The sequence below is a fragment of the Vicugna pacos genome, chromosome 9 (genome assembly GCF_048564905.1).
Source record: "Vicugna pacos chromosome 9, VicPac4, whole genome shotgun sequence".
NCBI classification, from domain to species: Eukaryota; Metazoa; Chordata; class Mammalia; order Artiodactyla; family Camelidae; genus Vicugna; species Vicugna pacos.
In genome coordinates, this window is record NC_132995.1 from 17,936,738 (window position 1) to 18,080,916 (window position 144,179).

Below are 144,179 nucleotides of genomic sequence, written 5' to 3' on the forward strand. Positions count from 1 at the left end.
GCGTCTGCACGTGGCGCCCAGGCAGCCTCTCTTCCTTGCCGGGTGCCTGGAAACCCCTTGGAGCTTGGAGTCAAGTATAGACTCGGACATGTCATAGCTGAGTGACCTCTCTGGGAATTTGTGTGGTCCCCTTGAGGCGTGGCTTCCTCCCGGTAACATGGGAAAAATAAAAATGCACCTGCCTCATAGAGTTCTGCTGAGGCCCCAAGACAAAGATGCTCTTGGATTCAGAGCCCTCCGTGCAAGTGTCAGCTCTGTCCTCCTCCATCCACCTGCCCCGCCCAGGGAGGTCCCGTCTCCTGTCTGCTGTGTCTCCTCAGGGTGGCGTGCAGGGGCACTGGTACCCAGAGTCCAGGGGCATGATGAGGATGAGGCTGGTGGTGTAACTGTACAAAGCTGCTGAGGAATCAGCAGGGCAGGAGGGAGGCCTGGCTCCCGGAACAGCAGAGGGACTTACCAGTCTTAATGTGTAGAGAAGGGTGCCCAGGGCTTTGGGGGCGCCTTGTGGGGAGATCCCTGCATGGACACCTTTGAGCTCATGCAACCATCCACGACAACGATCGAGAAGGTCAAGGGTTCAAGTGACCACAGCCACTGTCCGTCAGGCAGGCCTGGAGCTACCCAGGCAGTGAAGGAAGAAATGGGGCAGAGAAAAGGGACAGAGATTAATTCCCACCTGTAGAAATCCAGCTTAATCTTCAAGGGCCAGTGCACAGACTATCCTCTCCTGAGGCCCTCTTGTGTTCCCCTTGCTGATCTTTATTTTAAAATTTTTTTATTGAAGTATAGTCAACTTACATTGTGTTAATTTCTGGTGTACAGCATAGTGATTATTTATACACATATATATTCCTTTTTGTATTCTTTTTTGTTATAGGCTATTACAAGATATTGAATATAGTTCCCTGTGCTGTACAGTAGGACCTTGTTTTATCTGTTTTATGTATGATAGTTCGTATCTGCAAATCCTGAGCTCCCAGTTTATCCCTCCCCACTCCCTTTCCCCTGGTAACCATTAATTTGTTTTCTATGTCTGTGAGTCTGTCCCTGTTTTGTAAATAAGTTCATTTGTGTCCCTTTGTTTTTGTTTTTGTCTTTAGATTCCACACATGAATGAGTGATATCATATGGTATTTTTCTTTCTCTTTCTGGCTTACTTCACTTCGTATGACGATCTCCAGGTCCATCCATGTTGCTGCAAATGGCAGTATTTTATCTTTTTTTTTTTTTTGATGGCTAGTAGCGTTGTATTGTATATCTTTACCACAACTTTGATCTTTTCTTTATTTGGGCCCTCAGACTTCTTGCTCCTTTCTTTAGCTTTCATGTTGCCACCTGTCCTTCTTACAACCTGGAGGCTCCTTGAAGGCAAGGCAGTGTCCGGGTCAGTGGTGATTCTTGCTGTCAGGAGCTGGCAAGGATACAGAAGGGAGAGGAGATGGAAATGGAGTCGCCTCCTGGGGACAACTGGTCAGCCCTCTGTCATCAGCTCTCTTGTCCACACGCCCACCCACGACAAGGTATCAGACCTGAGAAGCGAGAGCCAGTGAAGCCCTGCATCCTGCAGAGCCCTGGGAAGGTCAGGAAATTCTTGGGTCTTGCACTGGAATCGTGGCTGGCCTGAGTCACAGCGGGTGTTGCAGGACCACCTCTTAGAGTCTAAACTCCGAGGCAGATCTGCTCTCCTCCGTGGTGGTTTCATCTTTTATTCATGTGCCTTACACACGTGGGTATGAATGTTGGTGGATTGCCACATCAAAGGACAAAAAAAAGAGAAAAAAACCAGCCCAGCAATCAGCGTGGTGTGCATGGCCAGACTGTGTGACTCAAAGCTGCAAGAGTTACAGTCTTGACATCGCCCTGCGTGAGCTCGTCTGGAGTATCTGAGACCACTTGTACCTTCCTCTCAGGCCTTTGGTGAAGGTGTTTTTCTCTTCTCTCTCTCTCTCTCTCTCTTTTTTTTTTTTCTATTTTAGGAGAAGCTTGTGGGAGCTTTTGGATCCTGCAGAATGATGGGGATTATAATGAAGCCCATGAACGAGTTGGCACTAGAGCTGGGAAGGGTGAGAAGGTCCCCTTCACAGGGTGTGCAGTGTGGGCCAGGGTTGTTGACTTCTGTGGCGTTTGACACTCCCTGAAAATTGGACACCTCTCGGCCCTCAGCACTGCGTGGCATGCCGTGGAAGAGGGCAGAAGAGGTCAAAGTGCAGTATTGCAGTAGGACTCCTGTGTTGGTCAGCTTGGGCTCCCATTACAAAGTACCACACACCGAGTGGCTTAAAGAACAGAAATGAATTTTCTTGCAGCTGTGGAGGCGAGAAGTCTTGAGATCAGGGTGCCCGTGGGGTCAGGTTCTGGTGAGGGCTCTCTTCCCAGCTTGCAGATGGCCGCCTTCTCCCTGTGTTTTCATGTGGGAGAGAGAGTGATTGTTTAACCAGAAATCTAGTCCTGCACTTCCCTGCCTGAACCCTTCCAGTGGCTCCCCGTTGCGTTATATAAACCCCTAACCTCTCATCACAAACTCCATGGCCCTCTGTGACGCAGACTGGCCTGACTTCTGATGCCACGTCACCTTCCATGATGCTTGGAGCCTCCAGCCACTGACCTTTTGGTTCCTTAAATTTGGACTTTAGAGTTTGCTTTAGGGTTTTCTGCTTGCTCGCGAAATGCAGTTTGTCATTTGGGTCTTGACTTCCTGATGGCTTGCTTTTGTTTCATCACAGTGCAAATGTTGCATTTCTTCAAAGCTCTTATGGCCAGAAGGCTTTATCTTCCCATCAGAGTGTCAGCTGCACGAGGGCAGACACCTCATCTCTCTTGTGTGTTGTTGCCACCGCCTGGCCCTTGGGAAGTGTATCGCCAATATTTGATGGATGTAGAACCTCTCTGAGTCTTTTTCCTGGGGGTAGTGTTGGGGGCTCAGAATATCTTCAGAGGCCCCCTCCTTGCTGCCAGCATTCAAGGTTGTCCATTCCTCCACCCATTCTTTCCCCCTTGGCTACCCCCTTTCCCCTCTGGCCCCATGGTATGCAGTTACATCAGACCAGTCTGCAGGCTCAAACACACCGATGGCTCTAGCCTCATGCTTTTGCAAAGGCCTTCCCAACTCCCTGAAATGTCCAAATCAGAATCTTCCAGAGGATTCAAAAAGTCTAGTTCCAAGAACCTGTCCCCTCCCCTTGCACATACACACGCATTTGTCTTCTGAGCAATCACGGTTTCATCATTTCACACTGCTCCTTGGACGATACGGGATGTCCTGGGCTCCGGGCAGTGGAACAGGGTATTGGGTGAAGACGCTGTGCTCCAACTGTGGCTCCCCCTTCTCCTCCCTCCAAACATCACCTGCAGGTGATGACACTCTGTTCACGTGACACCACTGGCTCAGAGTCTGCTCCCTTGTTCATATTAATTTACTCACTCATTCACTCACTAAAGCACCCATGATGTTCCACGGAACTGTGATAACTGCTCAGATGCACGGAGACGTCCCCACCCACAGAGGGGAGCTGGGTCACGCATCTCTCAGAGGTGGCACCCATGATGAGTCTGGTGCATAGGACTGGGTGGACGGCACATTGTGGTCCTGGGAATTGCTTTTGACTGAAGAATTTTTAAGAAGCACACAGACCGCTGGCACAGAAAGGGCGAGTATTTTCAGGTCAAATTTTGTTTTGAGAAGTTCAAGAAAATTGAACATTTGAGGATAATGTAAAAAATCCTGCAAAACAAGGGTGGGGCACTGCTGTCCTGGCTTTGCGCCCTCTCCCTGGAACCCTTTGGCTGGGAGACACAGGCCACCACACAGTGTGTGGGACAAGCTGAGGGCTCTGCCCACCCCAGGGCCACTGAGCGGGGAGTTAAGGGCAACATTCTGAGGGGACCCGAGTAAGCACTCACAGGACAGGAAGCCATGGCTGAGCACCAGCTGTGCATGCCCAGCACAGATGAGTGCCTACTGTATGCACTCCCCGCCCACTGGGGTCTGGATGCTTCCAGGTCCTCTCTGCAGTCCACTTCCAGTTGCTTTTGGAATCTCCCACAGAGGCTCTGTTTCTTGGGGATGATGTTCACTTTCCTCATTTCCTTGCAGCTTCTCTGTTCCTCATGGAGCCTCCCCTGACATTCCCCCGCCCCCCTGGTGCTCACTGCTTTTGCAGGCATTACTCTTCCAGGCTGGGGAGTGCCCAGATGAGGGGCTTGGGGGTGAGGGGGACCAGGGCTCCCCCGAGCTGTTCCTCTCAGGAAGTTCTGGGACTTCTGGAGGCAAACCAGGGAGATGGCCATCTACCCCGAGGGCTTACACAAAGGGAGTTTGTTATTCTCTTTTGCGCCCCAGCTAGAGTATCATTCCTTGGGGTCACAGAGAGCCCACATCCATGCTTACATCCAAACTGTTCATAAATATTGTGTTGGATTTGGAAAAAGATCATCAACGTGAAGACGATTTGAAAAATAGAAAGGCATCTCTTTCCCCCAGAATTTAACTTCTGGGAAAGTTCATTTGGATGATTCAAGGAGTAATCATAGGCAAGGACATTTCTGGGAGAGAAAAAAAAAGAGAGACGGAGAATTTGTATTAGAAATTCAGATGCATGTTAAAGCCACAAAACAGATCAAGGTAACAAAACACGAAACCCAGAAGCAAACCTGCCGTAAGCCCAGCTGTCTAGAATACAGGACTTGAGGCAAGGATTGAAGTGCTGATGCTTGATCTGGGAGGTGCAGACTGTGGGCAGAGAGGGCGAGGAAGGGAGTGAAGCAAGGAGGGACGGGAAGCCGTGCGCGGTCCTGCATGGTGACGGGACAGACGCAGCAGGTGGCCCGGCAGGTGGCTCTGCTTGGCTCTGCGGTCTTCTCCAGATGGGCCGTGCATGGAAACTCTGTCTCAGAGTAGTTGAGGGGGTGGGGGGAAGGTGGGGAATGAAAGAGGGAATTTGTGTGCTTGGCCCGCTCCCACCTCCTGTTTCCCTCTGGTCAAAGTTCATCCCCTGGGTGGCATGCCTCCGACGTTTCTGCGCCGCATCCTCTGATTTGCACTGTGGGCAGCTTCTCACCACACCAGCCCCGTACCCAGAGGTGAGCTGTTTCCTGCAAGTCTGCAAGTGGTCAGAGTTGCCAGTAACACGAGGTGTGTGGCTCGGCTGTTGTTTGCAGTGGCGACCAAGGCGGGGGTCGGGGGCTGGGGTCAGGCAAGTGAGGGTCTCACCTCAGGAGCAAAATTTAAGGGCGTGCCAACAAACGTGGCAATCAAGCTGAATTGTATTTGGACGCAGTACTTAAAAAGTCAAAATTAATGCAGGAACTCGTGATGAATGAGTGTCAGAATTCTAAATAAAGACAAGGTGGGAGACAGCTGGGATTCAGGTGAGGTGAGTAAGGTACCAGTCCTGCTTTTACCTGCAGAGGCCTGGAAGGACGTTTTTGGACATGTAAAGTTCGAGACATTGGAAGGCTGTCCAAGTGGTGACGACTGAGCAGTGGGAGCTCGGTGCTGGGGTTGGGGAGAGGGGTGGGCTGAGTTGTCCCCTTGGAGTGGACAGCCGAACACTGGTATTTGGAACTGTGGGGCTGGAGGGAGTGCCAAGGGTGTCAGCGTAATGAGAGGAGGTGAGGCTCAAGGATTGGGCTCCAGGCACCCCAAAACACCAAGCTCCCTGAGAAGGAGCCAGCTGAGGATCACACCAAAACACCAAGGGTGGTGCTGGCTTAGGTGGACGGTGGAATTATGGGTGGTTTCATTTTGCTTGTCCGTATGTGCACCTTTCTTAAGAATGAGCATCTGTTATTCATGCAATGAAAAAACTATCCACATTTCCAAGATCCTGCCCGGCTGATGGGTGGATTTGCAGAGAAGGAGCTGAGCAGAAGGAAGAACTAGCTTCTCAAGAAGTGCTCAGTCCTGGCCATGCCAGGGCTCTCCCGGGGCCCTCCTGGGGCCAGCCCTGCCGCTTCTCCGCTTGCATTTTGCCAGTGATGCGCACTGGGGCGTGTCTGCTGTATTTCTGGAGCCCCCAAGTATTTTGAAGCTCTGGGGTCTCTGTGCTGGGCTATTCACTAGTATTTGCTTTGAGGAGCAGAACGTAAATTGGATTAGAGTGGGGGTTTGCAGGGTTTAACTGTGTTTCTTAATGAGGGGCAGGACCCTCTTTCTAGAAGATATGGGCCCTATGTGTCCAGCCTGCTAGATTCCTAAATGGGTGATGTTGGTACAAACTTATCACAGATAAGGCTTCTCTTGGTAAACTTCAGTAAACTTAAGGAAAGCCAGAATATGGAGGTCTGCATCAGAAGTGGGGCTTGAAGTTGGTGATGAGTCAAGAGTTGAAGAAGAGACTGGTGGTCATGGTGGTCTTGAGCTACATACCCAAGTTACTTCACGCATCCATCAAGATTTGGGACCCAGAACTTGAAGGATGCCATGAGACTGTGTGACGAAAGGGACACAAGATTTTGGTGAGGATCTTCTGTGTCCTAGGCAAGGCAGATGGAGACAGTTACCACAGTTCTCCTGCCCTCGAATCGCTCACAGTCTAGTGGTGGAGACAGAACTGCAAACAGGTGATTGCATGACAGCATCTGGCCCAAAGTCTGGCACCTGCCTGCCTGGGTGGATGGCTGGATAGGACATTGAGAGAGAGATGAACAAGGCACAGAAGAAAGAACAAAAGAAGGAAAAATTCACTCTGCCGGGGATGGGTGGGGGAGGTGGATGGCTCCGTTGAACCTGGCACTGAGAATGCTCAAACTTGGCATCTAATCTTGGCACTGCCATGGGCACACTCTGCAGGTCCTGGAACCCACCCCCTGTTTCTGGGTCTTATTTTCCCCATGTCTACTAGACTGATGATCGATGGACCAGAGGCTGTGAACTCAGATGCCTGCAGGGGCCAGGTTGGTAGGATACCTGGGTGCAGTGGGCTGGGAGGGGCTGGGACACTGGGGTGGGCATCCTTGTTAATGGGACAATAGTGGTTCCATTCTGACCATCTGTGCCGTGAGGCAATCCGGGCCCAAGCTGGCCAGATCTTTCAAGTTTTCAAAGAAGTTGGGAATTTGAACATGGACGAGAAACCTCCACATTTTTAAGTGGCAAATGTTATAAGTACAAAGGAAAGGTGGCCCCGCGTGGCAGGGCACAAAGTCTGTGGGTCAGATTTGGCCCTCGGGCTTCTGGTGTTTGACGTGGGGACTGGGTGCTCTCTGAGGGTTCTCCCCACTTCATTGGTCTGGGAATTACTGTTAAACCCTGATGCTCTGTGGCACAGAAATCCTGCCAGTGAGATCAAAATGCATTGTGTGGCTCCCACGAACGCCTGAGTCAGGAGGGCCTGTGTGGCTGCCGGCCGCGCACGTGCTCCGGAAACCCCAAGTACAGTCTTGAGAATCTGCGCCCAGTCTCCATACCCTGACTTCCTCGTCAGGGGGCCCTCGCTGAAGGCCTTGCGTGTTCTCCCTTCCTTTAGTCAGTGAATAAGGATGAAAGCTTCTATGTGCCAGATTCAGTGTGAGTACATGACAGTCTGAATTGTCTCAGATTCTTCCCATTGATGGATTCACAAACCGGGAAGACAGAAAGCCGTGGTTCTAACCACCGCTTCTCTTTTGGCTGGGAACCCAAGGTTATCGTAAGGTCTTGGAGCCCTTCGAAGCTGGGCGGCTGCCTCCTGGAACCCGGCGGGTCAGCTGGCTCCCCGGCCGGCCCTGCGGCTTTGAAAGTGTGCGCTCTGCTTTGCGGGCGTTTGGAACCACCCTCCTCTGGGCAGGGCCAAGTCTTCGCAGAGGCTTGAGGACCGATGTGCACCTGGCCGGCCACCCCTCTCCAGGGGCCACTTCCCGGGCTGCAATAATTCATCAGAGGCGGCTTCACAAATGTACTTAAGAAAGAAGGGATGATCTATTTTGTACACGCTCCTTAAAGGGATTCCATTTTAGCTCCAATTGTAATTTTTACCTTTTTCAGGGGAATTTATTGACACCGTGCCTAGCTCAGCCCCGGTTTCGGCATCTTCCTTTTGTCTGCGAGCACACTCACCAGCCGCTTAATTTGTCATCGCCCTGGAGGTATCAGAACTAATGAGCTTTGTTTGAATAGACTTTTTCCAGTTCATCTAGCACACTTTGGGGTAATCACTCAGTTTCTGTTTGCTTCTGATCCGAGGCATTGTGGGAAATATACGAAAATAATGGTTAAAAAAGCAGTATAAATTGGTAACAGCCGCATTTTCTGCAAAGCCCTGAAGATGTTATTTTTTTTTTAATTTCACCACTTACTGAAGTATTGAGAGGACTCTAAGTACGGCCATTACCATATCGTATCAGAGGAGAATCTGATAAAATGCTATTTTTCAATTAGCCAGGAGTTTCTGCTTTGCCTTCTTTAAGCAGTTCATAGCTAACAAATCTTTAAACAATCTAACCTCTTCAGGTTTGGAAGTGGACAGATAATAACCGTGAACACATAACAGTGTGTCAGCACAGAGAATTTAAAAATCTATTACAGGGATTACATCCAGGAATGCTTCTTATTGGCCAGACAATTGCGTTTTCATTTCTCTAAAGCAGCTCCTCCTGTGTCACCACCAAGCGTGTGGCGGAAGGTCTAGGAAACGGAGCCTGGGGGCAGGGGCTGCCCACACAGAGTGAAGGCAGGGCTGGGAGGCACTGCCTTTAACCCCCACTTTCTGGGTGGCGCTGCCATCGGTGCCACGCAGGTGGACAGACTGCATCTAGGGCAGACCTTCTGTTTTTAAGGATCCCAATGAGCAGAGATTTGGTTTTAAGAACTGTCGGGATCCATGAAATGAGGCGATTTGGCAGAATCTCTGATTCCCCCAGACTTGGGCGGGGAGAGGGCTCTTTGCAAAAGACGGTGGGTAAGAGAAGCCGCCTGTATTCTGGGGGCTGGCTCCTGCAGACTTCTGAAATAAAATCCAAGAAGCAGAGAGATACGGTGCGTTTGCCTCACCAGGGATGCTGGGGTGGGCTTTCCCAGCGGGACGGGAAGTGGAGGAAGGTGGGGTGGGACCCGTGGACATGTGCAGCTCGTGCTGCCAGTGGCCCAGGCGGGGCTGTGAGGGTTGGGCATTGCTGTTCCTCGGTGGAAGGGGCGGGGAGCACGCTAAGGGGTCGGCTGCTCAGGTGAGCCGTGGTATAGGTAAACCTACATTACTTATCACTCACACAGCCAGCGTGCCTGCGGACTGGACAGGATTCACCCACTTCCTTCATCAAACGAGGAAACCAGGACACTGGGCTTCTAGACAACCTGCCCCTGATCACAAGGTGGCAAGCAAAGACTTGTTCCCAAGGTTCTCTCCATTCCATCACAGATTTGGAATCCTCCCCGTGTCACACCTGCTAGGGTTATTAGGCATCACTACCAGTGAAGGGAATTCTGCGGTAGCCACAACAAACTCTTACCAGCATCCAGGGAATCTGAGACCTTATGCCAGGCCCTGTGGGGTGTCCCAAGGTGAGGAAGAGGCCTCCGATCTCTGGGGACTGAGCTCTAAGGACAGAGCAGACGCTAAGTGATGGAAGACAAGCATGCCAGCCCAGAGGAGGGTCAGCCACCTTGGTCTCCCTGGAGCTTTGTTCCCCCGAGATAGCACCAGGCTTGGCAGCCTTTGTCCTTGGAGAACCAGTGACAGTGGCTGAGAACCCCTGCTGGAGACTCACCTGGAGAGACATGGATGGAAGGTTGGGCCCAGGACCGAGAGGTGAGGCGGAGTTTGGGCAATTCTTTGGGAGGCAGAAGAGTCATGCAAGGCTCCCAGGAGGCAGAGACATGGTAAGTTTTGAACTTGGAACTGATGCTCTGCAGGCTGAAAGACGGATGGATCAGATGGGCTGAGGCTGCAGATGGGAGAAGAAGATGTTCTTCTGGGCCCCATCTCTTCACCTGTAAAATGCAATTGTCTGCTCAGTGTCTCAGCTGCGTAACAAACCACCTCAAAACAGCGACTTTGAGAAAATACCATTCTTTGGGTTGCTGAGCAATCGTCCTGTCTGGGCCAGCTGTTTCGGTTTCTGCTGGGCTTCCTTGTACATCCACAGTGAGCTGGCACTTTATGGGGCAGCTGATGGTCTAAGTGGGCCTCACTTGTGTGTCTGGAGATGGGCTGGCGCTTGGCTGTGGCACTTCAGTTTTCCATGTGGATTTTCACCCTCCAGGGTAGGGGAGGGCTGTGGGTCAGACAGTAAGGCCCACTCTCTCCTTTCCCCAGTTCTTCCCTTGGCTGGGCCTCTAATCTAACCCTTTAATTTATGCTGACTTGCAGAAGTAATCTCTCTCCATGTGTGGGCTTGGAGTGAGCTCTCTAATATTAATTGATATTATTATTGACACCACAGTTATTCATGTGGTTCCTGTGTTTAAGGGAAGAAGAGGCAATATGGAAAAATTCCACCTTGGGAACAGTCTTAATTTTCTCCTTAAAAATGTACAAAATCATGTTAAGGGGAATCAAGTCTGTAACTTTGCTGGTCCCCAGGGCCAGCAGCTCAGTGGCATCCCCTGTGGCTTGTGTAGTACCTTAGGCTTTTCAGATGCTGTTGTCTGCTGTCTCTCTTTTGAGCCTCCAAACCAACTGTAACTTTGCTGGTCCCCAGGGCCAGCAGCTCAGTGGCATCCCCTGTGGCTTGTGTAGTACCTTAGGCTTTTCAAATGCTGTTGTCTGCTGTCTCTCTTTTGAGCCTCCAAACCAACTTTGTGAGAAAGATAGAAGAGGTATCATTCAGCCCTCATTTTGTAGCTGAGAAAACTGAGATTTAAGGAGAACACTGTCCAAGGTCAGCTGCAGAGAAGGGAGTTCTGACTCCAGGGTTCATTTTTTTTCCATTTTGCTTCACAATCCTGACTCATCATCGGTAGTGGCCTACTGTGATCCCGGGATCGTTCTCTTTTCTAATGAAACTTACTTGACTCTTACTGTATTTTCTTAGAAGACTAAGCTTTGAGTTGTGAGGTATCCAGTAGCTCTTTTGAAATGGAAATCATCCTGTCTGCATTGTCATTGCCAGAGTCTCTCTCGGGTACATTGGCAAAGACAGGGTCAATGAAAAATACCCCATGAACTTGGTCTCTGGGCATCTCTTTATAATTTAAATGGGGTCTCCCCTTTTCTGGAAATTTTCGGAGACCACCAAATGTACATGCTCTCAACAGGTATGCTCAGGAAAATTTTCCTATAATTTGAGATCTGTTTCACCCATGTTTTCCTGAAGGCTTTGAGAATATTCCACATGGGTTTACCCCTTCTAGCCCTGCAGATGACTCAGGAATGCCTCCAACGTGCACTTGCTCTCTAACAAGACCCATCCCATCCTTAGGGTGGAGTTGATGGGGAACTCAGTCACAGTCAGGTAAGGACTGCCCTCAGGCTGGAGAATGGCTGAACTTTCCCTTCTCCGAGGTCTAGGACAGCTCCCCTGTGAACACGGAGAAGGTATTCAAGTGTCAGTAGAGAGGCTCCCCTACCTCGGGGGAAAAGAGAGTGAGCTCTAGATGGGCGTTCTAGTCTTAGGTCACTAACTTACTGTGAGTCCCTCCATGTCTCTGATCCTTCATTTCCTCGTTGTAAGGCCACTCCCTGATTCTGAAACTACAAGTCATATTGCTGAGAGGGTGAACCGGGCGCTGGTCTCTTCCGTGGCAGGGTATGTTGGTTATTTAAGTTAATCTCTGGCATCCTGGCCCACCAGGAGCGGTAATTGGGAGGTATCAGTGTGAACGTTGGTGGTTGTAATTTCATGTAATCAATGGCAAGATAGACATTGTGTTAATTTCACGCAGCAAATTCTTGCAGCTTAAATCATGACGCAGAGTAAAAAAATGTTATAGATAAATATTGCCCGAACTCACTCAAACTTGTGAGATTATGAAGAACGGTTTCCTAAGTTGTTAGACCCTGAGCTCTCTGATTGACAGCTCTCCCAAAGCCCACCTTTCTGTTTTTTCTCTAATACTCTGAGTTTATAGACTGTAATCCCTTTGATGAAGACAATTCTGGAATAGTTTATAGGACTAGGAATCCTTTATAAGACCCTTTGTCAAATGTCATCTCATTTGTTTGGCACAGCCATCCTGGTGGTGGACTCGGCTTAGAGCAGCAAACTCGCGGAGAATCTTTCCCCACTCAAGCCACCTTGGGGTGAAAAGGCAAAAAGACCTCTGCCTGGGTCTCTCCTTGCCTTTAGGAAGCTAACTGTTTATTTTCAGGAGATTCAAATTACATAAGCATCAAAAATAACAGTTCTCCTTTTTTGGTTCTGGTATGAGCCTCTGGGAAACTGTTTCCCAGAGCTGAGGAAGTAAGGACAGTGGCGCCAGCTGGTGGGGCCTGACTTCCAGGTGCCTGGACCTCACAGCCACTTTATCCCACCAACATCTCTGCACTGGAAATAGATTAGAAGCTTCTTGAGAGCACGAACCATACATGAGTTTCTGATGTCTTCCCTGGGGCCTACTGAGTGCACCTTAAAATTACTACAGAGTGAGTTTCTTAGAAAAAAAAATTCTCACCAATTTCATTTCAAAGGTGCATCGCATTGCTATCCTAGAGTGAAAGTTTTTCCTGAACCCAGTCACTGTGCATTGTCGCCACAGCCACATAATCCTACAAAAGGAAAAGACTCATCCTTGGTGTTTACATGATGATTTGACATCTTGGAACAACAAATGTAATTCTTCCAGCACCTGTAAGGCAGGTGGTACAAACTGTCTTTCTGGATGCACCAGCAGACACGCTGAGCTCACGTAACCTGCCCGAGGCGCTACGGCTGCCATGTGCTTCTAAATCTACGTTCAGGCCACACCTCCTTCACCACAAAGTGGAGCAAAAATCGTTCAATGTAAGAGCAAGGTGCTATCACGGACTCATGTGGTTGCTGTCGTGGCCTTGACAGTTAGGAGAGCCCGGACTGGGAGAAGCTGTGCGAGGGTGTGCGAGCTGAGTATTTTCTTGGCCAATGATCAGCAGTGAGTTATCCGTTGCTTTGCGGAGGCCTTTGGTTGGAGACCCAGCACAGGACCTTCCCTGCCTCCTCCTCGCTCTATAAGGGCTACTGATGGGCACTGGCAAGAGGCAGCTTGAGGGCACCCCGCTGTGGCTGAGCACATCTTTCTTTCTCCAAGGGGTGCTGCTGAGCTGCTCACGGCCATGGGAAGGCCTCCCTAGAGAGGGAACACAGTCCCGCCAGCAGGAGCGCAGGGGGAGAAGCCCGGGCTTGCGTACAGCAGGGAAGGGCCAGCCTGCAGCAGCAGGGATCGGGGTGGCCGAGCCAGCATACTGGAGTCCACGTCTTGGGCTCATGCTTTTGGGTGTTTTTTTTTTTTTAACTTTTCTAACAGTCTAAGGACTCAGGGGAAAAAAAGGTGAATCAAAGCTGGTTCCAGAACCTGAAAGCCACTTGGGGATGGACCCTGAGTTGGGCTAAAGCCCACAAATTATCCAAGGTTATGAGCACTGGTGGTCCCTGTTGGATGGGGCTGTTGGGGAGTGGTTGGTTAGTGCAGCAGAGGGAGGAATCCAGGGGCTGCTGCTCCAGCGTCCTTCTGACTGTCACTGGGCGGTTGAGGGGGTGATCTGCCCTTTAAAATCTTGAGATGTATCCTATACAACTATTCAATGCCTATATCTATAAAATGTACAGACCTAAAATCACCAGTTGGGGGCTGTGATTTGACCATCAGAAGCGCTTTTATTCAGCTGGCAGAATGGTTCTTTTATTTACTTTAAAAATATGAATCAATGTGAAAAAAATGAAGGAATTCTCTGAAACAATCCAGATTACAAAAAAATTTCAGAATATCTGGCCACATGGAGCAGTTTGTCTTCATGGCAACATCTATTTGAGCAGAGATACAGCTGCCCCCTTCAGAGGGACCGTGTGTATAAAGTTAGCCACAGTCCCCACCACTCCCTAGTATCCGTGGCACTGGGGCCGGGGGTCAGTTGCTGTTTAAATTGTGCTCACATTGTTGTTTTTCCTCCAGGAGTTGAAGAACTCTCTGTTTCCATGTCTCTACCCAAAGGGGGAAATGGGAAGTGGTCTTTTCTCACATCTAGTCTTTTTCCCCACTGTGTGACCTCCCTGGACCCAGCAGCCACTTGCATCTCAGGACATTGGGATAAACAGACTTCCCTAGATGAAAGAGTGGAATAAAGAGAAGCTTCTGTGATGGGATGTCGCCAGATGTGTTCAAGACATCCCACGGGGCAGGTTTGAGGGGATTCGGCAGAGGCGTGCAAGAGGAGGACCTGGGTTAAATCAGGTTGAGGGCAGCTGGGGTTTCACCAGGACCCAGAGTCAGTTGCTCAGAATCTAAAAGTTCATTATGGGAGGCTCAATCTACAAATCTTAAAATGACAGTTTTTTGCTTGGCAATCTCTTGCGTTATTAATAAGTTGGTTACGAATGCAGGGTTAAATGAAGCAGGCACCCAGCTTGCGTGTGCACGTGCGGATGTGTGTGTGTGTGACACACCATGTGTGGTTTCTTGGAGTCGGGGAAAATCTGTCAGCCTTTCTAATACTGAGTTAGTTTTGACAACAGAATAAGATGTATTTTGAACACATGTACGTCCTGCCTTTTCCAAAGAGGGGCTAATGAGAGCAGGGCCCCAGAGGGGAGGGAGGGACAGAGGGAGGGTGTGGCTTGATTTCTTTGTGGGATGTTTGCTCATTGAGCTTCTGCTGGGGACAAAGGGTTGGGGCATCTGTGTGCTTCCTGGACACTGATGGCTTCTTTTGCTAGTCCTGAGGGCCCATGAGGGCAGGGGACCTCCCTAGCTGAAGTGGATTTTGGACACTGAGCTTGCTTGTTAGAGGTGATTACAAAGCCAGACCTTCCTCCCTTCCTAAGACAGGGTCCTGCAACTCCATGTGAAATGGGAAGCAATTTGGTCAGAGTAGCCTCTGGAATAGAATAAATCCCCGAAACCAATTGTATAAAAATGCAAATTTAAGGCGAGCAATTAAAAACAGATAGAAATTAGAGATTTGGATTTTGCCGAGCAAGCTTTCTGCAACCGCTGTCTAGATCTCTGTGCAATTTATCTGGAGTCCGTCAGTGGTGGCCAGACTGGATTTTGATAAAGAGCCGCAAAATCTGTCCCTCTCCAGCTCTTGCGACTTGCCACACACTCCATTCAAGCTGAAGCGTCCGCACAATCCCATGCATAATTTGGAGTTAATCATTTGTACTTCACAGCCTCTGAGAGGCCTTAGACTTGGGAGGTGGGGACAGATTTGGCTTTTTAATCGCCTTGTATATTGTGCAGCTCGAGATAAATGACACCAACTGTCTGAAATCTACATTCTTGCTTCTGATGCAAAACTGTAATTAATTTTGTGCAGTGTTTCAGAATTGATCGTGGTCACTTGAATTTCTAATTTTTCATTCACTTCAAAGACCCTGATTTTTTTTTTCCTCTCCCCTTTCCTTAAAGAAATGTGCTCCGTGTAGGGGAGCGCTCTGTGACGCTGCTCTACTAAATGACTCTCTGACGCCTCTTTTTCAATAAGGTGAATCAGAGGTCAAGTCCCATGCTCCTGTTTATCTCCCAGCTTGTATTCAGATGTATTTCCTGACTTATAGGAAATACCATCAAAACTTATTAAATTATAACTAAATAGTTCGGCGGCACTTACATACTGTATAAAGCTCCAAAAGCTTCATTCACACATCCTATTCAGTATAAGACAATTAAGCACAATTTAGGCAATAATTACCCTAATTAACTACACTCTAATGTTTGTATTCAAGATTATGGCAACGTTGTATCACTTCACTATTTAAATAATAACAAGGTTTCCTAATTTCTCTGTATTGATAGTTGTTGTATGTGATTCTTTGTTTGGTATATTTCACTGTAAAAATATTTGTCAGTGAAAGATTGAACAATATGAATGAATTTGATTATGCCATTGTCAAAAGCCCCATGCATCACAATTCCTTGTTTTTAATCACTACTGTAAACCTTGCAGCCGGAGGGCATAGTTTTAATTTGGGTGTCTTACTAATGAAAAGAAAAAAATAATTGTTTTGCCAGGATTTAATAATAAGCAATAAAATCAGCCAACCAGATTTTACCTCTGCATTCAATCTCTTTTTTATTATAAAACATTTTTGTCCTTTTTTTAGATTACAGGCGTAGATACTGAACATTTTACTAATAAATATTTCAGTTTGCTTATGGAGGCTAATGCTGTCATCTGAATATGGAATTATATTTCTTTCATGCTTCATTATCATTTCATGGTAGTAATGACAGTGAGGCGATGGAATATTTACAGGCTTTTCAGAAGACATTTATCCAATACATTCCCTGAAGGGCACCTAGGCTTAAAGATACATTATCCTTTTGTAAAGCTCTGCCCAGAATCCCAATTCCTGAATCAGCCAATCAGAACTCTTTTTTCCCCCCTCAACACTTAACACATGGATGAAGCCTCTCTCCCCTCCACCTACCTTGGTGGGCCATTCATCTTGGAAGTTAAGAGGAATAAAATCAGGGGACAATGTGACCATGACCTCAGTTGCACAGTCTGTGAAATGGGCACATAAGACATGCAGTCACTGTTGCCTTGGGCACGACTCGGTTCTGGTTTTGGCTAAAGTGATTTGTCTTTAAATTCTTTTCTAGATGGTTTCCAACACTCTGGAGTTGTTCATCTTATTATTTGATGCTGCTATTGAGATTATAGCTGGTAAGTCTTAGGTTTTGGGGGATCTAAAGGGGAGTGAACCTGTGGTTATGGGCAGGAAGGTGTCTAGATGGTGGTTCTGAGAGGTGGGAGGGACCACTGGGGAGGGCAGTGGTTGCCTGTGTTCCTGTTGTGGTCCTCGGGGCCATGAGCGGGGCCTCCGGGTGCTCCTCAGTAGGGCGTCTGGGGACTGTGGAGAAGTGGCAAGTGCGTGCCCCGTCTCGGGGCAACTGCTCCCTGGCTCCCGCCAGCTGGGCAGACCCAGGCCGAACATTGTCAGAGCTTCTGATTTTTCAAGGGAAACTAGAAATCAGGATTTTCCTATGATACCAGCAATTAATTCAAACATTTACAAACGACTGGGCGAACCGAGTAAGCCTGTGGGCTGCATGGAGGACCATGGGCTGCCAGTTGTTGGCGTCCAGCTGAGGGACGCCAGGAGGACATGGGTGTTGTGTTCTGGGCGTGCAGTGGAGACAGAGGAGGCTCGTGCCGGGCCCTGCTGCTCGGGGGTTGTCTGCTGCAGGGGTCTGGGCAGTTGCTTACTCTAGGCTGCTGGCCCGGCTCCCAGGACCCGTTATTCTCACTGTTTAAGTTGACCATTGTGCTTTGGAAAGGGGTTTAGTGGCTAACCTGATATGACGTTTATCTCTTCTAAAATTTCTCTCCGGACAAACCAACGTTTGTTGGGACTGCGTTGGTGGCTGTCTCATTTACATCTGTATTCTCTTCAACGTGACTATTTGCTACTGTACCCTAGAGGGTGGAACCTTTGGGTCCCAAAGAGCCTTCCTGAAGGATACTGAGCTGTTTTGCACAAAAGGGCATCTTTTGTGCTATTTCCCAGAATCGAGTGAAGGGAAGGTGGACTCAGATGCAGAACGGAAGGAAGCCTGATGCCTCAGGGGTCCTGCTGGCTCCTGGGTCCGGGCTTTACTGGTGGGAGCTCAGCGTGACTCTGCTGCAGGCATCTTCCCTGGAGCCTGCAGGCCTGGGCTGAGGCTCCAGGGCAGATGGCAGTGAGAGGGCCTTTGGCAGCGGCATTCTACTGTGAAGCCCCTGAGAGAGGCCTGCGTCCTTGTCGCTACGCCGCTCTCGTGGTGGGATGGATGTTGGAGATCTGTCCAGAGAGGAGCACGTGGTGTGTGTGGGACCCCCCTCGCAGCAGCCGGCTTGGAGCTGGGTCTGAGTTACCGCCGTGGCTCTGACAGGTGCCCGCCCCACCCGCCGTGATAGGATCACCAGCCAGGACATTGTCCCAGACCCAGTCTCACTGGCCGCCCAGCACTTGCAGTTCAGGAGGAAATGGTGAAAATCAAGCTTTCCCCTGGGAGGACGAGGACACCGGTTTTCTCAGGCTTGTCCTTCTGTAGACGTATCTATATTTAGGTTTCCATATGATTAAGAAGCAGCAAGATGTGAGACTTTCTGGTCTAGAGAGGATGAGTCAGTCTGGCCATAATTGATTTGAAAAAAGAAGAAAGCTGGCTCCCCCCACCCCCCACCCCGCCCCACCGCCACCTCCGCCCCCTAAGTGCATGATGGTGTGTTATTCTGGGATGGCTGCCAGGCCAGGTGGGAGAAGAGGACCTCCAAACTTCCACTGTCTTCTAGAAAAAGCCCCAGCCAGATCGTGATGAGGAGCTGAGACTCTGTGTTCTGGGAGCCGGAAGGGATTGGTCAAGAATTCTCTGGGCTCTGGTCCCTTGCAGTGCTGCCTTGGTATCCAGCCTGAGATGTTACCCTCCCACCACCCCAGTTGAGGCTCTCATATCCAGTGCCCCAGAATCCAGACATGAGGGCTTCTCCCCTGCTCAAGACCTGGGGGCCAGATCTTCCTCCAGTGATCTGGGCTCAAGAGGCTGGGTCTTTGAGGAGGGGCTGGATGGAGGGGTGGGAGGGCTCCTGTGCGTGGGTGCCCTGTTCTCGCTTGCTTCTCTCTGGTCCCACTCACGTTCTGTCCTGAGCCCTTTCATAGGGACACCCTGAACGAGATTGCCAGGTGAAACCCAGGATGTCTGGTTAAATCTGAATTTCAGATAACCAGGCATTTTTTTTTTTTAGTATACATATGTCTCAAATAGTGTACTAACGTACATACTAACAGACTATAGACATCTTAATACTAACAATTATTTTCTTAGTGTATTATTTTAGTATTTAGTATATAGTGAAACTTTTTTAGCATAAGGATGTCTCATGCATATTTATCCTAAAAACATATTTGTTGTTTATCTGAAATTCAAATTTCACCAGCTTCCTGAATTTTTATTTGCTCAACCTGGCGATGCTAACCCCGAGATGCTTGCTGCGTGTTTGAGACACCTGGAGCCTGCTCCTCAATGCGGCTTGGATGGGGAAAGACTCTTAACCCTCTTTGGGTAGCTTACAGCTGTCTGTTTAGAAGCAGGATAGAGGTTAGGCTGAAATTCGATTGCCCTTCCAGAAATGCTTAAATGAGTCCATGTGGAGAATCAAAGCTCCCATTGGGTTTTGGTGAGCTGGGTGGGTCTCTGCTCCATTCAGTCCTATTTCTGTGGGATAAAGGAAGGGGCCTTGCTGAATACCCTCTATAGCTTTTCCCCCCAGCATCCACAGAGATCCTGCAGACATTGAATGTGCTTACGTTGTACCCAGGGAGATCTCTGTCCAGATTTTTGCTGTCTGCTCTGGTTCCCACGGGGTTTGCCAGGCAGTGAAGGGTGGAGCAAGGCCGCCTCGCAGGGCAGCAGAGCAGCAGGTGAGAGACCTTCCTCTGTATTCCCTCCACCTGCCCTGCAGCTGGCATCACAGCCCCACTGACCCCTTTCAGCACAGGCCAAGGTGAAGGGAAAGGGCTGGAAGTTGACACCAGCTTTTTAGCCGTGACCATCTCTAGTTAGTGGGATTGAGGTGGGGGAGGGTGGAGGAACATCTACCTTTATTATTTTGTTCTCCTCTGCAAAAGGCATGCATTATTTTTAGATTTTTTTTTTAAGAATTTTTAGAATTATTTTTAGCACCAGTGATGATCAAGGGGAAATAAAATGTGGCTCTAGAAATGCTTTTGACAAATGGCTAATGAGGAAACCCAAGGCCACTCTCTTGACACTCCAAATACACCTCCAAACTTTTACCCGCTCCTGGTTGAGGGGTGCGGGTGCAATCATGGTATCAAAACCAAATCGTGATGATAAACACACACAGTAGACCCAATTCCTCTTTGCGAGGACCTGAGCTTACTTTATTGGGGTTGGAGGAACTAAAACCTAGAGTTTCGGTGCGGTTCACCCCTCCTAAATGAAATGCCCAGGGAGGCCATGAGTTCATGACCCGCTCCTGTGTGCTCCCCTCTCCCACAGGACTGCTTCTTGGCGAGGGCGTCTTGGTGCCCAACTGGGGACAGGCAGTGCCATGTCCAGTGGGACTCCAACCCAAGGTGTGGCTGCAGGTTACACCACTGTATCAACAAACAGCCCTTTCCCCTTGGGGTCAGAGGGGGAAATGCTCCCTGCCCAGCCAGGTGGTCCAGAATGCAAGTGAGGCCCAGGTCTGAGGCCCCCTGTCTCCTTCAGCATCTGCCCGGTACTGCCAGCTTCTCCCCGGCTGGGAAGGGGAGGCTGTTTTGAGAACACACATCATATTTTTGACGTAGGGCTCCAATCACCAAAAGCAGTGATGGCTACTGCAAATGTATCGATTTGTTTTTTCTCCATAGACCTGTGTGCTGTTTGTAGGTAGAGGGGGGGAAAGCCTGCGAACAGAGTGGAATCTACTTCTTAGAAGCCCGGGTTATCAAACTCATTAATCTACATGTCAAGAGGCTAGGAATGAATAATTGTGTGTAGAATTTATCTGCCAACATGATAGCTACTTTTCAGCTTTCTCCTCAGAGCTCCTCCATTGCACCCCCTGATAATACGCTTTGTCTGGTCTGCTCGAGCCTGCCGGCTGGTGGGGATGCTGCAGGGATGCCTGCCTCAGCCCCTCCGAGGATGCGGACAGGCTCTGACACACGCCACGGCGCTCCTGCTGCTCCCCTGGCCTTGTGGGTGCCCTGTAGTGGCCCTCACAGCCGAGTGATGGCTAATTAGACACAAAAGCCAGGCCCGCCTTGCAGGGGCCTCCTTGTCTGATCCAGTGGAAAGCTATTGCCGGAGCAGGGCTGGGTGGTGGGGTGTTCTCAGCACCGTCACTGGCCTTGGCCCCGTTAGAGCTGAGCGGTTTGGGTAGGGTGGGTGGGCCAGAGGGGCTTCCTAGATCCTGGGGCTAGCAGCAGAGGACAGCAAGGTACTCTTAGTGCTGAGTGGACAGGAGAGGACACGGCTGGCCTTAGGTTTTTTTTTTTATTTTATAATTTTAATTGAATACACTTACGGTTACCAAAGCAGAGGGGGAGGGGAGAGGGACAAATTAGGAGTATGGGATTAACAAACTACTGTACATAAAAGAGGTAAGCAACAAGGATTTACTATATAGCACAGGGAATTATACTCAATATCTTATAAGAACCCACGATGGAATATAATCTGCAAAAAAGCCCCCAAACGAAACATTGGCCGTAAATTTTAAGACAACGTGACTGACGCACCTGAAAGCTGCATGGGGTAATGAGGACGAAGTACCATCCCAGCCAGTGCCCCTGTCCAACAAATGGTAGGGGCTGGGGGTGGAGAGGTGATGGGATACTGCAGAGGTGCAACATGGAGTGTCTTCGCCTCACCCTCTGGGGGGGGGTGTCACTACTTTTCACACTGACCCCCTCACCAGGAGCCCCCCCAACCCCAGGCAGCCTCTGCCTTGTCAGCTGCATTTATGATGTGCTCATAATTAAATGTCCACGAAGCTCACAGCGTGCTGACCACAGAGGGGCCGTAAGCAGTAAGATAAATGAGACCGGGAGGTGCAATATTGCTTCACTTGTGGGCTTTGGCTGATGTTAAAGATTGTCAGTGATAATTATTAATATGTGACCTGGTTGAGTCTTTACCTGAACAATCACAATTTTAATAAAGTGGTAAACTCCGCAGTCGCTGTGTCCACACATCCTACACCTGACACCCTCCCTTTTCACATGTGAATTTTAGAATAGCCCTCCTTTCCTCTGATTCACAGGTGATATAGTTACCCGTTAATGGAAGCTCCGGCGAAATGCAGTTGATGCAAAGTCTGGCAATGACGGTAAGTCCAAGTGTGGCCTCTTCAGTGCCTCCCTCTCCTACAAGAGGGGGCAACAGGCTGGGTGAGCAGGGCTGGGTGAGGGATTGCCAGCAGGAAGTACAGCTGGTTCATTCTGCCCAGTCTGGCTGGGGGACCTTGCTCCCACCTGCCTTTCATGCTTGTGTGTTAGTGTAGCAAACACCATGGGTGCTTCATTCAGACCCCTTGAATTTTTTTTTTTAGCAGCTTCTGTGTGAAGGCCAGGTGCCTTCGGTGCCAAAAAGGCAGTGGATGGTGAATGGGGGAGCTGAAGGCACCAGGCCTGTAAGGAGAGCTGGAATTACCTGAGGGAATTGTCAAGCCAGTGTGGCCCACGGCCAGATTGCCAGTGTAGGAGGAAAAAGGCCCAGCTCTCTGCCTGGAGGAGGCAGGACAAACTTCAGGGCATAATTCATGCTTTAGGAAATGCTCATCTAAATAACTGAGACATTGTTTGAAAAACTAAATTAAATATTCAAAACTAAATAATCATCAACAGATGAATGGATAAAGAAGATATGATATATATTATACACACACACACACAAACACACACAAAATGGAATATTACTCAGCCATAAAAAGTGGAATGTTGCCATTTGTGACAACATGGATGGATCTGCATGTTTTCACTTCTACATGGGATCTAAAAAATAAAACAAATGGGGCAATTATAACAAAATGGAAACAGACTAACAGATACAGACTGGTGGAACCCTGAGGGGACAGAGGTGGGGGGAGGGGCAAGATGGGTGAAGGGGGGTTACGAGGTAAAAACTGTGAGATACAAAGTGGATAAGTTACAAGGATGTATTGTACTGCACAGGCAATCTAGCCAATATTTCACAGTGCCTTTACATGGAGTACAAAAAGCTGTAAAAACATTACAATGTTGGCATTTGAAACTAGTATAACGTTGTAAGTCAAGTATACATCAATTAAAAAGCAAAACAAAATCAAAACACCAAAAACCAAAACCCCCCCAAAAAAAACTTTTGAAGAGAAGTCATATTATGTAAAAATTAATAATGATCCAAATATAAAATCCCAGTTTATTTAGTATGTGTCTAAGGAATAACTAAAGTAGACATGGGGCCTGGGGAGGAGAATAAAAATACGTTAACTGTGATGTGTTAATACAGGAGTTAAAATATAGGGGTTAAATAATACTTTTGAAACACTTAAACACTTTACTAGTTGATTCTGAGCTGGATCACTGTTTATTGAATACAACTACAAACAAAGTAGATTTCTCCCATCAAGGACAGGGCAGAAGAAGAAACACAAAAAAGGAAAAAAAAAAAAAGCAAAAACAGGATTTTTAAGGTATGAGACAAAACAAACCAAAAAAATATGGGAACAGAATATTGGCACCAGAAGAATAGGAATTGATGGTCAAAATGTTAGTTATAACAGAGAAGCTATTTTTATTGATGAAGGGCGCATACTTTACACTGAAGCCCTATCACTTACAAATTTATTCTTCTATTCATTCAGTAAATACTGGGCCAGGGGCTGGTAATTCGATGTGAAACAAGGCAGATGTGATTCCTTTTTCATTGGGCTTACAGCCTAGTACACTGAACTCGTCATGGATCCTAACATGCCAAATAATGTTACAGTGAAATATGGTAAGCACACTGTTAGGAGTACAAGAAGAAATAAGAAGAAATGGAGAGATTCACAGCTGTATTAAAAAACTGTAAGTCCTCTTCTTTGGAATTTGGAGGATTTTGTACCCAATGGTTCTAAGGATTTAGATGATTTCAAATAATAAAATTGTTTTTTAAACTGAGATCTTGCCTAAGATGAGTGATTATATCAGGGTCCATGAAGTTGTCACCAAATACACAGTCTATACTGGCTATAAAATCATGAATACATTCCAGTAATCAAAATGTATACAGATATATTTTACAAAAGGAACAAAAAAGTAGTTAAATCTTAATTACCAATTGTAAAAAATTATTAAAGCCTCTCTGAAATAGCTCAGGTCAAAGAAGAAACCAAAGCTATAAAGAGGGACCAGTTAGGAAATAATGGCAATTAGAAAACCATACATCAAAAGTTAAGATGTTTGGTCAAAGGCATACTCAGAGGGAAACACACTGCCTTAAATATCAACATTTTTACAGAATAAAAATAAGTGAATTAAGCATTCAACTCACAGTGCAGTGGAAAGACAAAAACAAAATAAACTTAGGAAGAGAGTGATAAAGACAAAACATAAGTTAGTGAATCAAAACAGTAGATTGTCAAATCTAAGACTGAGAACTGGAGATAGAATAATTTGTGTAAGTAAAACAGAGCGAGAAAACACATGCAAAACATTAGAAATAAAAAAGAAGAAATATTGATACATTCCAAAAAGTTTTTAAAAAAGGTAGAAAATATAGTATATATTAAGATAGAAAATTTTGTTGCTATGGGTGATTTTCTAGGAAATTTGAAATGACAGATTTTAATTGTAGAATAGTTAAATACCAAAGGAAGAAAGGAAAAGAATGTTAAAACAGATAGTTGTGTAGGAAATCCACTTAAATCTCTTAAGAAATAGGGGATCATCATGCTAATAATTATAGATGGGAAACTTCCCATTTCACCTTTTTTTTTTTTACTGGAAATACCATCAGTTACAATGTGTCAATTTCTCATGTACAGCACAATGTCCCAGTCATGCACATTCATACATGTATTCGTTTTCATATTTTTAAATTAAAGGTTATTACAAGATATTGAACATAGTTCCCTGTGCTATACAGCAGACACTTTTTAAAGTCTATTTTTATATATAGTGGCTAACATTTGTAAATCTCGAATTCCCAAATTTATCCCTTCCCACCCCCTTTCCCCAGTAACCATAAGATTGTTTACTATGTCTGTGAGTCTAGTTCTGTTTTGTAGTTGAGTTCATAGTGTCCTTTTTCTTCTTCTTCTGTTTTTTTTTTTTTAGATTCCACATATGAGTGATATTATTTCACCTTATAAAGCAAGCATAGTCTTATGCCAACCCCCACCCCCGCCAAAAGTAATAAACAAACAAACAAGACCTACAGGTCAACCTCACACCTCACATGTAAACATTAATGTAAAAGTCACAAAAATGAACACTAGATCTATATCTGAACTTTACTGAGGTATAATTGATATACAAAAATTGCACAATTTAATATATACATCTTGATGAGACTGGACGTATGCCTACACCTGTGATACCATCACCACAATCAAGGTACTAAACACGTCCATCACCTCCAAAAATTTCCTTGTGTTCTTCAGTGCGTGTATGTGTGTGTGTGTGTGTTTGGTAGTAAGAACATTTAACATGATATCTATCCTCTTAATATATTTTAAAGTATACAGTACAATATGGTTAACTGTAGGTACTATATTGTACAGCAAATCTCTAGAACTTACTCATCTTGCACAACTGAAACTGTATACCCATTGAACAGTAACTCCCTATTTTCCCTGCCCCCCAGCTCTGGCGACCATCATTATATTTCCTGCTTCTACGAGTTTGATGATTTTAGATACCTCACTGAAGGGGAATCATACAGCGTTTGTCCCCTTGTAACCAGCATATTTCACCTAGCATAATGTCCTCCAGGTTCATACCTGTTGTCATGAATGGCAGGATTTCCCTTTTTTTTTAAAGGCTGAATAATATTCTATTGTATATATAATGCCACATATTCCTTACCCATTCATCTGTTGATGGACATTTGGGTTGTTTCTGTCTCTTGGCTGTTGTGCACAATGCTGCAGTGAACATAGGCTTCCAGTTACCTCTTCGAGGTCTGGATTTCAATTCTTTTGGATATATATTCAGAAGTGGGATTGCTGGATATCATATAGTAGTTCTATTTTTAATTTTTTGAGGAACCTCTGCAGTGTTTTCTATAGTGGCTGCACCAATTTACAATCTCACCAACAGTGTGTGAAAGTTCCTTTTCTCCACATCCTCACCAATACCTGTCTTTTGCTTTTTAAATAATGGCTATCCTGACAAATGTGAGGTGTTACCTTGTTGTGATATTGATCTGCATATCTCTGATGATTAGTGATGTTGAGTATGTATTTATATACCTGGTTGCCATTTGTATATCTTCTTTGATGAAATGGCTATTCAAGTTGGTTGTTGTTGTTTTGCTATTGAATTGTAGGAGATTCTTATATATTTTGGATCTTAACAGAGCAATGATTGGCAAATTTTTTACCCTATTCTGTAAGTTGCCTTTTCATTCTGTTGATTGTTTCCTTCTTGTGCAGGAGCTTTTTAGTTTGATGTAGTTCTGCTTGTGTATTTTTGGTTTTGTTGCTTATGCTTTTGGTATCAAATCCAAGAAATAATTGCCAAGACCAATGTCAAAGAGTTTTTCAGTTTCAGGTGTTACATTTAAGTCTTTCATCCATTTGAAGTTGATTTCTGTGTCTACTGGAAGAAAGGGGTCAAACCTCATTCTTTTGCATCTGAATATATAATTTTCCCAGCACTATGTGTTGAAGAGAAATACTTTTCCCACTCTGTGTTCTTAACACCTTTGTCGAAGATCAGTCAACTGTTGTACAGGTTTATTTCTGGGTTCCTATTCTGTTCCTTTGGTCTATTTATCTGTCTTTATGCCAGTATCATACTGTTTTAATTACTATAGCTTTGTAATGTATTTTGAAATCAAAAGTGTGATGTCTCCAGTATTTATAGGCCAATATCCATGATGAACATAGATGCAAAATTTCTTAACAAAATTCCAGCAAACCTACTTCAACAACACAGGAGAAAGATCACACATGATAAGTGAGATTTATCCCTGGGATGCAGGATGGCTTAACATATGAAAATCAATCAGTAAAGAAGGGTAAAGTTTATATGATCATCTCAATAGACGCAGAAGAAGCATTTGACAAAATTCAGCACCTTTTTACAATAAAAAAGAACACTCAATACATTAGGTGCAGTAGGGATATGCTTCAACATGATAAAGACTGTCTATTACAAGCTCACCACTAACGTCATACTCAATGGTGATAAACTGAAAGCTTTTTTCTGCCTGAGATCAGGAACAGGACAATGATTTATTACCCACTTTTGTCACTTTTATTTGACATAATACTGGAAGTCCTAGCAAGAGCAACTAGGCAAGAAAAGGAAATAAAAGGCATTTGAATGAGAAAAGAAGAAGTAAAATCGTCCCTGTTTGCAGATGACATGATCTTATATATAGAAAACCCTAAAGACACCACAAAAAACTGTTAGAACTAAGAAATAAATCCAGCAAAATTGCAGAATAAAAAACATCAACATCCAAAAATCAGTTGCATTTCTAGACACTAAAAATCTGAAAAGGAAATTAAGGAGGCAATCCCATTTAAAATAGTACCAAAAAGGATAAAATATTTAGAAATAAACTTAACCAAGAAGGTGAAAAACTTAGACATCAAGAACTATAGTAGGGAGGGTGTAGCTCAAGTGGTAGAGTACATGCTTAGCACACACAAGTTCCTGGGTTCAATCCCCAGTACCTCCTCCAAAAATAAATAAATAAGTAAACCTAATTACCTCACCCAAAAAAGTAAACAAAAAAAAAGAAAACTATTAAATAGCGATGAAAGAAATTAAAGCAGACACAAATAAATGGAAAGACATCCTGTGTTCATGGACTGGAAGAATAGACATTGTTTAAATGTCCATACTACCCAGAGTGAGCTACAGATTCAATACAATTGCTATAAAAATTCCAATGTTAATTTTTAGAGAAATAGGAAAACAATTCTAAAATTCACATGGAACCACAAAAGACCCCCCAAAAGCCAAAGTGATCTTCAGAAAAAGGAATACTTGAAAAAAATATATATACCTTGACCAATAAGGCCTTATCCAGTATTGTAAACATGGAGCAAATTAGGAAATAAGTTAAAATTGATCATATTCATAGGCATTGGAGAAAAAGATGTAATCGTATGCCAAAAAGATATTTGAGAAAGTTCACCATCCAGTCCTTTCAAAGGTTATAATTAAAATAGGAATAGAAGAATAATTCATCACACTGGTAGTTCTGAACTAGAGATAGTTGCCAGGGGATATTTAACAATATCTGGATACATTGTTGATTGTCGTGGTTTGGGAGTAGTGTTACTAGTATTTACTGGGCACAGATCAGGGATGCTTTTAAACATCCTACAATGCACAGGACAGTCCTCCCCATCCCCCATAAAAGAATTATCCTGCTCAAAATGTCAATGGTGCCAAGGTTGAGGAATCCTGGTTTGCATGATAAAGGTAGTTTATCTGAAAATGACAGCCTATACCATACTCAAAATAGAAAATTTAAAGGAATTCTTGTTATAATAACAAAGTTTAAGATAGTTACACAATGAATACGATAGTCAAAGTAATAAAAAAAATTGGATCGTTTCACAATGAACATTGCAGTGAAAGTAATGTAAAATTGGGGAGTAAAGATTGGAATGGTCAAATAAAATTACTGCTATTTTATGACAATATTAAAAAACCCTAAGCAACATCTGAAATATTCCAATACCATATAAAGGAGTTCAATAATATGGCCCAATTATAAAACACATACATAGAAATCAATAAATGTCTTATATAAGATAAAAACAGTAATAACAGAGATAAAGGAGAAAGAGAAAATATTCTATTTATATAAATTACATAAAATAGGAAACATCTTTAAAAAGAAAAAAAATTAAGAAGTGAGCCAGACACGTATGAAAGAAATAAATTTTACTGAGTATGTAAAAAGACTTACCTACATTGAGCTTTCCCCAAATTAATTAATTAATTAATTTATTTTTGGGAAGGAAGTAATTAGGTTTACTTATTTATTTTATTTTTAGAGGAGGTACTGGGGATTGAACCCAGGACCTTTTATATGCTATGCATGTGCCCTACCACTTGAGCTATACCATCTCCATCCCCAAATTGACTTATAAATAATTCTATTCTAGAAAAAATTTTAAATTGGATTTTTGGGGAATTTTACAAAATAAATCTAAAGTTAACATGGATGAATGGACATGCTAGAGCAACTGATAATTTATCGATCTAATAAGTTATATAAAGCCACAAAGTACAAAAGTGTGTTAGGCCCCAAAATGATAAGTTAAATGAATGGAGAGAAACAGAGAGTCGAGAAATAAGCCAACCTGCATTAAAATTTTTTATCGTAATTTAGGTGGATTTTATTTAAGTCAGAGGGGACACATTAAAGAGTACACACAGGGATTCATATTGTTAAAAAAATCCACAAAGATGATGTAACAATTGTGTATCTTGTGCCCTTAAAAATGTAGCTTTGGAAAATATGAAACAAAATTAGAAATATAAAGACAAACTAATAAATCAGCAGTCATAAGAGGACAAATTTCACACTTTTAAAAGAAATGAATTATTTTAAGTAGACCAAAATAATGACACATAGAATTTAAATGGCACAGTGAACAACCTGGTCCTGAGAAACTTCTAATGCACATTCTTTTCAAACATACACAAAACACCTACACAAATTGATAAAATATTTGATGACACAGGAAATCGCAGCAAATTCTAAAATGCAGAGATCATACAGGCTTATTCACTGACCAAATGAGAAAATAACAATTCAAGGAGAGAGGAAAGAAATCTCTGTGATCATAAATATAAAAACACTTATAAGATGTCTGGTGTTAATAAGGAAATAAAAGTGCAAGTTACAAACTATTTAGAAATAAGCAATAGAGCATTAAATAGTAAAACCTGTGAGATGTGGCCAAAGCAACAATCAGAGGAAAATTTATGGACATGAATGGATACATTAGAAAAGGAGGGAAATTGAAATCAAATGGACCAAGCATAACATTAAGGATACTAGAGGAAGAACAAAAAAATTAAATCTCCAGAAAGTACAAGAAAGCAATAAGATAAAAACTGACGTTAATAAAACAAACAAGAAAAACAAAGCCATTAGAGTTGATAGATAAAATCTTCTTTCAATGTGATTAAGAAAAAAGAGTGAGTTTAAATGAATAGCGTCACGAATAAGATAAGGGGCTGTCATTACGGATACAGAAATAATTAAATTTTGTGAGATACTTCCTTGGTATTAATAACTTTGAAAAAGTAGATGAAATGCTTGATTTTATTAAAAAAAAACCCCAGATTACCAAAATTAGCTCAGGAAGTCATAGAAAATCTAAATATGCTCATTTCTGTTGATGAAATTAGAAAGCTAGACAAAGGTGTACTCTTCTAGAGAACATCCAGCTGAGATGTTCTTTGCAACGTTGTCAGTGACAAAAGGCTGGAAACAACCAAAATATACATATACAGGATGGAAGGGGTGAACTATAGTAAATCATACTTCTTAGTTTTTAAAAAATAGAGTTGATTTATATGAATTGACCTGGCAAGACAGCCCAGATATATTATTTGGAAAAGGTAGGTTGCAGCATAATATGTATTACAGCACATCAAATCCCCAAACTCTCTTTCTAAGAGCGAATCATGCTGTGTATTTTGCATTGATGTGCAGGTAAGTGTATTGTGAGCCAGCAGGACATTGATTAATGTTCCGGCCAATTCTGAAGCTGGATTCCCTAGGGTTCCAATTCCTATGCTGCCACCTGAGTGTCCCCAGACAGGTTTCTGAGCCCTCGCCCTCTCCAGCTGCTTTGAGCCTCAGTTTCTGCTTTCGTAAAATGATAAAATAGCAGTTGCATCCACTTTGTAGGCTGTTGGGAAGATTATGCAAGTGCCTACATGTAAAGCACTTGCAGACCGCCTGGCACATGGGAAGCACTCGGAAGTTAGTTATTTCTTTTATGGAAAATCTCTGGGTTTCCACATATCAAAATGATGGGGAGAGTTATTCCTGATGAGAGAATGCAATTGGAGATTTAATGAGGATTTGGTCAAAGAGAACTTTTGCTTTGTCTGGATTGTTCAACTTTTACAATAAGGATGTAGTCTCATGTTTCTTTTGGAATTAAGATAAATGGTATTTATTTAAAAAATGAGTGGGGAAAGCAGAAATGATTTTGCGACAACCATTTAATCATTTGGAAAAAATAAAGGTAGAGACTTACCGTAAAGCAAGACAGTAGCAGTTGTTTTAGAGATCAGACTACAGAAATGAAACCAAAACAGAGTAGGAATAAAGATAAATGTTGATTTAATAGTGCAGACAGCCTTCTTAACATGATGTCAAAGGCAAAGAACATAAAGAAAAAACTGACACATTAGATGGCATAAGAATATAACTTGTTTTTCAAATAATATCTCAAATGAAATTAAAGGGCAAATAAGTTGTGAAAATTATTCAAAATATACATATCAAAGGGATAATGCCATTATTTATGAGTAAATTTTACAGATTAAGAAGAAATAGAAAAAGGATCAAATGGAATAAACAGGCAATTACCAAAATTAGAGTTATAAATGGATAATAAATAATGTAAATTACTTAATCTTAGTAGTAATCAAAGATACGCAGATTTGAGCAGTCTTTACTTATTGACTCCCTAAAATTCAGAAACAATATTATCAGTACTGAAAGAAGTTTGATGAAGATGATTTTACTCAGTCTTAACTGAGATATATTTTGCACAAGACAGTTTTGCAATAAGCATTAAATGTCTTGAAAATGCATATATTGTTTGCCTCACTGATTCATTTTCTAGAAGTTCAAGTGGAATAATCACAGATGTGCACACAGATCCCTATATAATAATAATATTCACTGAATGCTATTTAAAGTAGCAAAAAATTGAAAACTTAAATATCCAATAATACATTGTTAAATAAATCATGGTGCATACAAAGTATGTTACTATTATTCAGTCATTAAAAATAATGCTGTTGAAGACTATTTACTGGTATGGAAATGTGTTATGAATGCATGGAAGAACTGTAAAACATCCATACATGTAGAGGCTTAATTTTATAAAAAAGGCTGTATTTGATTACATATACAGTTATCTTTCTCTCTCCATCTCTGTATATCTATGTATATAAGTAAGTAAAACTAGATAGAAATACACTACAGTGTTAAAATTTATTATCTCTGAGCAGTGATGACATTTATCATTCTCTGTGCTTTGTATTCATTTAATTTATTTAAACATCACAAAAGTGCATGAGTAGATTTTTGTAAAAATGAGCATACTGCAGATACAGCTGTCCCCAGACCAACCCCACTCGTCCCCTGTATGTCCCCAACAGGGATTCATTGTTACCAGTGTGTGTCCCTCCAGAACTTTATCTACATATTTATGTACATATTTTCTCTCCAATATTTTGGCAGTTAAAACATTAAAAATTTTTGTTTGTGCTCTGAAAATAATTAGATTTTCTTTTAGTGTCTAGAATTAATTGGGACCTTCTCCCTGTCTTGCAATACATCTTCCAGCAGTCTTTACTTACTGACTCTCAAACATTCAGAAACAATATTATCAGGAAGGATTTGTGCGTGGTAAAGTTTGAGTCATTGAATGATTTAGGCAGTATTTATTTTGCCCCAATGCTTGAGTGATATTTTGGCTGGATATAGAAATGTAAACTGGATACAGTTTTTTTCTCAGAAGTTTTATGATACTGCTCTTTGGTGTTCTAAGTTGCTGAAAAGAAATTAGTTGCCAGTGTGATCCGTGCTCTTTTGCAGGTAACATTTTTTTTCCCCTGGAAGCTTTTAGAGTTCTGTCTTTTATTTGGCTCTCTGATTCCTTTCAGTCTGAAGACTTGATTATTTTTTTTTTTTTGCCTTCTTCTTCTCCCCGTTGTCTTTTAATTCTTATTTTTTATTGAAGTGCAGTCAATTTACAATGTTAGTTTCAGGTGTACAGCAAAGTGATTCAAATATACATATACGTACATATATATATATATATATATATATATATATATATATATATATATATATATATATTCAGTTTCTTCTCCGTTACAGCTCATTACAAGAAATTGAATATAGTTCCCTGTGCTATGAAGTAAATCCTTGCTGTTTATCTATTTTATGTGTAGTAATGTGTATCTGTAAATCCCAAACTCCTGATCTATCCTTTTTCCCCTTCTACTCCCCTGGTAACCACAGTTTGTTTCCTGTGTCCATGAGCTGAAGACTTGATTTTTTTTTTTCTTCAGGAAATTTTTCATATATTATTTCCTTGATTTTTTTCTCCCCTATTTCGTTCTCTCTGCTTCCTCTCTGGAATTGAGTAGATTGTAGGACTTCTGCATCTATCTTCCAATTCTCTCTCTCCATCCCTCCCTTTTTTCCTCCCTCTCTCCCTCCACCACCTCCTTCCTTCCTATCATTTTGTCCTGTGTTTTTCTCTGAGGGGAACAGTATTCCAGGGGACTCCGGCAGGCTAGCGTCTGTCCAGGGTGCTGCCTGACGTACAGGCTGTCGGAAGGAAGTGGTTAGGGGTGACCCACTTGGCTTCTCCTAACGCGGTCCTCAACCAGTGCTCTGCAGGTGCTCCAGGGGTGCCCCTCACCCCACCCCCGCCCCAGCCCCAAGCTCAGCCCACCCCTGGGACCCTTGTATCATTTGTATCAGATCCTGTCCTCTTAAATTTTGAGAAATTCTCATGCCTTCTGATCTACCAAGAATATCCCTCCCTGTATCCAGTGCCATTTAGAAGCATATATATTTTTTTTTCCTAAGTATTTTGAGAGTAGTTTAGCTCTAGATCATCTTCATCTAATCTCTTTGTGATCTATGTTTTTTTTCAAATTTTCTAAAATAAATGTACATTACTTTTATAATCAGTAAAACCATTCATGTGATTAAAACTTTATTTTTTATGGCTGTATATTGGAGACTGTGCTGGGGTCAGTGCTCAGAGGCTTCCATCTGGGGAGATTACAGGGAAGTAAAAATGTGTGCTTTTTGGAGAAGGTCTTCTGGGCAGCGGAAAGCCCCCTTCTAGGGGTGCTCAGCCGGGGCCCCCAGCTGCAGAGCTGGGTTTGGCTGCCACAGGGGCGCCTTCAGCTGTGCAAGGCTGCTCCAAGTTCTCATCTGAGGGGCTGATCCTTCCCCTTCTTCAAATTGCCAGCGTGTGCAAAATGCTAACACTTAGACGCATTTAAGTGACGTATAGATCAGAACAGAATCATAGCTTGATGACATAAATTAAAGTAATTATATTCATTAGCATGATAAAAAATATGCAAACAAATGTTTATTAAATGCAACCATAGATCAACTCCAAAGGCTTTGGCGTTGTTTATGTCCTTGTGCCTCGAGCATTTCGTCAAAGGTGGCCTGTCAGGATGAACTTAATTGACACTAATAGCAGTGGAGGGAGGAGGAGCCGGCCCATAATATTACTTGGCTCTGCAGAGCACGGGAGGTTTGGGGACTTGCCACCAGGCCTCCCTGAGAAAGTCCTGGGGAAGGGACGCACAGGTCACCTGGTATGAATGGACTTGTGGAAGCCCACAGAAAGGTCCGGAGGCCGTTTCTCCAACCAGTGCCTGGTACAACATCTGCCACTAAAAGGGAACCCTTTTCTGCGAGGTTGGACGTGTCTTTCCAGCTGTCAGGGACTCTCTGGCAAGTAAAAAGCGCTTGCCTCTTCTGGAGCCCCCTGAGACGGCAAATAGGCTCCTAATAGGAAGGCTGCCGTACGTTTGTGTTGGGTTCTTGCTGGGGAACCTGGCAGGCTGCTCTGATGAGGCATCTCTTCTTTGCCAGAAAGCATGTGAATCATACCCACAAGCAGTCACAGAAAGCCAAGTTCCTTAGCTGTGATGCTCAGGCCCGTGGGGACACTTGTTTGGGCCTTGAGGGCTGATGTATCACAGGTGTGCTTCTAGGGGAGGCCCCTGCCTGCTGTGTAGACGGCCAGCAGCTATGACCACGGTTTACTATATTCCAGGGTGGTTGCTGGAAGGAGCTGGGTGCAACTGATAAGTCTGTTTGTCCATCCGTCCAGCATGCATTGAGTATCATGCCAGGTGAAGGGTGAGAAACTTCAGATGTGGTGGAGAAGGGGATGTGGTGGAGGAGGAAGCAGGAGAGATGGCCCAGGGCTTTCGATGGGAGCCGGCAGCTGCCCTCTCTCACACAGCTCATTTGCCTCTGCTTTCGCCGAGTTCTAGGCAAACCACGGCCCCAGTCAGGAGGACTTGGCATGGCTCTGATCGTTGACAGGCTGGGCCATCATTTAGTCTCATCCATTCTTTGTGACCCCAGTTTACCTCCTGGACAAAAGGGAGGTCTCCTGGTCCCCGAGTGCCAGCCGGCTTCAGCGATCGGCTTGGCAGCAACAGCAACGCTGAATTCACAGGGGCTGCCAAGGCTTGTCCACCGGCCTTTTAAAGGAAATGAGATGCTAAGAGAGCAGGGCTACTTCTGTCGGGAGCCACACCGGTCCCCGCCTTTCGTGAAAGAAGTAGAAGGTGGAGAGGGCGGGGTTCCTGGGGTCACCGCCGATGCAGAGCAGAGCGAGGATGTCCTGGAGGCTCCGTGGCTGCTGCGCGGGCAGCGGGGAGAGTCTGGGGCACCTCGGGGCCCCTGCAAACCCTCATTCCTCCTTCCCGGAAAAAGGGAGGCTGCGGAATTTATTTCTGTGGGGTGGTTTATGCTGGGAGGGAGAGAACAGATGTTAAGGAAAGAAAGGAAGGCACACCACTTTCGTGTCTGAGCCAACGGTGATCAATTCTGTGTACTTTACTGCCTTGTCCATGTTTGGGGGCTGGATATATCAAGCCATTTCAATCAAAAGTGGTGCCACTCTAGGCTCTAAACAAAGGCCTAGATTTATTTTTTTTTCTGGCAGCACAATCCTCAAAGATTACACTTGCTGCAACATTTTTAGCCACGTCAACATTCCTTAGGAAATACAAATATGGGCATTATTTCATAGAGATGGCACTGGGTAATATAATAAAATGGATTTATTTCATCTTAATTTATTTAAAATGTGCATAGACAGAACTGGGATAAAATCCATGAGATGAAATATCTCGTTTGCATGAATATATTGAAAAATTCCGCCACCTTCTAAGCCAAAAAAAGAGGCGAATTTTTTTTTCATCCTCAGAATAATAAGAAGAATAGGTGCTCTTTTTAAAACAAGAAAATATAACCTTGACAGAAGGAAGTGATTCATGTCGCACGGTCCCTGTGAAGGTGTGAGGGATGAGTGGCGGAGAGGGCTCTGGGTTGAGGAATTGGGAGAGAGATGGGATTGTGGTTTTGCACGAAGGGGCTGGGCTGAGCTGAGGCAAGGAGGGCAGCCAGGGGTGCAGCGCCCGCCCCGCTCTTCCCACCCCTGGACGCCCAGTCTCCGAAACACCTGTTGATGCAGCACGTTGCAGGGCCTGAGGCTGCCGGGGGTACCTCCCGCCTCTGGGACTGCAGCACAGCTTGCTCCTCACTGTGCACCCCCCTAGTGCCTCTGTGTCCAGGATGCACTGTGGATTCTACACTCTCCCATGGGGCCGGATGTCCAAGGGCCTGGGGTGCAGTCTGGCTCCCAGTGTGGCACCTATGTGATCAGGAAACAATTTGCATTCTCTGACCTTTACCTGAGGCAGTAAAATGTAGAGGCTGAGTCAGATGGCTTGGGTTCACATATGACCTCTGTGACCTATGAGCTGTGTGATCTTGGGCAAATTTCTTTACCTCTCTGGGCTCTAGTGTCCTCATTTGCAAAATGAACCTGATAGTGGCATCTACCCCAAATAATGCCATGAAGTTTGCATGAGATGATGATGACAAGTACTTAGAACATGTCTGACTTATAATTAGCATCCGATGAATGTTAGCTACGAAGTTTTCTCAATAGAGTGTGGGTTTTGTGTGTGTGTGTGTGTATGATTTTTGGGGAGAGGTAATTAGGTTTATTTATATAGGTGCTGGGGATTGAACCCAGGGCCTCGTGCATACTAAATGAGTGCTCTACCACTGAGCTATACCATCCCCTCATCAATAGAATGGAATTAATCTTTTAATCTCAAAGGGTAGATCGGTAGCTACCATTATTGTTTGACATTGATCTTATTATGGTTTAATGCTAGTAACTGTTTTCAGTTTATTTCTTCTGTGTCTATAAACTTCTTGAGGGAAGGGATGACAGCTGCTTGCTGAAGGTGTTGGTTATGCCTGTGGGATGGGTTCCTTTAGGGGTTCAGTGCCTGGGCATCTCCAGGGGAGGCCAAGGGGACCACTTCTTCCATCGACCTGGTCTGGCCAGTGGCTGATGGCTGCTTGCTCCTAGGCACCCCGAGCCTGGGATTGCTGCCTTCACCCTCCACCCCTGACCTCCTCTAGCCCTTGAGCTGAACCACTGAGGGGTGGGGACAGCCACCTTCTGATAAATTGCGTGGTGAATTACAAGCCTCAAATCTTCCCCTGGAAGATTTTTGCATTCCTCTTATTCTTATATTGCATTCGAGGCTGGGCGGAAATCTAGGAGCAATATCCTCAGCTTTTGAAAATTAAGTAAATGTCTTCGATATTGGGACCCCTTTGGACCCACAAGCTCACCAAAAGCGTTTGGTAAACGAAAGTCAACGAAGGGAATTCCCACAGTTTAGTGTTTGTTGTGGGAGGGTCCAGGGTGGGATTGTTAGGTAGTTTGATAAGTGGGCGCACCGCAAAGCTAGGTGGGGGAGAGGGAGGACAGTCCGGAAGATGGCGTTGTGCCCACCTCCAGCATAAAGGGACTTTACCTCCTCTGAATGAGTGCCAGCAAGAGATGGGTTAGAACCTGACAGACGCGACTGCGCAGGAGCGGGAAGGACCTAACCGGACATGACCCAGTCCTCACGGTAATATAATTAGCATTGCGGTTTAGGACCCCCCCCCATGGTTTTTTCTGTTTGCGTCATGGGTAAGGACATGTGCAAAAGGGGAGGAGCATGACTGAGCATTCCAGGGGCAAGAGCTGTCAATCAGGAGACCACCTCTAAGCGAGGGTGTAAGAGAAGGGGCAAGGACCGCTGCTTTTGCCTCTCTTGGATCAGCCCTCCTCCCCTTCTTGGAGGAGCACTTTCCCTTTGCTGATAAATCCTTTAAAATCTTTCACTACACAATGCTCCATCTCCCATCTGAAATCTTATCTTTCAGGTATGACAAGAACTCGGGTCTTTTCCCTTCCCCTTTTGGGGTAACAGAATGATTTGGGCTCTAAAGAGTCCGAGGGGTCAGAGGGCTTGTGGCCTGAGGTTTTCCGTGGCACCCACCTCCGCCCTCTGCTTGTGGGCAAAACCCACTGTGCCTGGAGCTGCCGCACACCTGCCTCCTAGGATAGAACCCACACAGGTACCCAAGTCCTGCCTTCAGATGCCAGGACTGGGTGTGAGCACTTCCTGCGCAGGGACCCTCCAACTCCAGCCCCTCATTCAGGGTCAGGGGTGAAGCCAGTGGGGTTCCTGGAGAGCATTCCTTCCCCATCACCCACGGTTTACTTTAACGCTGCTCAGTGGGAGGCAGCAGCTGGTCTTGGAGGCCCTCTCTGGTGAGCGGGAGGCCAGGTCACAGCAGATAAACTAGGATCTGAGCCCAGACTGCAGTTTCCTCTAACACCGTCAAGCTCAATCCTATCAAGTCTTGATCCTGGAGTCCCTGGGGACTGCCTGCCAGTGAGCTGGCTCTTTCTGATCCAAGAGGAAAAGTTCGAGGGCCTGGTCCAGGCTGCTAAGGAATCACAGAGAAAGCTACCACCATCCTTGCCCTCCCTGGAACAAGAAGCAAATCCAGGTGGGAACCGATGGGCTGTCCCTTGACAGGAAGCCGGGGTCACTCTTCACTGGGTAGCAGCCCCGACAAGGCTCACAGTGTCATCCAGGCCAGAGCATCCACAGGGAGGAACTGAGGGCCGATGGAGGGTGTGCCTGCCTGTGGCCTCACAACCCATGAATGGCAGAGACTTCTAGTCTGTGGGGGTGGAACCAGCCCCACCGAGAGCAAAGACAAACGGTGTTTTGTTTTGTTTGTAAAATAATGGAAAAGTTTCCTACAGTTTTAAGAATGATTATGCCATATAATACTTGATCTTAGATCATTCTGTTTCCCCTGGGTCAGGACTTCTGCTTTGAGTGGATGGAGGAACAACCCTCGCTAGAGTGGAGTTGGGCCCCTGTGTGGCTGCCCCACCCCAGACCAAAATCAAACTCAGAAAGAGACAGAAATCGCTTTATTTGGCTGCTCCCTGCCCCCTCAAACCGCCTCTGCCTCTACTGTGTCAGGAAAGGGACCACAGCCAAGAGGCAGAGAAAATAAGAAAAGCTTGAATGTTGACCTTGACACTTCTCAGGGCCTAGGTGGCTTGGGGAAGGTCTCGAGGGTGTTTCTGACAGTGAGTGATGTTCAGTTTTGGCTGGGGTGAACTCAAGCCTACGGGCAGGTGTGCCTCCCTGTGGATCATTTGGTCTTGTCTGGCCCACTTGGGTGAGATTCCAGGCCCTTCCGCTCTTCCAGGAGCACAAGTCTCCAGCTCACTTCCCAGGGGCAGCCCTTGAAGGCTGGGCTTCTTGGCAAAGGTGTGTGGTGAGCAGGAGGGGTGGATGTCGCGGGGTTGGGGGGGGATGCTGGAGCAAGTCGTGGGCCTTCGGGGTCCACGTTGGCTGGGTAAGAACAGCTGAGCCTCCTGAGGATGCCAGGATGGAGGGTCCAGGTGGCCCTGACCTTGGCTGACCCAACACTTCTCATTGTTTCCCAGGTGTGCTGTCAGCTATAGGGCTCAAAGCAGGTGATTGGCTGTCTGGTTCTGTTCGTCAAGTGGACGACAAGGCTCAGAACATCAGCGCCCCTGCCAAGCCTTCTGTTAATAGCTGTGATGATGTTTACTTATTGAGGTGAGACCAGACTGAGGCTCGGGCCGCCGATGTGGGGTGATTTAGGGAACAGCAGGTCCAGCCTCCCAGAGTGACCAGGGTTCCGGATGTGAATTCCAAGCAGGTGCACCTGAGTTGCTGGGAGTGAGCCATAGTTAATGGCAAGCCAGCTGCTTTGACTTCAGGGGCTGGGGTGGGTACCCCCTAAATGTGAGAAATCACGACATTTTCAGTTCTAATCAGAGCAGTCTTGTGTGTGCTGAGCCAGTGCATAGACTGGGTGGCCACTTATTGTCCAAACCAGGGCACTTTTGAGAGTAAAGGGAAGTGTGATAAAATTTTGAGAGTGGACAGGGGATGTATTGACTATTCAACGGGGACTGTCCCTGTTGAATCAGAACATGAGGTTGCCTTGGATAATAGACAGTTCTGACACAGCTCAGTCTTTAATTTGATCACTCCTGCTGCCCGGGTCTCAGGAATTTGGGGATTCTGGTGCCAGCATGAACATGGAGGGCCTGGGAAACGTCTGCGGGTCTGCACAGATTTCATACAGTCTCTGACTGGATCTCCCAATGGCTTGTTCCAGGATCCTGTCATGCTGCCTGTGTCCATGTGGGCAGAAAGGTGAGTTGGGACCGCGTGCTGGGCAATCCTGATTAGCTTCCCTTTGCTGAGACCCCACCCTTGCAGCATGGGGGTTGTGGGGTCAGGCTCCCCTGAGTTTTTATCCTAGCTCTGCCACTTCCTAACTGTGACATGGGTCAAGTTCCTTAACCAACCCGAGCCTCAGTTTTCTCAGCCATTAAATGGGTTTGTAGCAGTGTTGGGGGGATTATTGTGATAATTTTAACTTGTGCACGTGTTTGGCACATGACACTCAATTTTTATTTAGGGTCATATCATGTCTAGAAGAAACTGCTCCATTTTGGTACTTAAAGAGATTATAAACTATTAGTGTTTGTTTTACTTTAATTCAAAAATGTGGGAGTAGTTAAAATACGCATGGTGTATTATATATGTAGTAATGCACAGAGAATACACCAGAAATATGAATAAATTATTCATGTATTGAAGTGCATGGCTAGATTTTTTTACTGATAGGTCTGTGTGATCAGCAAAAATTTGGGTTCCCCCTTCATGATTAGGAAGCTGTTTCATTTCATTCATTCATTCCTTCACTCATTGTTTACTAGCCACCTACCCTGTTCCAAGCACTTGGGATGCACCAGTGAATGAAATACTAAATGATGCAGCATATTGGAAGGCGTCAGTGCTACTTAAAGGGAGCAGGGAGGGGGCGCCTGGGAGCTTGGGTGGGGTGTGGGTGGTGACCTTGGAGCAAAGTCTTCACCTAGGAGGTGAAGGGCTGAGGTCCTTCGCACCCCGGACCTGTCTTGTTTCGCTTCCCACATTCAAATCTGCGTTCCCCTCACTGTCGACATCTCTTGAACTTCTGTAAGTCAGAGCAGATGTTCATCAGCGTGTCAGTACCCCTAGACTACCAACCTGTGCTCGCAGCATGGAAGCAGACTCTAACTAATTAACGTGAGGTCTTCGTCTAGTTAAAAAGCAAGCAAACAACAACAACAAAACGAAAGCGAGAACAACCACAAAACCCTGTGATCAGGTTTTCTGAGCATTGGATTTGGACAAGGAGCAGGACGGTGCGCGTTGCTGATGGATGCCGGGTCCTGTTTTTGGAGCCCGGTGGCGTGCGGAGTGGCATCGACCCTCATGATGAGGCGGCTTGTTGGCAAAAAGAGGGGAGCGTTGAGCTGAGTTTGTGTGAGCATTTTTGAGGAGTCAGGGTTCTCCTCCCATACATCTGTCCTGGGGAGCGGATGTTGGGTGGCATGGCCCTTGGGGAAGCAGTTTTAACGTGACAGCTGTAATGGCCATGCCGAGTGTTAGGAGAAACTGGGGCTCTGCACAAGTTTAAGAGTTTAAGCTTAATCTGGAGAGCTCATGTTTACGTTTGCATCCTAGCCCTTCTGAGTTCTTTAGCCTGTGAAATGGGCTTTTAACCCCCGTTCCATCCGCATTCTGAGGTTATTGTGGAGATCAGTTATGACGGAGGCTTTACAAGGTGAAAGCTGTCATCGTCATCCAGCTGTTTCTCTAGCGGCCATGTTCGCCTCTATGCCTCACTTACCATCTTCTGTCTTGTCCGTCCTCCTCAAACCGCCGGGGCTACACAAGGACCTTGCTTCGTCTTTCCCTGAGAAGACAGAAGACACAGGTCACAAATGCCCTCAGGTTTTCACCTTCAACCCTCCACAAAACTGCCTGCCTAGGTAACCCTCCTCTCCCTCTGTCCTCTTCCCTTCTTTCTAAACTTCTCAAGGACACCTTGTCTACATTGAGTTGGCCCCTCTCTCTTGCATTTCTTCCATCTCCCTGACTGGATGTTCCAGCTTAGCTTCTCAGTAGGCTGGAATAGCTCCCATATTTTTTGCAAAAGGTCCTTCTTGGCATCATGTCTCCTGTAGTCATTTCTTTCTTTCTTTTTTATCCCCTTAAAAAAGTTAGGCGCTCACTAAAGCTTACAAAGAGTTGTCTACACATATCTTTACTTCCCATTCTCTTTTTTCAATTCCTGGGCACTGGCCTCCATGCCTGCCTGTCCTGGTGGCCGCCATGTTGCCACACTTGGAAACTGAGGGGTTCTTCGCTTCTAGTCTCTTCTCTCTTTCTCTGTCTATCTCTCTCTCTGCATCAGCACAGCTCTCCTCTCTCTTCCCTTTAAAACCCCTTTGTCCTGCTGTGTGGCTCCCACACTCCCTCCCTGACTAAGGGCTCCTTTCACCTGTCTTTTCCAGCCTCCCATGCTCCTATATCTTCTTTCACTCAGCCACTAAAGTTTGGGCTTCTCAGGAACTTAATGCTGGATCCTCTTTCCTTCTATGCTGTTGTTCCAGCAGATCCCATGTATATCCTTGGTTTTAAAATCTTTTTACATCTAAACAGATGTGTTTTATTTTTATTCTCCAGCTAAGTTCTCCCATAGGAGCGCTGGCCCCTCATCTCCAAGTGTTTCCCTGGAAACTCCTTTCGGAATCATGGGCATCTCAGGGTAACAAGTCCAAGACTTAAACTCTTAATCTTTATCCCCAGATACCTTCCCCTAGTCTTCCTCACCTTAGAAAGTGGCACCTATAACCACCCATTGCTCAACCCCTAAACCTAGTTGCTATTTTCTTGTTTTTTAAATTAATATATTGAGATAATTCACATGGCATAAAATTAACCATTTTAAAGTGAACAGTTTGGTGGCCCTCAGTGCATTTAGGGTTTGTGCAACCATCACTTCTATCTGGCTCCAAGATATTTCCAGACTACAAAACAAAACCTGTATCTGTTAAGCAGTTACTCCCCATTCCTCCCTACTCCCAGCCCCAGCAACTGCCAATCACAGTTCCCAATGGATTTACTTATATAAATGGAATCATACTATGTGACCTTTGACACCTGGCTTCTTTCACTGAGCAGAGTTTTTTGAGATTCACCCATCTAGCGTGTATCAGTACTTCACTCTTTTTTATGGCTGAGTAATATTCCACTGAATGTATATGCCACAATTTGTTTATCCATTCATCTGTTTGTTATTGATGGACATTTGTGCTGTTTTCACCTTTTGCTTATTGTGAATAGTGCTATTACGGCCACGCATGACTGTGTATTTATTTGAGTACCTGTTTTCAAATATTTTGGATATATATCTAGGAATGAAATTGCCTGGTCATAAGATAATTCTATGTGTAAGTTTTTTAGACTGTGGCTGCACCATTTTATATTTCCAGTAGTGAAGTACAAGGGTTTCAATTTCTCCACATCCCCATCAATGATTGTTATAATTTTTCAATTAAATTTTAAAAATTACAGCCATCTTAGTGAGTATGAAGTGGTTGTTACCACATTACGGTTTTGATTCGCACTTCCCTAGTGACCAGTAATGTTGCACATCTATTCATGTACTTGTTGGTCACCTGTGTATTTTCTTTGGAGAAGTGTCTACACAAGTCCTTTGCCCTTTTAAAAATCTAGTTGTTTGTTTTTTTTGTTATTGAGTCATAAGTGGTCTTTATATATGAGATCTTATCAGATATATGATTTGTAAGTCATGTTACTGAAATAATCACTGGTGGTTATTCTTTACCCCTGCACTGTCTCAGGCTCACAATTGGCCAGACTTGGGGGTGTATCTTAAGATATATCCTGATCCCTCAGCTTCTCTCCATCTTTACTCTGCATCTTGCTGTTGGCCCTCCGCCAACACGCTTTCTTTCCCACCTGAATAAAGCTGTAGTTTCTAATTTGTCTCTTCATCTTAAATCTTGTCCTCTTATTATCTATTCCCTACCCAATAGCCATAATCATTTTATTTACTTTGTTTTTTAGAGCTATTTGGGTTTACATCAAAATTGAGAAGGAGGTACAGAGATTTCCATGTAGTTTCTGTCCTTACATATGCATCCAATATTAATATCACTCACTAGAATGGTACATTTTTTTTTAACCAAGAATGAACCTATGCTAACACATCATAATCACCCCAAGTTCTTAGCTTACTTTAGGGTTCACTCTTGGGATTGTACATTCTGTGGATTTGGACAAACGTGTAATAACATGTAACCATCATCATCATATTATTGACACTGAGTATTGACACCGAAAGTCCCCTGTTCTCTGCTTCCTCATCCCCCTTTCCCCACAGATCTTTTTACTGTCTCTGTAGTTTGGTCTTTTCCACTGGAATCACACAGTATGTAGCCATTTCAGACAGGCTTTTTCTTTTTTTCACTTAGTAATGTGCATTTAAGGTTCCTGCATGTCTTTTCATGGCTTGGTAGCTCATTTCTTTTTAGCACTGCATACTGTCCCGTTGTCTGAATGTAACACCGTTTATTTATCCATTAACTTACTGTAGCCTTCTTATTTCCAAGTGTCGGCAATCATAAAGAAAGATGCTGTAAACATCAGCAAGTAGGTTTTTGTGTGGACATAAATTTTCAGCTCCTTTGGGTAAAAACCAAGGGGTGCAATTGCTGGATTGTATGCTGAGAGTATTTTTGGCTTTGTTAGAAACCTCCAAACTGTCTTCCAAAATAGCTGTACCGTTTTGTATGCCCCCAGCGAGTGAGCGTTCCTGTTGCTCCACATCCTCACCAGCATTTGGTGTTGTCAGTGTTCTGGATTTTGGCCATTCTAATAGTTATGTAGAGGTATCTCATGGTTGTTTTAATTTGCATTCCCCTGATGACATATGATTGGAGCTTCTTTTCACATACTCATTTGCCGTTTGTGTATCTTCTTTGGTGTGGTGTCTGTTAAGGTCCTTGGCCCGTTTAAAAATCAGGTTGTTAGTTTGTTTTTAACAAAGGTACTGGGGACTGGACCCAGGACCTCATGCAAGCCCTCTACCAGTGAGCTACACCCAACCCCTGGGTTTTTTTTTTTTAATTGTTGAGTTTTAAGAGTACTTTGTATATTTTGGATAATAGTCCTTAATCAGATGTATCTTTTGCAAATATTTTCTCCCAGTCTGTGGCTTGACTTCTCATTCTCCTGACAGCATCTTTCACAGAGTAGAAATTTTACATTTTAACGCAGTCCAGCTTAATGATTATTTCTTTCCTGGATCACACCTTCAGTGTTGTACTAAAAAAGCCACTGCCATCCCGAGGTCATCTAGGTTTTCTCCTCGTAACGATCTTTTGAAATAGAAATCTTTAAATAAGTAAAGCAGCCCCACATTTACTTTAAGCCCTTCAGAGCCTCCTGCAGCACCTACAGGAAGTTTAAGACTCCTGTACACATCCCTGCCTTCCTCCCCAGCCACACACTCTGTCCTTCGTCTGTATCTTAGCCATGATGCTCCCCCTTCAGCTCCTCCAACACCAGGCTTTCCTGTCTTGGAGACGGGGAATGTGTTTCCCCCTCTGCCCAGATGTGTCTGGTGAGCCCCGGGCATCCTTCTGGTCTTGGCTTACCCATCCCCTTCTCAGAGCGGGCTTTCCCACCCACCGCTTTCCATCAGGTCTCCCTGCCTTGTAGGTTATCTCAGAACCTTAATGTTTCCTTCATAGTTTTAAGAAGCCTTCTGGATGCTGGCCACATGCCAGGCTCTCTATGTGCATAAGACTTTGAGCGGTTTACCCAACAGTTAAGTTTCCTGTCTTCATGTTGCGGGCAATCTAGCTCGAGAGACAGTAGTAAAAGTAAGTGGGCAAAACTTTAATATGTTATGTGAAGGAAATATACAGGGTAAACAGTGTCAGCTCATGGGAGGGAGGGGGCGTTTCCACAGGGGGTTGGGGTGGGCCCCTGAGGACATGATACTGAAGGGTAGACAGCCGGCTGAACAGAGGCGGGGAGAAGGGACTTCCAGAGGGAGGGAGGTGCGGCAAGCGGGAAGGCGTGGGACTGTGTTACAAAGGCAGCCGAGCCCCGTGGCTGGCTGGCGCCCAGAGGATGAGGATGGAGAGGTAGGCAGGGCCAGCCTGCCGTCTGGTCTGGAGTCAGTCCTGTGTTTTCTCCTGGGCTCTCTCTGGTTTTGCCTGGGACATTCACCTATAATTTCTCCCCCACTGCGTACCCAGCTCCTTTCTAGTGCCTGCCCTGGAGTAGGTGCTGAATAAATATTTATGAACACCAAACAAATATTATTGTTATTAATGAGTTAGCCAGCTCTCCACCCCCTTCCTTGTTTGCAGTTCCCGTGTCCTTACCAAGCCCTTTCTCTCCTGGCCATGCCAAGGGGCGTCTTCGGCTCAGCCCTGGCTGCGTTCCTGCGAAGTTGGATTCGGAGCAGTCTGCATTTCATCAATGAGTCATTGATGTGCCTCCTCTCCTCCCTGGGGATTGCTGGCTCGGCAACAAAACCTTCCCCCTCACTGAGTCCTCAGAATCTTCTAGAAGCTCAATATCCAATTCCTGCAAGAAGCCTGAATATTATTTCCTAGTCAGAAGAGCAAAAGTCCTTCTTTGTGTGGGAAAGTGGACTCCTCCCCAGTTCTGCCAGCTGCTAGTGGCTGGGGTGGGGAGCACTTTGCACAGGGCACATCTCCGTGTCCCGGAGGAGAAGGCTGCCTGGTTTTTACGTGCAGGGGGCTGTCTAGACAGCTCCATCTTTTCTGCATTTGATCTGGAATCTTTGTTAGGGGACCCGGGAGAAGCTCGAATCCAAAACAGCTTCAGCAGAGGAGACCCTTGCCAGGGAAGTCTGTTTCTAATGAGATCTTTACGTCTGTGGGATCTTTATTAACTCAGGGCCAAACCAGTGTTGTGTTTTTTTTTTTTTTTGCACATGAAATTAATTTATTGGCTGTACTGCTCAGACGACATTTGGCTCCTGCTTCTGACTTGAATGTGCTGGCCTCTTTTGGAAAAGATTTAGTATTTTTAAGAACCAGAGTCTCATGATTTTTCCATGGTGTTTGACTCCATTGATTCCCTCAGCTTCTCGGGGTGTGGGCAGTGGGGACTGTGTCCACTTTGGAGCGTGTGTCTGTGGGTGTCTGTGCACACTTGTCTGCTGAGCAGTGCCACGCAGGTGTAGACTGGAACTCGGGGTGTGGTGGGTGGGCGGCACACGAGGGAAGACAAAGATGCTTGGAAAAATACACGGCAGCTTTCTGTGAAATTAGACTCACCCAGATCAAACAGCAGTGCAGCATATGGTTAAGGGGGTGTGCTTGGAGCCACCTGCCTGGATTTGAACCTCAGCTCTGCCACTTACCCTGTCCCGTGTGTGGCCCTATGTACCTAACTTGACCTCTCTGTGCCCCAATTTTCTCGCCTGCAAAATGGGGGTAGAAGAAGGGTCTCATGGAATTGTGGGTAGATTAGAATCAATATCTATCCAGCGCCTGAAACAGAGCCTCGCATACCCCGTAAATGTCAGCTCATGCGGTCATTATGACCATTCTGTGATATTTTCCCTTCCGCTGCTCTGTTTACAGTCTTTTGTAAGAAAGCCTTTCTCTACCCGTTTTTCCCATTTGATCTAACTAGGCTCGATTGGGATATTTATTTATGTTCCGTCTGGCTCCCCAAAGAGTCACCACAGTATCCTGGGGGCTGTGCTGTCCTGGCTCTGGCGGAGTTCCCGCCGGCACGTGTGGTGTGTGACCTCCCCTCCGACACCCCAACCTTACCCCGTGTTTTGCTTTGTCCAAGTGCACTCGCTCCTGCCTGCCTCCCCTCCCCCATGAAAGCTGAGCATTGTCTCTGCTCCCGTTTTGCTCCAAGGCTATTCCCTGGAAGGCGGAAGTGCAGCGTCCAAGTCCTCCAGACTCCCCCCTCCCCACCCCCGGCCATGCAGGGGCTTCTCCGGGGTACTAGGTCTGTGTCTGATAAACCCAATGGAGAGGGTCTCCTTGTCATGTTCATTGAATGGGGGGGGGGGAGATTTGGAGAAGAAGCGCCTTTCCACCAGTTTCTTTAAATGCCCTTCCAACAAATGTATTCGTTTTTAAAACATGTCGTATGTGGTAAAAGTCACAATTTTTGGCGTCCAGTTCCATGAGTTTGGACAAAAGTGATCTTCGTATGATCACCACCACCATGAAATACTGAACCACGGTGTTTGCCTTTCCCAAACGTCACATCAGTGGACTCTCACAGGGTGCAGTCTTCCGTGTCTGACTTGGATTCGGCACAACCCAGTTCAGGACCACCCCTGCTCTTGTGTGTCTCAGCAGTGTGTTCCTTTTAACTACTGAGTAGTGGTCCACCGTCTCACAGTGTGTTTATCCATTCACTTGCTGGAGGACATCTGGGTGGTTTCCAAGTTTTTGGAGATTGTGAATAAATTCACTGTAAACATTGGATTCAGGTTTTTGTGCGAACATCTTTCACTTCTTTAGGGTTACAGTTGATAAGAGACTGCCAGATTATTTTCCAAAGTGGCTGTGCCATTTGGACCCAACACTGTATGAGAATTCCATTTTCTCTGCATCCTTACTAGAACTTAGTATGGTCACTTTTCTTTTTTTTTTTTTTTTGGTTAGTATTTTAGCTAATCTAGTAGGTGTTCAGAGGTACACAATTAATTGGTGATTAGACTTATTTGGTGTCATCAGCCTGAAATGTGATCACCAGTAAGAAATAAAACAGGCATCTCTGGATGTTATCACCCCCCCAAAAAAAGCGTCTTCTGGGGATCTCATTGTGGTTTTAATTTGCATCTTTCCTGATGGATAATGATGCTGAGCACCTCTTCTGTGTGCTTTTTTCGTCTTTGTCTGTTTTCTCCGGTTAAGCGTTTGCTAAAAGTTTTGCCCATTTTTTATTGGGTTGCTTGTTTTCCTATTATTGAGAGTTTTTCTTTTTAAATATAATCTGGATTTGAGTCCTTTGTTGAATACGTGATTTGCAAATATTTTCTCCCAATCTGTGGCTTGTCTTTTCATTCTCTTAACAGTGTCTTTTGCAGAGCAGATGTTTTTAATTTTGATGAAGTCCAATTTATCATTCTTTTCTTCCACAGACTGTGCTTTTGGTGTCATTCCACCAGTTTTTAATTTTATCTTAATTCTCCGCAGACCGTGGGCAGTGTTCGGGTGTGGCTTCCAGGCAGTTGCTGCGCAGGGTGCGGGGCTCCTGCCCAGCCCCTCTCCAGCTCCCTCTGGGGCATCGTGCTCACCAGCTAGAACTTCTATCCGGAGGAACACTGGTCCACAGATGTCCTCTCTCAGAAACCCTGGTGGGAAGTGTCAACAGAGAGAAATCACTGAGGATATCTCCTGCAAACCTCGTGCTCCTGGGGTGGGCTGGGTCCCCTGCCTAGAATCCCACTTTTTTGGGTGCCTTCATTCTAGAAGCTTCATTGCTTCTCATGACACTAGTCTTGGCTGAGGCTGCTACAGTCCATTCCATGGATTTCTCTAACCCTGATATCAGGAAACGAGGGTGAGGTGCTGCCCCTTATCCTCCAGCAGGGTTTCAGACTTCATGCAAATGGCTCAGGGGGTGGCATCCGTGATAGGCCTGCAAAATCCCAGGACACTTGACCATGCGCTCATCTCTGCATCACCTGACCAAGAAGGTGGGCTCCAGGTGCTTGTGATCTGTACTCCCAGAAACGGGACTTTAAGTGTCCGGTTCAGAAGACCTCTCATTTGACCTCTGCCCTAATTATGTTCTGTTGCACTGCCCCCCCCGCAAAAAACCCCAAAAAGAAACATGGCACTTGGGCATAAGTGGGGTGTTTCCAGCTTTGCCAGAGTGGATCTGTTGGAAGTCCAAGCCTGGTGTCCGTGGATCAGCACTCGGGAAGTCCAGCCTTAGCCAGAGCACTCTGGAGCCCAGAGGCTGGGCTGGGAAGTGTGAAGTGAAGTGATCATTGGCACTGGTTTTTCTGCTACTGTAACAATCACACCCAAATGGCAGCCAGATCTTCCAAGACTGAACATGAGTCAGAACCCTGCAGGTAACATGGGCGACTTGCCTGCAGTGGCAGGAGCTGGAATTTGGAATTTGGCCACAGTTGTGATGCATACACAAAGAAACCTCTTCCTTTTGTGTGATCTACCCCCCACCCCCCACCCCGAGACTCTCTCACATGACTCCTGGGGACAGGGGTTTGCTTCAGACCTCAGAGCATCCTTACCTCACGCTGAGACATTTTCCCCTGTCCAAGTCTCCAAAACAGTACAGTGACTTGTCGTTGTTGGTGACCTTCTGCTGCAGTAATTCCCTCCTTTGGGCATTGAAATTGATTTTCTTCCTTGTGGCATGTAAAGATTTAAAGCATGCCCCTTGCTCCCTGTCCCAGGAGGGTTCCTACCTCGGCAGCTGAGTTGGGAACAAGACGAGGGCTGGCCACCAGGGTAGGGGGAGGGGTCCCTGGAGCATCTGCCGCCTCCTGAGCCCTGTTTGCGTGTCCTCGTGTGTCAGAGAGCTGGCCATAGTTTTGCAGGCCTCCTTGCCAAACTGCATTTTCATAAAGGAGAACCTCTGGCCCCTCATCTTTTCAGTGGTTCCCTCTTAGAAAGTCTGTATTTGGGTCAGTTCCTGGGGAACCCCCTGTGGTCTCCTGCCCCCAAGGCTCCCCAGGGGTCAGGAGAGTGGAAAGCATGTTGAGTTCTGCCTCTTTGGAAACTTCTGCTGCTCCTGGTCTCCATCCCTCACCAGCATCTCTCCCTGGACACCTCTGCACAAACCCCGCCCCCACGAGCTAGTGAGGACCGGCCCCGTCTTTTCCCCCTTTCTTCTTATTTTTTTTTAATATATGACTTTGATTTCACCTTCCTGATAGTTTTTGCTTTTTTTGTTTCCTTTAAAAAATTGTCTTTAACAAAGGGGGAGTAACTTTAGATTTACTTATTTAAACAGAGGTACTGGGATTTGAACCCAGGACCTTGTGCATGCTAGGCACACACGCTACCACTAAGCTACGTGTCCACCTCCTTTCTCATTCTTGACCTCTGCAACTTACTGCCCCTGCCGACGTCACAGTGAGATTTCCAGAGGGCACATCGGATCCTGTCACAACCTTGCTCAAAATAGTTCTTTCTTTTCTTTTTTTAATTAACATTTTAATAACACACTTAAATTAATTAATTAACTAATCAATTTCTTTTAATGGAGGGACTGGGGATTGAACCCAGAACGCACGCTAAGCATGCCTTCTGCCACTGAGCTCTACCCATTCCCATCCTCCCCACCCCTGTTCCTTCTTTTCTTGAGCATAAAGCCCGAACATCTTAAAGCCCCTTGTCAGCCGGGCCGGGTCAGGGCCACTTTTGTGCCCTGACAGTGCCCTGTAGACACGTCCACGTGTGTCTACATTCCCTGCTAGTGCTCCCTCCCTGCTCCAGCTCTGATTTACCAGCAGCTGCACTTGGTGGATCGACCCTCCTCAGCTGCCCCCCTAGGTCAGGTGCTGCTCCTCAGGGGTCAGGGGTCAGCCCCAGGTATTTCCTGCAGGCCTCTTGCAGGCGCAGTGCTGAGGAGAGACCAGAACCATCCCGTCCTCTGGGGTTTCCATGTTGGGAGGCAGGACACAGGCAATGAACAAGCACGTGGTAAATAAGATAGCACAAGACTGGGAGGCCTGCACTGGGGAAGCAGGCGAGGCCCACTGGGAGGTGACAGCCTGGCCCCTCGAAGATCTGGGGGGGGGCTTGTGATCCAGGCAGGGACAAGAACAGATTCAAAGGCTCAGAGCTGGGTAAAAGCTTGATGTGTCGGAAGATGCCCAAGAGCAGAGGCAAGCCTGGTGCACAGGACACTGAGGGGACATCCCCTCTGCCCTCTGAGTGCCAAAATGACTTTCAGCAATAATTCAGAAATGAAACAAATAATAATAATAACAATAATAATGACTAGAAAATAAATGCAGACAGTGAAGGCATTTTCTTTTATTGAACTTTGTATATATAATCATGCCAGAAAAAAAATTACAGTACAAAAAAGAAAAATACGTAATAGACTAATGCTATTAAATTACATTAATGTGGGAAAACATCCCTGCATATTGGTCTGCTGCAGCCGTGAATAATAACATTACGGTTTCTCATTTCGAGCCCTGACTCCTGCAGACTTGCCAGTGGCTTTGCCAACTTTTTCATATATTCACGTTCAGGATCCACTCTGGCCAGATTCGTCAGTCTGTCTTCACCCGTCGTTGGTTGAAGAATACTTCTTTATTCATTTTAATTTCAAAGAGTTTCTTTTCCGTGCAGCAATGGATATATAAAGAGTTAGAAAAAGTCTTAAACATGAGGATACTTTTGGCATAGATTTATAGAAATTCCATTTCAAAAGTCTCCCCTAGTTGAAAATCACTAAAATACCACTAGAAAATTTGTTGCAAATTTCTTTTATTCAGTAAAACCTTCCCAAGTTTTTCTTCTTTTCCAAAAAAGAGAACGGTGGTTGAATGGAGCCCCTGCTTCAGGACCTTTAGAACCGAGTGTCTAGTTCTTGGTGTAGGATGGTCAAGGCTTCCAAGCTTTATTCGTTCGGTTTCTCCTGGCACTTTTAGACCAGTGTCTCTTGTCGGGTCTCCTGACATTCTTAAAAATTTCATTCTTTTTCTATTTAATTGTCTATTTCCTTGCATTGGTGTGCTGCGGTGAATGGCCTTCTCCACAGTCTCTGGGTGTGGATCTTCAAGGAACAGTTTCAAAGCTCAGTGTTTCACTCCACATTGTTCAAGGCAGGTTTTGGCTGGTGGCAAATATTTCTGTGACTGATTGATCAGCCTCATCTGTAAATCCACACTAGGATAAAAAACGGTTGTAAGATTTTATTTTCTTGATTCTCTTTCAGTTTTCAAACAAATAATGAACAATGGCAAAATGGCGAATTTCAGTCCTAAAGCCACTGTCTAATTTCAATAAATCATGCATGAATTAAAAGTTGCATCTATGAAACAAGGTAACACCTTGTTTTGACTTTTAACACTCTGTTTTCAGCTTTAAACACAAATGAACTTGTAAATGATCACTTAGGGTGATGGAACTAAAGTCATATAAATCCCGTTTCTTTGCTTTTGCTGTCACGGGGTTTTCACTGTTTACTTGTAAATTGACTGTTTAAGTGCAGGGATGTGTACATAGTTTCACAGGGACAGGCGACAGGGTCTGTGCCCAAAGGGAACCTGAACGATTCTGAAGTGCTACCAACTTAGTCTTAAAACAAATGCATATAGTGAGTCCCTGTGTCTCAGGGACCTCTGTATAAACCAGGAGTTATTTGCATGAATTTCCATGTAGAAATCAATGTGTATTAATATGTTCAAAAGATAAATATGTGTTAATTTGAAGCTTGCATATATATTATTAAAACTCGAAATAATGGTCACAGTTGTTCAGAACCTAGATGCACAGAAGATTTGTTTGGGAAGAGTGTTTTATCACCAGCATTGTTTAGAATGGCTGGCACATGGTGATAAAGATGCTCATAGACATGCACTCCCTTCCTGCCTGCATCTGGGGCGGTTGGTTCTCTGCTGGCAGGATGGCCAGCGCTGCTTGGACAGCAGTGTGTGAGGGGAGGGTAGTGAGAAATGAGGTTGAGGTGCTGGAAAGAGCTGAGTACTTAGGGGTCTTGCAGGCCATGGCGATGGGGTGTGGCTTGCATCTTAAGTACAGTGTGCTCCCAGAGTGCCAGATAGACATCTCGACCATCAAACACGAACAGGGGAGCAGGAAGTTACAAAAAGAGTGGGATGTCTTTTCCATCAGGCCACAATCTCCCCAAGGGGTTGCAACACATTTCGTGTATCTTTGTAAGCCCAGTATTTTTTGCAGTGCTTATGAAGGACTGAATATACAGATAATAGCCAGGCCATATGTAAAATTTGAACTCTGACCCCTAATCTGCAACATCCAGCCCAGGAAACCAACCCATTATCAATAGTATCCAGTCTAAAACGTCAAACTACTATCCTTAGTAACCAGTTCAGGAAGCTAACCAATAACCCCGGTAATATTTGGCCCCACATGGTCAGGACTTGATTAATAACAGACAGCGTACCTGATTTTTGCCCCAGCTTCCAATCTGGGACCAGTTACAGGAAGCCAAATATACCCACTCTGGCCAATTACCAAGTATGCCCCGCTTCTAGTTAGCCTGTCTACGCAGCTTCCTTTGCCGACAGGATGCACGGGAAGGCTTCCCTTTACTCCACCATAAAGCGTTCCCACTTCTCTGCTTGCCTTTGAGTCGTTGACTCCCTTGCCAGAGCAAGCTCTGAATAAACAGCCTTTTCTTGTTCCTGTTTGGGTGGTCTTCATTTATTTCCACACTTGACTCACACAGTAAATGAGCGGATGAATGAATTACAACCCTGCCATCCAGAAGGTGACCAAAGTCAGGACAGAGATAAGACGGAGGCGGGGAAGATGAACGGCAACAGGAAAGACTGACAACAGAGACACTGCAGGTGAACAGACGGGCACGTCCACCTGAGTCTCTGTGTCTGGTCCAACAAGGAGACGCCTGTCCCTTTATATGCGTGGGATCCTATATGCAGAGTCAGTCCTAACCTGCTGTCTTTGCTTACTCTATTGTGAGCGCCTTTCCACTTAATAGTATATTCTTCAATATATATATAATATAAATATATTTAATATAAATATATATATTTAAATGACTGCATAGTGGATAATTGCTTCTATTTTTGAGCATAAAATTCCTGAGTTAAAGTTTGCACTCAATTTTAAAGTTCTTACATGTTTCCAAATTGTTCTCCCAAAAGTTTGTAGAAATCCACCCTCATATTCAAAGCATACGGAGGGTATGCAGTTTCTCCCTCTTCATCAGCATTGTGTTTTAAAGCCCTTTCCAATCTTTGTCCATTTGAAAGCCAAAAGGGTTATTTTGTGTTGATTTACATTTCTAAGCCTCGTTTAAATAGTCACTGGTAATTTTTTTTGTTTTTGGGTAAATTTCTTGTTCACATCTGTCTTTTGCTGGGTCATGGCTGTCTTCTCCTGGGTTAGTTTCACACTATTTTAAAATCATAGTTCTGTAGTTTACTTCATAATCTGATAGGATATAGCCCTTAGAATTCCCGTTTTTTCAACTTTTTTATAATAAGCATTTTATTTTTATGAGGGTTTTGATAGAACTTGTATTTATAAATCAATTGAAAAATTGCTACCTTTATAATATTATCAAGACATGGCATCTGTCTCCGTTTTCCAGAATTTTTTGTGTTACTAATAGGCACTTTTCACCTTTATTATTTAGTTTATGCCTGTATGTTCAGATTTTATATTGCTATTGTGGAAGGTAGTATTTTCGATTATTAATTATGCTTCGTTTTTACTGATCATGTTGATAAATAGAAAAGTGTAATTTTTACTATATACTTACCTTATAACTGGCCACCAGAATGAATAGTCTTAGTGGTTCTAATTTTTATTTTTAGCTGTTTCTCTTGGGTTTTTCCAGGTCAACAAACATAATGAGAAGGACTAAAAATGTGCCTTCATCTTTCCAATAGTCATAAATTTTATTTCTTGTCTTGGTCTTGAGTTTTTCTACAGACAGTTTTTCTACAGAACATTGTTAATGGTAATAATGAGCATCCTTGTCCCGTTGCTAACTTGAGTGGAAATGACGCTGGTTTTTCACTGTCCTCCGTGACGCTGTCTATAGTTTGAGGTAGATATTTTGTATCGTTTTTAAGACTGGATACTCCTTTTCCAAATTTATCGAGCTTTCATCAGAAAGATATTTGAATTCACACCATGCCTTTCAGGTTCCATCAAGATGACTGCATGGTTTTTCCTCTTTGACTTTCCAATGAGGTGAATTATAGTTAATAGATGTTTCTAATGTTGAGGCATCTTTGCATTTTGGCAAGAAAGCCTGCTTACTCTTGTTGGATTTGAACTGCAGTATTTTCATTAGGATGTTTACATCTGTATTCATAAATGAGATTTTTAGTTTTTGTTTCATCTTTGGCAATTTTGGATGTCCAGATTACGCTTACTTTGAACAATGAACTGAAAGACTGAACTAAGTTTCTCTTTCCTCTGAAATAACTTAAGTGGGATGGGGACCATCCTTGCCTACAGGTTGGGAAGAAATTGCCCTTAAACCTTAACTCAGGGTGTTGTTTTTACACCCAGTTCTTTGACATTGTTTCCAATTCTTTTATGTTTATCCCCCTCTTTTTTGTTTTTGTTTTTAGATTTTTTTCACTATTTCTTTTGTTGACGGTTTTGGTAATCAATATATTTCCAAGAAATTTATAAATCTTACTAAGATTTTAAAAACCACTGATGCGAAGTTGAGGGATGTTTTACAAAATACCTGACTAGGACACCTCTAAGCTGTCAAGGTCGTGACAAATGAGGAAAGACTGGGAACTGTCACAGGTCATGGGGACCTAGGAGACGTGATGCCTGATGCCACAAGCTGTCTTGGGGAGGATTCTGGTACAGAAAGAGGATGCGAGTGGAAAAATGGGTGAAATCCGGATAAAGTCTGGAATTTTGTTTAAAAACGATTGGTATCGCATTATCGCAGCACCATCCCCCATAGCAGTGCTTATTTTCCTTGTCTGGTCTTAGAAATTACTTGTTCTTTTAAAACTTTTTTTTTCCCTTGGTCAGACTCGACTGGAATTTGTTTGTTTTAAGGCACTCATTCTTGAATTTATTTAGTAATTTAACTTAAAAAATTAAATTATCAATTATTTTAAATTTCTTGGTAACTTTTTATCTTGTTTTTACTTCCAACTTACATAAAGTTTGCAAGAATAGTTTAAGGAGCTCTCACATGTCCTTTTCCAAATGTTTAAACCTGTCCCATTTACTTTCTCTCTCCCTTTGATACACACTAACTAGTATGCGTACACTCATATTTAATGTATACATTAGTATTTATACAAACATTTTTTTCTAAATCATTTGAGAATACATTTGAGACCTCATTCTCTTTTATCCCTAAGTACTTCAACGTTAGTTCCTAAGAATGGGGGCTTTTTTTGTATAACCATAGCACGGTTACCAAAATCAGGAAATTTAACATCGATACGGTGCTATTATCTAACCCACAATCCGTATTTAAGTTTTGTCAGTTGGCCCAGTGCTGTCTGTCATGGCTGTTGGTTTTCCTTTTACACAATTGAGATGAATCTGGGATCAAGTCTCGTATGTCGTCAAGTCTCTTTTGCTTTCTTTAATCTGGAGCTCAGCCTTTTATTGTCTTTCTTGATCTTGACATTTTAAAAAGAGCACAGGCCAGTTATTTCACAGGATGTCTCTCTTTGGGGTCTGCTTTATGATTCCCCTCGTGCAGACGAGGGTTATGACTTTTGGCAGGGATGTCGCACGAGTGATGTTGTGCCCTTGTCAGGGCATCTTGTTATAAGGCACGTGAGGTTGGTTGTTCCCATATTGGTGATGTTAACTTTGATCACTTGATTAAGATGGTGTCTGTCTGGTTTCTCCACTGCAAAGTGGCCATTTCCCTCTTTGGAACTAACAAGTAATTTGTGGGGAGATACTTTGATGCTGTGTAAACACTGTCCTCATCATTTTCAGCTACTAGTGTTGGTGTGCACTGATGGTGTTCTGAATGCATCATTCATGCTCTGCTGTCAATTGGCATTCTCCTGTAAGGAAGAACTTTTTCTCTCCACCTTCTTAATTAAAAAAAATATATTTGTTTATTATTTGTATCATATGGACTCATGGAATCTTAACTTGTTCAGGAGGGTTATCATTCATTACTATCCATATATGAAAATACATTTTGATCTTCAAACAGCCCCGGATTTGACAGCTGGGAGTCCCTTCAATCTGGTTCTTGTCCTCATGACTCTTTGAGTATTTCTTTACCTTCTGACCCAGAAAGATGTTTCAGGTTCATCCTGTATTTTCCATGCCCTGGCTCTAGACTCGGCTACTTCTCCAAGGAGCCCTACCTCAAACAAACAAACAAACAGACTGTAAGCAGATACGGATCCCTCGTTGATCGTGCTTCTAGTTGGTTTCCTTTCGCCATAGTAATGAGTTAGAATTTTGAACCTGCCTTCTGTGAGTTCTAGGTTTGAGCAAATGAATATGTAGATTAGGATGATGGGAACCTGGTTTCTCACTGTTGGGGAGGTAGGAAAAGAATCCTGTTGTGCTGGATTGAGATGAAAGAGAGCTGATGAACTCATGGCTTTTAATTATCTATCTATCTATCTATCTATCTATCTATCTATCTATCTATCTATCTATCTATCTATCTTCCATCTACCTACCTACCCATCTGTAGATCTATAGATACAGAAATAAATACTGATGCCTAGGTAATGTGTGTGTGTGTGTGTGTGTATGTGTGTGTGTGCGTGTGTGCGTGTGCGCATGCACATATTTCCCAGCTCTGTCTGCTGAGAGGAGCTACAAGCAATGACACACCAGTAGCAGTGAGCATCTCTAGTACTAAGATCCTGATTTTTAATTATTAATCTCAATTAAATTTTTAAAAAGTTTATCCTTCTTCTGTGTCTGTTATATCATAGAGGGATTTTGTAAATGCTATATAACATCTTAAAAACTGCATTGTGTATAGCGGCACTGTCCAATAGAACTTTTTGCAATGATAGAAATGTTATGTATCTGCCCAATTGAGTATGGAATCCACAAGATACCCACATGGTGATAAGGCTGAAGAAATGCTTTTTCATTTTATTCAATTTCAGTTAGTTAAAATTTGAATTTCAATAGCTACTTGTGCTTACTGGCTACCATATTAGACTTTTGGGTATAAAATTTGAAAGCAGTATATGTATATTTTTGAACATACATATATGTGTATGTTCAAGTTTATTAATAATATTGTTCAAGTCAGTTACCATATTGGATCTTTGAGTGTATAGTTTTATATCATGTCTATTCAAGTTTATTAATGATATTGGCCAAATACTATTTTCCTTGTATAACTGGCAAAGATGGAGAGAAAAATGTTCACATTGACCATTTTGCTTCAATCTCCACCTTGTTAAATATTAATAATGTCTTCCCTGATTTATTTTTGTTTGTGTTTGCATGGTAAGTCTTTGCCCATCACTTTATTTGGCATCTAGAAAGAACTCAATATTTATTTGTTGAATGAATAAATGTATGAATGAATTTTTTAAACTTTCTGGGACGTTTTATTATAGGTGTACTCCTTTATAGGAGCGCAAAGCTGGATTTTGTTTTTGACCCATACGAAGTCTTTTCATAGAGAAATTTAACTCATTTACATTTTATGCTTAGTTCCTTTTACGGCTTTCTTCTTTCTATGTGAAATTAAAGCATGTCCTATGCAGTTCTTTCCAGGTGAGGATCGTTGTGGTCCTTTTACCTTGAGACGTCCCCATTCATGCAGCTTAAGGAAGATGTTTTCTTTTTAATTACAGCTTGTCTGCTCTTCTTTTCTTTCCTTTTGAACTGCTTTTACATCCTGTTTAAGTGCCCTCCCTTCCTTATTTTTTTTTCATTTTTCATTTACTGACCTTTTTTGAATCCTGGTAGTATTTCTTAAGCTGATCTTTTAATTCTCCATTTAAAAATGTGTCACTCATATCTCTCACCCCCAAAACAGTCTTTTCAGATTTTTCCTTTTAATACTGCCTCCCACAGCTTCATAATTGTAATGGTCTCTTGGAAGAACACCTAGAGAATTTTTACCTTTTCCTCCTGTTTCTTGTACTAATTCTGCCATGTAATGTGACGTTTGCTCTAATTGCTCAGATGTATGCCTGTATCTTGCATGACTAAATATTTCCATATGTCGTGTGATTTCTCTCTGTTTTCTCTCCCATACAAGGGAGGTCAGAGTGTTATCGAGTAAGGGGTTTTGAGAGAACGTTTAAGGGCTCCTGTTTAAATCTTCCAGGCCCAGGTGAAAGGGAGGAGGGAGAAGTTTAGATTTACCGTGGTTTTCCTTTGCCAAATTAGCTTCGATGAGCCGTAGCCAGAGGCCCCCAGGCAGGGGGTTTCACCTCTCTGTTGAAGAATGACTGTTTCCTGTTGCCTGTGGCAGCTCCAAGTTAGGGGAAGGACACCTTCCTTCTCTATTAGCCAGGATGACAGAGGTTGAGAGGCGTTTAATGGTCTCAGCCCTCCAAACGTGTGTGTGCTCGTAGTGTCTTGAGAACACATAAGGGAGAAACTAGGTTTAAAGACTAGCAGAGATTTTCCTGGGATCGAGGGTAGCTCTACACAGAGAATTAGATGCCTCCACCTCCCCTGTCTGGCCACCAATGTGTCCTGCCCAGATTACCTCCCCTGCATGGATCAGGGCCAAACCAACCCAACCCAAAGGAGTTCTCTTTTGTTCCCTCTGCTGTTATTTGTGTCTGAAGTTCAAGTTTGAGAAACCCCGAGGATGCGGGGTACCTAGGTGAAAGCATAAAGTTTGGTTTGTTTGGGAACATAGAATGGCGATCCGCCCAAACTGACTTCTCCAAGCACTGCTGCCCTCTCTATGGCCATATCCACCCAGGTCTTGACCTGCGTGGTAGGAGGTGGCAAAGATGAAACTGCACCTCCCTGTCCTCCCCAGAAGGTGAGGGCTTCTTGGGAACTGACGGCCATTTGCTTTGGGAAGAAGTACCTCCTGGGTACTCCTGAGAAACGCTGGGTGTGCATGACGGAGACGAATGACTACAAGCCAGGCTTGGCTGGGAAGGGTGCTCTGGGGACGCGCATTCCTCTCGTACAGCATCTGAGCCCAAGTGACCATGAGCCTTGGTGTCCATGCCCAGATAGCACGTCCACATCCTCAGGAGGACGGAGAGGATCTGGGACAGGTCCTGGCTCTGCCATTTCTTAGCAGGGGAACCTGGTCAAGTTACGGAGCTTCCGTCTCCTCTCTGATACGTGGGGACAAGCATTCCAGCGTCACTGGATCGTTGGGACGAGTTGGTGATATAGCATCATCACACTTCTTGCTACGCAGTGAAGGGCACATATTCGGCTTTCAGTTCACAAACACAAACTAGTTCATAAATACACGCGACAGGCAGCGCCGCACAGCAGTCAGAATCACAAGTGCCGGAGGCCAGCTACCTGGTGTGAAAAGTCAGGTGTTCTCTTCCCTGGCTGTGTATCTTGAGCAACTTACTTGGCCCCTTGGAGTCTTAGACTCCTCCTTCATGAAAAGGGGATAAAATACTCCCTACTTCGTAGTTCTGGTAAGAGTATTAAATGCGTATGTGACACTACTAGCATACTGCCTGGCACATAGTAACAATTCAGCAAAAGGTAGACATTTCTAATTAAAAAAAACCCTGGTACTTCCAGTTCTTGGTACCTACCCCAGAGAAGCTGGAACATAAGTGCCCAAGGATGTTGATTGCAGAATTGTTCGCAATGCAGTATGAAAAACTGGAAACTAAACGTTCACCAAGAGGACAATAATAAACAAACAATGGCGTAGAACACGATGCAGCAGCTTAAAAGGACGAGGCGGCTCTGTATGCACTAACGTGGACAGAGCCCCAGGACCTGCTGGCAAGCGTGGGCAAAGTAATGGACTAACACATTTAGTAGAATGGTCTTCTGTAAATAACCTCCACAGTATAAATCCACCTGCAAGGCTGGTTTCGTGGGCATGTGACTGATTGATGGACATGGAAATGCTCCTCTGAAGCACTCTTCATCATTTGGAAATTTTTGGAAATTCCTAGGAATTTAATCTTTGAGCTGTGTTTTGTAAGTGAAGTCTGATGGGACAGGTGGAGCAGGCGCATGAGCAGAGGAGATGTGCTGGTAGCAGTGTGGACTGGGACTTGGACTCAGATGGGCACTGGTGACAGCAGCAGTGGGAGACGGGGTTCCACCTGGGAAGAGCAGTGGGACCTGCAGTAGGAGGCCAGCTTGCCCCCCTGCCCATCCCCAGAGCTCATCCCTGTAGTGTCTGCATGAAGAATCTCTGTGACCCGAGGGCCAGAACAGGAACTGCTAATACCCAAGTAGCAAACTTGGTTAGTAAATTATGACAAAAATCTGAGCACACACGTGGTTATTGTGGACTTTACAATAAAGCATATCTGGGAATTATTAGAATCTTTAGACTTCAGCATTTATGTTTTTATAAATTGTTCCCACATAGTGGGTGTAGCTCAGTGGTAGAGCGTGTGCTTAGCATGCATGGGGTCCTGGGTTCAGTCCCCAGTATCTCCATTAAAAAAAAAGGGAAAAAAATGCCACCACATTGAAAAGCAAATATTCACAGCCTTAAATGTCCTGTTTGATGGAAAAGAACACTATTTTCATATGAAGTTTCAGGAAAAAAGTAATTAATGAGGAGGATAATTTTAAAATTAATTTTTCCTTGCTGTTGAAGACACAGTGACAGAATGCATGAAAAGGTATTTTGAATTATATACAAATGATGAAGCTACTTTCAGTTTCTTTTATGACCTCCATGAGTTACAGGAAATGTCAGAGGAAAGATTAAAATGCCATTGTATAAATTTACATTGAAAATTAAATTCAGACTTACATAAAACTGATTCTTCTGAAGAGTTAAATCTTTTTAGAAAAATTGTTACATGGGAATCATCAGCTCTAGATGTACTACAATTTGTATTGTGAAATAATTTCTCATAAGCGTATCAAAAATGCTGTCACTGCCTGTACAATAGCCTCTGAAGCTCCAGTAACAGTTGCATCACCAAAAAAGTCATTCTCAAATTAAAAATGATCAAATACTATTTTCAGTCTTGTATTTGCCAAGGTTGATTGATACCACTTTCACTTCTATCAGTTGAAGACGAAGTTGCTAAAAGTATGAATTTTGATGACGTAATAAATAAGTTTTCAGAAATTTGCAGAAAAGAGAGCCAGAAAATCTTGTGATCAATCAACATATCATACTAATAAAGTATTTATTGTAATTATATAAAGTTATGACACCATTTTTTTTGCAATATGTAGGTTATGTTGTTACTCACAAGTAACAGAATCTTTTAAAGGAAGAAGATTCGTATTTTAGTGTCTCACTGTGTCATCTCAGGCTGTAAAGGATGCTTATATATCATATTACAAGTGGTACTGAGTTTGATCACTTGGTTAAGGTGCTGTCTGCCCACTTCTCTACTGTACAATGACTGCTTTTCTCTTTGTAATTAATTCTTGTGGGGAGACGGCTTGAGGCTATGCAGATAGTCTGTTTCTTTCCCACTAATTTTAGCATCCATTGCCAATTCTTACCTGCAGCACTAACTACTGTGGATCAAAATACCAAAGGCATTCTTCACAGAAATAGAAGAAGCAATCCTAAAATTTGTGTGGAACCACAAAAGTCCCAGAGTAGCCAAAGTGATCTTGAGAAAAAGAACAAAGCCGGAGGTATAATGCATCCTGATTTCAAACTATACTACAAAGCCATAGTAATAAAAACAGTGTGGTACTGGCACAGAAATAGACAGATAAACCAATGGAACCGAATAGAGAGCCCCGAATTAAATTTTGGCACATAGGGTCAACTAATATTTGGCAAGGGAGTCAAGGACACCCAAAGAAGAAAGAAAGGACAGTCCCTTCAACAAATGGTGCTGGTGAAAAAAACAAAAATGAAAACCAACCAACCAAACAAAAAACCCAAATGGTGCTGGCTATCCACATGCAAGGCAATAAAATTGGGCACTTATCTCACACCACTCACAAAATTAACTCAAAATTGATCAATACATAAACATAAGAACTGATATAAAATTCCAAGAAGAAAACATAGGTAAGGGGCTCACTGAAATTGGTCTTGGCAATGAGTTTTGGACACGATGTTGAAAGCACAAATAATAAAAGCAAAAATCAAGGAACAGGACTACATTAAACTCAAATCTTCTTCACAGTAAAGGAAAAAATAACAAAATGAAAAGACAGCCTACAGGAAAAAATATTTGCAAGTCATATATTGGATAAGGAGTTAATATCCAAAATATAAAAAGGACTCATACAACTTAACAAAATTGTAGAATAGATAAATAAGATTATACTGTATAGCACAGGGAAATATATACAAGATCTTATGGTAGCTCAGAGAAAAAAATGTGACAATGAATATATATATGTTCATGTATAACTGAAAAATTGTGCTTTACACTGGAATTGGACACAACATTGTAAAATGATTATAAATCAATAAAAATGTTTAAAAAATCCAATTAAAAATGGGCAAAGCTAAATAGACATTTTTCCAAAGAAGACATCAAAATGGCCAACAGGCACATAAAAAGATGCTCAGCATCGCTAATCATCAGGGAAATGCGAATCAAAACCACAGCGAGACATCACCTCACCCCTGTTAGAATGGCTTTCCTCAAGAAGACGAGAAACGTCAGGTATTGGCAAGGATGTGTGAAAGGGAACCTTTATACGCAGTTGGTATGACCATAAATTGATCCAAGGACTCTGAAAAACAATATGGAGGTTCCTCAAAAAATTTAAAATAGATCTACCATATGACCCAGCAATTCCACTTCTGTGTATATATCCAGAGGAAATGAAACCAAGATTTCAATGAGATACATGCACTCCCATATTTATTGCAGCATTATTCACAATAGCCGAGATATGGAAACAATCCAAATGCCCATCAATGGATAAATGGGTAAAAAGATGTGGTATACATACCCAATGGACTATTATTCAGCCAAGAGAAAGGAAAATATTCTACCATTTGCAACATTGAGCACATTATTCAAAGTGAAATAAGTCAGACAGAGAAAGAAAAGTACTGTATGATGTTACTTATATGTGGAATCTGAAAAAACTCAAACTTGTAAAGAACAGTAAAATGGTGATTACCAGGGGATGGGGGATAGGCGGACAAGATGGGTAGTGTTTAAGGTACAAATTTTCAACAAGTAGTAAGTAAGCCCTAGAGACATAATGCACAGTTTAATGAATATAGATAATAATATTGCACTATAATAACCTAGTGTGATAAATATTGCTACAATGGCGATCATAATACAGTATACAAATGTATCAGAGTAATACACTACATACTTTAAATTTACACAATGTTATACACATCTATTCAATGTTAAAAATAACAACCACCAAAAAATAAAAGCACCTGTATTAAAGATGCTTATGAAAGTTGTAGTTACAGGATACATTGACTAGAAAGTTATTTTAGGGAACGGAAGTCAGAGCTCTTTTGTAACACATTTAGAGTAGAGGATATAAATTCTTGTAACAACAAAGTTCATAAAGGCAGTACCTGCTTGATATGAAAGTGTGCTTTTAAGAGCTGAAAGTGTGCTTTTAAATGCAAAAAAATTAGCAAGGTGTCTGCTTAATGGTGACTTTCTATTACCATTATTCTGTCTATACTTGTGACTTAAAATTCCGTAGTAAGGAGGAGCTGTCCTTTTCCCTCCATTTACCTATTGATTCCATTATTTATGGATATCAGCATGGATTTATACGTATATGTTTTATTCCAAGGGTTACATTATGTTACTATTATCTATTTGCTCCCTTCAGTTGTACTGCTCCTCTTTTCTGTTGCTTTTTCAGGGTGAATTCAGAGAACTGTTTAAAACTCTGGAACCAGAAAGTTAAATGAGCATGCGTCTCTTTATATGACTGTGTCACGTGCAGTATGTTCTTCGAGTGACTGTGATGACCTGGGAAGGGGCTCATGGCCACCCGAATCCCAGGGTGTTTGTGTGTGTGTGTGTGTGTGTGTGTGTGTGTGTGTGTATGGACACACATGATTTATCATCATGGAAATGGATGCTCTTCTTCTTAACCCGGCCACTGTGATTCGTGGACCACTTTTCAGAGCATCTTCCTTCCAGACTGAATGGAATGGAGGGCTTCCCAGGGATGGCTTGGGGCTGGGAGGTCTGCTGGGGGGCTGTTTCTCTGTTTCACTGACTCTACCTTGAACATCAGAGTGCAGCCAGTTTTAAGGCTTCCCTGATTTTGGCCCAGCCAGCCCATCTCTTACCGTGATTGTAAGTACAACTCTAACAGCTAACAGATGATGTGAGGGCAGCACCATTTTCCTGAGAAATAAACCTATTTTGCCAGGACAGAAACTCCTTCTCGAAGCCTAGCCCCTGATTGAGGATAAAATGGACATACTCAATGTTTTTAAATTAAAAGAAAAATATACACTCAAACCCCCAAATTATCTTGGGTGGTGGTGATGGTAGATGGAATTGTGAGAATGAAGTATACATACTATTTTAAAGGCACTGACTTTAAATGTGAAGTCTCCTTGTTTAGAGAGATATAACATTTGTAATGCCTCCTAATTTTATGATGTCTTATAGATGGACTGCTATTTTATGGCAAAATTCAGCTAAATATAAAGGTGTAGTTTATTCAGACAATATATAAAATTTTACCAATTAGGATTATGTGTGGCTTTAAAATTTTGTTACTAAAGGAACTCTACTTTGCTGTCCAGGAAGACCTCCATCCTCTTCAGGTTTGTGGCAGTTATGAGAAGTACACTTGAGAAGGAGCAGAGGGAAAATGAGGGGAACCCCTCTCCCTACCCTCCCACAAAACCGGCTGAATGAATGTTTGCTGAGTAGAATCAGGTTTGAGGAGGACCAACGTCCGAGTTCTCAGGGATGGGAGAATCTGCTTCCTGTGATATTCGTTAATTGCCTTCATCAGAGAAATGCATTTACACTTGCATATTTGTTGATTTTTTTTATAAGATTTCCTCCTCCCCCAAATTTTGGCCACTTTTGTTCCTTCACTGAACAAATGTGTACTGATTTCCTACCACATGAAGGGAAGAATTGGTGTCGTGGGGAGCAGGGGGAGACATCAAGATTGGGGTGCCTGAATCCAACATTCTGGGATAGATTTGTATGTACCCCGGGGAGGAAGAACGAGCCCAGCTGATTCTCGGCACATCTAGCAGATGATGTCCCTCTGGTGTATCTACATCCCCAATTTAGCTCTGCCTCGTAAGTCAGAGAGACCCAGGCTGAGGAATCAGATGTTTTTGTGCTAAAAATGTTTCTTTTACCTGTGTAAATTACAATACCGAATACTTAGGTGTGTGTAAAACCTGTCAGAATTATCCTTAAATCGTCCCTTTGCTGTGCACTAAAATCACTTTTCATTGTGACCTATTTGTACACCAGGCGAACCAAGTATCTCAGCCTGGAAATGTAAATGTGTTTTTGTTTCTGCTCTGCAGGTTAGGTCAGCAGACGTCTGCAACAAATATGACTGCAAGGGTGAAGGTGACATGATTTACTTAAATCAGGCAGTTTCTCCATTAAAGCGTTGAAGCCTCAACTCATAAAGGCACTCTTTAGCAGAAGAACTCTAATGTCGCCCAGCATTTGTCATATTAGGTGATTTGAAAGGAAAGAACAATTATAAAAATGAATGTAATTCTCTGTTGAAGGGAAAAAAAAAATCCTGTTTTTGCAGCAGGGGGTGGTTAATTTCCCAAAGATAAAAACAGGTTTCGTAACAATTCTGCAGCCATCACATTCCACAACTAAAACAGGAAGAAAAGGTTCCAGCGCCAAAGCAGACAGTTGTAGGAATTAGTGGTTTAGGGCGAGGGAAGCAGGTTTTCCCTTCAGCATCAAAGGTTATTTTGTTTCCCCCTAGGAACAGCTCCATTGCTATAAACTGTCCCCAACCCCCCACCTCACCCCCGTTTCTGAGCTGCTTTCAATTAGCAGGGATTATTAAACTGGAAACATTTTAAACTGCTGCCGAAGCTGCTTTCCTGCGTGATGAGCTGAGCTAGAGGCGTCACAATAAAAGCTGATTGATTAGCAAAGGATGTACTTACAGCAACTGATGCCCAGTGTCATTCTCTGTGCATTTCACAACCTTCCCTGCCCCCGGAATTTTGCATTTTCGTTCAGAGATTAACCTTGGTTTCTCTCTCTCTCTGGCCCTTTCCTCTGCCTGGGGGCTCTCAGCTTCCATCTCTGTGGCCTGCCCTGGACCTGCTTGCTCTTTACACCCCTCCTCTCACCTGGACCCCAAAAGGGTTACCCGTAGGTGAGGGTGGGCGGGAAGATTCTCAGGTTCCTGCATTGTCAGCCTTTTTTCTTTGGTGTTTAATTGTCAGAACGTTAGAATAACAGGAGCAAATAACACATCTCTAAAGAAGACGGGCCACAGAGCACTGCTGGAGTGGGGGCAGGTGTCTGCATCCTGTTGGAGGTTTCAAAAACTGAAGGCATTTACCTTGAAGCATCACCTTTTCCTCAATCATCTTCTGTCTTCTCTTAATCTGTCTTAAATTTTCTTGTGTGAATTTTTTGTTTCTTCAATTAAGCTAACTTCTTTGATAACAGGGACTATTTGGTTAGCACCTTGCTAAGCTTTTACGTAAGTGCGTATATATGTATGTAACACATTTATGATCTAATTATTATATAATATATTATTTATTATTTTGTATGTATTATATAATACGTTTATGCATAATATGTAATTTAATATATTTATGTTTATTATTTAATTCTAGCAACGTGCTCTGAATTTGGTATAGTTGATACGCCCATTTTTACAGATGAGTAAACTGAGGCTTGGAAGTGGTTGAGGCTGACTTCAAAACAGGGCAAAGCGCTTCTTTGTTCAAAACCTGTCCCTGCTCTGAGCTTCAGATTCCTTACCTGTCACAAGAAGGGTTTGAAACAGAGCCTCTCTATTCCTTTCCAGATTGTTCGCTTTAAAAAAAACAAAACATTGATTCATTCAACACATGCTTGTTTTGTGCTTGCTTTGTGCCTAGCTTGTTCCAGGCTCTGGGGATGAACATGAACCTGTCAGACCCTCTTCCTCCTGTGGGGACAGGGCTCACGGGCTCTAATCCGGAGTGCGTTTGGCTGCTCTGGGTCTGTTAAGAAAGTGCGAGCCTTTATTCACTGCTTATGGGGAGATGCTGGGAAGAAATATGTGCCCACGCTGGGGCCGGCTGAGGGCATCTGGCAGACTCGAGTAAGTGCATCCGGTGGCATCGCTGCCCATTGCGAGGAGGGAAGTCAGGCTTCTCAGCTTGGCATAATCGCTCGAGGTGCAAAGGCTCAGCAAACCAGCCATAGCCCACGATGAGTGGACTGGAAGGAAGAGGCTGGGTCTTCTTTTTGGTCCCACAAGGGGCTGCCATCAGCCCTTCCCTAGCCTCTTGTCAGGCAGAGAGAGACTGGAGTTAAGCTGGGGTGGAGGCGGTGGGGGTGGGGGGTGGCTCCCCTGGAGGCGGGGCCTGGGGGGAGCCGTGAGGTTCACCACAGCGATTTCTGGATTATGACTCAAAGCACACAAGCAGAAGCATTTATTACCTCCAAAGTGGTGCTGGCTCGTAGTGCTGAATGGAGAGGTGAGGTATTGCAGCTGTTATCTTTTGAACTAACTGCTATTGCGTGTCCCATGACCAGCCGTGGCAGGGTTTTTGTTCCCATGAATGAATGGGCTATAAATCTGTCGGAGTTGACACTAGCAGCCGTACGAGCGGGTGTAAAGAGAAAATGTGCAGAAGAATCTCGTGGTCTTTGCTTGCCTGGAAAATGAGTTCAATAAAATGGAGGTGATCAGTGCTTATTTATAGGGCAAACTGATTCATCCAGCACTGGCCGTCAGGAGCTAACTTAGTGTTTTCTCATTTACACTCACTCTGGGTAGCACATCCTGCACCGGGGGCAGCTCGTGGAGCTGCTGCTGCGTGTAGTTGCAGCGGCGGCGGGCAGAAGAGAGGGAACCGCCTGCCTGCGGAGAAGGAGCGTTTCCCTCTCTGTTTCTACCATTCAGGAGCTGTCAGTGGGAACGGCTGAAGGGGCTTCAGGTTTTGAGGTTTTGGTAACGTGCAGGAAAACCCAAGCCGGTGCATGGTCCTTTATTTCCGTTTCAGTTTTGAGGGTGAATGACAGGAAATGGGACAAAATTAATTGCCTTTTTTTTTTCAGGGCTCTGAAACAATAAATTCCAGCCACCATAAATTTGGAGCTAGGATAAGTACTGAAAACAATTTATTGCTAATTTTTCCCTTAATTGCATTCCCTAAGAAGAAGGTTTGGTGCCCACTGGTGGAATTATTATAGAAAAATTATTCGTTAGGAAGCACAATGAACTGTAAATCAGAAGCTTACCTGAAACAGGGGCGAGTTCCCCGCAATTCATCCACACACCCCCTTCACCCCACCCCGCCACCAGGCGGTCTCCAGTGAAAGCCTCAGCAAACAGAAGACCCAGGGATAAGGCACCCCCGTCCCCTCACCCCTCCTCCGAGATGCTGCCCAGAGATTAAGTGGTTAGTTCATTAGGACACCTCACCTCCTAAAAGTGACAGCGTGAGTGAGTCACATGTGGAAAGGGAGCAGAGGGGGGGCCACAATGGAATGATCACCACGTGGCCTCCCTGCCTCATCTCATTTGTTTTGAGGTCCTCGGTTATGTCAGGTTAACTGCGGTGGAGGCGGTGGACAGCCTGACCCGGTTGGAGCGGAGAGTTGAAAGACAGTAGCATCATGTCAGAAACTGCGGAGATGAAGTCAGAATCCCTTCCGGTCTTTCTGTGGATGCCGATAACCCTGTCCCGGCATGAGCATCCTCCAAAAGCTGGGCCAGGGAGGTCTTTCCATGAGTTATCCCACCCAACCTATTGGAGGGGCATCTGTTGCCCCCTAGTTCTTTGGTGGGAAGGCTTGGCTCCGTGGGGAGGATGGAAGGTTGTCCTCCTGGACTTGCTGTCTATCCGTCTGTGCTCCCTCGGGACCAGAGGACACCCTTGGGTGGAACTCACCTGCATGGGTCAGTCTCTGGCATCTGGTGGGCCACATGGCGATAGATACGCCCGGCCAGGGATAGAGACTGGCCAGAACCTGTGCCCATCTGGGAGCTCCCGGGGCCATTTCATTAGCCGTCTGGGGAGGAGCCACTGGCTGCTGAGGGTGTTTATTATGTAACAAGCGCGTACATCCGAGAACGGAGAGCTCACCTGCATCCTTCCCTTCTGCAATGGCACCTTCCAGCTCCGGCCAGCGATGGCAGGACCCTCCCATGTCTGGTGCAGGGCTGTACTGCGGTCTAGGACAACGGGTCTGCCACTGCTGGCCGCATGAGGTGCGGAGGGAGGCCTTGAGGGAAGGTCATGGTAGCCAGCGCTCTGAGAGTCTTTCCAGGGACCAGGCAGGACGGAGAAAGTGGATACTTCAGGACAGAACGATGCAGCATATTCTCACAGTCCTCAGGAGGTAGCTGTCCAAAGTCAGTGTGCTGTGCAAGGTAAAAATTAGAAAAAAGCCTTAGAGAATGACCCCGAGTTCAGCAAAGCCTGATTTACTCCAGTGATGGACCGGATCACTGTATCCCAGTCAGTTTGGTGACCCGATCAAGCCACGAGGGCCTCAGAAGAGCTGAGACTCTGACTGAGGGACCAGCAGAGTCCACTCTCTGTTTCCAGGCCCCTCAAGATGGAGGCTCACTGCTGGCACCGTGGGCAGCAGAAGTTTCCCCACTCTGTCCTAGGACAAGTGCACATCAAGAAGTGATATGGAATTAAGCTCACACACAAACCCAGCCCACTGTAGCCAGTTTCCCAGCAGGACCACGGAGAGTTTCTCCAACATCTTACTTCCGTTTGTCCACTTTCTCCACCCGTTGCCTCCAATTCCCACTCCTTCCCGGCGGGGATCACTGAGAAGGTGCTTCCGATGGGAGCTCCAACCATGAAACCCATGGTTAAATGTGGTTGAGGTGTGACAAACAAAAGGGGTGCCTATTGCACCATCGCTGCCTCCTTTGGACGCCGGGTGGACAAGACACTGTGCTCCACGGGACACCACTTGGGAGGGCGAGGACAGCCCAGCTGAAGCTGACCCTTCCCTTGTGGACGCTCTATGGGAGCAGTCCCTGCCCTGGGGAAGCACAGCGCTTTGTCTGGGATTTGCTGGTTTGGACTAAGTGGTCGGATGGGGGGCAAATAACAAAAATAAGGAACTGAGCCCTTAGACCTTGGGTGAAGAGCGACGGAGGAGAAGGACTGATTCCTCCTGTGGGAGCCCCGCCTGGAGGGGAAACCAGAACGAGTTCACACAGAAGTCAGGTAATGACGGACAGTTTGCTGCAAGTCCTTCCGACAGCCAGTGCTGTGGCCGTTCAGCGCAGGTGAAGAACAAAAGCAAAACACTGCTTTCTGAATAGAGGAGGAATGCACACTTATTTTTGACCATTTAAAAATATAGGGATGTTTCAAGAAGAAACTAAAAATTGCCTGTAATCCTACTACCCAGAGATAAACATTGTCAATTTTTTTTTTATTTCCTCACAAGCCCATGAGCATTCAGATATATTATTTTTTCAAAATTGGGATGCTATTATATACATAGAGTTTTTATGTCTTGCTTCCCCCCTACGCCTTAACGTATTGTACACATTTCCCATGCCCTTAATGGTGTTCACAAACTTTTCCCCTTAACTTTAAGAATTCACAAAGTTGCATTTTATGGATGTACTATATCAGTTAACCATTTCCTTCTTGGTAAACATTGAGTCGTTTCTAATTTTTTGACATTACCAGTGAAGTTGTGACAAATATCCTTCAACATTAATCATGGGGTGGACCTTTGGTTTTACCTTTAGTGAGTTCTTAGAAGAGAAAGACCTGTACAGTGAGGTCCCTTTATTCTGAAAAATGTATCTCCAGGGAAGGTTGGTCCCATGGACCACGTGGGAGAGTGGCAGCCTCGCTTTCCAAATAGGAGATGGTCTTTCCAAAGCTGTCTGATGGATAAAAAGGTTTAAAGTTGGAATTTCTTTTCTGATTGGGCTGGAAAAAATTTTCATCTGTCTGTTGCATGTGTGTATTTCTTCCCCTGGGAATTGTTGCTCTTTGTCCACTTTTTTTTTTTTTCTCCTGCGGATTCTCCTCAAGAACTCTTTCAAAGGAAAGAACTCTTTGCAACAAGACATGGACTGTTCGACAGTTACCTTCTCTCTTCTGATGGGGCTGAGAACGGGGGCGCTGGCAGGTCAGGCTTTGAGCTGGGACTCAAAGAGTTGGGGGATTTTGGTAGTCGGGTATCTGGTTGGGTGAGTTGTAGGAGGTGTACCTAGGAAAACCACAATATCAGTTTGTGTTTAAGGAAATAAGTTGAGTGAACAAGGGCAAGACATTCTTGATCTTGGTCTCTGCTGAAAAGAACATGTAAACGACCACGAGCACTTCCTTATCTAAGACAGGAGGCACGCAGACAACTTGCACGGAGAGGTTCCTCCTCAAACAATAAGACTCGTTTCCCTTTGGTATTCTTCCTTGGATGGGAAAGGCAGAGAGTTCAGGAAAAAAAAAATGACAAGGCTTGGGGGCCTTTTAGTTTTTTGGTGGCTTTTCCTGTGTGTTTACCTGCACGTGGGTGTGTGAGAGCGCTGGATTCCAGCGCTCGGCCAGCTGGACATTTTATGGGAGTGCTGCCCACCCTAAACTGTGCGGGGGCAGGTCTGGTTTTAAGCACCCCCAGAGCCCCCTTTTCTGTGGTGGCTGCCTTGTATTTTTTGTGTTTGCACACAGTGGGATTGGGAGGTACTTCGCTGGCTGGTCCCGAATTTGGGCCAACTCTGGCGCCGTGGTAGACTGCTAATGATCACTGCAGCGTTTCAGAGGGTGTTGGCAAGGCGATAACGCAATTAACATCTCCCTCTTTGATAGAGAGTGAGGTGAAGACAAGCTGAGTTTTTGGAACCTGATGATCCCTGATAATTAGGGGAAACCCTTTAGGGGAATATATTGGGTTGTTTTAATAATTGCACCCAAAGGCGCATGTGGTGACTCCACTTCGAAACAATGGGCAAGGCGGATGCGTGCCCTCCGGTCCCATCCCTTTGAGGCTGGGGTGGGGCACGGCCTCTCTGTGTTTTATTTTTAGCAAATGTATGCAGCTAGTGTGGCTAGAACCACTGGTGATGTTTCAGGAAATTTATTTAAAATTCAATTTGTACGTCGTGACTTTAAGCACTACTTTTGGGGAAGTGTGTTTTGCATTATGCCATAGCAGTTCGGGATTATGGACTCTAAGGGAATATGTATAATTTTTATGCACTATGTTTATTGGCACATTTGTGTTAATAGCCAATAAGATGATATTGCCATCTTAATACCTTGCGAGTACTCTGTGACGCTGTGGCTAATGAGTGGGGGCCTCTGAGTACCTGACTGAGGGGGAGAAGGAGGCATGGGCTCGAGGGTGTGGGAAATGATGTTGGAAACCCAAACACTGGCTTGGTGGGTTGTGTCCCTGAAACGCGTAAGAGGAGACTGTAATGCAGAGGGCTTAATCAGGGGGCAGACCATCAAGGAGGCGTTGACATGCTTATACAGCAAAGCGACCTTCCTTCGGAGGGAGCAGACAATCCCAAAGATATTTAGTTCTCAATTAAATAAAGCCATGTCCTCCTGACTTCCTTCCAGCGACCCTTCTCCTCCTGGGAGCTGGGTTCTTGCTTTTTGCAGTGAATTTACGGCGGCTTCTGGACAGATAACAAGAAGTCACACAGCTGACCCTCCAGCTTTGCTCCAGCTCCTCACTGTGGATTTCCTGTGATGATTTTCTGAGGCATACCTCTCACGTTGAATTATTCATGGAAATGGCACCAAGAAACAGTGTAATGTTAGCCATATATATATATATATATATATATATATATATATATATATATTCAATGCAAACATCACATAGTGCAAACCATGTTCATTAGAAAATAAAAAAAAAGAAAAGAAAAGAAAAGAAAAACCAAAACAGGGCATAGACATTTTCTGCTTTAAATCATATGTATTGGTGATGAAGGCTCTATGTCTTTTCATAGGCAGCCAATAGAGGTTTGGGGCTTGAAATTTGACTGCAGAAGTTATCCCCTTTTTGAAGTGCCAGAGTTGAACCACAGCACTTAGGTGGTTTATAAATATTTTTTCCTACATTGTCCGGGTCCTATTGTGATTCCCTTCTGTACCAAGCGAGGAGATCTGATTGCATGAAAATGTGGAGAAGTAACATTGATTGGCAGCTTCTGTGAAATCCAGGGGAGTGGCTTCAGAGGTCCCCGTCCCTGCAAAGCCACTGCGTTCTCTCGGCCAGGACGTGGCTGACTCTGTGACTCACTGGGTCAGAGGACCTTCCGTCTGTGTCTTGCCTCTGCCTTTAGGCACTGAATTCCATGCAGGTAGCACAGCTTCATTCTTAATGATCTCCTCATTACCTACGACACAGGGCTGGCACCCAGTAGGACCTCATTAAAGATCTGTAGAATGTGGTAAGGGCTCCAGGGAGACGCCCCTGCAACCTGGAAGTCACCTTGGCTGCTCTCCCTCCTCAGGACTCCTAGAATAACCTCTCCTCAGCCCCAGCTTCCCCCTCCACCCAAATCAAGATGTATTTGCCCAGGGGCCGCCCCTTCTCCTGTGTGTTGTTGCATTGGAAAGAAAGCCGATAAGCTACTTCTGCAGATGGTGATCCCCTCCTCTCAGGGAGAATCTGCATCTTAATAAAGGAGGCTTGAGGACCAAGCTCCTTCCAGCCAAAAGGAGGAGCAGGTGATGGTGAGAATCTGGGCAGCAGATCTAGCCCTATCTGGTGATATTTCGTAAATCTTCTTACTCCCAACCCAACGCTATAAAAATGATCATCTCATTTTCACCTGGAATTTTACGGTTTTGTTTTGCCACATTTAAATCTTGAATCTGCCTCGGATTATCTTTTACATGATGGCGATAAGTAGGGTAAGAGATGCGTTTTATTTCTTCCGAATGGCCAGTCCGTGGCGACGTTATTTCTGGTCCTGCTGTGTTGTCAGGTTCCCGGCTCCCACCCTGGCGGTCACCTCTTTCTGCATTCCCCACGGAGAAGCTGATGTTAAAAGAAACAGGGGGAAGGTATAGCTCAGTGGTAGAGGGCCTGCCTAGCATGCACAAGGTCCTGGGTTCAATCCCCAGTTCCGCCATTAAAATAAATAAACCTAATTACCAACCCCCTGCCAAAAACAAACAAACAAACAAACAAAATCAACTCCTAGGAAATAATATTAGAATCTGCGTGATAAAGTAATGTCTAACCTTTAGGGGGAAGAAAGAAAGGAAGAAAGAAACAGCCCTAGTTAAGAGAATGAACTTTGGAGCCGTGAGGTCTGGGTTGAAGTTGAACCTTCACTACCAACCAGCTGTGCAGCTGTGCAGCTGCACAGCTGCACGATTTATCTGCCCTCTCTGGGCCGGGCCTTCTCATGGGGAGACAGGGCTAACACGCCACTGCCCGGATTTTGGACGCACGGGGCCCTGTACCGGCCCCGCCCAGAGTCCTCGGTGACTGTGTTGCTGGTATTACAGATCCCTTTGTGTTTTCACTCATTCGATGGAACGCCCAACCCTGGGACTTCCATCGCCATCATCCTCCACCTCATCACGTATCTTCATGACCTCGTCACCTTCTCCAAATTCGCGCCTCTTTCCCTCATTTCTGCCAATCACCCAGGCGTCCAGGGAGGAAAATAAATCTCCTGTCCCGTCCTGCCGGTCCCACCTGCCATTTCCAGTCCCTCATGGTGGCCGTGGGAGTGACCAGAAGCAGGGCTTTAGAGTCAGCCTCTCCCTGCTGCCAGTGCAGCCTTCCTTTCTCCAGCTCCAGGGCTGGGCGCTGGCTGACCCACACAAGCCCACTCCCCACCCGCGCAGGCCACCTTCATCTACCTGCTCATTTTGCCAGAATATCTTTCCACCTTCTGTGTCTGTTACATCCCAGGTCTTGGAATGTCACCTCCTGGAAGAGGCAATATTCCCTCATTTTCTTCCTTCACCTCTGACACTTTGTTTCTGCTTCTGCTGTAGCTCCCCTGATTGCCTGGACTGGGCTGCAGGTGGGGGTCCCTCCAGGTGGGGCTGGGCTCACCTCACACCTGAGCATGGTACCTGGAGCAGAGCATATTGGTTCCAAGGATAACTTCCGTGTTGGAGGGCCTGAGGATGTAGCAGAATCAAGGTTCCAACCTGGGACGGGCTCATTCAGACCCTGACCACCTCTGACTCTGTGGGCTGTCATCCTGCTGGTCACAGTGGGGGCGACAAATAAGAGTCATGCTGCTGATGATCACCCACTGAATACCGAGTGCGTATTCAGACACGGTGTGCGGCACGTTCCGTGAAGGAGCCACGTTGGTCCCCCTGGTACAGATGGGACGTTCGGGCCACAGTGCCAAGGACAGAGGAAGAGGAGGAGGGAAGGGTGTGAGGGGTGGGGATGGAGAAGCTGATACTGCAGTGGGAGTCACACCTCCCAGCAGATCCCACTTCTCACCGAGTAATTGGGCGGGGATGACTCCCCGCCCAAGTGTCGCTCCCAGGTATTTCCCAGTCTTGTTTGGCTGTGACAGGCGGAGCTCAGGGTCCAGACCTCAGATGGCCAGAAGGCGAGGTTGTAGGTGTCCCTGTCCCCATGGGCAGCTATCGTCTTGTAGACACTCCAGATTTTCCCCTTTTAAAAAATTTCCAATTTTGTAACTCTACTTAGGTGTTTTTTTTTTTTAGACCCCATAGTGTTTGCAGCAACTGTTATGGCTCTATTATGATAATACAAGAAAGTTACATTATGAAATAAATGCATTTTAAGGTTTTTCCCTGGCAACATAATGTAAGGATCATTCTGCATGTTGGTACTAAAGAATCAAAAACAGTTTAGTCAGTGGATGTGAACACTGTTTCTTGTCATCCAGTTAATGGATCTACTGTAGTATTTGTGTTCCTTCCAGCCCTGCTGCCGTACATCAATGAAAAATTATGTTTTTTTCCCTCAGTGCTACGACACCCGTCATCTTTATAGGCAACGCATTCCCCTTCAAGTCGTGTGGTGTAAAATGCCTACCATTTCTCGGCCCCTCTCCCTCCCCGTCATTTACCTGGTTCTCGGTAAGCGAGGGTCAGTGCCTTCTCTTATTAATGTTCTGTGTAATGGAAATCAGCGTGCCTGTGTGACTCATGTGGGAGCTGGGCGAACGGCGGCGACTGGTGTGCAAAGGGCAGCCAGGAAGCCTGGCTTTATTTTTTTTTTAAACCCTCTTTGTTTACTGATCTCAGCAGTCAATCACAAGCCCTCCTTGCATTGAAAGCAGGTCTGCCTGCCTCTGGAAACAGCCACCAGCTGAGGACCCATTGGCCATCGAGACCTGGTGAGCCAGGATGCCAGTCTCATTTTAAAAAGACTTATAAAGACCTGGCCTCGCCTCTCTGAATATTTTACTCCCCCCAGCCAGCAAAGTTTTCCTGGCTCCAGGATGACCTGGTGAGGCCCAGAACCTCATTCCAAGGGGAACTGGCTCTCCAAGGTCATGCTGTTTAGGGCTACGTGACAGTGGGGATCACTCTGGCCACGTGTCACCCCAGTGATCTTCTGTCCTCCTTACGGTGCTGAGATCTGTGGCCAACATCCACCCCAGGGCTGCTAACCAGACACCTGCCGGGGCCGGGCCGGTGGCTGACATCAGTGGACCGGGCTGAACCTGCCATCGGTGCCCCAGCCCACGTTGCCAGGTGGAAGTGTGACCCAAGATTGTCAGGTGTTCGTCATGTGTCTGGAAGTGGTGGCACAGATGTTAAAAAAGTTACCACCTTCTGAGTTTTAAGTGTTGGGTAAAGTGAAGAATAATTGGCGTGTGCCAGCCCAGGCTGGGCCGTAGACGTGCCGCTGCTCCCCACTTCCTGACCCCTCCCATACCTGGGACTTGCTGTGTGACCCCAGTCTTGGCTTCAGGGGAGGGAGTGGGAGTAAAACTGTTTGCCAGCTCAGTCAACCTGCCTTGAATGGGTTGTCATGGCCTTGGAGCCGTCTAGGGGTTGAGCAGTAGGAACTGCCTGAGTTGCCAAGGTAGGGGTAATCCCTGGGACAGCACTGCCACCAGGAAGGATGAGCAAGACCGCCTGGGCCCCCTCCTGCCCCTCCAGCTGCAGAGTCTGGCCCTGTGCAAACATTCGGCTAAGCGGCGGCTTCCCAGAGCCAGGCTGGGTGGGGGGCCTCGGGGGTTTTATCAGAGCCTGGATGAGCACCGGGTAAGAGAGATTTGGAGGTTCACAGTGAGGGGGGGGGTTGGGGCATCTCACCTGCCCTGGAATGCCTGACGGGGTGCTGCTGGGCCCAGGGCCTGTGGTGTGGTTTCTTGTCCTTGGTTCGACGTGATCTCCAGGCCGACTTCCCTCGCGGTATTCAGAGATCCTTAAGGGCAGAAGGCAAGGCTTTGAGCATATTTCCTTCTTGCTCAGGTCTCACCTGAGGCTCTATACCAGCAGATACTCGCTTTAAGTGGCTGCTTTTCTGGGGAGGCGTGAGCTGAGGGGCTGCTGGCATTAGAGGGAGAGACGGAGTGAGAGAGATCAGCCCTTCCTGGGTGAGCGCGCAGAGCAAGACAGGAGCTCGTTTCCAAGCTGGGGGGTGATACAGGCCCCTGGAGAGGAGGCGGGATGCATTTAAGGTCCTGGAAGATCCCATCCAGCGACATCCCATTTGATTCATGGGGCTGCAGGCAGCAAACATAACCCATTTTAAAAGCAATATCCTGCAATAGAGAGGCGGCTGCAATCTGCGGCCACAGTGGCTCCGGGCTCCCTGAGCCAGCCTCAGGGCCACCAGTGCCGCCTCTCGGGTGCCACCGAGTCCGATTCTGCTGTGCTGTCAGCTTTCTTGGAGTTGACCTGGAATGAGCGGGCCAGTGCGCTGGAACCGAGGCCGAGAGCATCCGGCTGGCGGGCTCCAGGGACAGTTGCTGCCGTCCTGGGGGCACATGTGGACCCAGGAGGGGCTAAGCTGGCATGTGTGGGCAGTGGGGGTGGCAGAGCCGTCCTCTGGGTCCACGTGAGAACCCGCATGCTGAGCCCTCAGGGTGCTCTGTCCCAGGAGAGTCCCAGTGGAGTCCCGTAGGGGGGTGACCTGTCCCCGTTCCATGGCCTCTGCTTCCAGAGCTGATGGAAGCTGCTATGTAGCCAGGATGTGCTGATGGTGTGAACCCTCAGTGGCTGATGACAGCACGGGCACCTGGCCTAGTGTCTTTCTCCGGAACACTGAGCAGCATGGCTGCGCCCTGGCTTTCCCAGTGGCAGCTCCCAGTGCAATCAGACGTGGACTCAGAGAGGGTCCCCGCGGTGGGAGGATGTAGGATGGTGCTGCCGTGGGGCCTGGAGCCCCCGCCAGGGGCTTTCCCACTCACGCGTGCCTGGAATGCTGTGGAATTCCTTGGAAACGGTCATCATCTTCCTCCCCGCACACCTTTCTCCCCTTCTGCCTGGATGTGGCATTCCTTCTTGCGAAGCCCCTCCTCTGCCTTCTGAATCGCCGTTAAGAGATATTTGGAAGCTCAGGAAGCAGGTATTTGCGGGGATCTCCCCCGACCTTCTGTGGGTCCCAGGAATTCCTGAAGAAGAGAGCCTCCCGAGCGGGGGCCTGGGGATCAGTTTTCTGCCCTTGCTGGATGGTGTGACCCCACCGCTCCCCTCCCTCGCTGCATTCTGGGATCCCTGGGGGCAGGAACCAGGGCTTGCTCTGCTCTCCTGTCACTCTGTCATTTCCTCCCCCTTCCCATCTCTTCCCATCCAAGTGCCCAGCCGCCCTCATCATCCACACTTGTCTTCCTGTCTTCCTTAGTCGGAAGCTGCTCTTCCCACGCCCCCACCCCTCTGCCCCACTGCACCGCAGACGTGCGATGTGGCCCTGAGGAGGGTCCCGTGTCCCGTGATGCTGTGGGCAGCCTCAGGGCAGGGATGAAGTTGGGGGGCAGCCCCCACACCAGGGTCGACCTCCTCCCTCCCTGCCTGGGCGGAGATTTGCTGTCCGTCCTCGGAGAATTGCATGTCGCATGCCTGGCTGGCCTAGCTGACCCCCTGGTCTATGCTTTTCCAGACTGGAACTGTCTCTCATGCCCCTAGAGGCCCTGTTCAGCTGAGCGAGGCCTCGGTCAATGCCACTTAGTGTTTCTGCCTCATCTCCCGGACGTGGGGTGAGTTGCCTTTCCTGATGAGCTTGGAGCGGGTGAGAAAGCTCACTTCTTGGTGGTTTTTCCGCTGAGGCTTCTTCAGGCCGAGGACGAGGCTTCTGAAGAGGGAAGTCCTCAGTGTTTGCAGCATGAGGCACACATAGACATCCCCTCTGCCCCCAACCACACACACACAGGCAATCAAGGCAGCCCTGCTGGGCCCAGTAGAGGGGAACAGGACTGTGGGATACTCAGGTGTAGCAGCTGCTGGCTTTGCTGGCCTGGGGCAGTGGTTGAGTCCCACCCTGGCCTTGGAGACTTCCTGACTGGGGAGTCAGGGCAGGTAGAGGTCTGCTATAGACCAGACAGTGAGCAAGTTTCTTTCCTTTAAGGTCTGCTGTTTGAAGGCTGGCTCTGCGTGATCCAAGGCAAATACTCACCTTCTCTGGGTTTCTTCAGTCCATCAGGGTGAGTAAGCTCCTGGGCACTATGGGTAGAGCAATACTGTGCACTTTGAGAAGGAATGCGAAACCCACAGTGCTGGTGGTCATCAGGGTGCCATCATTGCAGGCTCACTGCCATGGGACTGGTGTGCTTTTGTGTCCTTGTCCCACTTGATTCAGATTTATCCATCCATCTACCCCTCACCCACCTAACCATCTATCCATTCATCCATCCATCCATCCATCCATCCATCCATCCATCCATCCATCCATTGTTGATAGTGTTAGGCACTGTGTAGGGCTGCAAAAATGACTCATAATTATGGGCTTCTTTTGCCTGGCTCCCTACTCCTTCTGAATCTTGTAGGATGGATGAGACATAAAATTGATTATTTGTTACAGCCCAGGTAAAGCATGGTGATTCTCAGTGGAGGGAGAGGTCAGTTCTGGCTGGAGAGATTGGGAAAGGCTTCAGGAGATGCCATTTTAGCTGCGCCTTGAAGCCTGCTCTGGTGTGGGTGCTGTGATGATGAGGCAGGAGCGTCTGAGTGTGGTGGCGCAGAGATGGGGGTTGGTGGGTGTCTCTCTGCAGGAACTTCCTTTAGGGGAAGGGCTGGCTTTTGACCTCTTTCCACCCACTGTGCTCAGCCTCCTGTTGGTGGCTTATGGCTGTTGTTCCCGGTTCGGGTCTGTGCTCCTGGGAGGTAGACTCTACGTGGGAGAAGGTCCAGACAAGAGCAGCTTAAACACAACCACATGGGACAGTTAGAGAAAGGCCGTCTCCTCCCAGACCGGGAGAGCTGCTTCTGCGCGCAGGTGGGATTCCTCCTGCCATTAGCGTGTCTACTTCCATAGGTTACAAAGATGCAGGAACATCAACACCCAAGGGTCCCACGGAGGTTGGGAAGAGGCAGGAGGCAGCCGGAGGGCAGATCGAAGGGCTGGCCTCCTAGGACCACCCCTCCCAAGCGAGCGTTTGCGTTGGCTGGGGAAACTTTGCCCAACTTAATGAGAGCAGCAAACAGTTGTGGGGCTGAGTGATTGGTATGCATTGTTTTGTTTCTTTCATTAATTCCTGCTGCCATTCGGGATGCAGGGATGAACAATAGCAGGGGCCTGTACAGATCAATACCAGATTGCTGATAGTGCCTACCTGTTCTTGGAGCAGATTATTTGATAAATGGCGTGGTCCATACGTTTTGACAGGTGTTCGCCGTACAGCCCAGACCAAGCCGGTTTAGTGAAGCCCCATCACAGAAAGCTAGGAAAGGAGAGAGAATATTTCCTTCTTGGTATAAACCCATACAGAAATTGTTGCTTTTAAGCTATAGATAATGAATTTCTAGCAAGAAAGGGAGGAAGGGGGTCCTGGAAGGGATCTGGGCTTGAACTTCCCTGGTGCCCCAGTGCAGTCCTTCCCCCATGGGCTGCGGGTTAGCTGATAGGGGAGAGTGTGAAAGGTTTTATTTTGCAGGCAGGGCAGCCACCGACGGGGTGACTTGGTTTACAGGTGGAAGAAGATACTGTCCCCTGAGCTGTTGATGGGCCCTGGAGGGACCTCTGATGGCTGGAAGTGACTGGGAGTGAATGGAGGAGGTACCAAAGGGGCCTGGATCAACGACTGATGTGTGGACCCAGCGAGGAGGGCAGGTGACCGCCTGCAGGACCACATCTGCCTGCATCTCTGGCCCCCACACCTGGGTCCTGGGGAAGCAACACTGGAGACAGTAGCACATGGTGTGTTGGGGGATCACGGAGACCAAGGCACCTCCATGGCGTTACCGTGTTTGAACCCCTCAGCGTTCCTGCAACGTGGGGCTGAGCATCGCCCCTGCCCAAAGTGTGGTGACCTCTCAGCAGCCGGCCACCTGGGATGAGACCCGCGGAGCCTGTCTGCCTGTGCTACCTCCGAGGTGAACGGTGGACCGCAGCTGGGGGGCCAGGGATGGACTTTGCCTCCTTAGCTGCCCTGAAATTCACACCCCTCCCCCCCCGGGGGGGAACCCGGAAGCCCTGAGGAGCCATCCTTCTTGTGACGCTGAATCCTTTTCCAAGGACTTATTGCTGAATGAAAGGTAATTACATAGGCGATGGTGACCCTCGTCTCCCAGAGAATGTTGGGGAGGCCGGGACCATGATATATGAAACGTCAGGCGTTATATTTTAGACTTTGCTTTTAAAAATCTCTAACAACCTCCTAAGGAATGATTTGACATCCTTAAGTTCAACACTGGCACAAAAAAAGCTTATGGCAAAATTAACATAAATCATTAGCATTAATCATGCAGGGTTATTGATAGCCGTATGCAGGCATGTATCACAATCCTGGCCAGGGATTCGGGTCGGGCCATATTTCTTCCAGCTGTCCCGGCCAGCTTCGCCACATATGGTGGTGGAGCCGGCTTTCTTTTCTAATTTTCCTCCTCAGCTTGAGCTGTCAGAGACGCCCCCTGTCCCCATTCCCTGCTCCTCACGCTGGGCACTAACTTTATTGTCTCCTCTCCCTTTCCTCTTTCTCTTTTTTAGAAACCAGATTTCTAGTCCGGATCAGAATCCATCAACGTCTGTGGCTGTCACCTACCATGTGACTCATGGCAGCAAAATAGCTGGGTGACAATTAACAATGGATTGGCCTACATAGATCAGGTTCAGTTTGGTAGCCTTCACTTTTACTTACACATTCATCTCCAAAGCTGAGAAGCATTCCCCCGCCCCCTGCCCAGTGCCTGGATGCTGGTGTGTTCTTACCTTGCCATGGGCTCCGTCACCAGCCCAAGATGCTGGGGGCAGGGGACATTACAAATGTAGAATAAAGCAAGGAAAAAGGCTTTATTGTCATTGACAGCATTTTGAAACATGTCAGCAGGACATTTGTTACCTTTGTTGAAGAATGAGGGGGGAAATTTCATTGGTCTGACCCCACTAAAGGTCTCTCCAACCAGAATGCTGTTATGGTTGCATTAATGGGAGTATAGTGTAAAGAAGAATGGAGGTGATGGGAGAGAACTCTGTCCTACTATGCTGACCAGACCACCCTGGAAAGTATTGTGGTCAGTAAAGACTGGGACAGGTTTAGATATGCCAGGTCAAGGTTATATGAAGAGTGAATAGGAAACATTTAACTCAAACATGGAAACAACCCAACGGGCCATAATTTCTGGCTTTCCATATTTTAAGAACTTCCAGGGGAAAAGGGGACAGTGAGTTCTGAGCAGCTCTGAGGGTTGAGAACTTCAGAAAGGTAGATGTGTACCTAGAGCAAGGGAAAACTTGAGACATTTGGCATCTACCCAAAATGGTATTGCCGCCACAGGAAGAGGGAGTGAGTTCCCCATCACCAGAGGTATTCAACACAGGCTCTGTGGCCACTTGGAGGAGAGCTTGGGGAGGAAGTAAACATTAAATTAGGGGTCAGAGTAGATGACATTTAAGGTCTTTTCCACCCATGCAGAGCTTGAAATTCCATGTTTGTACCCTGATCTGAATGCTGGAGAGAGAGAAGAAACAGCACTGCAGTCGGCTTCAGTCTTTTTTCTGCCACCAGGCTGTAGTCTAAGCTGAGCTGGGCTCCTCAAGCACGTCTTTCGCCTTCCTTTTTTTGGTAAGCTTTTCACTCTCACAAAAGACTGGAGTGATCTCATAGCAGGTGATCAGATTCAGAGAGAGCTATGCCATCCCTTTATGGAGAACTTGGGTGGGGGCATTTTAACGTGTTTCCTCCTCATGTGCTCCCAGCAGAATCTCAGAGAAGCTAGTGAGCCTGGTTGATAGGGGGCATTAATGAGTGATAGATTTGGAGAGTTCAAGGCAAGGGTCATTTCCAAATAGTAAAGACTGGGACAACCTGGGATTTGAGGAACAAGAACAGAAGGCAGACACAACAAGGGGTAGGTGGTTAGTCCTGGATGGCTGTCAGCCCTTACCCCCAGCTCTTGGGAAGCCATCGGTTCCCTGTCCTTGGTACTGACACAGCTGCTTTTCTTTGCTGTTGTTACCAGCTCTTCTGGGATCCAGCCATCTTTAGGTGTTGGAGGGAGGATCAGAAGGCCCCTCTCTGGCCTCCAGGGCACAGGATTCTAGAAAGGAACTTCCACATTCCAGAAACACTCAATGCCATGAAAACCACCCAATTCTGGCTGGATTAAACAAGAGGGAAAATGTTTTGGCCTTTGTAAACAAGAAGTTCCAGGTCAGTTCTGCTTCAGGTATGGTTTGATCCTGCAGATTATAGGATATCACCAAGCACCTTCTTGATATTGGCTTCCTCATGAGCTTCCACACAGTATTACCTCCCCCTCCCAATAGTTCTAAGCCCTCATTTCATGAATGCAAATACTTCTGGTATAGAAAGATACATAATCATCAACTACTTGGCCAGAATTGGATTATTAATTCCAGTGGTCAGTGTAAAGGCCTATATTGATGGACTTGGGACAATTAATGTCTTCCTTGGAAGATGGTTCTCCACCATAACTTTCCTCATCTCAGCTTTCCTAGTGGATCTCGGCATCTCTTATTTTTCCTCTGCCATCCTTCATCCAAATGTTTGCAGAGTTCAGCCTCTGAGGCATCTTAATTTTCTCAGAGAAATTAGAGGAGACAAATGCAGTTGAGAAAGAACTGTTCTGATGCACAACCTGTGTGGGCCACCAATTTGGAAGAACCACAAGAGCCAATCTCCCACCTTCCATCAGTGATAAATCTGCAAGATGCTCTTTGGAACGGGGCTTGCCTTGTAGGAGACCAGCCATGCCTTCATTGTATATGCACAAAGGGTTCACAGACTCACAGAATCTGGGCAAACAGATCAGCAAAATTTTTTCATCTTGATCATGGGAGAGTTTGCACGGAATCTTGGTCTGTCTCTTGTAGAACTGTCCACCATTCTCCAGGGCAGCCTTGCAGAGGAACAGAATCCCTGGGAGCGGCCCCGTCCACAGGCACGACTAGGTCCCTTAATTTCATGGTTTAAAAATAAGTTAGTTGACCTCAGTATAATTCCTATATTTTAGTCATTTACGTGTCATGACTCAGTACTCATTCATTAAATATAGTGCTTTTCAAATGAGGAACAGAGATGAAAATTTTTCTTAATGACGACAAGTGATATAATTTAGTTTTATTTCTGTCGTATCGTGGTGCCCGTGAGCCTGGCCGTGGCCAAGGGTCTGCCTGTGGCGCCGCTGCGAGCTCCTCTTAGCAAAGGGGGCTCCACTGGACATGCCACTCAAGCCAGTTCCCGTCATGTGGGTCTGAGCCGACCCCCACTTTGATCCTTGGTCCTGCTGGGTTTGAGCTCTTTGGCTCCATTGAAGGATTGTCTCAATAAAGGCACACCTGCTCCAAGGTGGGAGGTGTGGCCGGGGTGAGGGAGGGAATGTGATGTGGGGAAGGGGGATGGATGCTGTTCAGAATCTAGGATTTTGTGGCCACCAGGGAACTGGGCAGAGGGCTGGAGATGAGCCTGAGCTTGAACGACACCCTCTTTTTCTCAACAGCACCTCTTCCTGGCCTGGCTGCACTGGCTTTTGTTCGCAGACTAAGTTTATCCTTCTTCAGAGTAGCCCAGTTTGGGATGCGGTGGTTTGCACTGTGCTTCCAGTGGATGCTCTCTGAATACGCTCTGAGAAAACCTCCTAGATGGACGTGGCCTTTTGTAATCCCCAGAAAATGAGGGTCTCATTTTGAAAACTGGAAAACAGCCCCCTCCCAAGAGCCAATCCAAACAACATTTCCCAAGCCTGGGACTCAGGGACACTCTGTAGTAACCAGAGGTCCTCCCCTCAGGGCTCCCCCAAGCCCCAGTCGTCCCCCTTCGTTAGTTTCTTTTGGGGTGGTTCAGTGCTGCCTCAGCGTGGTTGCTTTATTCCTCGGTAATCTGTAGGGATATTAAAACCACTACACTTGGTTGGCACAGAGCTTACAGAGAGTGGGAGGACCTGGAAGCTACACATTTGGCACTAAACTCCGAGGAGGTTTTAACTTTTAACTGACACTTTTTAAAGGGGACCACTGTTTACATTCACCGCCCTTCCAATGCGGGCAAAGGGCACGTGGCTCTGGCCCCTGAGGGCAGAGTGGCAGCAAACGCTAGTTATTACTTAACCTAAAATGTGTCCTGGTGCCACCGCGCGTCCAGGTCCAGAGAGTGCCTGCCGCAAACTCCGAGAGGCCAGACGCTATCGGCCTCTCTGGTTGGCTACTCCCGGGGGCCCAAACAGAGCTCTGGGGTGAGTTAGACATGCAAGTGGGTGCAGCCAGGCGGCAGGGGGTCTGCAGCAGCACGGGGAGCCCCAGGCCAGCGGGGTCTAACCTCCTGGCTTTGCATCCAGGCTTTTTGTCTCAGCCCTTCCCCTGGGTGTGTCCAGACCTGCAGGCGTTGGGAGGGGGGTGGGTGTATGCGAGAGTGTGAAAGTTTGGTCTCTTCTTGGTGGAGCTTCTGCTGGGTGGACGGTGCAGTCAGAGGCATCCAGCAAGTCTGAATGGACTCAGCAAGGACAGGCCATGTGGTCTGGGCCCTTAATGGTGTTAGAGACCGGAGGACATGCCTCAAGGCATTTGATGTCTACCTGCAGATGGGCGTGGTTGGTGCCAGAGGGTGATGGGGAGGGAAGCAAAGACACAAAGCAATTAGCTGAAGTCACTTCCATTCCATTCCCCTGTCCTGTGACCCCGGGACCTCACGCAGGACACTGCTATCCTCATAAGCTCTAGGGCAGAGCCTTCACCCCAGTGCTGTAGGTAGGGGTCTGTGGGGGTGGGGCGTTGGGGAGAGGCCTCTGCCCCTCCAAGCCCAGCTCCCTCTGGCCATCCTGGGCCTAGAGTGACCAGGGCCATGCTCAGCTGCATCAGGGACTTGGAGGCTCCCGCTGAAAGGCCAGCTACTTGCCTGGCAGGGTGGGCTTCCAGAAGAAGTTTGCTGGTGAGTTGTTCTCTGGCTCTGGGGTTTGGGGTCTCTCCACTTATCCTTTGCACACAGTGTTCCTGGACTGCAGAGCTTACAGCAGAGCTGAGCAGAGGTTCTGGGAGCGTCCTTGGCTGCACTGAAGTAGCCAGTGCCCCTCCCGTGTCTGTGGGCCACCTGGGGCCATGCTGGTGGTCATCTCGGGGCTCCCCTGTCCTGACCGTCACCCACCAGTGAGCCGACTGAAGCCAAGCCCAAGGGCTCAGAACGTCAGGACCTTCCTGGTCTTCACTGCAGCCTCAAAAGTGAAAAATATACAGATGATTTGGTCCCCCCGCTGCCCAGCCCATCAGAAGCCTTGTTTTCTGGGGCCCAGGACATAAGCAGTGCAGAGTAGTGGTCAGCGCACAGACTTGGGAGTTGGGGCTCAGCAGGAAACAGATGGCACACTCAGAGGGTGCAGACTAGGGGAGTGTAATGAGAGGACCATTTGTAAGGGAGCAGGTGGGGTTTAGGAACCCACTGGTGTGGGGGTGGGGAAGCCCAGACCTGAGTGTTGGGGGACAGAGCAGCTTGGAGCCTGAAGACAGAGGAGAGCATACAGAAGGCCACCCGGAAGTACATCCCTGCCAGGAGGGAGCTGGGAGAATGAATACCGCGCCCTTCTTCCCTCTGACCTTTGACACGGGCTCCCATTGGCTGAAGCCGACAGGAAGCCCATGACATGGTCCCTGGCGGGGAAGCCTTCCCGGGTGGAGAGAGGGGCTGGGCAGGCACAGACCCCAAGCCCACAGCTGCCTTGGGCAAATCACTTCCCTTCTGTGTGTCTCAGGGTCCTTATCTGTAAAACCGGGAATAACAATGACTCCCATCTCATAGGTATGAACAGTCAATGAGAGAATGTTGGCAAATTGCTAAAATATAATTACAATATAATATAATTACAAGGAGCTCATATGTGTTTAAGAGGACCCATGCTCTGTGTCGCATGCTGCATGAAGAGTCCTTATATGCAACACCTGGTGAGAGTCCCAGACCGTAGAGTCCAGGCACCTGAAACTTGAGGACCCCTCTTCGCTCCTGCCCTTCTCCATCTGGCTTTGGGAGTGTCTTGGGAAGGTGAGTGTAATGACAGTGGCTTGTCAAGGAGGAGTGAGCCGTGTGTGCATTTAAGGGGCCCCATCTGAAGACCCACGGTGGCTGTGTTAACGGGTTCATGTCATGGGTGGGTAGGGGGCCATGTCTCCCACGGGTCTGTGTTAGGTGAGGCAAGGGATGCAGAAGCGAAGATGCTCAGTGGTTGGGAAGGAGAGGCCTTCTTAACCCGGATGTGAGGCCTTCAGCGCTCACCCTGCTTCCTGGGGATGAGCGGGGAGCAGTTTGCAGGAAAAGCCCCAGCTCTCATATTGACCCTGGACACAGAAACATTGACGGCCTGGCCACTCAGAGGCAGAGTCCAGTCCTCTCTGCAGAAGGAAAGTTCCACTACTTAGGGGACGTGGAGTCTCTCAGCTGCACAAGTGCACGTCTACCCCGGGAGCCGGGGGCCGAATACTCCCAAAGCTGTCTGGAAGCAAACCAATGGCTGGGTTTGTCTGGGTATCAACTGCATCCTTATTTATGTTTCCCTGAAAAACAACCAGTGTGTTTTGATGATTTCTAAAGAGTTTAAAAACAATATACTTAATTGCGATGAGTAATTTCAGAGCTCATTAATGTAATAAATCTCTGGAGAGAAATATTCTTAGTTAACGATCAGCATAAAATCAGAGTGTTCTCTCAGCCTGGATGGAAGCTGTGGTTCATTCTGCAGTGGAGGCAGAATGGTGGACACCGCGGATGGAGGAGGCCCGTCTCTCCCAAAGCAGGCTTGTTGGCATCAACAAAAGGTTCTGTGGTCTCAGGACCTTGGGACTCCAGCTTGGAGAACTTTGTTTAAAATGAGAAGAGAATTAGTCATCGGGCATCGGGCAGCTCCCGTGAGCCCTCACTGCGTGCTTTAGGGAGCCTCGAGCTGCCCTCCATGTCCTAAACCAGAGCAGGATTCCTGATTTCCTGAAACCCCCAGTGCATTCCTCCCTCACTGGGCCCCACGTCAGTCAAAGGCAGCTCCAGTTGCCTGGTTATGCAAGCCAAACCTAGGGCTGTCCACGCAGACCGATCGCGGAAGTGGCCTGAGTCCTCACCCTTGGCCGTCTGTCTTTGCTGTGCTGCTGCTCTGACCTGCACCTGCCGGAGGGTGTTAACAAATGAGACAGAAGCAGAGGTGTGAAAAGGCTTTTCGATGCTTCTGCCTTGGCCTTCACCATGTGGCCATGCCCCGGCTAGCCTGCTGGAGGGGGAGAGCCAGGTGGCCCAGCCGAGAGCCCACCGACGGCCACACGTGAGAATGAGCCCTGTCAAAACCAGAAGAACCGTCCCACCAGGCTCAGCCTAAATCACCCAGCCCAGACTTGAGTAAACACTCACCATCTCAAGCCCCTGAGTTTGGGGGGTTTCACGCGGCATCACTGTGGCAGACCTCAGTGCCGCCCTTGACCCGTCCTTCCTCTGCAGAGCCCCGGCCTCTGCCGCATACCGGTATCCCACTCTCCAGGCACGTCCCTATCATGCCCACATCTCTCCACCTCCCCCGGTCCCCGAGCTGCTGTCATCACTCAGCTGGGTCCAGCCACCGTGCGTTCAGTCTTTCCCACTCACAGTCCCTTTGCCCACCAGAGCCCCAGTGATCTTTTTGACCTGCTTTTGCTCACCTGCTCAAACCCTTGTGATGACTTTGGATTCACTTAAAATAAAACTCCTCCTCCTGACCATGGCCTACAAGGCCGTGTATTAACTGGTTTGCCCCAGTCTCACCCCTAGTCTCCTCCAAACCCAGGATTTTCCCGCTGTACTTTGAACGCACAAGTTTCGGTCCTGCCTCAGGGCTCTTGCACCTGCTCATGTCCCTGCCTGGAGGTGGCTGGCTGCCTAGTCCTTGTCTTTGGTGTCTCTGTCCAACCTTCCCCACTCAGCGAGGCCTGGGTGAGCTGCTCTCTCCACCAGCACAGGCCACAGAGGTGTGTTGCTTCTCATATCTGTCTTATAACTCAACCTTCTGATTGAAGCCATGGGCTCAGATTGGCACATGCTCCAGGAGGGTGCTCTGAATAACTGGGGTAAAAAAATCTATCTCACCACCACGCACAGGAAGAGATACGGCGGGTGGTGCTCTGGGCTGGGAGTAGAGCATTCTCTGAGGGATCTGGGGAAGCTGGCCTCCGTGGAGCTGGCGGCTCAGTCTGGGCATCTGGCTGGCCAGGGCGTGGGGCGGGGGTGGCTCCTACAGCCCTGGCGAGAGATTTGGAGCTAAGTCTCGGCCTGGGTTGGGGTTGTCTTTTGCAAATCAATCTGAAATTCCTCTCTGCTCTAGAATGAATGCTGTGGGTCTCAGACCCACCTTCCTGGGGGCCCAGTGGCACCCAGGCCATGCAACACAGAGAGGGTCCCTTGGACTCCAGCTCTGAGGAGTGCCCCCTCCTGGGACGGATGGCCTGGCTATGTGACAGATGGCATCGTCACCACGGCATGGACAGGAAGGAGTCCACGGCAGCAGTGGGGTGACATTGTACCCCAAAGTCATCACCACCCAGGCCGTGTCATCCCCGCATTCTGTGAAACCGTGAGATCGAGCTTTAAAGACAGCAGATGGGTTAGCAACACCTTTGTCTCATTCCTTCACTGCTTGCTGGGAGGTGAGCTTCCTTCAGAGGAAAATCCTATTTCTGTGGCTGGGAGGTAATGGACATTATGTGGCGTCGGGATGATGCAGGTGGTGGAGGCAGTGATGGAGAAGGCATCCATCACTGGACGGCCATCAATGGAAGGCATCTGGTGACGTGGGTACATGAATGAGGCCAAATCCTGTCCCACCCCTCCCCCAGGGCACCTCAGGGTGGACAGCCAACCCCAGATGGCTGGCCTAGGGTTAGCCGTCTGGGGTCCTAGTCCTGACTCTATGTGTGAACTTTAGCAAGTCCTTTAAACCAGTGGTTCTCAAACAGGTGTCATTTGGCACCAGTCCTCCTATCCCCACCCCCCAGGGGACATTGGACATGTTTGGAGACCTTTCTGGTTGTCACAATTGGGAGACAAATGCTATTGGCATCCAGAAGGCAGACGCTAGGGATGCTGCTTAAACAGCCAAGTGCACAGAACAGCACCACGTGACAAAGAATTATCTGGGCTGAGATGTCAGTGGTGCTGAGGTCGAGAAAACCTGCATTAAACTGTCCCAGAGTGCAAGGTTGGGGTACAGCTTGGTGGTAGAGCGCATGCTTAGCATGCATGACGTCCTGGGTTCAATCCCCAGTGCAACGGGAGGAGGCCAGAATGTGTCGTGCCCTCATTGAGTTCTGGGTCCCATCTGTCCCTCTGAGAGCCAGCCCCTAGGCACATGGAATGAGGTCCTAGCAGTTACAAATATTCATAGTTTTTATAATAGGGTTCCTGTAGGCAAGTCGAACGCATCGTCTGGTGCTCCAGGATAGAGAGAGATTCATCCCAGGGCTGGAGGGACATCTGCCCGAGGGGCTCAGATTGAGGGGTGGGTGCTGCTTAGCATCCTGGGAAATTCCTAGGAGCTCAAGGGCCCCATAAGGGACATCAGAGTTTCAGCCCATCCACTTGAACCCATTTAAGGGACTGGTCCATCAGCTAAAGTAGAAGTGGGGTCCAGGGACCTGGACGTGCCTGAGGAGGGAGATGGCTGGTGCTCAGCTGGGGAGGGTGCTTTGTCCTTAAGGGCATTCAAGCATGGTTCTGTCCCCGTGGATTTCAGCGTCTAGTGCATTTGTAGCAGTAGCAGCAGTTTTGCTGGTAGGAGAGGGCTCCCAGACTGCTGCCCACCTGTCCCCATCACCTTCCGGATGTTCCTGAGCTCAGAGGTAAGAGGGGCCCAGCTCAGTCACCTCCCTTTACTTTCCCTCTGTCCCTGGTAGCCCCAGGCACTACTGCAGGGCTTCTAGAGTGGATGTGCTTTCTCCCTGTGAGACGAGTCACAGCTGTGCATGGGACGGTGGGGGATGGAGATGTGAGCCGGTGGAGCCGGCATCTTCATCCGCTCCAGCTCCTGGAGTGGTAGGGGTGCCTGACCTCACCAGGGAATCCGAGAGAACCAGAGCTGCCACCTTGCTGGTCCTCCCTCCCACCTCCCCAACCCCGCCCAGAGCCATTCTCAAACAGCTCAAGAATGAAGTGAAGAAGCAAGGAGCCTGGGGTGAAGAGGGAACTGGTAGGCAGACAGGGCCCTGGTGAGGTCTTCTAACAAGATTTCTGCAAGACTCCTCCGTGTATATTTCAGTGCTGTATAAAAAGGAAAGCTTTCCATCAGTGCTCGTAGTTCTAGCAGGTAGGTAGGAACCAGATGCTTTCTGTTTTTATGGACTCCAGTATGACCAAGGCAGGAAAGGAAATAAGGAGAGGGTGGCCTGGAGTAAACTCGAAGCTCAAGGTTGGATACAATGTGCAGTCTGGGTTCGCCCAGACCTTCTCCATCACCATGACCATAGCGGATGGGGAGATAGGCTTTTGAACAAATGAACTGCTGTCATGTTGGTGCAGACGGTGTAATGAACGTCGGAAAAACCAGAGTGATTTGAAGAGGGTGTTTGTACTTTATTTGGTTTACTGCTTGGAGCCAGCAAACGCTGTCTCCCTAATAGGACCGGTTAGTTCCATCAAAGGCCAAGAGTGGGGACACAGGTGCCTGCAGTCTGTGAGTGACCCGTGCAACTGGGAAGTGTGTTGCGTGACTTTCTCTGTTCACAGCCAACTGGCTGTCTCCTCTTGCAAGTCTAGAGAAAATACCCTAACACCTCAGACGATGACATTGCTGTCACCTGCTTAAAATAGGATGACGTTCTTCAAGTCTTAGAATACTCTAGAGGGCTCTCTGTTTTCCATGCGAGCGTTTATTTCCGTCAAAATACTTCATGTTTTTCCTCACTCCAGCACTTCGCCAAAAAGGAGTTGCGAGAGAATTATAGCAACTCAAAAAACCGCCGTGTCGTTTTCAAAGGAACGATTTTCCTTCTTTGTCTCCTTGGGTATGGCCAGTGGCAGGTGTGGTCCTGAGCTGCCCACGTGGCTACACGCATCTCTGGGGTCTGGAGCCTGTCTGGGAGGGGCTGCAGGAGCCAGTGGGGCTGGCACACACCCCCCTCTCCGCCTGGACTTGCCGTCACTGCCCCGTTACACCTGCCCTTTTCCTCCCCCCGACTGAGGACAGGGCCAGATGCTCCTTCCTGACCTCCTCCTGCCTCGCGCACACCTCATCCTGGAGGGCTGAGAGGGCTGCCTTCATCACCCGCATGGTGAACCTTTTGAATATTCGGACGTGGGCTCCTGGCTGGAGATGTCATGTCTTCCCCTCTGTTGTTGGTCCGGAGACAACACGGACTCCCTGGTTTACCTGTGTAGTCCCAGGGCGTCTCAGGTGCCAGGAGCCGCTGCCGTGATCGCCTCGTCTCCTGTCAGATGTGGTTGGCGAGAGACAAGGACAGCATGACCACTGGGCACCGCAGACTACAGAGGTCAGCTTGCAAGGACAGCGGGACGGCAGTGATGTGGCTGTGACTAGTTGTCAAGTGAGTGGAGAAAAAATTGGGAAGGGGGGGAACGTGGCAGGCAGGGTGATGGAGGAGGTGGGGGGGGGATCGGGAGGAGAACAGTCCTGTCATCCCTGATGAAATATTCAGTGCTGTGGTGATGTTCCATAGGCGGTTTCCCCCGAGGGGGTGGATTTCTAGATCATTCTTCAGGCCCCTTGCAGGCGACTGGAGCACTTTGTTTAATAGATTGGCGGTGCTCATCAGAGACATCTGTAATGCATCACCAGCAGTTTAATGTTGGGGGACGCTGGAAGGTCCAGGCAGGTTTTCTTGTTTGTCAGTGTCACACACGCACACGCACGGGTACAGGCAGGTCCTGGCAGCCGGGGCACACGTGATCCCCGCCCCCAGTGACTTCTGCCTCCAGCATGCCCCCTTTTTAAGCCTATAGAATGCCGAAACTGCTGTATAGTAACAAGTTTGTGAGATTTTGGAAAGGAAACCACAGTCACGATGCCAGTTCTTACGATCATAAATAATCATAATTAACAGGACTGCTGTATATTTATGTTGGTTTGTTTTCAGACACTTCTCATTTTATTTTGAATTTTTTCATATTGTGTTGACTTGAAACACTTCTGTCTGGAGCGTGGCGTGCTCTGCACAACACTGGAGAGCGGCATTCTTTATTTGTCCTCGGAAACAGACCACAATAATGTGGTAACTTCTATCTGCTGGCAGATTCACAGAACGGCGATATTAGTCTCATTGAAACTGCGGTGGATTAGAGAGAGAATCAGAAGTCAGCGGTTCTGAGTTCGCTCTCGGACCAACAGTGTTTTTCCGACTTTTCTCACGCAGCTATAGAGCACGGCCACAGGAAGGCACGTGTACGTATTTTATTTTTCCCCCGTTTAAATTCTTGATAAGCTTGGGTAGGATAACTCGACTATGAATAATTGCTCTGTGTTTCATAATGTATGATGACTCATGGTTAAAAGCCTGAGAAAGAGGACAATAGCTCTCGTCCTGACATTGAAAGAGAGGCTGTGGTCTGGGTCCTTCGTGATCAATAATCTATAACCCATACATTGATTCTGGGGGGAAGCACTCAGCAAACATAATGTCAGGTAAAAGTGTTGAAATGCTCCCGGGGTTAGATACGAGACCTCACTTGCATCAGTCTGATGTGGGGAGAGACACATCCACTGTCGAGCAAATCCCCAGCTGTGCATTTACGGCTGGGTCTCTCTACCTCCAGGCTTCCCCCTCTGCATCTCCCGGGAGGGGCTGCCACCTCGACACTTCGTCTGTGACAGTCACCCCCTCTGACTCGCGGGCTCAGAGGGAGAAGGGCACTCCGGCGGGAGGACTGTGGACAGCTTCTGAACGGAGCGGTCCTTCCAGTGGGAAGAAATGAAACAAAAGTTTGTTTTTCCTTATTTCTCTCTTTGGCTTTCCCTCGGTTGTGATTTTCAACTTTTAATATGTGCATATGGGTGAAGCATTGTCCCTGCTTAAATTATTTGCCTCCCTGTATGGCAGTTTTTTGTTGGGAAATGAACTATTCGTGTAGCTTTTAGAGTCAACGTGGGTTTAAATTTTAAGCCTTAGGCCAGGTCTACACACAAAAAGACCACAAATGATTATGATTATGGTTTCAAGCTCTCCTTTCCTGTGATTATCAGGATATTTCATCCAGAAGCAATAGGAATTTTATTCCTTTTCTTTAATTTAAAAAAAAAAATTTGTGTCCTCTGGCCAGGCAGATGCCCTAGCCATGGTCTCAGTAGATGTCGGGGGCCTTATTCTATAATGAGTCACCAATTCCAGGCAGCTGGACCTGGGTGTTCAGTGTAGGAGTCGATCCCAAAGTGCAGCTGGATATGGAGGACCCACAAGGGAGCGGTTCGGGGCAGGGCAAGAGTGGCGGGGGATCACATTGGGAGTTATTGGCAAGGAGACACCCGGGTACCTGGGGAAAAGGATGTGGCTGAGACCCAGGCTCGCTCCCTCCGCAGTAATAACAGGTACCGGTCTGGCGCCCCCTGGAGGTCTGGAGAGGCAGCACTGGGCAGTTATCATGGAAACAGAGGTGGGGTCGCTGAAGAGCGGGAAGAACCTGGGAGCCGCTGTGTGGTGTCTGCAGGGGATGGATGGAGCAATCTGTGTTTGGGAAGTTCCCGCTGGAGACTCCTAGAGAAACTGAGGCTGCTTGGTGGAGGGCAGGAGGAGAAGGCCAGGAACCAGAATCAAGGCAGTGGGGACTGCAGGTCATTTTAGTTTGGGTATTTAAAGTCAGTGTGGCCCCATTTCAGCCTCCTGGATGCTGGAGACACATAGACAGGCCAGTTTCACAGCCAGCGATGGTCAGTGGTGGCCGCAGTCCTCCGTGGTTCTTTCTCCATCCTGCCTCTGCAGGCATGGGTCCCCAGGGCAGTGCCAGAATATACCTTCACTCCTCATGGGATGATGGAAGGAGCTTGGCTCTCAGCTGATTCACTGAGTTCTCTAATCAACTTGGATCCCATGGGCCAGCCAGCGGTGGGTGTTTCAGTCTGACTGAGAAAAATGCTCTTCGCATTAAGGTTGCTATTCTGATGAACTGGCAAAAATGGACATTATCTTATTGCTTCCTATGTACCCATCACTTTACATGCTTCGTCTCATCCTTTTAATGATTCACTAAAGTCTGTGAGTGTTTTTCATACCCATTTTACAGATGAAGCAAGTGAGGCTTAGAAAGATGAAATTTCTATCTCAAACCCACATAACTAAGTGGAACATGGATTTGAGCTCAAACAGTCTAATCCCAGAGCCTATGCTCTTAGCCTCTTTCTATCATGACAAAGACCTCTTCCCCAGGTATCTGTACTTTCACGTAGGCCTTGCTCAATGAGGGGACAAGGAACCCGGGACTAGGAGCCAGGAAGCCTGAATTCTTCCATCCCTGACTGGGCAAGTCAATCTTCTCTTTGATTCACAGTTTCCTTATCTGCCAAACAGAGGCTTGGACAAAATTGATCCTCCAAGATCCACAGAGTTACTCCATGAGGATGTTCTCCTAAAATGAAATTCCAGGATACAAATTCCAGGGCATTGACTGAGGACTTCTAGGGAGAAACAGACATTGGGGGGCACCCTGGTTGCTTGTGGTGCTGTAAAACCTGCTCCAGGTGTCACATTTCTCCGTCGACAGTGAAATGTCAGAGACCAAACAGGTCTGGACAGTGCAAAACTGCACCAGATGTCACATTTCTCCATTGGCACTGCAATGTCAGAGACTAAACAGGTCCAGGGTGCTGGCTGCGGCCAGAAACTGACCTGAGGGCAAGCGCTCTCCCTCACCTGCTGTTCTGCTGGCCTCCCACTCCCCCCTCCCCAGCCCATGCCAGCCTCTGACCTGGGGTGAAGGGGGTGGGGCACCCTGCTTAATAAGCCCTGGGAAGGATTCTAGTGCGAAGTGATTGGAGAACCCTTTGTAGGCGAGTAACCTTTCCCTGTTCTCTGTTAAACTTTGCTTTCTTGGATATTGAATTTCCTTAAAGTAGAGTTGACTCATCAGCGCTCAGACTAGAACAACACGTCGCTTTTTATGCAGCATCAGGGTCTTCCATTAGTTGAGGGGAACTGACTTCTGATCTCCTTGCAGGGAAGTACCATGTTTTTTATATCGGGGCTGAATGGAGATTTTGACAGGGTGTAAGCCTTTGTGTTGGTGATTACCCCCACTCCATCCATTTCCAGCCTTCTCTACCCTTCCCTATGCCCCTGGAGGTTGGCCATGTGGGTTGCCCTGGCTGGCTGGTTCTAACTGGACTTGGCCATTGGGACCCCTCAAAAGGAAATCAGAGGCAGGAAGGAGAGTGAGGGGCACATCCTGTTTCACTCTACCTCGCTTCGGAGCACCCTGAACTTCAGTTCTAGGCAGGGGGGTCCTTCTTTGGAAGTTCCTGTGCGCTCTGGGAACACAGATTTCTCCCTTGTCCTTCTGGGGAACCCCGCTGTCCCTCATTTCCTCCCTTGACCAAGCCCACACTCTTCTCTGTGGCCCCATCTGGCATGACTTGGGTTTCCCACCACTCCCTGCCTCCTGCAGCCTTGTAGGCCACCAGCTGATACTCCTAACCCCACCATGATGTAGGCAGGCCAGGTGAGGTTCACCGAGGAAATGAAAAGCTGGGGAGATGCCGATGGCTGGAGTCACAGGACAGCAGTGTTATGCACGAGCTGGACTCAAACCAGAGTTTCCTGACTCCGAATGCGCCAGCATCTCCACGCTTCCTTTCACTGAATTGTTAAGCTTACTGAGAACTTTTGGGTGGTCATGGCAGAAGGGCTTTCTTAAATATTTAGCTTGGCAAATGGGAGCAAACCAGGTATATAATGCACAAATTTTCCAATTGTTTCCACTGCCAAAGGCAATCGCCCTCATTCAATCTTAAATGAGAACCTATACATTTTAAAGAATATTAATGATATTGAGACACATAGGAAGATGGTTATTTACCCCGCTGACCAACATGAGAATATAAAGTAAATAATTAGCCAAAGACAAGTGGAATGTGTATTTTACATGTTATGATATATGCAGGGGTGAAATGAGGGGGACAAATGTATTTTTAATTTGAGTGTATTTATTACTTGTGATCATAAAGGCTGATTGTGCTGTCTGGCTCCTGGCACTGTGGGAGAGGTTCTCGGGGATGCTCACCTCCCTTGAGTTGCTTCAAGCTTGGCAGCTGCTTCTCTGCCAGGGCAGTTGCTGGGATGGGGTTTTGGAAGAAGACTTGAAGGATGAAGGCGAGACGGCTGATTCTCCCCTGTTGTCTTCTCCTCAAATGGCCCATCCAGGTCTGTGCATAATTGCGGACCCCCCCCCCCCCCACTCCGCCGCAACTTCTCAGTCTGGCATCTGAGGCCATAATTCAATTCCTCCTTGCGCTGGACACCAGAGGGGGCGGCCCACCAGGAGATGCCTGTTCGGAGTGGTGAATTGTCCGCTGAGGTTTTAAATTACTGGCCTAAAGCCGGTGCCGCGTTAGGAGCCCCGGGTTGTGGGTAGGCTCCGTGTCATCGGAGTGAATTCTAATTACAGGCTCTAACTGGCATCCAAAGGCAGTTACGAACTTTAGCCCGGGCTAGCAGTTACTCTGTGCAGGCTGACCTGTGAGGAAGTGCCGTCAAGGCAGTGCTCAGGGTGGAAGCAGTGGAGGAGAACCAGGTGAGTAATTCCTTTGGTGGAAATTATTCCTCTAGAGGCTCCTGCTGAGGCTTCCGGTGGGTTGTTCCTCCTCTCCACCCTCTGGTCCTTATCAGATTGAATATCTCTACCAATTTTTGTGGCCTGAGGGCTTCCAGGGTCTAGTCAGTGGTTTTCAGCGCCCAGCAGAACCACCTGGAAAGCTTTAGAAATCCCCAGTGCCCAAGGGGCATGTCGGACCAGTTAGAATCTCTGGGGTAAGACCTAGCTGATTCCACTCTGGGCCAGGGTCAAGCATCACAGCTTTAGGTTGTGGGCGATGAGTAACCTTGCCGTCTTTCTCCTCTGAAGGGTGAGGTTTCCTGGGGCCTGGTGAAGGAGGAGGGGTGTTTTCCAGAGGCAGCCTCTGCAGGGTGGCATTTGTTAGTTGGCAGCCTTATCACAGCATGAGGTTGCTTCCCGACCTCACAAATCCAGAAACAGGATTTTATTCAGATTCTGAGAATGAAGCTATTTTAGGTATTGACTCACATTAGTCAAGGTCATGAGACTGATGTATAAACCCAAAAGCCCAATGTGCTACTCAATAGTGAGAGATAATGGTCTGAAAACTGGGTTTCCTGCATCAACATGAGCTGCCCTTTCTTGAGGCCAAGCTATTTTCTTGCAGCAATGTTTTCTACCCTCCTTCTGGGCACATAGTTGCACAAGTAGGTGAAACGGGCTGGCCCATTCTTCTCAAATGACAGATTCATTTTAGGCAGGGCCTCTTCAAAGTAGTTTAATTTCAAATGTTTGACTCTGATTTCCTATCAGCTGGATAAACTAAAATTTACCAGGGGAAAACAAACAGTACTTGTTTCCTCGGCCTCCATGGATGCCTGGACACCTGATGCCACGTAGATACTTCTTTGAACAAGTGGCATAGGGAGGAGATGAGGAAGTAAAGTGAGGAGAGGGGTCGTTCCTTGGCTTCTGTGGCTGTTTTTTTCAGTGTGGGAAACCACACTTGAAGCTGAAAGCAGCAAAGAAGACAAAGTGAATGCGGCCTTGGAAGGTCATGGCCAAGTGGCGCCAGGAGGAGGTAGGAATTTAGAAGCAGCCGAATCTAGGAGGCAAGGAAAGCGTGCAGACACTCAGAGCAATGGTGAAGAGAGTAGGAGTCCTGGGAGGGCAGAGATGTGCAGGAGGCAGGCATGCAGTGGAGTTTGTTCGGTGACAGACATGACACGGTTACCCCTGTGCACGCGTCTCAGGGACCAGCAGGCCACTTGGTAGGTTTCAGCCAGAGCCTTCCCTGGTAAAGAGGGCACTCTTTCCACACAACCTGTATTCCCTTCTCACGAGTTCAGTGGGGACTGTCGGTGTTTTCAGCGGCCCCGGCCCTGGACTTGGGCGTGTGGGAGGCCAGGCCAGACCAGCAGAGCCTGGTTTGCCTGGGTCCGAGCTGCTTCCTGGCAGATCCCTGTTTGAGAATGCCCACAGCTGGCAGCTGCCCACAGAGCCGTGCGGGTATGAATGGGGTCGGTTGGCTGGTTTAGAAAACAAATGAGAAGACCTACCTTCTGCAGTGTCTCCACCAATCGTATTCGATAATAGCTATTACTAGTAGAATAAATGAAAAATGCCTCTCCTTAACACTGTCATCTCTCATGGTGATACGCATCTTGAGCTGATTTGCAAGTGCGCGGTTCTAAGGGGCGCGTGGTCGGAAGCAGTTAGCTCCTAATGTTATGCTGCCACATGGGCAGCAGCCGAACCTATTAATGAACTAATCCCAGACTCTCCAGTGGATGCCGGCTGGGCTCCTCTGTGCCGCACTTTGCATTTCAGCTAAAATCAACAACGTTAAAGTAAGAAGAATTTAAATGGATTAGGCCGCTTCTTTCCTGAATCAGCAGTGCTCCGCAACTCCGGAAGAGGGGAATGGGTGTAGAAGGCTTTGGGCTTGAGGAAGGGGATGGAAACTGCTGGCCATGCCCGAGGCATCCTGCCCTCATCACCCGTATGGCTCTGACTCTGTCGCCAGATCTCCTCATCCTCCCCCTCACTAGCTGTGTGACCCTAGGCAAATGACTTAGCCTCTCTGAGCCTCAGTTTCCTCATCTGTGAAATGGGATCGTGATAAAATGTACATACGAGCAAAAATGTTATTATTCTGAAAAAGTGTTTAGAAGTGCGTGGCACATTGAACATGCTATATAAGGGCTTGATATACTAGCTCGTGTATTCCACAAATATTTATTAAATATCTATCATGCCCCAGGCAAAATTCTTGGTGCCTGGGATTCAGCTTGAACAAGATAAGGTTCTTGCCCACAGGGAGTGTACATTCTAGAAAGAGGGAATTCTAGATGGTGGCAGGCACTGTGAAGGCACTGTCAACTTTAGGCAGACCTGTCAAGAAAGCCTCCTGAGCAGGGGACATGTGAGAGGAAACCTGGGTGATGAGAAAGTGTCGTCGGTGTGCCAGAGCCCCGCCGTGGACTGAGTGTGATGCGCTCAGGAGCGCAGGGCGCCTGGAGTGATGAGCGAGTGGGCCCAGTGAGGTGTGTACGGAACAGACCTGTGACCTCTCCCTGTCGCTTTCATCTTGGAGTAGAAATACCCTCAGCCCACAAACACTCAGGAAATACACATATCAGGCTGTGTCTTGGGCAAGGGAAGGGCCTGGGAAAACAGCCTTTTCAAATTGTTGTGGTCACCCACTGAGCGATGTTTCAGGAACTGACCTGCCAAGTGCCTGGTTTGAAATCTGCTGTAGTTCTGTAAGGACAGGGTCCATGCCATTGTCCATTCCCTTGGAGGGGACCCACTGGAGAAATTTCTCTTGGGCTTCAGCTGCTGAAAGAGCAGATCCACTGCGATTTTAGTTTCCTGGACAGAATTCTCCTTGATGGCTTTTGTTTCTTTGTTTCCTCTGCCTGCTGGGAAGCTCAGAGCCATGTTTTCTATGTCCCTGTGGGTTCTGAGTGCCTATGTGACTCTGTATTAGCCTTATTTCTGGCTCTAGTACTGAATTCCCTACTCTTGCCTTATCCAGGTCCCTTCATCTCTTTACTTCATCCTTCTGTTTTGTGGGCATCCTTTTGAGAAGGGGTGAGGGATCAAGGGAGGAAAGAAGGAACACCTCGCTGAGGATGCATGCAGTCAGGCACAAAACGTTCCTGCCTTGAAGGTGGTGGCCAGGTGGGGGGCTTATCCTCCAGGAAGATCACCTGGAGTGGGGAGAAGACATGGGGGCTTCTGTCTGTGCTAACCCTGCAGCTGGCAAGTCTTGGCGGTGGGTAGTGGGGCCTCTGACTGCTACCGACCAGAACTGGAATATCTCACTGTGTATAATGGGTTCTTATATGTTTGAAGATACACACCTTAAAAAAAAAAATACACTATGGATACCAAGCCAGCCAACCACTTCGTCTGGTATTCAACTGTAGAAGGGAAAATCGACCAAAGATGGAGGAAGGGCTGCATACGCAGTGTTTACCAGGAGAAGGGGTGTTGGTCTCCAATGCTGTGCTGTCCTAGGGGTCTTCCAGGGTCCACACAGATTTCCCTGTACGTGATTACTTTGGAGCCTCACTTCACATAAGTTCTGATTCCACTGCCGGCATAGACAACGAAAGGATGGCGGGAAGATGGAGGGGGCTGCCGAGTGTGACACAGTCCTCGGGAATTTAGTTCCCATCTGCAGAGCTGCCCCAGTGCACCCCTGGGAGGGCAGTGGCCAGTGCTGGCCAAACTGGCTCTGATTCCCACAGCTTTCCCCCCTGAGATGGAGGGCACCGCAGGCTGCTTCTCAAGCCAGCTTGGGTCAACAGAGCATCACAGGTCACCTGAGGGAAGAGGGCTGGGGGCTGGGCTGGTTGTCTTGGTGGGAAGTTGTGGATCTGGTGTGGCTCCATCTTTCTGAAGACACGTGGTCTTGTTCGTATAACTTTGGAGTTATTCCTGTTCTTCTGTTGTTGGTCATTTCAGCAACACCCTTCGTGATGCCCTTACCCTGGCTCATCAGATGTGGGTGCAGACATGCCTAACAGTGGGGTGCTCCCACTACTGGGGACATGATCTTTCTTCCCAAATGAAAGAGCCGTTGCCCCTTCGGGTCACGAAGCCAATGGATGCGACTGAGACCTGGGGAGCTCAGAAGCATCCAAAGTTGGAATCGGAAGATGGGTCCATCAGCCTTAATTTACACTGCATCACATTTGCAAGTTGCAAAATGGAATTTGCAATTGCTTTTCGGCAATGTTCAAATTAGCACTTCTTAGCATATTAATGAACTACTTTTTTTTTTCATTATGTGACCAATTTTAATGTAAATAGCAGTCTCCATGCAAAGATAAGGTCAGTGTTTTCATGAGAATAAAGTTCCAAAGCTTCCTGTGGAGACTGGGGATCTGGCCTTTGGAGGGGCATGGCTTCAGCCCAGAGCAACAGCCCAGAATGCATGGCTCTTTCAGACCCCTGGCCTGGCGGGCTGAGGTCCTGAGGTCTGGGATGCCATCTCTGGCTGCTGGCTCAAGAGATCGGATAACCGTGAGGGAGGCTGCAGGCCAAGCCCCTGAAGAGGCTGGTGACTCCACCAGGCGGGCAGGAGCGTGTATTTATGTCTGAGAAGGAGATCAGAGTGTAGGCCGCAAGCTCAGTGTCACTTTCACACTTACAAAGGGAGCAACTTTCTTCAAAATGGGTCAGAATCAGCTACGAAGTGACGCTATGTGAATTCCCCTTTCTAAGATGTTTTCCTGTGTTGAAGCTGCTCAAGTATATGCTTCATGTAGCTGGTCCCAGGTCTTAAGGGCATTGTCCACAACTCACCTGCGCATTTTCTGGAGCCAGGTTGGGAGAAATCGGAAAGATCCCTCCCTATAAGGACCTTGTAACTCCCGGCCACGAGCAGTGATGGCACCCAGCGCACAGAGGAGACGAAACCAACAAATGGGGCTTTTAAACATGTCCAGAGCCCACAGAGTCGTGCACCATCCTTCCTAAAGAGCCAGAGGTTGGTGAAATGAGAGGCCTCATATGGCCTCCCAGAGCCCTGGCGCCGGATGAGAAACCAGAGGCCAAGACATCTGCCTGGGTGGTCTCCAACTGGCCGCCCTGCTGACTGGGGGCCGTGGCGTGGGTCCTCTGGAAGGGACGGGGACCTGCATCGGAGTGACACAGCCCCACCAGGGTTTCCAAGAGAAGAATAGACCCCAATTTTCTAAATGGCAATGCTTTCTGGGTTCATTATTCAAAATGAGCTGATTATTCATCCCCAGCTTGAATTACCAGCTAAATAGTATTTTCCTGCTGAGTGTACATTTGTAATGCCATCCATTCCATCCGGCATGACGGCATTACCTTCCAGGGCCTTCGACTACCTAGTCCTTACTATCTATAGATGGGTGCGTGGGTGCGCTGATTGCATTTTAAAAACAAGAGTTTGTGTATCTGACAGATCTGGAAATAATCAGTAACTAAGGTAGCAGAGGGGAAAAAAACTGAGCTCTTGATGAGTAATTTTAAAGCTGTGAATACTTTGCAGCTTGATAGATTCCCAGGGAAGGAGTCCTTCAGTCACAGGGTCTCCCTTCATGCAACTGGGCCAGCAGGTGCTTTCTTTGGAGACCCTGGGAACCTGGTAGGCATTTTGTTACCTGGGAGAGGAGAGCCTTCTGTCTCCCATCATGCCTGTGATTTCATAGGAACTGTTACGGATCTGAGACAGGAGGGAACGGGGCAAGGCACAGCCATTGAAACAAAGACATAGTCATTGAGGACAGGACAAATACTGGTTAAAACCAGCTAGGCCCAAGATGGTGGAAGATTTGACTTCCAGCAGACCTTGAGCCTCATTATACTCTCATTGTAATACATTAGCATGCGAAATGACACACCCACAGAGCACCATGACAGTTCCCAGGCTGACTATGATAGGCCAAAAAGTGGGTGGTGGCCATGTTTCTGGAAGTCCCCACCCCTTCCCCAAAATAGCTGGAATCCTCCTCCCACTTGTTAGCATATGAAATTACCCCGCCCATAAACACTAAACATCCCCCACACTCCAGGGCTGCTCCTCCTTCTGAGACAGACCACGTTCTGTCTGGGGAATGTGTCTCTCTCCAGCTTTGCTTTCACTTTACAATGGCTCGCTCTTGAATTCTTTCCTGAAGAAAGCCAAAGACCCTTACTTGGCAGGGCTTGTCCCAGGGACTCACCTCACATGACCATGACCAGCCCCATTTCCCTGCAGCGTATCCATCAGTCCATCTGTGACCAGCGACCTGAGTCAAGACTCTTCCAGAGAGCCCGAGTCACACAACCTTGTCAAACTGTAGATTATCTTGGTTCGTGTAACTGAAAATCTCAGCTTAAGGTGTGGATGGATCCAGGGGGCAAAAACGCTGTCGGCAGGCTTCAGCTCTGATTTCTTCTGCCTTGACTCCATTTTCAGGCAGCTTGGACTCTCTTTGTGGTGGTAAGATGGCTGCCAGGAGCTCCAGACATTTATCTATCCTTTTAGAAACTCCAGTGAAAAGATTCTCTCTTTTCACAAACACCTGTTACTGAGTCAGGCTGGCCCTGATTAGGTCCGATACCCACCCCGGAGCCAGTCACCATGGCCAGTGGGATGTGATGTCCTCGTCTTGGTCTGGGTCATCTGTCTATCCTTGGAGCTGTGGGTGGGTTCAGCTCTACCCCAGACCACATGGACTGGGCATGGGGGAGGAGTGATTCCTCCAGGAAAATCGAGATGCTATTTCCAGTAAAAGAAGGAAAGCGGCTGGGCAGGCAAAAACAACAGATGTCCACCCCAACAGCTTTTCAGTTAACTATTCACAGAAGTCCAGGATCAAGTTCTATCCAGAGAACAGAGAAGGAGGCTGATTCTACCAATTTAACTATTTATATTTTCTCAGCGAGTGGCTGGCCCACAGTCTGTGGGTTTCCTTTTATACAGAGGCTAGTAACTTTCACCCCTTATGTGCAAGCTCGTAGCATCTGCTGGGCTCACCTACCAGAAGCTCTGAGCTTCCCTGGTTGGGCTCAGATTGGATAGAAAAGCTTGCTCTGCCCCTAGCTGGGGAGAGGGATGGGACCTGATGCCCTCCTGGGCTCTTTCTGCTCCAGCTTCCTGAGAGCGGACAGGCTGCTGCTGGAGTTAGAAACAGGGTCTGGGAAGGCTCCTCCCAGATGGTCGCCAGTCTTTCAAGCATTCTTCTTCTGAGACGTGGCCACTCTCCCCTGTTCTGTTGTCCTGGATGTTGGCTCCTGGGATGTTTTCTGGAACACGGGGCTCATTGGGTGGCTGTTCAGTCAGTCTTTCCTCCTTTAACTCTTGCAGATTAAGCCATCTGAGCCCAGAAATGTTGGAGAAAGACACACCTCATGTCTCTCTACTCAAGGGCTGAGGAGACTCCAGCTGGGAGACTGTCTCTCCGTCTCTTTGTCTCTTCTCCCTCCTCCCCTAACTCCTTCCTTCTCTCCTAAGCTCCTCCCTCTGACAGGTCCTGGAAGGAATTACCAGTGGCCACTTAGTTCTTTAGTTAATGCCACGATTTCATTTTCTGTGGGTGCCATAGGCTGGGCTGAAGTGTAGGTTGGGTCTGAGGAGGGCGGGAAGGAAGATCTGAGAGAAGCAGGCTGGCAGTTGCCCTCCTGCTCCTGGCACCCCGCGGTCCCACCCTGGCCACCTCGCACACCCAGAAGGTGTCGGGGACAGACTTCGGCTGCACCTTGAGGACTCGCTGCTGCTGGTTCAGGCCTGGAAATGACCTGTGATGGCTCGCCCTTCACTCCAGGTGTTCAACCTCTCATCTCTAATGCCCGTTCCAAGTTCACCATCCCTCAGAGGCCAGGTCGAATCCCAGGAGGACAATTCAGAGGCAGGGGGCCGTGGACACCTCCTTCCCGCTTATTAGGGCAGAATCGCTCTGACGAAGCGGCAACGGCCCGCCAGAGCCTCATTATTTTGGGCTTCATTGAAATGCGCGGCAGAGCCATCCCTGGTACTTTACGTACTAAACTTAACTACAGTAATGTATTCAGATCATTCTGAATTTATCTAGACTGAGCATCCTTTCCTCCTCCTCCTCCTCCTCCACATTTTTTTTTTAAAAGATAGCAAATGTGCTTTTGGAGACGATATTCTGCATGGGAGGCAAAGGCGACCCCTTCCCATCCCCCTTCCCAGCAGTGGTCATCCAAGGCTCACCTGATGACAATGGCATTTTGGGACCTGCGGTGTTTTTCTGGCTCCATGTCCCACCTCTTTCACTTTTCACCCCACATTCCTGCCCTTGCTGGGACGTGCGCTCTGGAGTGGGAGGGATGGTGGCACCCAGGTAGCAAACTCCACCTGGGGAACCAGGAACCTGCATGAGAGGGAAGAGGGTGCAGAGGAAGGACCTTGCCTGGAGGCAGGAAACCGCTTCTCATCCCAGTTTGGGTGCCAGCTTTTCGGGGGACACTTTGGGACACTAGGTCTCCTTTTCTGGATCTCAGTTTCCTTGATTAAAAAAAAAAACCTCATGTTGATGAGGGTGGTGCCTTTGAGCCAGTTCAGGGGCTCTCAGCCTCAGGTCCATGCGTGAGCTTTGGGGTGGTCCATGGACCTCTTGAAATTATGAGCAACACTGTAGTCTTTTCTTGGAGAGAAAGTCCATAACTCTCATTGGATTTGCAAAGAGCTCTTGTCTAGCAGAGGCTAACTAAGATCTCCAGGACACTTAGGCACTCAGGGCCCCGGGCATCTTCACGTGCACCTGTTCAATGCTCTGGCTTTACAAATAGGACCACTGAGGTCAGGTGAGGGGATTGGTAGGGAAGCTGTGCAGGGTTCTGGTGGAGACCATTGGAGACTGATCCCGGGGGGGCTCTGAGTGGACGGAGGCTGGCAAGAACCAGGTAAGCCATGCTAGAACCTGACCTTCCCGAGGGGCACTGGGGATCCCAGTGGAGAGGAGGTATGTGAAGATGAGTCCCGTGGGAACCACATGCAAACCAAAGCTTTTGGCGTAAGTGACCAGCATGTGTGGAATTGGTTAGTGATGGTTGTCTGATGTGAGTTTCTGCTTCGTGTCTGCCTCCCCGCTACAGAACGGCAGCTCTGCTCCACCAGGGGGCTTGAACAGAGCTGAGGACACATGGCTTCTCCCGGGGTCTTCCTCTCTTTGCTGTAGACTGGAGCCTTCACTGTTCCTGTTGCAGTCGGCATCCTCCCCGCGTCCTTCAGCAGCGCTGACGCTCTTTGACGTCCCAGGTCTCACGGCCACATGAGTCAGTGAGCTTCCTTGAGTTGATGGAGGCAAAGACTCCCTGCTCTTCCCTCGCGGGTGGAGTCGTTTGCCCTCCCTTCACTTACTCCTGAAGTTGCCTCCTGCTCTCTTTTTAACTGGGCTGTGGCTGGAGACAGACCACGGTGGGCCACGCTCTCTGCTGTCCCGTGGCCTCTCTGGATGTAAAACAGCTGAGTCCCCGTCCACCTTGCCTGGGCTCCTCCAGATCAGAATTGTAAGTGGCCCCGCTGTAAATACCTCCTGGGAGTCTGTGCAGCTACAGGTCCCATTGGGTCCCAACAGGAAACCCCGCATGTCCCATAGGCCGATCAGCATCCCTGCTGCCTGGGAGACACGCTTCTCTGCAGCTCTTGCCAACCAGAGAGGCCTCTCTGCGGCCACTTTGTTAGTATTTATCCCTGCCACTCAATGCTTTCACTCTCCAGTCATGGAGGAAATATTCACATAGAGTTGTTTTCCAAAATTTGGCTAAAAGATAGAATTCTACTGTCTTTCCAAAGGCAAAGGCCAGCCTACTCTCTAGTTATTGAAGTATCATCCTGTAGAGCCGAGCCCGAAGTTCTGTGTGCTCACCATTAAATAACATTTCATAATGAAAATTTTGTCTTATGAAGGTGAAACTTTGAGAAGAGCTTAGAATTCTCATTTTTCTATGCATAGCAATCAAATGACCTTCCTAAGACGGCCACATAAAGTATAGATTTAAAGTTAAATGATCCAGTCAGTCATTTAATATTTTCTTAAAGAGTAATTTTTTTCCCCTGTAACCATAGATGTTTACATACGGTTTTCTTTTTGGTATTTACCTTTTAAGAATTGAAGAAAACCTGACATTCTTTTTTGGAACTGTTTTTTAATAGCCTTTGTTTATTTTTAATATGTGGCGTTCCAGGCCCTTGCTCTAATGATTTTTTTCACACTGCATTGATAATTAAATTCATTCATTTTCCCAGCTGCACAATTCCTTTAAATAAAAAGTTATGGGTAATAACACCTCTTATGCTCAAAGTACAGAGGAGGAAAGGGCATATCGGGAGCTCTCTGTTGAGGGAAATCACTCAGAATGGTGTAGGTCACGGGTTAAGGTGAAAATCCGGGTACAGGTCCTCAGGCATTCAGGTCCTCTTAATTTATACATGATGACCTGTAGGTTTTGATTTTCCGAAACTGAAAAACATGCATTTCTTCCCTTTTATGTTCAGAAAGATATAATTTATCTCCACCTAGCCTGTTCAGATTTTTCCCGTTCCTAATTTGTCGTAGTCGTGTCATCGAAAGTACTAAAAGTGTTGGTTTTCTCTTAAATGATTGGAGACTGTTTGCACGCTGTTACCAACTCGCATATATAAAAGGAGGGCACTAAAAGGGAGCTGAGATATTTAGCGACATAAAAAGAACCATGTAGATTTGCGAACATGCAAAGCTGTGATCATGGAAGAGATTCTTGAAGTAATGAGAGAAATGCTTCGTCTCTGGGCTAGTGATTCACTTGTAGCTTCTGTAATTTCATTGGTGCTATAAGGATTTGGTTTTTACACATTTTAATTTAGTCCGGAGATGTTCCTATTTTAATTATCCACACACAAGGGCACAGTATCTTTCTACGGTTATTGCTATATGTTACATTTATATATAGCAATAGCAATTTGAAAAAAAACCCCAACAAAATGCTTTCACCTAGATGACCAAAGGGTTATACTCATTTGTTTTAATGACACTGTACGGACCTTTGCATTCTTAAATAGGATTTTTAAATACACGAGATGCAAGCACTACACGGATTGTGCACCCAGACAGTTACACACGAGAGCATAGAAAAAGAATCTGCTCCACGTTCCCCTTTTGTGAAGGTTTGGAAGGTGCTTTGGTGGCAGCCCCTGGATGGGGATGCCCGGAGCCCCTTGCTCCTTCCTCGTTAAAATCAGAAGGCACAGAATTGGGGAACTTGAGAAAAAAACTGATTCCACTGAATCACATTTCAATATGGTAAAACCCACTTGGTGAAATGTGGTATTTTCACTGTTGCTTTGGGCTCAATCTGTAGATGTTAGCAAGGAAAGAGAAGAGACACAAATATATACATAAAATCTATAAAAGAAATCCGTGTCTACATTATGTATATTTATAAACATATATATATATATATATATATATATATATATATGAAATATATAAAGAGAACAAAATTTAATGGAAACAAATGTTGACAAAAGCTAATATTTAAGTCACCCAGCTAACACACGGTCGTGCTTCTCTGGGAAGAGGTGATTCTCTTACAAACAACCAGAAGGTAATTCTGCCTTCTTCCAGGGAGAAGCAGCAAGCAGAAACAGGTCACATTTAAATGAGCCCCCCACCCCCCAAACCCTTCTCCCCACAGAGGCTGGGAACATTATGCTGAACATGGACCTCCACTGGCAACTTTGTGGGAATGCCGGGTGGGCGTGGGGCACAGGGGATGGGGCTTCTCCCAGCCTGATGTCACATGCTCAGAGGAAAGCCTTTGAATTCTGCCCAATGACCTGGTCCCACAGACGAGTCCCATGGGCCCATGGGCCAGCACAGTTTAGAATGTCACCCAACCTCGCCCAAGTGACACTTTCTCTCAGCTTACTAGTTCCGCCTGTTTAGTGGGGCGACATCTGGTTTGGGGAGAAGGGGAGGAAGTAATGGGTTCACACGAGCTTCCAGCATCCTCAGAGGAAGAGCTTAAGCCAGAGTCACAAAATTGGGCATCTGGGGGGGCCCCATCTACCCACAGATATGTTCTGCTCAGTTCTCAGATTATATAAAAGAAACATGAATCTGTAATAATCAGAGATGTCGCATACTTATCTGGGTTTCTGGCTTCAGTGGAATGTTTGGAAGCGCTGTGAACGTCGGGTCCTCGCATCTATGCGGAACAGTCTGTCAGAGCTGCCCCTGCCCCCTTTAGAAGGTGCACACCCGTCCGCAGCCCATGTTCCCCGCGTCTTGCTCGCACTGGCAGGCTTCCCCAGCTGGCTGATCTGTCTGGCCCTCCTGCTGCTGCAGGTGTTTGCAAAACACTGGTGTCTGTTTGGGGACGGTTTGGCCACTGCCTTGGCCAGCCCAGCCTCCCCTCCTTGCCTGGCCAGCTGGGGTTTGTTACAAGTGACAACTGGGCTAAGGAGTGTCAGCCGCTTTGCTCAGAGGTGGGATCTTCCAGACTATCCACTGGGACCGTGTTCTTTCAGCCCAGACACAACCATGCTTCCGAGAGCCCGCTCCTCCCAGCCTCTGGAAGAACCACAGAGGCCGAGGTGTCAGGGGTTTACCACGCAGCCCCCTTGCGGTCTGCAAAGCTGGGGCAGAAAGTCAGCTCCACGCACCCGGCTCAGGTGGGAGCGCATTCCTTCAGCATTAAAGGATGCTGTTGCCTCTGAAAATGGTACTTGCTGAGGTCTGGGGCCTCACAATGCTATTGTTCCCAATGATTAATTTTTCTTTCCCTCCTGGTGGTGGTGAGATGCGTGTATATACACTCGTGTGTGTGTGTGCGTGTACACACCCAGTGGGGTCTCTGTCAACTCTGTTCTTGTCTAGCACCAGGGGAGGAGCTGCAAGAGTGTGGATGGCCCTGTGCAAAGCCATCCCCACTGCTGGGATATAGCTCAAAGATCCCACTTGTTGTCACTGTCCTCTGCTGGACAGGGAGTCCCTGGATCATGTTCATCCTTGTATCTCCATCACAGGCTCAGTAACTGCTGCTGACTAAATGCCTGGATGGGTAGACGGCTGGTGAATTGGTTCTGTCTTCCCCGTGCATCTAAACCAGAAGTTGCAAACTTAGCCTGGCTGTTGTGGTCCAGCAGGCTGTGGAGAGCAGCCTGGACTGGAGGAGGGGCGCCAACAGGGCCCACGTTCCCAGGTTCCAGCCTGGCTTTGGCCCCTTCTCAGCCATTTCCTTTCCTAAAAGAAAGAGGGGTGGGACAGATTTTTAGGGTAATTTTTCCCGTTGACCCTCTTCATTCCTCTCCCCTCGCCCCGCCCCCTGTGTTGTCTACTCAACACAACAGCCAGATCTGGTCCTGGAACATGTTTTTTTTTGTTTTTTAAATATATATATATATATATATATATATATATATATATATATATTTAATTGAATTATAGTCAGTTTACAATGTCAATTTCTCATGTATAGCACAATGCTTCAGTCATAGATGAACATACATATATTTGTTTTCATATTCTTTATCACCATAAGTTACTACAAGATATTGAATATAATTCCCTGTGCTATACAGTATGAACTTGTTATTTATGTATTTTATATATAGTAGGTAGTATAGAACACGGTTTTCTTAAGGGCCTCCAAGATCTCACTCTGACCTGAGCTGGAGGTACCACCACTTACCTGTCATGGACAGCAGGTGCTTCAAAGCCTCCATTATCAAGGAGAACTTGCTATCCTGACACAGGATACATGTCCTTCTTTTCCTGCGTTCTCCAAGCAGCACCCTCACCTAAATCCCGCCACAGCCGTTGTTGGTGTGAGGAGCTGGCTTTTGGGCCAAGGCGGCTGGACATCACAGCATCACTCATCATGCAAGTCCATAGCTAACGGTGCTGGCTGAGCTGGTGGTCACCTGAGAGGAGCAGCTGGCCCGAAGCTGGGGTCCATTTTCGTGGGAACCAGCACTCTAAAGCTTTGGTGTTTGTTCATTGTGTCCCAGGGGAAAGGAAGATGAATTCAGAGTTTGAGACCCCAGGAAGGACAGAGACTGTCTCACATCAGGCTCAAGAAAGGTCCCCATTCAGGCTACAAAAAAAGAGGATTTGGAGTAGGATTTGCAGTCACGCACAGGACAAAGGAGCAAAACCCCGTGGCTGGGAAGCTTTAGATAGAAGTGTGGACTCCTTTACTGTGTCCATGATGCAGGCTTTTTGAGAAAAAGAAAATGGAAAAAAGAAATGACCAGAACACATACGATGAGTGCAATGATTCCCAGTTAGAGATCTTGGAGGAAAGAAATTCTTTTTCTTGGGTTGAGAATAAGGCTTCCTGAAAAGGTGTCAGAATAGAAGGTGGAGGGTGTATCTCCATCAGGGGTTACAAACTCAGGTGCCTGCCCAGGCCAGACAGGCGATGTGGGTCGACCCCCTGGACCACCCTTTTTGTCTTTGCCTGGCGGGATCCTACCAGAATGGTTGGAGGGGAAGTAACTCCTGGAGGAAGGAGAAGGCACAGTTTAATCCATGTGTCCTTGGAGGCTCATATGTACAAATATCTCTGTGATTCCTGCCCCTGCTACTCCTCCCCTCAAAGATCATACTGTTTAACTGTGTCCACATGCTTCCTTCTTTCATGAGCTGCTAGTTAACCTTGAGTGGTGTCCATCTGGGCATCCGGGTTTTCTTAACTTGTGCTGTCAAGAATGTATGTGTATTTCACCCCCCACACTTCCCCTCTCCCCACTCCCTACACCCCAGCCCCCTGCACCCATACACACACTGACAGGACCGTAACACCCCCCAGGGCAAGGCTGAGTACCACTGTTCCCCGCAGTGGACAGGACTGGGCAGTCCGGCAAATGCCCATGTGTTTCTCTTTGCTGGTGGGCTGGTGAGGTCAATGAATATTTGACCTCAGGAGTTCTGCAGGCCTGGGATTCTCATTCTGAAGGCCATCCCAGACAAACTAGGAATTGTTTCAAGCAAATTTCCCCCAGCATGAAGCAAATAAGGGGTCTGAGTAGCCAGAGATGGTTGGAGCTCCAGGCGTCCCCGATCTAGCTAAAATTCTCGAGTTAAATGATTTACTGAAACGCAAGAACGTTCTGCTGTTACTGCTCAGAGCTCCCCAGCCCCAGTTATTTGTTTTATGCATTTTTCCCATTAGAAAATGAAGCCCAGTGCTTAGACGACAACCCGGATGCTCCCTATTTAGGGGTTTTTGCATATCTATGTGGTAATTTTGTATCTGTAGCAGCTTGGGCAGAGCATCCTTAAAGAGCCTTGCTTGGATTTGTCTGGATAATGTTTTCCAGTTCAGAGTAACTGCTAGAGCAGTAAGGAAATGCTTGGCAAAGCTCAGATCCATGAGCTTTGCTGTTTACACTTTCAGTGTCTCTCCATCCAGGCATGGGGTTAACATAAGCACCTGATCTTTGCAAGGACTCTTTACGACAAAAGAGGGGGAAAAAACCCCAAGACGCCTAATCAAAAATTACCTTACTCGTAGTAAAACCTAAATTCATGAGAATTCATAAAAATAGATTCCTTTTAAATGCCGAGGAAGAGATTTGGAAGCAATTTGGCAGACTGGGATGCATGGGACCGACCTGCGCCAGGTTCTTCTTACGTTAATAAATATTCATTTTGTTTTTTTGGGGGGGATTCCAAGTATGAGACAGAGGGTCCTTGTTGTAGAAGTCAGATCTATTTCTACAGCAAGAATTTCGGATTCTTAAGTATCAGGTATTCTTTTCTAAAAATGTAACTCTTTCCTAACAAGTCAAACCTCCAGTGGGAAATCTGCTCCAGGAGATGGATTCAGCCACGGCCTTTTCTCCCCGCGTGCAGCTAAGCAAAGCCAAGTCTGAGGACGGTTCTCTCTCCCTGCTTCCCTTCTCAGCCACTTTTTTTTTTTTTTTGGACACGCAGAAAAAGCTTCATTCAATATTGATAGTGTTTCGATACGTTAAAATCAACCGCAAGTCAGGAATGTTACATAAAATGTGTACAGATGGCATTTTTTTTTTTTTTTCCTGATTTCACCTTTCGGACCTGAAGAGTCAGCCTTGGAAGGGATTTCACCTCTCTTCAAAGCCTGCAGTCAGTCTGGTTCTCACAGAATGCACGCCCAACTGATACCAAAATGGTTCTTCCCACGATATCTGTGAAGGTGCCATGACTTTTATTATTACCATCTATTTCCCACTTGTGTTCAGTCGAGCAAATTTGAAGCTTGAAAAAAAAACCCGAATCTTAAAATAATCTTTTCTTTATCTGAGAAATCAGAGAGTAACATTGTCCATAATAGGTAAAAAGAAATGCTTTGTCATACTAACAAATGTTTTAAAGCAAACCAGCAGATATATTCCAAATAGATTTCACTGAAATTTATTTGAAAGACAAAGAGGAGAGAGAAAACGAGAGAGAGACACAGTTTTAGTTGCAGCTGTTTCCAAAGAGTTTGAGCACAAATATTCTTTCATTCCTTCGCATGATTTCGATAAAATTAGGTCAAAGAAATGTTCATTTGAAAACAGTGCTTTGTCATATTATCTACAACACATGTCTAGCAAATTTATGAATCTAGCATTCATCGGCGTGAAGTTCCCAATCCTAATGAATGGTTTAGACAGCATTGTCATCAATTTTCCGCAGGTGCAGCTGAGGCAATCAGTCACTTCAATCAAAGGCCTCCGTCAACTTGCGTGGCGCTGTCATTTTTTACACTCGGATTGCTGAAATTAACAAAACCCCGGATCACTCCCGGAATTGCGTTGACACCCCTCCCGCCTGTGGGTGGCGCTTTTGAGCAGTGCTTTGCTGCTAGCCGAGCTGCCGGTTTCGAAAGCATTCTTTTTTTTTTTTCACTTTATACCAACATAATATTTCTTTTGTGATATTATAGAGATAAAATTGCACTGTGTGTTTTAACACACGTTACAACAACCTCTTAAGGCAAAAAAGTAAATTCATGCAAATGAGTTAGAGAAAGTGAAAAGATTTGTGGCAGGTGCGGGGCATGGTGAGACGCTTGCTGGGAGAGAACTCCGGTTGTCTTAGCCAGTCGCCAGGTCCCGAACTTCCTCGCCCCTTCCCCCGTCCGGCTACGCAGTGGCTGGCAATTTGGACTCTGAACTTTGGAGCTGTTGCTTTAAGAGTTAAGATTGGAAAACCAGGCCACCTGGTTTCTTTCACCCTGTATTTCCTCTGAGTTTACCTTTCACTTGCTTCCAACGGTCTCTGGAAATCTTCTCCAGGGAAGGTTTTATCAGTATCGGGAGAGGCACGTTTTATTATAACATGGGTGATGAGAAGAATGCCCTTACCTTTGCAGCATGTGAGCTGCTTCTCCTCAAAGGGTTAACAGCATCTTCGAATCCTCTCACTTACCTTAAAGGACTCCTGAAAGAGCCGAAGAAGGCAAAGCTTTGGCTTTTTATATCCCTGAAAAATAACCTTGTTTCCAAAACCCTATAGTCCAAAAAGGATTTCAGTAGTTCCAGCAATACAAAGAGAAAGCTGGGAGAGATACTCTGCATATACCAAAGATGAACACTGCTGTCTCTATCCTGAGAACATCACCAGGTGCCTTCTAAATCTTTAAAATATATGGACGGACAGAAAGCACTTAGCATCCGTTCCTCCATGATGAATAGAGTTAACCTTTGTAGTTTGCCAAAAGTCAGTAAGTTTTTCTTTCCCATTTTTTTTTTCAGCAGAATCAGGAGTAGAAACGCAGGTAGGACCAGATAAACTCACATTGTCTTGGCCTTTTTTTTTTTTTTTAGCTTAACAGCCATAGTCAAACTGCTTGTAGCAGCTGGTGAGAGAGATAGGCGAATGTAACTTATTTAAACTATTGGGTTACTTGATATTGACAAAAGCACGTGAATTGATTTGACTGGCTTGAAAAATAATTTAGGTGTCTTTCCCTTGCAGTTGTCACTTGTGGTCAGTTACCCCCAACGTTTCTGTGGCCACTCTGAAAATTACACGTGGCTTCTGAGGAATGCAAATTCTGAGACTATAATAAAAATGTGCTTTTTAATAACTAGTTGTGTCACTTTGCAAATAGCTTTGATGCAGGATTCCTGCCTGCCTATAGTTGAAGCTGTATCTGTGTTATCCATACCTGAGTTTATGATCCCTTCCCTCAGAGAGCAATTAGGGGCTGGCGAGGCTGGAGTGCTAGCTAATATTTGAAACTGCATGTACGTCTGCAGCTAAAGGGGGAGAAAAGGGCTGTGATCATCTGTGCCTAGAGAAAATAATCCTTGCAGCGCCCACCTTTTAGATACTTGATAAGAAATGCAGTTGGGGAGCCTGGAGAATCTCCAGGTGGGGCGGCTTGTCCGCTGAGGAATAAAGATTGTCACCCAGCAGCCGAGCTGCAGGGCTTGCTGGAGGAAGTCTATATTTTGACTCTCTTCTGTGGAGTTTGAAGTTAAATGGTCCTGTCTGCCGCTTCTCTTGTTTGTGTCACTTGTTAAAGATCCCTTGTAATGCACCATTACAGTTTCCCTTTAGTTTATTACAGCAGAACTAAAGTCGTCCGTGTGCGTTTGGCTACCCCTAATTTCCTCTGAGGACTGATGGCATAGATCTTGCCTTTTGATTACCAAAATATATAAACATTTGACTTGCTATCACTCTTAACGGAACTGTAGTTGTTGTAATAAAAGGGGAAGGGAAATTGAGTGTCCATAAATCAAACAACCTATACAGTCAAAAATCCGTACTGTCTTAAGGAGATGCGTTGTGTCACATGTGTGTTTTAATATTCTGCTTCCCATTAGGCTGTTCTCTGTTGTATAGAGAAAGCAAATATTTCCATATTTGATTTTTTTTCTTTCTCTTCCAATCCAAATGAGAATTTCTTTGTTGTTGTGGTTGTTATTTTCTTGCTAAAAGGAAGGGAATTAACATTGTTCTTCCCCCAACCCCGCCTCCGAATATATGGGGGGAAAAAGATTGTGGCGTGACTTGACTAAGCATGCAAAATGTTTTATTAATCAGAACGACAGAGTAGAAATGAAAGCACTACGTCTTTAAAAGTGCCTAGGCATCCAGGTACTGGGGGAGATCGGTAAAAACCGTTGACCAAGCATAATGTACGTAGACAAATGTCTTCTCATTGTGTGATGCGTGAAGGCCGTGATAGATGGCTTCCAACAACAAAGCGTGGCCACTGAGACAAAATTAGTGTTGTTTTAATTACCAGTGTCTGTAATGTTATCTATCCATAACTGCCTGAAATAGACCGTCACCGAGGGTCAGCAGGCGACCCGAGCTGGCTACTTCTGCACACAGCTCTTCTTGGCTTCCCGGTCACAGCGCTGTGCTTAAAAAAAAAAAAAAAAAAAAAAAAAAAAAAGTTGAATGCTTCCCTTGAACCATTGACTTAGAGCGAAAAAAATGGTTTCTTGTTTAAGGGAAGTGCCTTTATCTTTTTCCTTCAAAGCGAAGACACAAGCAGATCTTATAAAATGCTATTTGGAGGTCAGAGTAATGGGCGGAAGATGGAACTGGCTGTGACATTCTTCAGCGAAAGTTTACACTCTTGGAGCGGTGGTTTTTTTTTTTTTTTTTTTTTTTTTTTTGTCAGTCACAAATAGCATTATGACAGTAATAGGAAGGAAGATTCTTTATTTTTGAAACCTCCTTGAGCCGAGATGGGCCGCTCTTCAGACGTTTGTAAGTGTGTATATTGTGAAGATGAAGTAGCCCTCACTTTCTGAGCTTGTGGGAGATGAAAGATAGGCCAGCTTTTGAAAATGGCCCGTGTGGCACGTGCTATAAATGAGCAGGGAAAGCAATCGAGCTAATAGATTACAGTAATTATCCAATCTTTGGCTAGTTTGTATTGGCAAACTATAAATACAGTACACATTAGAACAAGGTGCTTACAGAATGTACATGAAAGGTCATTGTGATTTGCAAGTCGCTAGTCATTAGAATATGCTAAAAACCATTGCTTCAGGGCTCAGATTTTAATGATGAATACATTGATTATTAAGTAGCAGAGGAAAAATGTACAAGAGCTGCGGTGGTGTAATGATAGGTCGCTTTATTTTGGGAAGGAAATCAACTCGGCTTCAGAATGCATGCATTGAGGAATATAATTGCAGCGAGGAAAATTCCTTAGAGGAGCTTGGCACATATTAAAAGCAAAAACTTGAGACATGTTTGTGATAAGATTACTAATAAATCTCTGGTAAGTCTTAGACTCCTGACAATAATACAGCAACAGAGCACTTCATCTTCTCCAAGCTTTAGAATTTAAGATCAGTCACAAACAATCTAAATTACGACTGATGCTAGGCAGATGCAGTACTGGACGATGCTGCTCGCCATAAATCTCTCGTTCCTTATATGCAAATTAAACTCCATTTTAAAAGATAATTTTTCACATGGTGATCGCCTTTATTGGTGAAATGCTGGTGATTTTTAATGGGGAGAGCAAAAGCCAGGCTCCAGATCCGAGAATGATTTTGTGCGAGAGGGGCGCCGGGAGCGTGTGATCTGGACGCTTTAGGTGGGGTGCTGCCTTCGACTTTGGAGAGAACTTAAGGACCACGTGGGGCTGTGCCCAGCAGCTGCCTTGGCAACTGGCCAATGGGTTCCCCGGTTCCGTTGATGCTGCGAGGCTCTCTGACTTTTTACCACAGAGTCAGGTGCCCATTCCTGCTTATTCTGGGATGGAAGCTTGTTTTCTGACAGCCCCTTCTCCCTCAGTGCAAGCTCCCTGCCCTGCCCCTTCCCACGGAGTGCCTGCCCCCTGCACCCTGAGTCTGGGTTCCCCCAGTTGGCGTGTAATCCCTCACGTGGCTTTCCAGAGGACCCTTTTCAAAAAGAGACGTCAGCACGGAAAGGGGGCCTGTAGTCCTGAGTACCGTGCTAACTGTCACTACTTTATTTTTTGTCTGTTTGTTTTGCTTTTTTTTTTTTTTGCATTTGCAAGCTAAAGCAGTTTCCATCTGTGTCCTGAGGGCAAAGGGCTGTTTCTCCTCCTCCCGGCCTGTCCTCTTGAAATGTTTGTTTCTCAAGCGCTGAATTTTTATTGGGGGGTGGCTGATGAGAAACTTGGTAAGAATAAAAAGAGTTTTAAAAGAGTGGGAAGTGTCAGCCTTCTCTGAAATCTATCATTCCGCAGCGTCAGCTGTCAGTGCCTCAGGTTGGTGGGAAATGCTCGGTCTGGGATGGAGCCAAGGGGCAGTGGGACCCGGATGTGCAGAGGCTGCCCCGGGCCCCCAGGGACACAGATGCTGGCTGCCATCGATCCGGCAAAACAGCAAAGCCTGGGCGTGGGGGGTGGACTTTCATAGCTCCCCGGGCTCACCAGGGCAGCCTGGCAGTGTGTTGCCCGGGACAGTTTCACTCTTCACACACCCCGCAAAGGAACATCAGGACTGAGGGTCAAGGTGGCCAGTGGGTTCCCTTCCGGGCAGGGTCACCAGACTGGAAACCTGGGTTCCATCAAGGGCAGGGCAAGTGCCTGTTTTCCCCTGGTGCTGGGGGCATGAGGATCCCACTCATTTTTCTGACGTTTTCTTCGTTATGTAGTGTAATGGCGGGTCTCCAGGAAGTGTGATGTCTGTATTTGTGCTTCTCTTTGTCTGTCTGTCATTCTACCCAACAGCCTCCATACCCACGCACGTGCGCGCGCACATACACTCTTCAAGTGAACAGACTTAAAAACCAAGTGCTTGTTGATCAGTGCCCATAAGGCCCTTTCCAGAAGGAAGGGACTGGCAGCAACTCAGAGGTGATGTGGCGAGAACCCAGCGGTGCAGTGCATCCCTCTGGGTCCTGGGGAGCCAGCGATCTCATCAGCCTCTGCATTAAGCAGCAACACCGCACAAGGGTAAGAAGATAAATATGCTTTACAATGCTCAGCCTCCTATCGTAAGAATACTTCCTGAGTGGATGTAAATTTACAACAGGTGCTTATCAAATGTGAAAATGCTTGCAAATCAGAAACAAACTTTAGGGTTGCGAACATATTTCAGTGATGGCTTCTGCAAGGGCTGTGCCTGATGCCAAGCGATAAAGTTGTTCCTCTTTAGTTTCCACGTGAAGTGTCTTTCCATGGTTGGCCACAGGGAAAATGATGATGGCTGAGCCTCAGATACTGGTGTTAAGATGCAGATTTGTTTAATGAAATCCGTATTTACCGTTGGGGCACAAATATAGCCAATGTGCCCTAAATTCACAAGAGAGATCTTTGCTTTCAGAAGAACTAATATTTTCATTAATTGCCCGTTTCCACCAGAAGGCAGGCATCCTCTAAGCCCGTGATAAAAACTTTTTTTTTTTTAATTGAAGCGTAGTCGATTTACAATGCTATTTCGGGTGTACATATACATACATATATATGTATTTTCAGATTCTTGTCCATTATATGTTATTACAAGAAGTTGAATATAGTTCCCTGTGCTCTACAGTGGGTCCTTGTCGTTTATCTATTTTATATATAGTAATGTGTGTCTGTTAATCGCCAACTCCTAATTTATCCCTCCCCTGCCCTTTCCCCTTTGGTAACCATAGAAACATTTTTTTAAAAATCTGTCCTTTTCTTGATGACTAAAATGTGTTGTGCCCATAAAATAAGGGAAGGGGCTGCCTTCTTTTGCTGGTTTGCCTGCCCTAAACGATAAATTCCTCAGTATAATTGGGCCTTGTGTGTTTTTTCCTGAACTGCACTTTTTTTTTTTTGCAGCTTTAAAATAGTTCCCCACCCCCTTGTCCCCCAAATCTTTAAGGTTTACTCACAAGACGTACTTGTTGTGCAGGGAGTAATTAGCCCGTTACAGAGATATTAATTAACATGTAGGAAATGTTTTCTTTATTAATGGGAAATTCACACATTCTATTTAAATTAATTTGTATAGTTTAAAATTAATTTATCGTGGCCTTTGATGACCTCAAATCTACTAAGACAAAACTGGAGTATTGTACTAACTGGTAAACCATTCATTAAACATTTTATGCAAATAGTGTTTGTTTATAAACAAATTAACTGCAAGGATTTTCAAAACAGGTGCTGTGTTGTGAATGCGTACTAAATGATGTGGTACTGAAAGAATTAATTAGACCTTCAGATGTAATTAGTTGCAATAATTTGCGTGATTAGCGGCTTGGTTAAGAAGTAAGACACACACATTGTAATGCATGGAAGAGTCACTGCAGTGGTTTTGTCTTTCATATGGTGAGAATAAGCCTTCTCCGTGTTTAGGAAATTTTTCAAAAAATTGCTGACATAGCTGGAGTTAATTGCCAAGTGTCCTGTGGGGGGAAATGTGGCGGTGGTGGCTTTTTTTCCCCTCTTTCTCCCTTGGCTTCTTCTCGTGTGTAGCCATTGGATGCACTGCTGTTTGTTTGCACCTTTATGAATTTTTAAAACAGAAAGTTGTTAACCCCAGATCTTTTCGTCCCCAGAGGAAATGACGACACTTAACACCGTGAGGGTTAAAAGACAGAACACAATTATTAGAAGCCAAATGAAACATGTCCCGCCTTTCAAGATCGGCTGTTATCGCTCAGGGAATAGCTGCAGTCATTTTTTTTTTTCCTTGACGTCGCCGTGGAAGTGTCTCTTCTCTTCTTGCAGAAGATGGGCCGCCACGGTGAACAGTTTTGTTTGATGGGCTGCGGAAACTGGTACTCGTCACCGCTGATGGCTTGTTTACATGATGCTGGCGTTCTAGCCTCAAGGCCACCGAAACTCCTGGACCGCAGCATTCAACTGGGTTTACCCTTAAGGGCTGTGTTGCTGTGACGTGATTCCCCAAGTCCTGGAGACCCTCAGACACCTGCTCTCTCTGCTGCGGGTATGGGGAGGGGGCTTTACCTAACATGGTCTTGCTTTGGAGAATCCTGGTGAAACACAGACCAGAATTATTGCGTTCATTCATTCAAGGATATTCTCTGTGTGCTCTGAGGATGCAGTGGTGATGGATACCGATGAAGTTCTTTTCTGATGGGGCTTTGTGTAGGGCGGAGACAAACAGATGATGTTTTAGCTAATTTCAGCTACGAAGAAATACAAAGAAAATAAAACACAGTAATCCAATGGACAGGGACCAGGGGAGTGGGGAAGGGCCACGTCTATACAATTTTTCAGAGTTTTTAAGTGGGTCCCTCTTGCTTGCCCTCTGTGCTCCATTCTGTTTTCACATGAACCCTCTCTGGCTGTGATACCTGCTAACTTAGTTGTGCGGAAAGGGAGGTGAGAGGTGGAGTATTAGACGACCCAGTATGTGCATATGTCCCCAGCGTGGGGCCTCCTGGCGAAGTAGGTGCTCAGTAAATGACTACCAGGCGTGAATCTGAGTCTTGCTTGGTCAGACCCGTGTGCACACTGTTGCACTTTTCACAGGCTCGAGAGAAGAACTTGGCTGATTGCTCCTGACTCAGGCGTGCCATTCCTTTTGCAGCCCCTCTGAGTGGCTGTCACTCTTGTGTCCTTCCTCAGGCCATGGTGACCCCCCCATGCTGAGGAGGCAGGGTGGAGGTGGCAGGTGGTTGGTGAAGGGATGGCCCTGGTGTCTGAAATAAGCTGGTCAGTTAAATGTGTGTGTGTCTGTGTAGGATGCACCCTGTGCCCTGTTCTTCCAGAAACCTGCTAAATGGACAGCAAGATACAAAACTTCTGGGTTTCACAATTTATAAAAGGCTCCTTTACCCAGGGGTAGCTAGTCCCTCCACGACCAGGCCGAGTGGCCTTGGGCAGGGCTGAGATGATGTCTGAGTTCCCTTCTGGCTCTCGAAATCCATGATTCTACTCCTGGCTTTGAAGAGACTGAGGATTTAGAGATGAAAACTTGTGAGTTTCCAGAAGACCCAAGCTTTCTCTCCTCTGAATTTCTCGGGGGTGCCTGATTCTGCCGATCCTCATTTTTCAGCCGGTGTTTGCAAAGCCGTGTGGAAAATTGGCCCTTTTTGGATGATGTTTGAACTCGAGCAAAAATTAACATTTGTGTGTCATCGGTAGCCGCCGTGCATCATTCTGGGCAGTGAAGGATGAAAAGTCAAAGAATGTGGGCCGCTTGATTAAAATGAACAATCAAGGAAAGTTCTGAAAGATGGATACGTAGAGCTGGCCTGTTAATTTATGTGGACTCAATTCCAATTGCAAAGGGACATTTTTTTTTCTCCCCTTCTGAAACTTTTAAGAAATTAGGTTTTAAAGGTGAACCGGTGCACCACTCAACTTAAAATAGAAGAGAATTTGATTTTATGTGGTGCTTTTCCCATCCTGGCACTCTGTAATATTGCCCATCAGGAGCTCCCGGCCGCAGACTGGCGGGGAGGCAGGGCCGGTTTGAATGATTCCCTGAGAAGGTGATGAACACCCCAGTCCTTTGGCTCAACACTTGGAGAAGCACTTCCCGTGAAGTTTTAAAGCCTCTCCCCTCTGGGCCTTTGTACTACCGGCCCTTCCTTGGGCTGTGATCATTGACAAACATTTGTTGAGATCTTAGGAGCTCTGCCCACAAATGCCATCCCGTCCTGCAAGATTCAACTTCACTGTGATCTCCCACTCCCCCAGGCAACATTAGTAATTTCTCCCTCTGAAATAACCTCTATGGCAGCATATCTGTATTAGCGCCATCTGCTTGTGTGTGTCCTCCGGAAAGTAGCCGGCCTTTGCAGCAGAGCTCAGGCGCTGTACCTGGGCAGTGGAGCCCCTCACAGGATTGCCCGAAGGTCAAAAGAGAGAACACAAACCAAGTGCGCAAGATGCAGGCTCCCGATGAAAGTCAGCATGCCCCCTCGCTTTTTCTGCCTCTGCATGGGCAGGAGAACTGATTGGCAGACCACTGAGATCCACCTGCCTCCCACCGGCTTGGCTTTAAAGACTTTCTCTCCCAGGCTGGAGGAGGGCTTGGTGACTCATTACAGATGGTTCTGCATGTCACGTGTCCTTGAAACCACCTCTGATGGCAATAGGGCCTTTTGAGAACATGCTCATTGTTCACATGCTACCAAGGAAGACTGAAGCAAAAACCTCACTATTCTTCTTCCTGGTGTATGACTTCTCTTTTCTGAGCCTCAGTTTCCCCCATTGTAGAACATTGCAGTTCTTGTGCGTTAGACTTCCTTCCCACTAGGATACTTTCTTAGTCTATATTTGGTCTGGAAACAACTACAGAACCAGAGGATAAATTAGCCCAAGGTATTTCCTTTGCTTTCCTTACGTCCTCTTTAATTTTTGGTTGCACATGTATTTTTGGGTCATTCTGTCTCCCGCTCTTCAGGGTGATGTATGGGAAAACAGTGTTTAAAATAGACCTTGTGGAATAATATGTGGTTTTAAACAGAATTCTCTGAAATATAGGCTTAAGCATGCTTGGGGTGAAAAAGATTTGGAAAGAGGGTATTCCCTTAGACTCAAGTAGCTGGAGCTGGAAATAGGTTGCAAGCAAGAAGGAAGGAAGGATTCAGAGAAATCCAGTGTATCCCTTAGGGTCTGACTGCCTGGGACCCAGAAATGGTGCCTCTTTGGTGGGAGGGCTGGGGCGATGTTAAAAATGAGGAAATCATCTGAACAACTGCAATGATTAATACTAACACTCGTCTTCAAAGAGCCATGAGATCTTTAGTATCTACAAAATATATGAGGCTTCAGTTGAAGTTTTTATCGGAGAGATGCATCTGGGGCTCTATTTCATGTTCACTCAGCTGAAGGCAACCTTGAGGGCCGGATGGAAGGAGGTTGAGGTGGGCGGAGAGAGCTCTGAGGATAGGGAAGCAATAGCCTTGAAGGGGTGCCTTGGAAAGCCTGGTGTCCCGTGTTGGCGTATGGAAAAATGCATTAGGTCATGCCGCTGGCTTGAATAGCGTCAGTCCTGGGTGTTAATTTCACCTGGACCCCTTTCTTGACGGGGCAACCTCTCCGTGCCTTTATCTCTCTACTGATGATGTAAGAATGCCAAGCTCTACCTTGCAGGGCTCTTGCCAGGAACAGTAGGACTCCGTGGTGCAGGCACTCAACGAATGCTTTGTTATGAGTCACATAGAAGTCACCCCCTCTGGTTTCCAGATGCCCATTCTAGCCGGCGTCTGTCCTTTCTCTGCCTCTTCCCCACACTTATTTTGAAGAGCTAGTTGCTTTTCAGAGGAGCTATTGACAGACTGTGTCACAGTTATATCGCAGGTTCCAGCCTGAACGTCTCCAAGTGAACATTTTGGAAACACAAAGAGAAGAAGTGGGAGGTGTGAGAAGACTGGCATTGAAAGATGGCTCAGAGAGGAAGCCAAGTCATCTGATCAATGTAGGAATTCACTGATCTTGGCTCAAAAAAGGGATTATGGTCAGCGTTTCTTAGTTTGGTCAATGTCCCTTGTTGAAAGGGGTGAAACTGTCCAGAGCAGCGCCCTCACCGTGTGGTTTGTTCCTAGTCAGAAATTCCTTTCCACATCTGCGGTATGGCAGTGACTCACTTGATCATTGCCTTCTGTCTAATTTCCTTTGGGGCAACTCTATTGAGAGCTCGGGCCCGATGGCAAGATGAAGGGGATGCTGGAGAACAAGTTTCTCTGGTTCCTAAGCATCAGCAAATCCGAGTACATGTCCAAAGGTAATTGTATTAGGCAACATGCTAGTCCTTCTCTAATGGTCGTTAGGAGCCCCAGTGATAAAATGTGTATGTTCCAGTGATTATAGGAATTTTATTTTCATCTGGTTTTTATATCGCTATAAATATTTTGCATTTACCAAATAAAGTGGTTGCTATGTAGAGATCATAACTTCTGGGACCTAAATTTGCTTCAGATGATAGGCAAATTATAGACTACAATATGTGATCAAACAGCAGTATGGGGAGCTTAAATAGAGTGAGCCCTGAGGACGGAGGCTGCTTAAAACTATGGGGGATGGAATAAATGGGAGTTTTAGCAAAGCTATCGCTGATTCCAGCAGATAAATTATGCTCTGCCTTTTTGTATCTCTTTGGGACTGTACTACATAAATTATGACCAAATATAATTTAGGCTATCAGCCTATATTTCTGAACATCCATCTTGTACATTTTAAGTACAAAATTACCATTTTGCAGAAGTATAAAATTGAGACAAATTTTTTTCCATCTGTGCATTTAACTTCTGCATACTTTATAGCAGCTAAAGGGTTCGAGAGGACCTCATTACCATCCAGAGGGGACGTTAGCCCCGTGACTATATAACTGTATTAAGATCTACATAAACGGGAATAAAGTTCGAGGGACAGTAGAATGTGGAATTATATATTCTTTCTTAAATGGAGATGTAACTTTTATATAAAACTGCTCATCTCTGCTTTCCTGAATAAGAGTAACTGTTTATAAATTCAAACTTGCTGATGAAGGAGTCTGTGTTTATGAAAAGCCCTTTTGAAAGATGCAGGAAAGGGCAGCTTGCTGCAGCAAAGAGGGTGCCCAGGGGCTTCCAGAGACGTCCAGGCTATTGGTCTGGACTTGAACTCTGATGCGGTCCATGGAGATGACAGGGGACCCTTGGAGCCCCATTCTGCTGTCACTCATGCCTACCTCAGATTTCTGAATGATGTCAAATGCAGACCTTGGATAGCTCTTGTCCCTGCCCAGCAGAAATGAGGCACGGCGTCCCTTGCTGTGACTCCAGGTCACTGGCTGCCCAAGAGGCCAGGGTGGAGCTGGGAGGCCACATTTGACTAAGAATGAGAACAGGAGATGGGGAGGAAGGAAATTTCCTTCTGTCTTCCTACAAATGGAAGTCTTCTGAGGGTGCTTGGTGAATTTCCAGCCTGGGACCGGAGCAGCCTACAGCCTGGATTTCCTTAAGACTTCAGGTGACACTACTCTGATGACCGTCATGGCATCTGAGGCTAATTTTTCTAGTGTTGGACTGGTGGTTATCCGAGCTGGAAAGAAGACTCTAATAGTTCATACTGTGGGGTGGTGGGAGAGAGAGTGAAGTTAGACTTTGGACCGTTCAGTGGACAGTGCTGCATAACCTTCAACTCACGGCCCCTCACTCCCTCACATACCACAAATAGTTTTTTTTTTTTTGAAAGATGTTAGTGAATTTTCTCCCTTAATCTTTCTTTGCTTCTATATATGACTCTTTCTTCCTCCCTCCAACGACTTTGTTCTTTTTTATTTTTCCCACATCTTTTCTTTCTTCCTGAGTGTGTGTATATTTCAGCCCAACAAGGTGGATTTTGGGTCTGTTCCACACTCACTGTGAGCACGCTCTGTTCAAGGTGCTGAGGGAGTTGCCTCCAGCTTAGCCCTCGGGGGCTGCCATGCAGGTGGAGAGAAAGGATGACCAGGTGCACAGAGAATGGACGGACAGTCAAGGGCTCTTGTCCAGCTGGAGGTTTGGGTGTAACTCCTGCGGAACATCTAGATGCAAGGGTGATGACCCCGGACACTGGTAGGATTTGTTGTCTGTGCCAAGTAACATGTTAGGTCCCAGTTTCCTCAAAAGTTTGGGGAGAATCAAACGAGATCAAAGAGAAGAAGGGTTTTGAGAAGGGACAGGTGTCTGGCCCTGCTCTGTGGAGTTGGCTTTGGGAAGAAAGTCCCAGCTCCACTGCTTGTGAGCACACTGTTCTAAGAAGGTATCAGCAGAAACTTCTTTCATAGGGGGGAGATCTGGCCCTATCTGACAAGGAGAAATCCTCACTTTCTGTGGGAGATGCAGCACACAGACATGTGCCAGAGGGACTGGATGCCGGACTGACTCTTCCTAAGGGGCTCAGGGCCACTGCAGGATCTACCCTTGTCTTAGGTTCCCTGCATTCAAAGTGGAAACGTGTCCAGCAGAGGAAGCCCGGCTTTCACATCATTCACGGAGTGACTGGAGGAGAAAGCGACAAGAAGCAGAACCCACTGAAACCTGAGAATCAGGCTCTTGAAAGCCCCGAGGTGCCCCAGCCTCAGATGAAGGATGTCCACTCACCCTTTTTCATTCCTTCATTCGCTCGTCAGCGCGTGTTTCTTGAGGACCTACTATGAGCCAGGCATGTTCTACGTCAGTGACTAAGAGCTTTCAGATCACTGGACAATACATACAGTCGATACATTTTAAAAATTCCAGCTGGTGATAACTGCTACTCACATCTTCTTCATTTAGAAAATGACCAGAGGTGGCGGCTATACTAGTGTGGGCAGCAGGAGGTCCTCCCTGAGGAGCTGACTGCTGACCCTGGAAGATGAGACGGAACCAGCTGTGGATGGGGGACCAGCAGAGGGAAACACAGGAGAGGGCCCATAAAGGACGGTGAGGACATTGTCCCCTGCCACCCTTGCTGGGGGTGTTGAGCGTGGATGCGCGCAGACCCGAGTGTGAGGTGAGGCCGGGGTGTTAGGTGGGGACGGGCCATGGGGGGATTTACTGTCTCTGTAGGAACCCAGTTGTTCCTCCTTTCCCTGCCTTGTGCCTTAGTTTCCCTGCATGTGGGATAAAGAATTGGAGAAGGCGACTTTTTAGTTCCTTCCAGGACTGCCATCCTGATCCTGTCTCCCTGTGCTGGAGTTTTGCTGAAATGTCACCCTGCCCACTCCTCCTGCTGGACAAAGTCACATGGCTCCAGGGCCAGCAGATGTTTCCCAGATGGGACGTTGGTGCTTTGTGGCCAGCCAGACGTGAACTGTTTGTACAGATCAAGGCTGCTGAAGGGCAAAGTGCAAACTTGTCTGGAGGAAGTAGGCCCTGTCCCCCAAAAAGAGATGGCTCAGGGGTGAATCAGACCCCCGGGACAGTGGGGAAGGCTTTGTAGAGCTTCTGACGCCTCCTTGTCTGTTTGCTGATGCTCTTTCCTGATAAAACCAAGCTCTGAGTGACAGCAGGTGTGGGGCTGGGGAGGGGCAGAGGACTGGTGCCGGGCATGGCCTCGTCGGTGTTCAAAACCCCAGCCTCTGCTTTAGATGGCAAACTTGACCGTGCACTTAGTCCTCCTCAGTGGGTCTGGGGGGGGGGCGGTGGGGAGCAGGTCTTCTATCAAATGACCCATCTGTGGAGTCCTGGAGGACCGTGGTGACCACCCGCAGGGTCTTTCAGAGCAAGCAGACCCCTTCCAGCCACCATCCCCTCAACAAACACACACACAGGCTGCCGAAGACTTGAACTTGGGGGAGCAAGGAGGTCAGTCCTGGCCTCACTGGGCAAGGAGCAGGGAAGTGAAATGCAAACGGACCATACCAACCGCCAAGGCCAGGTTCTTCACGGGCAGCACAACCTGTGCCTGCAGGTCCCGCCTCTGCCTTGAACAAAGCTGCCGGGAAGTGCACAAGGCCAGAAACCAAAGCCTTCGGGATGAAACCCCTCCCTGAGCCACCCGGCTCCCTGATTTCCAAAGTGTGATCTGTTACAGGAGCGGGGGCCACCAAAGAGGAGCGGGGTCTCGCGGAGGAATGCGTCCTTGCCCTCGTTTGCCCAGCACCCTGTTTGCTTCCCCCGCACAGAACAATGACCTCCCGTAAGCCCGTGCTTTCCAACTTCGCCGAGGGTTCCTGTGCAGCCCTGATGCCTCCCCTGATTATCTTGAAGCCTGTCAAGCTGTAAGGTTCTCCCTCTGCTCTCTGCTCTTTCTTCCTAATAGACATGAAACAGTCCAGTCAATAATATTTTACTTGTCTTCCCACCGCGTGTCTCTTCTTCTGATCAGTTTAGGCGGGTTTGACTGCAGAAAGTCAGAAGGGAGGTTAAGATCTGAAAAGTTCAGCCAAATGTTATCAGCCTCAGAGATGTTGCTAAGGGAGAGGCCCCCCTAGCCCTTGGCGACCGGAGCCAATAATAGCTGAGATTCACTGATAGCATCAACGCCTGTCAAAGATCCAGGCGTTTGCGGTTCGTCTGTAAACGCAAACACCTGTATCCAGTCAAGCTATGATGGTTATCCTCTCTTTCCCTGTCATTCCCTTCGGTTCCTTGAAGGGGCTGCCAGGATGTTCTAAGCTGTGAGTTGATTTATAAAGTGAAGGGTCTTGCCGAAACTTTGGCACGGATGAGGAAATTGACTAGAGCGCGCCTCTCCTTCGGGGGGTGACGCGGCCTTTTGACAGCGGTTAGTGAAGTCGACAGTCTTCTTTTAATTACATTTTTGAACCCGTGGCACCAACGGCCCGAGCTGCGGGAAACGGGGGCTCGGGCGGGCTTGTCTTGTCTCAGCCTGCCCCCCTGAAAGGACACTCGGTGCTTGTTTGAGATTTTTTGTGTGTGATGAATTAGATCAAAGTGGCTAATAAACAGTGTCCGTGGAAGCTCTTCAGAACACAGTATGTGCATATTTGAGATATTTCCAAGACGGAACAGGCAAGGTCCAAACTGTGAAATTAGCTGAGAGCGTAAGGAGAAGACAGCTTATGTGTTGACCTTCCCAAGCAGGGGCGAGATCGTGACGGCGTCAGGCCTTCCCCAGTGCCCGCCCGTCTCCCGGGCTTCCGTGCTTGGGTCGACCCGGGGCCGTGGGAGGACTCGAGGCCCCATTGTGCCCTTCCTGGGCATCACCCTCCGCCCCTCCTCCCCTGAGGAGCTTGCCCGCTTCTGCCAAGAGGGTCCGCACACACTCAGAGTCCGCAAGCCCGAGCTTCCTATCACAGCAGCGTGAAGGCACAGCTGCCCAGGGCAGGGTGGTCGGCCCACACTGTCGCCCCATCCCTGTGGCCACCTGCTTGTGACTATTCATTGGGTACATCTTGTCGATTGTGTTTGGGTATCCTCTGTTGTCAGCAAGTTGCAGCTTGGGGAGGGACGGGGAGAAAATCAAAGGATTGGGAAATCGGGTCAAAGATGGGCACAGAAGGGTCCTGGGTGAGTGCACGGTCTCTGAAATGAGACCTGGGACACGCTGGGCTCTCCCACGCCCTGAAACTGCGTCCTTCTCGAACCTCAGTGTACTCCTGCAAAAAGGGTAAAATCAGGTTCAGTGCACTTGTTGTGAGGCTTATAGGAGGTGATGTATTAGGGTGAGCAATATAAAAACTGAATCCACAAGAAAGGCAGTTTCCTAGGACCGTGACGTGAGAAGCACTCAGCAAAACACCTGGCATGTAGCAAGCGCTCAGTGGTGTCTCTTCTGCCTCCTTATTGCTAAAACTGCCCTCCATCTTCCAGCCCAACCCTTTAAGATGCGACAAGTCTAATTTGGACCTGGGATGCGTTAAAGAATTCAAATGTCCAGCTGATTTCAATATAAAATGTAAAGAAAAAAAAACCAGCAGTAATTTAACCAAGATCGCCAAGTCCGACACACATGCAGAGCGCCCCACGGAGGGGTCCCAGGCTCCCCTCGAAAGCCTAGGGGAACAGGCGGGAATGGGGCCAATCTCATGGCCAACTTCTGTGCCACAAATCCACAGGGTCACTGTGAGGGTGCTCGTGGTCATCTGGGGTTTGAAAGATTGCAGGCATCATGAGTCTCAGGGCTAACGGGGGTGACAAAACCCAAATCTTTTTTTTTTTTCTTTTTTGCCTATAACAGTCTAGGTATACTGGTTCTATACTCTCAGTTGTTTCCATAAATTGTAAGTAAAACTAGCAAGACCGCAGTGGGACGGTGCTCGGGTAACACATGCTGGGGAGAGGATGTCACACCATGCGGGAGACGCAGGTGAGTTGTTTCTGATGGGGGCTGGGCTAGGCGGTGAAAGTCGTATGAACTGCTGGGTTGGAACCATTTGTAAGACCTCTGTGGCAGAGGGTCTGCTCCCCATCCATGGTTTTCCATCCTCCCCGCCAAGCCCTCGTCATGTCCTGCTTTGGAGTCGCACTGCAGCATCCGAAGGCCTCAGTCTGCTCCCTCCAGTACGGGGCGGATCCCGTCTCAACAGTGATGGACTCACCTCTGCTCAGACACCCAAGTAGGGGACCTATTTTCCACAGCCCGGTGAACGTGCTGCTGCACCTGCCACTACAAGACGGCCCGACTGTGTTTCATTTGTCATGTGTTGGTAGGCTTAACACTAGCCTGAAATGTTTGCTTAATGGGGGTGACCGGCTCTACTGTGGGCCTGGGACTTCCCAGCCTAACACCCGGGAAACCCTTATCTCAGGTAAACCAGGAGGGCTGGCCACCCCAATCTCACCCCTTTACATCTCAAAGGGAGGGAATAACAGGAGATAAGAGAATGAGATAACACACAGCCAGGTGCAGAGACTTCCGCAGAATCAGGTGCAATGGGTTATTCTGGGACACTCTTTACAGAGCACGAGGATTGCTGTGGCGCGAACTAGAGGGGAATTTCTTTCTGATTGTGAAGTACGTGAAGATACGGGAAATTCTGTTCTGTCCCTCCCCCATCCCCAACCCCTTTGACACAACACAATTTTATTTCATTTCTAGAAAACCTGAATTCCTTTAGAAAAACATGATTTGAGAGGAAAGAGCCAGGAATTTTTTAAAACTGTGAACCTGCCCCACAAAGGTGGCCATGCTTGGGTAGCAGCAGCTCTGAAAGCCAGGCCTCTGGGATGAGAGAAGGGGACTTCTGACCCAGGCGGGTGCCCCTACTTGGACATCCAAAGTGAGGCTGCTTCTGGAGGAGGGGCTGCATCCGGGTGGCAGGGTACCCCAGACAGAAGCTGGAGGCACCCCAGTCTTACGTTAGCTAATAAGGTGATGACATATTATAAGAGAAAAGCAGCCCAGTTCATGTCTAGACTTTCATTTTTGAAATCTTTCGATTCATATTGGCTTCTAAAGTGAATATGTAGGTATAGTAATTGATACACCGTTAATACTCTGATGTTGATAAAGGATTCTCTTTTTGTATTTTTTTTTCTTCAAGGTAAAATGTTTATCCTTTGTTTTTTGTTTTGTTTTGTGTTTGTTTTGTGTGTGTGTTTTGTTTCGAAAGCTGACTCTGGGGAGGTTTGAAGCTAGCCCATGACGATTTGCAGTGCAGGTGAGGGACCACACAGGGGTGGCTACCTCGAGCCTCAGGTCCACCGCTGTCGTGGTTGCTGGCTCCCAGGGGCTCATCCGAGGATGTAATCTTTCACATCAAAGTGGAATTCACAGTCGCTGCACACCAGTTCCTCATTCTGACAGCGAAACTCCAGACACCTTGGGGGTTACTTCCACAGCTGCGGAGAGCACGAGGCTCCTCTCTCCAGAACCGGTCTCCTTAAGAACTGACCTTTGAGACTGTGTGCTCAGTAGTGTCTCCAGCTTTGCTTGGTTAAACATGGAAAAATGTTCCTCTGGATAGAACCAGCTCCCCATTTATTTCAGAGCATCCTGTCTCTGACGTAACGCCGCCTGGTTTACGGCCCCGTTGCTCCGCGTTTCGAGTTGAGTAATGCCTGCTGGTGCATGAGGCACTGCCTCCGTAGCCACAAGGAAGGGGCAACGTCCAGGAGAGTCTCCCAGGCATCTGCTGGGAAATAGCTTCCTTTGTGCCAGACGAATGAGTGTTTTCCGTATTTCTCACAAAAGGAAAAGGGTTGCATGACGAAGGTTAACATAACAATCTTCTCTTATTACAATGATTTATGTGTGCATAACTTCGCAGCGGAATGTCCTCTAGGAGGTCTTTAATTGGCAGACTTCAGGGACCACAGAGGGAGATGACAGAGCGAACTCTGGAGAAATCAGAGTGTCGGCTGCCATTCTCCGCTCATCCCCGCAGAGGAGGTCTAAATAAATCTCTGGGGGGAAGGCAGTCAACTTTTCAACTTTTTATTAACCTGATCTCTGCTAATGAAATACAAAGAGGAGGAGATGATCTTCAACGTCAGCTGATTTGGGTCTCGTGATGCAGCAAATGACTGCCTGGGGTTCTTGAGACAACGGAGCGCAAGTCCTCTGGCAATTTTCATTCAAAGACAACAATACTGCAATTTGCAGTGATTATGACTTCAATGAGTCACTTGGTCTCATCTTGCCATACAGGATATGATCATGTATTTTTAGGAATGTCAAAAAAAAAGTATTTTCTTTTGTGAGCATATTCTAAGCCCTTGGAGAAAGGCGTTGTTTTGAAATGGAATTGTTGCTGCTTTCTGCCAAGATATATTTAGAAGGGTCTCTACCCACTGTGGGAGGTTGCTAGCTCCCTGGGAGGTGGGCATTTGCAGGACTTCTTGAACAGCTCCACCCTCATCTGGGTGTCACTTTTTAGAATGCCGCAGTCTTTCCAAAAATCATGATAGGTGACTTTGGAAACATTGCCTCAGAGATTGCATGGGTCTTTCTAGGCATTAAACTCTAGCACCTATGGGCATATATCTGGAAAAGATAAAAACTCTAATTCAAACAGATATCTACAGCCCAATGTTCGTAGCAGCACCATTTACAATAGCCCAGACATGGACCCAACCCAAGTGTCCATCAATAGAAAAATGGATAAAGAAGATGTGGTATATGGGTACACACACACACACACACACACACACACACACAATGGAATATCACTCAGCCATAAAAAAGAATAAAATAATGCCATTTACAGCAACATGACTGGACCTGGAGATTATCATACTAAGTGAAGTAAGTCAGAGAAAGACAAAGATCATATGATATCACTTGTATATGGAATCTTAAAAAAATGATGTGAATGAACTTATTTACAAAAGAGGAAGAGACTGACAGACATAGAAGGCAACATTGTGGTTCCCAAGGGGGGAAAATGTGGGAGGGATAAATCAGGGAGCTTGGGATTAACAGATATACTCTACTAAACATAAAATAAACAACAAGGATCTACTGAATAGCATGGGAAACTATATTCAATATCTTATAATAACCTATAATGGAAAAGAATCTGAAAATCAGAATCACTTTGTTGTATACCAGAAACAAACATAGCATTGTAAATCAACTACACTTCAAAAAAAAAAAATACATATATATATATACTATAGTACCTGTAATACAGTGGTTGCCAAATTATGGGCCAAGCTCCTTCATGGACAACTGGACTTTTGAAAAAGGAGTGAAAATGTATAAACTTGCATTTATTTTCTGAATCATAGATTGCCAAAGAAACAATGTCTTTAAGTTGGGTTCACCCAGAAACCAATTACAAGAATTGGAGAGCAAGCTGCTTATTTGAGTGGTGACCGCAGGACACGGTGGGAGGAACCGGTGAGGAAATGCAATGTAATGGTTAGTTGTAGGTGGCCACTTGGCTGGGCCATGGTGCTCAGATATTTGGTCAAACAATCTTCTGGATGTTTGTGTTTGGGATGAGGTTAACATTTAAACGTGAGGACTTTGAGGAAAGCCGGATAATGGGTGTAAGGCCATATGGGTAAGTGGGTGGGCCTCATCCAATCAGTTGAGGGCCTGACTAGAATAAAGGCCAACTCCCTCCTGAGCAAGAGAGAGATCTGCCAGCAGATGGCCTTTGAACTTGAGCTGCAACACTGGCTTTTCTCTATGTCTCCAGCCTGCCAGCCCACCCTACAGATTTTGAACTTGACAGCCTCTATAATCATGTGAACCAATTCCTTAAGATCAATCTCTCTCTGTATATACATGCATATCCTATTGGTTCTGTTTCTCTGGAGAGCTCTGACTCTTTGGGTCCTGATCCCATCTGGCCTAGGGGAGGAGTCAAGGAAGCTTTTACAGGGTGTGTCCTAGGCCCCTGCTCTGAGCCATTGAGGTTCCATCGGCTGGGAAGTCTGGGAGAGCATTAAAACAAGCCGCAGAGTTGTTCCAACTGAGCCGAGAGACGGCTGGGGTATTAATCCCCCAATTCCTCTCTGCCATTGGCATTCACTCCCTGGCACATGCTTTTAGCAGCAGAGCATCCTTGGCAGGTGTACCAGAACCGTAAGTGCCAAGCAATATGGCGGGACGCTGATTGCTACATACAAAGACTACCATGTTAGCGCCTATAAAACTTTCTGCTTAAAAAAACTTTACCCTTCAAAATGATAGGAGTATATCCGTTTAGCGGTGATGGGGGTTCTGCCATGGGGGATTGCCAAGAATACATTACAGGCTATCGCTTTATGATATGAGATATTCCATGTGTAACTTTGCTGTGGCTTAATAAACCTAGAGTTAGCATGGTCCAGCCCCAGTAGGGTGGTCAGCACATCCATGATGTGACTGAGTTGGGTGGAGAGCCTGATAGGTTCTGTTGAGGGCTTCTCCACACACCTGACGCGTGCAAGGATCCAGAGAAGAGTGAAACCGAGTGCTGGCTATTCCTGCGGGTGCACGTCTTGAAGGACAGAATTCATTGGTTGAGATGGGTACTTAGTTCCTTTTTTGCAGGCAGACCCTTTATTTTCATCTTGATTTCTAAGTACCTGGTGAGCTAGACTAACTTACCACCTATAGTCTTTCCAACTGGCTATTCCCTAGTCATGTGTTTCTAGCAGAAGCCCTTCCATCCTTCCTGTCTCCAAGCCAGCACCACGGGGCCAGCTCTGATTCCTCTCTGCCCCTCCCCTAGCCAAGCAGCCATAGCGTCCCATTCCTTTTTCCTTGGGTGGCTTTCTCCATCCTTCTAGCTTTGACTATCTTTATTATTTGGGAGGGAGATAAGCTGGCTAGCCCACATTTCACATTAAAAAAAAAAACTCCTTGGTTACAGTGCAGGTGTTTTAGGAGTCTACCATGCAGAAGGTAGGCTGTTTGCCTGCCGGCTTCTCTGGGGTAATGACTATACCTTACTTACCTGCGAAACACTTGAACTAACTTGTACATTATAGGTGGTAAAATGCACCCGGAGTCATAATTTCCTGTGTTCAATAACCAGTGTGCAAACAGACTGCCATTCTCTGCCTCCGCAAGGTCCAAAGGGTGCCGTCTTTTTATAATCTAGGGGGCTGGGGGAACCAGCCCTTTAACACTCAAAGTGGTCTGTGTGTTCTAATGGCCCTGGCTTTCCTTTTTGTAAAAACCCGTGTGTCTGTGGGGCTCGTGTGCCACTACTCACAAGGTGACAGCGGTGATCAGAAACATAATTTTCAATATTTATGATTGGAAATGTAATTTAGAAATGAAAGAAAGGGCACTTGTTCCTCCTTAGCTTGGAGTGAAATCATTGTTTTGAGACATGTTCTTCATACAGCTAATCTGGCCGGTGTAATTTACCACGCTGTGGCTGAATTGTAAGTTGGGCCCTCTATTCATCAAGTAAGAATTATTTGTGCAAAATGCATATGAATTAGTAGGTGTTGGGTGGTGCCATGCTGATTCAATTTCAGAAATCTGGAAAAGGCTTTCTGGGCAGGAGTTCAGTGAGTTAAATCCACAGTGGATGTCGCCTCCAGGGAATGGGTTCGGTCCAGGGGTCAACAGCTGAGTTGACTGTGTGTGGGTGTCCCAACAGGTCTGTAGGTCCTTATCTCACCTGGACTGCGAAGCATGGTTGCCATTAGCCTGTATGGACTTGGTCAAGGGATGTCAACACACTTAAAGGCGAAAACTTATGGCTGGTTGAGGTATGTAACTTTGGCCTCTGTATTTAACTTTTTGTTTTAGAAGTAACTTAAGATTCCCCAAAAGTTGTCAAAATACCACTGAGAGTCCCTGTGTGTTCCTCCCAGCTTCCCCCAATGACAACATCTTATGTGACCACAGTCTATGATCAGACGAGGAACTGACACTGGTAAAATACTATCAGCGAAATGACAGGCCTTCTTTGAATGACGGATGTAGGTTTTAAGAATTGAATTGGTTGCCAGCATCACACGTTCGGGTGATGTCTTGCAGAAGTAAGAAGATTTGTTCATACTAAACCCGTGTTCTGCAGGGAACCAGCCAGCAAGAGCTGACGGAGGACCATATGCTCGCTAACTTCTGTGGACCTCACCCCTCCGTATTGACATACACCCTCCTGGCTTTGGTCATTGAGTTTACCTGCATTTTACTGTAGGCATTTGAGTTTGAGACCCCTGTAATATTGCTGCAAGCCCCTCAGTGGTCTAATGGGCAGGTGTGAGATGCAATATTGCTGTAGGAGGGATTTTGCTCAAGGCATGGCCACCTTTGATCTGCTGCTCAGCAGAGGAATTCTGTTTGGAGTGGGACAGGCTTTCTCTCCACAATACACCAATACACAGATGTAGTGGACAGTGGGACCGCTCACTGCTAGTGGGGAGGAGTTCAAGAGACATGGCATGTGCTTGTGGCCAAACTACAGAAGCATAGAATTTTTATTAACAGCTTCATGGTATTGCTGGGGGAAAGCACACATTTTGGGCCTTAGTTCGCATCCCTCATGGTTACCCTCTTACAAAGCAGTGGGATAGATCTGGAGGCTGAGCTGCATGGTGCTTTGTGGTACATAGTTACCCTTTTACAAAGCGGTGGGATGGATCTGGAGGCAGATGCACCCTCTCCCATTTCTCCCGTGATGGCGTTTAATCCATGATCAGACTAGGCATTCAATCTGGGTTTCAAGGATATTTCTCTGTTTTTCCAAGGGTAGGGAAGGTGGAAGATTTGATGTAGGTACCAGTTGAACTGAAGAACTGGAGCCTGTGAGATGCTGTCCCTGGAGTGGCGTCAGCACAGAAGAGGGCTTTATAAATATAGAGCCCCAGGGAGGAGGGACCATTGTCTCCTTCCCAAATTAAATTCAGCAAACCCCTGTGGATGCTCACTATATACCAGGCACAGTGGTAGGTGCTGGGGGTGTGACAGATGGATAAGGCATAGCCTCTGTCTTCGAGGAGCTCTCGGTGCTCTGGGAAGGAGCCCACTCTGTCACTAATGAGACGAACAGCAGGGTGTGATGGGTGTTCTTTGTCCAGTGCAGCCTGGAGAAGGACGTGATGGACACTGCCCGAAATCAGAGGCTGGGGCTCTGTACCCAGCCAGGACTTCAAACGGTGGCAGTTGAAATGAGGAAGAAAACAAAATGAACATCTGGAAAGAATGACAAACAGAATTTCCTTAAGAGTGCCTCTTTCTCTGCAGAGCTGCTGTCCCTCCCCGGCCTCACGGTGTTAGAGGATGAGTTCTGGATTCTCTTAGTAATTAATAGCATTTAAGTTCCAGGGCAGTCAGTTTTGATTAAGCAAACATTAAATTAATCCAATCTGCAAACACTTACTCTCTAAGCACTGCTAGGGGAGAAGAGGCGGCTGGATGGACAGAAGGATGCCTCCTCATTGGATTGCTGGCCACCTCCGAGGAGTTACAGCCAGATCGATACGGCTCCTAGAGCGATAATAAAATGGCTTCGACATGCTCATCTGTGGCTGAGAACACAGTATACACATTGATTTCCTGGCCTGATATAACCCATTTACCTATTCAGCTACTCTGTTCAGGAAGGTGGAGGGGTCCCAGGGCCCGAGGGAGCAATGATGCCTGTAAGTAGGTTAGCAAATGCTTGGGAAATGTCTTAATCGGCTGCACGGTTCCTTCTCCAGGAGGATGTGTTTCTTTGTAAGGAAAAGGCCTCCTTAGAATCTTCTTGGATTCATCTGGGGAAACGTTGGGAGTTAGGGGAGTCACCTTTTCTGCTCATCAGGATTTGCCCTTCTCATCTTTTACCACATGGGTGTTAAATGATTGTCTCAGCTTCCTGGAGTGTGAGGGGCTCGCTTACAAGATCATTCCAGGCACGTCTTTGACTCTGACTTAGAATTTGGGGGAATCTCATAGAGAACTGGCCAGAATTACTCACACAGGAAGCATATTTTCCTGCATCTATTTTTTTTTTTTGCTTTCCAATATAATTTTTTTTTAAAAAATTGAGGTTGTTTGATATAGATTAATGAGAGCGACATGGTGCATCCCATTTAGTGCTCAGTCAAGACGGATGCTTGAAAACCAGCCAATTGGCCCCCATAAAATAGTCATCTTATCCACATACTTAACCAAGCAAACCTATTTTTGTTACAAAGCACTTTTAGACCGTTAGGAATATGCTTGCTTTTAAGTGAAACCCTTTGGGCAAGTGTGATTTCAGGCTTTGAAAGTGTTGAAGTGGGTTTCAAAATGGCCAGAGAGCACTGAGTCTTGCGTGGTGCCCAAGTGGGATTTGACCACTTTTGGTAAGAAACTGATTTCCTGGAGAGGTCTAGGGTCAAAGTGTTTTTCTTTTGCCTGTCACAGAACCTGGCAGGTGTCGTAGGATTTCCACACACGGCGAAGTGGAAGATATGTAAGACCTGAGGGTGGGAGGATAGATTAGTCATTGTCCAAAAGACCCAGCCACTGGGGTTTCCATTGAGGATTTTTGTGGGAGGTCTGAGGGTCAGGAGTGACCATGAAGATTCTGCTTAGGAAATGATGCTTGATTGTAGAACCACATTGGAACATCCACAGTTTCAAAAAACCCCCCAAAAACAAAACATATCACTGGTTACCCTTTCCTTCAAAATCATGCTCCCCTTGTGAGAGCAAAACAAATGTCAAGTTTTCATCATTTCCATTCCTTACTTGACATCCTTAGCAGTTTCTTAAGGTATTTTTCCTTCCGCTTAAGCTTGCTCTGTGAGTCTGTTTCTTCATCAAAACAAAACCCTGTGCTTTGTCACTGTTCCTTCAGGGTCGTCCTGGACATCTTCCTGGTTCTGTTTCAGTCTCATGCCAAAGCTCTTGACAAAAGTCCTCCCTTCGACTTAGAGATTATCATACTAAGTCAGTCAGAGAAAGACAAATATCATATGATATCACTTATACGTGAAATCCAAAAAAAAAAAAGATACAAATGAATTTATTTACAAAACAGAAACAGACTCAGACACTGAAAACAAATTTTTGGTCACCAAAGAGGAAGTGGAGGAGGGATAAATTAGGATTTTGGGATCAGCAGATACACACTACTATATATAAAATAAACGACAAGGTCCTACTATATAGCACAGGGAACTGTATTCAGTATCCTGTAATAACTTATAATTAAAAAGAATATATATATGTATAACTGAATCACTATACTGTACACCAGAAACTAACACAACATTGTAAGTCAACTATACTTCAACTAAAAAAAAACTACCCCCCTAGAAGCTTCTTGAATATGTTCATTTGTAGACCTGTGCAGTTCATTATTTCCACATTGTGTTCACAATACCCTGCTCAGTTTTGAGATATTCGCAAACTCGAACCTGTTAAAAGTCATGGAGAAGTAGAAACCAGATCAACTTTTTTACCTCCCTTAAATGACAAGGTAAATTTTTATTCCTCCTACGGAGCACCTATTAACATTATGATTGTTCCACGGCATCGACTTTGGGAAATGGTTTAAGTTCACTTAGAATTTATCCTTTGCCTTAATAATGAGGGTTAGTATCTGTTGATCATTTACTTTTTAAGAGACAACGTGCTAATTTGCATGGACTAGCGCCTTTAATCCTTACAAAAATCCTGGGAGCCAGGGGCCATTATTAAGTCCCTGCCCCTGTAAGGGCAGTGGGACTTGGAGAGGTGGAGTAACTTGCCCAAGGTCACACGGCAAGGGCACAGTGCAGCTAGGGCTTGATTCAGGAGGGTCTGCTGCAGACCCCAAGCACACAGCTGCCACACTCTTCTGCCTCCAAGCGGGCAGTTTTTAAGTCGTCTTACATCAGTCAGCTTGTTTTCACATCAACCTGAAACCCTCAGTTCTGCCTTAATGGGCTCAGAACGCAAGGTTGGATGGTTGACTTCGGAAATACATTACAATGTATCCCCAACAACATGCCCCTTCTTTGCTTCGAGAGGCCGCTCAGGGTATGCTAAGTGTCTTTCCTCACTGCATGTGTTTGTCGTGGGCACCACAGTCCTGCCATCTTTCCACGCCGTCCAGCTTCGCCTCCGTGGATAGAGGTAGTGAGTGAAGGCAGTTTGGTGGCATCAACCTCATACCTGTTCCTTTAAACTCCTAAGTGATTATAGTGCACGTTAGGTGTTAATTCCGGCTTTTGATGTGGCATCCTTTTTATTACGCTGTATAGAATACAGCTTTTCACATCAATGTGCGTCTTACACATATATTCAGAGAACGCGTTGCGTTATAAGGTGCTGGAAGGAGAAAAGCTGCTAGTGATCTTAAATACATCCAAGTGCCTTTATGAGATGCAATCAACCATGTATTAATTCCCTCTATCC

General features: G+C 46.6%; 1 long non-coding RNA gene across 1 annotated transcript; it reads left to right on the forward strand.

The window, feature by feature from the left end:
• The first annotated feature begins 9,249 nt into the window (after positions 1-9,249).
• LOC140698441 (uncharacterized) lies at positions 9,250-87,151 on the forward strand. The gene is made up of 9 exons (XR_012076228.1): positions 9,250-9,475; positions 16,652-16,715; positions 21,807-21,872; positions 81,467-81,542; positions 83,028-83,592; positions 84,044-84,163; positions 84,969-85,118; positions 85,516-85,706; positions 87,016-87,151. It is a non-coding gene; the product is annotated as an uncharacterized lncRNA (long non-coding RNA).
• Positions 87,152-144,179: the final 57,028 nt, after the last annotated feature.